Source organism: Cervus canadensis, chromosome X (genome assembly GCF_019320065.1).
Source record: "Cervus canadensis isolate Bull #8, Minnesota chromosome X, ASM1932006v1, whole genome shotgun sequence".
Lineage (NCBI taxonomy): Eukaryota > Metazoa > Chordata > Mammalia > Artiodactyla > Cervidae > Cervus > Cervus canadensis.
Window position 1 is genome coordinate 74,269,941 of NC_057419.1, and position 144,179 is coordinate 74,414,119.

Sequence of the window (144,179 nt, forward strand, 5' to 3'; positions counted from 1 at the left end):
ACCGTCGGTTTGAATTTTATAAGCACACAAAGTGGAGGCATTCATGGCTTACAGTGTCTGGATTTGTACACACAAAGGGAAAGATATTGGGAGTCTAGGTGCAGAGAAATGCAGAAGAAAGTGACACTAGTTCTAGCACTGTAAAGAAATTTAATAGCCCAAAGTTGAAAAATTTGTATGGGGTGGCATGGAGACCTCCTCTGTTTGAAGATATTCACCTCAGGTTGGGACTCGAGCCCACATGACTGGGACTGAAACCCACCTGGCCGGGACTTGAATCCAGCCAAAATCCTGTTTGGGACTTGAACCATGGTCTTTTAAATAGAATCACTCACCTAGTGCCTGGCCTTACTGAGGCTCAGCTTTTTCTGTCTCAAAACACAAGGAATTCAGAAAGGCAAAGTGTAAGTCAGGAAATAGAATTACTAATATAGAACGCTTGTAAGAGATGGAAGCAGGCAGGTGATGGAGCTCTGCCCTGAGGATTAAGTGGGCTACATTTTATAATCAAAGGAAAGTGAAAGAGGGGGAAAGACTGACGTCTTTGAATAGAGCTCAGGCCTACATCACTCACTCCCACTTCATTTGGGGCAGGAGAGTATCTGACCCTATGAGGTCAAGCTCGGATTATCATAGTACATCTTCAAATCAGTAGAAGGGTGGTGACATTCTTCTTTTACCTATGGGACTGGAGCATATCTCATGTTTTATTTATAGCTTCATATTTAAGCAAGCCTGCTTCCTTTCACAATTTTCTGATATATTTCTTGAGCGATCAATAACTTACAGTGGTCTCCCAAAGGTTCCTAGGTTTCTCTATCTCTAAGCCTCTACTAGACTTCTGTAGCTACCCATGTGTCTGTCTGTCTGTGCTCAGGCCCTCATTCATGTCTGACTCGTTGCAACCCCATTAACTGTAGCACTCTAGGCTCTCTGTCTGTGGGATTCTCCAGGCAGGAATACTGAAATGGGTAGCCATTTCCTCCTCCAGGGGATGTTCCACACCCAGGGATTGAACCTTCGTCTCCCACATTGCAGGTGAATGCTTTTTCACCGAGTCACCTGGGACAGGTACCTGTATGCTATGCTATTGTATCCCTGTCATATGGAAGCAGGCTCCCCCAGCCAAGAGCAGTCATTTCTCTTGGTGGGTGTCCTCTCCATGAGGGTCTCCAGCTTGGACCATTGTCTGGAATTTAGTGAACAAGGTTCTTCCCAACAAGAGGAGGGGACAGTCTTGCATGATCAGAAACTGATGATCAAAGGTAAACCTCCTAGCAAGGACTTGATGGGAGGGGCAGGTCACTTGGTTTGGGACCTTCCTTCCATCCCCATTATCATGGAGGATTGGAATGACAAGGTCCAAGGGAAATCAGCACAGGGGAGCTGCCCCACATATAAAATAACTGTCCTCCCTGCCACATCAAGGGTTACCTGAGGCTCCTCTGGAGAAATGACCAGGTGTCCTTTGGGAGCCAGGGAGTTTCCGGGGCTCCATGAGTATTCGGTCCCCTCGGCCAGCTTGGTCTGGCAGCCTCGAGTCTCCTATAGGACTGGAGGGACTGTGGTCATGATTCTGGTGGCCCTCTAATTTGTGTATCTATCGGGTCGGGTACTAGTGTTTTCCCAAACAGGGAGCATTCGTCCTTCCAGTCAGCCTCCTGGCTGTACATAGATCCATCCTTTGTGCATGAGACAGTGGCTCTGATCCAGGCTGCCTGGATTCTGTCCCCGCCATGGGCTTTGGTAAGGGAGAGTAACCCTGAGGTGGTGAGGGGTTTGAGCTGTCACTTTGTGTAATCATGCTTTTTCCTGTTGTCCCTGAATCTCTTTTGCCTGCTCAACCCTATCTCTATCATTGAGTATGCCAAAGGCAAAATCCATGAGTTGATTTATGGGGGTCTTTGGTCTAAAGCTGCCTACATGGTACATTAGAGGAAGATGTTCCGGCAGACTGTTCCACACCCTCAGAACTGGGAAGGCAGCAGTTCAGGTTGTGGTTCTTGGGAAAGTAGACTAAGAAGCTGATCATATAAAATATCAGTCTCCTGTTGGAGAAAGAGGCACTTTGAAAGGGGTGTGAGCGCTTTCACAGGAGGGAGTTAAAAGGAGTTCTTTAGACATGGATTTTGGAATACGGTCATGAACATTTGGATCCATGGGACTTCACTCCTCCCCGCCCATTTTTGGGTTAGGATGTCAGAAGACAGGGACCAATGGGAGTTATTTGTTCTGGTGCACTCCCAGTGTCAACAGTGGGTTCCCTGTGAGCACCTGAAATCTACCTGGTTGGTGAGCCTGAGGAGGCCCATTGGGTTAGTCTTGAAAAGGAACAGAAGCCAGTGGGAGGAAAAATGATCAGTGTCCAAGGGCCTACAGTCTTCAGAGAGGGAGGGAAGAGACCTAGGCTGTGAGCCAACTAAAGGGTTTAGTGTTATCACTGAAGTAAAACAAAAAGAGAGAGCTGAAAGGTAGGACTGGAGCAGCACAAGGCAGTGATACCAATACTAGGCAAAAGGTCCTCTCAGGCTATTGCTGTTGTGATGTTGAAGAGGGCTCCTCTTTGGACTCCTGAAGTGGCTCCTTGCTAAGAATCCGCCTGCAGTGCAGGAGATGTGAGTTCAATCAGGATTGGGGAGATACACTAAAGAAGGAAATGGTAATCCACTCAAGTATTGTTGCCTGGGAAATCCTGTGGACAGAGGATCCGGGGGGCTTCAGTCCAAGGGGCCACAAAGGGTTGGGCATGACTTAGCGACTGACCACATAACTGTATAGAGTGAAAGAGGCAACACCTAACCAGCAAGGAGGCCCAAAGATCAAGAGACAGTCTGAGAAGTCTGGAGAGCAGGATAGAAGCGAAATTCAGGATACGAGGGAAGGTGTAGAGCTATGAAGTGGGGGAGGCTGGAGTTCCTGGTTGTGGATCTTGGGGGAAGTGGAGTGTCTACTAGGCAGAGAGTCCTAAGCCTGCTGAGAAAGGTGCTCACTTACTGCCTCTGCTCTGGGGTTGACAAAGTCTGCTTGAGATCCCCAGGAGGGAGGGGCTCGCCCACAGTGTAAAGTCGGGGTGCAGTGAGGCAGGCCAAAAATCTAGAGAAGGATGCAGAGTTCCCCAGTTTTGGCCCCTGATGCAGTTCTGGAGTTCAAGAATCAGACTGGGATTAAGAACATGTAGGGAGGGAATTGGGCTCAAGGTCTTACAGAGGGCAAACTCACCCAATCAAGTCCCTGATTATTTGTATGGTCTTAATTTGAACGTCATGCAGTCTTCTCCGTTAAACTTCTCACCTCAAAATGGATAGAGCCATAGAGGAAGTGACAAAGACTAAGAGGAGAAAAGTCTTGGCCTCAGTGGACGCCTTCACCATTGGAAATTCTGTTTCTATCAGGCCCAAGGACAGCCACCCAAGTGTTCTTGGGGTATGCACAGCCTGGGGGTACTCCTTGCAACTCTCAATTGAGGGGAGCCATGACACAGCTGACACAGATCTTGCTCTGTGGGTCATGGAAGGAGAACAAAGCAGAGAGTGACAGAAAGCAAGTTTTTATGGGAGAGACAGAGGGAAAATCAGGGGTCTCCAGCCAGCAGTTTGGGCAAGCCCACTGGAGTTCACTGCAGCAGCAATCCGAGTCTTGGTACCAAATATGTCACTGGTGAAAAGAGATTTCCTCAGTTGTTGCCCTTGCAAAGAAAGGGAAGGACTCTGCACTAGTGCACATCAGGGGACTTGTCTTATGAAGGTCACTTTATCAGTCTTGTGAACTTGAGAAAATTGCACGTTATCCATCTATAAATGGAGTCTGCTATATCCTATCCTACATGAATGCTGGAATGCATGTACTACATATAAATCAGAGTCATACTGATTAAGAAACACTGGTCTTTCATTTAATGGAAGTTATGGTTATTATGAACCTCCAAAGTACCACCTTCCTATCTGAGGTTATTTTTATCCAGTAGATAGCAGAGACTATGCAGTGCATTTGGACAAAAGAAATAAATATTCTTAAATGAGCTAAATTCAGGCAAAGTATATTTTATTTTTACCAAAAAAAAAAAAGTTAGAGGAAATAAGGCAAACTACAAATTAAAGGTTTTTGCCATTATGATTGCTTAATTGTTTTTTGGTTTCTGAAAATTTTCTGTGGTCTTGTTTCACATTACCATGAAAATCTCTCTTTCAGCGACATCTTACCTACTTCCAGATCATAAAGAAAATACAGATGGTTCATGAATTTGTTTTACATCTACCAAATCTGCAACTTTAAAAACCGTAAGACAGCAATACGTAAGACAGGAGTATCATTACCAAATCAATATTCTGAAGAAAAAGAATCTGTTAGAAGTAAAAATGAAAAAAATGAAATAAATAATATGCAGTTTAAAACAGGAAGACAATAGAGATCTAAACTTGGTTTGATCGACCCCTACTAACCTGCACTGTATAGAAGCTTGACTACTCTTTGAGAAAATTCTTTTCCAATGTCATCTTACCTCGTTTAGATGCTGAACAACATATTCAATACTTTCAATGTGTTTTACAAATACCCAAACTGCGGCTTTCAAAACTTTAAACAGCAAACTGTGATTTATATGATTAATACATTTGTATTCTGAAGCACAATAAACCTTATGAAAAGTAACATTTGAAAATACTAAACTCCTCCCTCATCTCCTTACCAATCTAATTTAAATCAACTTTCACTAGCTATTTCTCCTATGGATAAAGGAAACAAGATATATATTTTTTTGAAATGAATTGTACCTAAACTCCCTTACTACATAAAAGTGTAAAGAACATACAAGTTTTGTTCCCTCCACCCCTACTACTCTTTACTAGTTAGGAGCCTGACAGCTCTGTTCCAACACAAAAGGGAAGAAAATGGCCGGGTCCCCCTCCCTAGATGTGGGAGGAGTTGTAAGACTATGCCCTGGAAGGGGCACTGGCTTCAGCCATCCTTGGAGCCCTGGCCGCGCCTCTCAGCCCTGCTCTCTCCGCCGGATCTCTCAGAGCCTCGTCATAGAAGTCTAGGAAGGAACTAGGGACCCTATGGAGGATCTTGGCCAGCACCTCCAACACCTGCATCTTATTGGTCTCAACACAAGCTCTCGGGCCCCACAGGAACTCGTAGCATGGAGAATCACTATTGGGCACTGGTCGGTACTTCAGGTACTTCCTCTGCACCAGATCTTTGGTGATGAGCCTTCTGGTCTCCCCAAAGATCCAGTGCCTCCACCCAGCATAGACCTCCAACACACAGTAATTCCCAGATCCCCTCCCCAGTTGCGTGGTTACTCTTCCTGAAGATAATGCCCAGGAGCACCATGAGGAGACCGGACTTGGGCAGCCCTCCTTCATCACTTGGACCTTCATCGCCCCTGAGGTTGAGCTTGCTGATGAGGGCGTAGATCTTCGTGCTACGGTCGACATCCATCAGCTCCAGGCCAAACACCAGCTCCACACGCTCAGAGGCTCTCCTGAGGATCTTGGGGAAGTGCTGCCTGTACTTCCTGCTGACGACCTTCAGCAGGGTGTTCTGTGTAAGGGGCTGCTGCTTGGGGTACTTGTCCAGCAGGAACCCCACCAGCATGCTGGCCTTTGGAGTCGGAGGATCTTTGCGAGTGATCTGAGTGGCCGGGGCTGCCTGGGAGGCACCTACACTTTCCTCCTCTGGGCCCTGGGCACCTTCATCAGATCCTGTGCAGAAAGGCCCTGCATCAGGAGAGCTAGGGGCCATGGCTCCCCGAAGCTCCTGGTGATCACCAGAAGCAGGGGAGCTGGAGGAAAAACCCTGAGGGACAGACAAGGGGGAGGAGGGGACACTTCTTCGGGGGCTGCAGCACTAGCCTGGGCCTCCTGGGAAGTGAGCGTCTCCCTGGACCTGTGGCATTTCACACGGGCATGGTACTTGTTCTTGTGCCTCCGAGGCATGGTGACACAGGTTATGGATCACAGGTGTGTGCAGGCAGGGTGGCAGGCAAGGAGGGCACCTAAAGGAGGGGCAAGCAGATGTTGTGAGCAACTTCAGTGAGGAGAGTCCTCCCCGGCTTTACGCAAAGCCGCCTCTGAGGGGTCCTTGAGGCCAGTCCTCTTGGACCGACAAGTCTCATGTTCTCCTGTTGAGCCTGTCCCTTGAGACTGCTGAGTAGGAAGTGAGAGTGATTGCTGGGGCGCAGCCAGACAGCCCTGCCTGGACGATAGAGGGAGGCCTGTTGGGGCTGGCACGGGGGCAGTTCCTCTCAGTTCACATTCAGAGTCATGGTAAAAACTGGGGCAGACTCCCTCATGGCCACCCCCACCTACAAACCCATTCACCCTGTTCCCTCTCTCGCTCTAAAGTTGACGCTCCCACCTTCCCTGTTACCCCAGAGGAGGACAGGAGGGAGTGCTCACGCCCCCAGTGAAGAATGCCGGCACCCGCCCTTCTGCTGTCTCAAGGGTGCCCCTTCACAAGCAAGCTCCAACCTCCCCTGACAGAACGACACCCCCGTCGCCGTGTTTGACTGGGAGGAAGCGCTGACCACAGGGGAGGGTCCTGAGTTGGCCGTGTGACGCGGAGGATGGTCATTACTCTGATTCCTCCCGAGCCCGGACATCCTTCCTCTGCTGACTGGCTGCCGGTCCTTCAGAACGAGGTCTCCGCTTCCCTGAGTGTCCCGTGATGGCGATCGCAGTCAGGGATCCTCTCAGCCTTTAGAACTGCTGAGGTGCTGACCGGTTGCTCTCCCACCAAGTCATGCTGGATAAAGGGTTAGGCGTGGCCGCCAATCATGGGTGTGGAGACCCTCAGTCCCCCCACAGGTCCCTCCTTCAATCCATAGAATCCCGGACTTCCTTCTACTGAACAGAGCCAGGGTCCACCAACCCTGCTCCCAGATCCACCACCCCTGGACCCAGGTTATGTCCTGAGAACCCACGTACGAAGCCAATGGACATTGCCCTAAGAGCCAGGCCCGAGCCTCCAGGCAGAGAGCAGGTACAGGGTTTCCGGGGAGCTGTGAAGTCCCCTCTTTTCGGATGGAAAGGGTGTTCGGAGTGCCAGGGCGTATCTTTGTACCTATGCAGTGCACTTGTAACTCATATCACCTCCGACTTGGACACCTGATGAGACCTCGGACTCCTCCCTCTGGTCACAGTTACAGCAGCTCTCTAAGATAGCAGCCCTCTCAAAGATGGCATGAGCCCCAGCCTGGTTAGCTGGCCGTCACTTCCTATCATGCGCATCTGGACTCCAGGAGGATAGCAGGGGCGGGGCCTGGGTGGGCGGGCTTCCGGGGGAATTTCCGGCAAGGTGGGGATGTGGTCCTTTCTTGTCCTCATAGGGGGTCCTGCGACGTCACTGCTGAGCTCAGTCAGCTGGCCTCACTCCTTGCCTCGCACTTCTCTCAGTAAACCAAGCAGGAAGAATTTGGGAGCCCGAGACTGACAGCCTAATTTCTAGTGTGGGAGTTGGACAAATATATCACCAGTAAAGGATGATAAAAGACTATGGTGGAGGACTTCCACTTATGGAAAAATGAAGTAGATATATTTTTTCCAATTCCTTTCACTAAGTACAGCTCAAATATAAGATATTATATAGAAAATAAGTACAGGAAGACTCAATGGTGGAGAGAAGATGGAAGACCAGATAGGGATGTCAAGACCTGAGGAATGACATGGGAGTGAGGTCCCTGGATTTTCTTTTCACCTCATATGTCTTAGACTGTCTGCTGAAGAAGCTAGCTACACAGAAATGGCAACCAGTGAGGACAGCCACCCAAGAAAAGCAGCTCTCCTTAGCCAAAAGACCAGGAAAGGTGTGGTCCAGCAAGACACAAAAGAGCCACTCTACTACAGTCAAACACCACAGACTAAACTGCACAAACCAAGGCTGAGGGGAGAGAGAACCTAGATTTTCATTCTGGCTAGGAAGGAAATGGCAACCCACTCCAGTATTCTTGCCTGGAAAATCCCATGGATGGAGAAGCCTGGTAGGCTACAGGCTGAAATACAGTATTCTAACACTCCCCATCCCACCAAGGTAGCATTACAGAAGGCAGTACTTTCATCCCTGCCAGATGGTACTAAGCCCTGGCCCCCAAGATATTAGTGGAGACCATGTAGGGAATCTGAATATCTGTTACCATCTGATATTAATGACAGCACCCCTTCCCTTCCCTGCCAAAGCAGTATCTGAGAAGGCCTAGTGGAGAGTCATGATTTTCCCTATCATAACATGGTAACAAGGTCACTCCCCCTCCCCACTCCACTAACAGTGCTCACTAGTGGGAAGCACTAATGAGGTACTCCTACCCCTCCCAGCCGGGGTACTAAGAGCAGAAATCTATGGGAGACCTAAATTCACCGTTGCTCAGGAATATCAAGAGGGCTCTCCCCTCCTTGGGTGTCAAAAGACACTGAGCAGGGAAGCTTGACTTCTACCCTCAATCGCATCTTATTTATTTTTTCCATTTATTTTTATTAGTTGGAGGCTAATTACTTTACAATATTGTAGTGGTTTTTGTCATACACTGACATGAATCAGCCATGGATTTACATGTATTCCCCATCCCGATCCCCTCTCCCACCTCCCTCTCCACCTGATTCCTCTGGGTCTTCCCAGTGCACCAGGCCCGAGCACTTGTCTCATGCATCCAACCTGGGCTGGTGATCTGTTTCACTATAGATAATATCAGATGCTGTTCTCTCAAACATCCCACCCTCGCCTTCTCCCACAGAGTCCAAAAGTCTGTTCTGTATATCTGTGTCTCTTTTTCTGTTTTGCATATAGGGTTATCGTTACCATCTTTCTAAATTCCATATATATGTGTTAGTATGCTGTAATGTTCTTTATCTTTCTGGCTTACTTCACTCTGTATAATGGGCTCCAGTTTCATCCATCTCATTAGAACTGATTCAAATGAATTCTTTTTAATGGCTGAGTAATATTCCATGGTGTTTATGTACCACAGCTTCCTTATCCATTCGTCTGCTGATGGGCATCTAGGTTGCTTCCATGTCCTGGCTATTATAAACAGTGCTGCGATGAACATTGGGGTGCACGTGTCTCTTTCAGATCTGGTTCCTCAGTGTGTATGCCCAGGAGTGGTATTGCTGGGTCATATGGCGTTCTATTTCCATTTTTTTAAGAAACTCCACACTGTTCTCCATAGCGCTGTGCTAGTTTGCATTCCCACCAACAGAGTCAGAGGGTTCCCTTTTATCCACACCCTCTCCAGCATTTATTGCATGTAGACTTTTGGATAGCAGCCATCCTGACTGGCGTGTAATGGTACCTCATTGTGGTTTTGATTTGCATTTCTCTGATAATGAGTGATGTTGTGCATCTTTTCATGTGTTTGTTAGCCATCTGTATGTCTTCTTTGGAAATGTCTGTTTAGTTCTTTGGCCCATTTTTTGATGGGGTCGTTTATTTTTCTGGAATTGAGCTGCAGGAGTTGCTTGTATACTTTTGAGATTAATCCTTTGTCTGTTGTTTTGTTTGCTATTATTTTCTCCCATTCTGAAGGCTGTCTTTTCACCTTGCTTATAGTTTCCTTTGTTGTGCAAAAGCTCTTAAGTTTCATTAGGTCCCGTTTGTTTATTTTTGCTTTTCTTTCCAATATTCTAGGAGGTGGGTCATAGAGGATCCTGCTATGATTTGTGTCAGAGAGTGTTTTGCCCATGTTCTCCTCTAGGAGTTTTATAGTTTCTGGTCTTACATTTAGATCTTTAATCCATTTTGAGTTTATTTTTGTTATGGTGTTAGAAAGTTTTCTAGTTTCATTCTTCTACAAGTGGTTGACCAGTTTTCCCAGCACCACTTGTTAAAGAGGTTGTCTTTTTTCCATTGTATATCCTTGCCTCCTTTGTCGAAGATAAGGTGTCCATAGGTACCTGGATTTATCTCTGGGCTTTCTATTTTGTTCCATTGATCTATATTTCTGTCTTTGTGCCAGTACCATACTGTCTTAATGACTGTGGCTTTGTAGTAGAGCCTGAAGTCAGGTAGGTTGATTCCTCCAGTTCCATTCTTCTTTCTCAACATTGCTTTGGCTATTCGAGGTTTTTTGTATTTCCATACAAATTGTGAATTTATTTGTTCTAGTTCTGTGAAGAATACCATTGGTAGCTTGATAGGGATTGCACTGAATCTATAGATTGCTTTGGGTAGTATAGTCCTTTTCACAATATTGATTCTTCCAATCCATGAACACGGTATATTTCTCCATCTGTTTGTATCCACCCTTTTGAAACTCTAAAGAAGAAAGACTGTTACTGCCTTGATCTTTATCACATACCCCTGTCTGACTCCTCCCTATTCACCAGGGAGGGGTGTATAGTTATTGAGGCACTACCTACTGTTTTACCCCTTTGCCTGGCAAGGTAATAAATCCACTTTTTCCTTCTCCTCCATAACTCTGTCTTCGTATTACTGTTTGGCACACATTATTGATGCACAGAGAGCCAAGATTTTGGCAACAGGATGGCTTTATAACTTTGTCAGGCAAATGGGGACACAGTGGGCTCCTGCCTTTAAAAATTATGTTTCCCAAGCCCAGAGGATTTTATGAGGGGTTTCATAATAATGGTTCAAGGGGCAAGGGAGGGTGGGGCCTGCACTTCTTTAATCTCCTCTCAGGTGGTCTCCAGAAAAATCTGTGGATAGTGACTGCAGTCATGAAGTTAAAAGTTGCTTGCTCCTTGGAAGAAAAGCTATGACAAACCTAGACAGCATATTAAGAAGTGGAAACATCACTTTGCCGACAAAGTTCCATCTAGTCAAAGCTATGGTTTTTCCAGGATTCATGTATGGATGTGAGAGTTGGACCATAAAGAAGGCTGAGCACCAAAGAATTGATACTTTTGAACTGTAGTGCTGTGGAAGACTTTTGAGAGTCCCTTGGACAGCAAAGGGATAAAAGCAGTTAATCCTAAAGGAAATCAGTCCTGAATATTCATTGGAAGGACTGATGCTGAAGCTGAAGCTCCAATATTTGGCCACCTGATGCGAAGAACTGACTCATTGGAAAAGACCCTGATGATAGGAAAGATTGAAGGCAAGAAGAGAAAGGGATGACAGAGGATGCAATGGTTGGATGGCATCACTGACTCAATGGACATGAGTTTGAGCAAGCTCAGGGAGTTGGTGAAGGACATGGAAGCCTGGTCTGCTGCAGTACATGGGGTAGCAAAGAGTTGGACACAACTTAGCAACTGAGCATGCACACGTGCATAGGTGGATTTGACAGTTGGTGAAAACTGGAAGATACTAATTTCCCATCCCTAGCTCCTTCTCTATTGAGAAGGTTCAGGAAGCCAGTTGGTGAAAATTCCAGTCCCATATTCCCTCATGTCTCTATGCTGCTAAAGAGTTGTTCTGATACTCACAGTACCTAATTGGCACACCATAAAATATCTACTGAATGCAAGTAAAGGCATTAAAGGGGGAAGAGAAGAACAAAAATCGACATGAGACATAGAAAATAAAAGCAAAATCTCAAAAATAAATCTAATTGCATCAATAATTAAATCTGAATGAGTTAATTCACCAAAAGATAAAGTTTGTCAGATTTTATTAGAAAAAAAAAACACAAAATCCAAGTATATCCTGTCCAAAGAAAATATATTTTAGATACAAAGATATGTTTAGGTTAAAAATAAAAGCATAGGGATTTCCCTGGTGGCCCAGTAGTAAGAGGAGGGGATATATGTATACCTATGTCTGATTCATGTTGAGGTTTGAGAGAAAACAACAAAATTCTGTAAAGCAATTATTCTTCAATTAAAAAATAAATAAAAATAAATAAAAATTTTTAAAAGAATTAAAAAAAGGAAAAAAAGGACTCTACCCTCCAATGCAGGGTACAAGGGTTCAACCCCTGGTCAGGGAACTAAATATGCTGTGGGGCAACTAAACCAACGAGCTGTGACTAGAGAGCCCACACACCACAACTACTGAGCCCATGCACTCTGGGGCCCGAGCCACAAATAGAAGCCCACATGCTGCAATGAAAGATCCAGTGTGCCACAACTAAGACCCAATGCAGGCAAAAAAATAAATAACTAATTTTAAAAGTAAAAGCATAGAAAATGATACACCAGGAAAACAGCCATCATGACTTGACTTTGAGGCAAAAATCGTTACTAGAGCTAAAGAGACATATTATGATGGTAAAATAGTAAATCTACCTGAAACATATATCATCACAATTATAAACATATATGCACCTAACAACAGAGCCACAAAATACTTGAAACAAAAACTGACACAAAACACAGAAAGGAAAAACAGAAGAAACAGAAAGCAAAGAACAGAAAACAGAAGGGAAAAATTAGACAATGTAATAATAACAGAAATTTCAATGTTTTATTTTAATAATGAATTCAACTAGGCAGAAAATCAGCAATTCAGAAGATCTGAACAATATAAACTAAGTAGACCTAACAGACTTCCACAGCACACTTCTATTCCACAACATTAAAATACACATTCTTATTAAGTGCATATGGAACATTCTCCAGGATAGACCATACAGTAGATATAGAACAGGTCTCAAAAGATGTCAAATTATACCAAAAAAATATAATCTCTAACTACAATGGAATTAAATTAGAAAAGAACAACATAAATATCTAAAAAATGTACAAGAATGTCAAAAATAATTAAAAACAAAAGCCAACTAAACACTCCTAAATACCAACAGGCCAAAGAAGAAAATTCACAAGTAAAATCAGATAACACTTTGAGTTGAATGAAAATGAAAACAAGAGACCAAAACTTACATATGCAGTAAAAGCAGTATTGAAAGGGAAATTTATATATAGCTGTAAATGCTAGAAAACCAATACCTCAAATCAATAATCTAATAATTTATCTTAGGAAAGTAGAAAAGAAAACTTAACCCCAAAGCAAGTAGAAGGAAGGAAGGAATGAAGATTAGAATATAAACAAATGAAATAGAGGAAAGAAAATTAACCCAGAAAAATCAACACAACCAAAAGTCACTTCTTTGAAATGAGCAACAAAATTCACAAGCCTTTGAACAAGGTCAGAAAACGCTCATATTACTAAAATTAGTAATGACAGTTGTTTTTGTTGTTTAGTTGCTCAGTCGTGTCCAACTTTTTGGCAACCCCATGGATTGCAGCCCACCAGGCTTCTCTGTCCATGGGATTTCCCAGGCAAGAATACTGGAGTGGGTTACCATTTCCTTCTCCAGGGGATCTTCCTGACCCAGGGATCAAACCTATGTCTCCTGCATTGGCAGGCAGATTCTTCCCTGCTGAGCCACTAGGGAAGCCCATTAATGAAAAACAGGACATCATATACTTACCTTACAGGAAAAATATTTTAAGTTAATATTATGAACAACTGTACAACAAATTAGATAACTTATAAGAAATGAACAAATTCCTAGAAAGACACAAATTACCAAAAAAATGAAAGAAGTGGAAAATCTGAATATGTAACTAGTACAAGGGGAAGTGTTGCCTCCTGTGCTATTTTTTGGACAAATTTTTGAAAGATTGATGTCAATTCTTTTTTAAAGATTAGACAGAATTATTAATTAAGAAAAAAAAAACCTTCCTATAAGGAAATCTCAGGAGTAGACTGCTTCACGGGTCAGCTGAATTCAGTTCAGTCACTCAGTCATGTCCAACTCTTTGTAACCCCATGGACTGCAGCACGCCAGGCTTCCCTGTCCATCACCAACTTCTGGATCTTGCTCAAACTCATGTCCATCAAGTCAGTGATGCCATCCAGCCATCTCATCCTCTATTGTCTCCTTCTCCTCCTGCCTTCAATCTTTCCCAGCATCAGGGTCTTTTCCAATGAGTCAGTTCTTCGCATTAGGTGGCCAAAGTATTGGAGCTTCAGCTTCAGCATCAGTCCTTCCAATGAATATTCAGGACTGATTTCCTTTAGGATGGACTGGTTGGATCTCCTTACAATACAAGGGACTCTCAAGAGTCTTCTCCAACACCACAGTTCAAAAGCATCAATTCTTTGGTGCTCAGCTTTCTTTATGGTTCAACTCTCACATTCATACATGAATCCTGGAAAAACCATAGCTTTGACTAGACAGATCTTTGTTGGCAAAGTAATGTCTCTGCTTTTTAATATGCTGTCTAGATTTGTCATAGCTTCACGGGTAAATTCTACCTAATATTTAAAGAAGAAAAAAGAGCAGAGGAGGCAACATTTCCCTCTCATTTGGTGTCCTGGCACTAAAACCAAAGACATCACAAGAAAACTACAAACCAACATCACTTATAAATATAGATTAAAAATCTTTAAGTAAATAATAAAATTGAATATAGACACATATAAAGAGACCTATGCATGTGACCAAGAGTGATATATATCAAGAAAGCAAGGTTATCTAGAGGGGTTGGATGGGGTGGGAGATGGGAGGGAGGGCACAGAGGGAGGGAACATAGGTATACCTGTCTATGTTGGGTTCATGTTAATGCATGGCAGAAACCAACACAACATTGTATAGCAATTACCCTCCAATTAAAAATAAATAAATTTTAAAAAAGAATGCAAGGTTAGTCTAACAAATGAAAATTAATCAATGTATCATGTTAGTAAAATAATGGACAATAAAACAAATGACCATATCAACAGACACAGAAAAAGCATTTGACAAATACTAGTACTTTTCCATGTTTTTAAAAAGCCACTCAACAAATTAGGAATAGAAAAGAACTCCCTCAACCCAGTGAAGGGTGCCTATAAATTCCCACAGCTAACAATTTCATGATGAGTAGCTGAAAGCTATGATCAGGAACAAGAACAGAATGTCACTGTCACTACTTCTATTCAACACTTCACTGGAAGTTACAGCCAGGGCAATAAGACAATAAAAAGAAATAAAAGGCGTGTAGTTTAGAAAAGAAGTAAAACTATCTCTATACACGACATGATCTTGTATGTAGAAAATCCTAAGAAATACACTCATACACACACACGTACATGCATGCACTCAACTATTCAAGATAATAAACGAATTTAGCAAGGCTGCAAGGTACACAGGATACAAATCTATATACCAAGTTACACTTTATTCCTATTTGCCTGTAATAAGTAATATGAAAATGAAATTATAAAAACAATTTCATTAACAAGAACATTAAAAGAATAAAATAGGAATAAATTTAATACAGTGCTAAATTTGCAAGTCTTGCAAGACTTGCAAAATAAGCACAAGACTCTCTAGGCTGAAAACTACAAAATCTTGTTGAAAAAAATTAAAGACCTAAATCAACTGTAAGACATCTCAAATTCATGGATTGTCAGACTCAGCACTGCCAAGATAGCAATACTTTCCAAAGTGATCTACTGATTCAATGTAATCACTATCAAAATTCCAATGTCCCTTTTTTCAAATTGATATGCTGATTATAATATTCATATGGAAATGCAAGGAACCTAGAAAAGTCAAACATCTTGAGAAAAAAGATAAAAATTGGAATTCTCATCACAAGGAAATTTTTTCTATTTCTTTAATTTTGTATCTAAACGAGATGATACGTGTTCCCTAAAGTTACTATGATAATCATTTCAGGCTGTAAGTCAAATCATTCTGTACCACTTAAACTTATGAAGTTCTGCATGTCAATTACATCTCAATAAAACTGGAAGAAAAAAAAACTTTTAAGGTCACTCATGAAAGACAGGAAGACTGAGAAAATATTTCAGATTAAAGCAGATCAAAAAGGAATGATAAGGAAATGTCATGCATGATTCTAGATTTGGATCCTAGCCTCTGGGCTTCCATGGTGGCTCAGATGGCAAAGAATCTACCTGCAATGCAGGAATCGTGGGTTCAATCCCTGGGTCAGGAAGATTCCCTGGAGAAGGAAATGGCAACCCACTCCAGTATCCTTGCCTGGAGAATTCCATGACAGAGGAGCCTGGTGGGCTACAGTCCATAGGGTCCCAAAGAGTCAGACATGATGAATGACTATCACACTAGAAAAGAAAAGAAGACATTGTGCAGTGGGAGAAATTTGAATGGCATCTATGGATTGGATGGTAGCATTCTATCGGTGTTACCATCTCACATTGGGAGGCTTGCACAAAGGTTAAAGAACAGTATATACTTCTGAGGAAATACACGGTGAAATATTCATGGGTGAAATAGCAACATGTCTGCAACTTGCTCTCAGACTGATCAGAAGAGGAAAAATTTAAAAAAAAAGAAAAGGAAAAATTATAATAGAGGTGAAAGAGAGAAAATGGCAAAAGTTAACAACTGTAGATCTGATTTAAGATGAGTTCTTCGTACTCTTCTTTCAGCTTTTCTGTAAATTTGAAATTATTTCACAATGCTGCTAAGTCACTTCAGTCGTGTCCGACTCTGTGCGACCCCATCCCTGGGATTCTCTAGGCAAGAACACTGGAGTGGGTTGCCGTTTCCTTCTCCAATGCATAAAAGTGAAAAGTGAAAGTGAAGTCGCTCAGTCATGTCTGACTCTTCGAGACCCCATGGACTGCAGCCTACCAGGCTCCTCCGTCCATGGGATTTTCCAGGCAAGAGTACTGGAGTGGAGTGCCATTGCCTTCTCCGTATTTCACAATAAATAATACTAAAAAAAGGCCAAATTTAGAAAACTCACATTTTCCCATTTCAAACTTAATAAAAAGCTATAGCAAAGAAGACAGTATAATACTGACACAAAGACAGAATACAGATCAATGGAACAGAATTGAGAGTTCAAAAATAAACCCTTATGTTTAGGGTCAATTAAGTTTTGATAAATGTGCCAAAACAATTTAATGGGAAGATGAATTGTCCCTGCCACTGCACAGCTGTGAATTTTTGTCATAGGAGCTCTATTGTGAATTTTGTCACAGGGACCAAAATTGCAATTTTGCAATAGGCAGAAATATACATATAAAAATACATTCCAAAGTTAAATGCAAATATTGGTTTTCAATTATTTATGCTGTTCCTTTCCTTCCGTTAGCACTGATGAGTGAATAGATATAATGGTAATTTATCTGCCTACAAAATTAAGTTCTGTTTAACTCTACTGGCTCTTTCATGATAAACACAAGGATTTGTGTTTCAATTAAACTAAGGTGGAGTAAATATTTCACTTTAACCATATTTTGATCAGTACAAAGATATGCCAAAGACAAATTATAAAATTATTTACCTAGTAAAGTAATACGAGTCATTCTTGTGGTAGAGGAAAAGAATAAGAAATTTAGGCAGGGGTGTATAATACTCTTACAGGAAGAGACCACAAATATTCAAAATAAAAAATACAATCTACCACCACTTGGCAACTAGAAGTTCTTAACCCATGGCAGGTGTTTAATCCATACTTGAATGAACTAAAAAGAACAATTATGAAGCAGTCTTATATTCTGTAGGCATTTAAACTATTTCCTCCTCTTTTCTCCCATAGTAACTTTTAGGTATCTTTTGTTTTGAATATAATTTGTGTTTATTTACCAGTTTCGGTTAGTAGAGTCCATTCCTTGAGGACAATATTTTGGTCTTGCTCTTCTTTACCCTCCTGCTTTTAAAATTGATTGATTAATTAATTTCCTTTAATCATCAAATTTCAATCTAATTTACACATCATAAGGTGGGTACTTTAATGTGTTTAATGATTAGATTATCTTTTTTTTGCATATTTAAAAAATGCATATTGTAGTAATGTGTACATATATTTTTAATTGTTGGCTTCCTAGGTGGTGCAGTGGTAAAGAATCTGCCTACCAGTGCAGGAGATGCAAGAGACAAAGGTTTGATCCCTGAGTCATGAAGATCCCCTGGAGTAGGAAATAGCAACCCACTCCAGTATTCCTACCTGGGATATCCCATGGACAGAGGAGCCTGGCAGGCTCCATAGGGTTGCAAAAAGTCAGACACAGTTGAGCACAGACACACATTTTTCATTATTACATATCTCATTTTTCCTTACATTTTTAAATAACATAAATGGTGTATTACAGTTATTTTGTTTCTTACCCTTTTTCATAAAACATAGCCATCTGTGTTCATACAACCCATTTCTTCCATCTGATGTATGGTGTATACCCACCATATTTCACCTATCCACTGTCAGTGATAGATAACTACATTGCCTCAAACTCCCTGTCACCATAAAAAAACACTGTGAGGCATATTATTCTATAAGTGTTCTCATGAACTTGTATATCTTTGTGATATACACTCAAGAACAGAACTGCCATGCCATAGGATATGTATATACTTAATTTCACTGAATAAATCCCTACCAACATTTGGACTTAACTAGAATTCTATTTTTCTCTAGTTTAATAAACTACTACCTCATTGTTGTAACATGCAGTTATCTGCTAATTGTTTTAAGCATCTCTTCATGGGCTTATTAGTTTTAGTTTTTCTCTTCTACATACCTTGTTTATATTTTGCTGATCTTTGTATCCCCAATGTTTATCACCATCTCCTACACATTATGGGCATTAAGACTTTTTTGTCAATGAATGTATAAAAGAACAAGAATGTATGAAAGTATAAAGTATCCAGAAGACTAGTTAACAGTATGGCTGTAGAGGATAATTTAAGATGACCCCAAGCTTAGAAGCTCATGTTCTTAAATGAAATAAGGAATACAGAAGAAAAATCAAGTTTGGCAAAGAGAAAGGAATTTTGCCCTTGTTGAATTTGATGCACCTAAAGATATCAAGTATTAATTTGGAAATATGAATGAAAGAGGTGAACTACAGAGCCAGACTAAGCAGGGGATATGGCAGTAGCAGTTAGCCTAGTGATATGAGAAGTCCCTGGTGAGTCTCAGAATGACTGAAAGAAAAGATCCAAAAACAGCCAGGCCAAATCTACATTAAGTATGCAACTCATGACTTAGCTTAGAGTACTAATATCGATCAAGTCTATATAACAGATGGTCTCATTCAGGGAGATTATAGAAATGGGTTACTTTTTCCCCCTAACATGTTCAAATTGTACTAAACAAATTTTATTATCTACTATAAATTGCTATTACACTGGTTGTCTCAATGGTCTTTTTTTTTGTCCATGGGCAACCAATTTTCCAATTTAAATTATAAGACCTTAATAAGTTAGCTTTTAAAAACAACTCTAAATATATTCCACTATATTTTCAACAACCTTATTACTTACTTCTGGAAAGTATTCAAAAGTACATTGTACCAGAAAAACCATGAACACCAAAAGTACCCATCCATTGCCTTGCCCCTTCTAAGCAGCCCTGGAACACAGGTCACCATGCTATGAATAACAGGACTGATACTCTAGCCAAAACTGACTTGACCAGGATTGGTACCTGAGCCAAAGACAGCCAACAATAAACTGCCTTGCCAAAAGGCCTGATGTGCAATTTCTGCCCAAGAATGGTACTTTGCAGTGGTTTGTGCCTAGCCAACCTGATCAGATCCTGTCTCTAGGAAAGTCTGAATATGAATCACACAGAGTTAACAGAAGCAGAATAATCATGATAATGACTACCAGCATTGATACGGTATCCTGAATAGTTCTACTTGCAATTTCTTTAGCTGGTGAGACAGTTTCCTAGGCATTCTTCCTAACCTAAATATCTTTTCATTAAACTACTATTCAAGATAATTTGATCTTGCATCTGTTCTTTAGAACCTGAAAAAGCCTAGTACTCTTTTTCTCTAACTTGTATGAAAGCCACAAATTCCCTCCTAAACCAGTGGTTCTTGAACCTAGCAACACAGCAGAATCATTGGTGGAGTTTTAAAATATTAATATGTCCTATCTGGGATGGGGTTCAGGTATCAGTATTTTTTTCCAGAATGTCACATAGCAATAAGAATGAATGAACTAGCATATGTGTGTAATGGCTGAATCTCAAAAATATAATATTGGGTGAAAGAAGCCAGATATAACAAAGTAAATACTGCATAATTATATGTACATAAAGTTAAAAAAATAGACAAGACTAATCTATGGTGGAGGAGGAGAAAAGGGGAAGTTTCTGGGCTGCTGGTAATGTTCTTTTATTCTTTTAATTTGGGTGCTGGTTGAACAAGTACGTTCATCTTTTGAAAATTTACTAAGCTGCTTGTGATTTGTGTACTTAATTGTATATATGCTATACTTCAGCTGAAAACAAGTTCCCATCAAGGAAAGAAAACTAGTTCTCCTTTGAAGTTCATACCACTCACCTATTCATGCTTAGCACCTGCCTCCTGGTCACTTCATCACATCAAAGATTTAGGATCCTGGTCAATAGCCTTCTTCTATACTCTGTCCAAAGAATGCTCAAACTACCGCACAATTACACTCATCTCACATGTTAGTAAAGTAATGCTCAAAATTCTCCAAACCAGGCTTCAGCAGTACGGGAACCGTGAACTTCCAGATGTTCAAGCTGGTTTTAGAAAAGGTAGAGGAACCAGAGATCAAATTGCCAACATCCACCGGATCATCGAAAAAGCAAGAGAGTTCTAGAAAAACATCTATTTCGGCTTTATTGACTATGCCAAAACCTTTGACTGTGTGGATCATAATAAACTGGAAAATTCTGAAAGAGATGGGAATACCAGACCACCAGACCTACCTCTTGAGAAACCATTATGCAGGTCAGGAAGCAACAGTTAGAACTGGACATGGAACAACAGACTGGTTCCAAACAGGAAAAGGAGTACGTCAAGGCTGTATATTGTCACCCTGCTTATTTAACTAATATGCAGAGTACATCATGAGAAACGCTGGGCTGGAAGAAGCACAAACTGGAATCAAGATTGCCGGGAGAAATATCAATAACCTCAGATATGCAGATGACACCACCCTTATGGCAGAAAGTGAAGAGGAACTAAAAAGCCTCTTGATGAAAGTGAAAGAGGAGAGTGAAAAAGTTGGCTTAAAGCTCAACATTCAGAAAACTAAGATCATGGCATCTGGTCCCATAACCTCATGGGAAGACAGTGGAAACAGTGTCAGACTTTACTTTTTGGGGCTCCAAAATCACTGCAGATGGTGGTTGCAGCCATGAAATTAAAAGACGCTCACTGCTTGGAAGGAAAGTTATGACCAACTTAGACAGCACATTAAAAAGCAGAGACATTACTTTGCCAACAAAGGTCCATCTAGTCAAGGCTATGGTTTTTCCAGTGGTCATGTATGGATGTGAGAGATGGACTGTGAAGAAAGCTGAGCACCAAAACATTGATGCTTTTGAACTGTGGTGTTGGAGAAGACTCTTGAGAGTCCCTTGGACTGCAAGGAGATCCAGCCAGTCCATCCCAAAGGAGATCAGTCCCGGGTGTTCATTGGAAGGACTGATGCTGAAGCTGAAACTCCAATACTTTGGCCACCTGATGTGAAGAGTTGACTCATTGGAAAAGACCCTGATGCTGGGAGGGATTGGGGGCAGGAGGAGAAGGGGACGACAGAGGATGAGATGGCTGGATGGTATCACCGACTCGATGCACATGAGTTTGAGTAAACTCCGGGAGTTGGTGATGGACAGGGAGGCCTGGTATGCTGCGATTCATGGGGTCACAAAGAGTCGGACACGACTGAGCGACTGAACTGAACTGATACTCTGTCTGCTGTGCTAAGTCGCTTCAGTTGTGTCTAAGTCTTTGCAAACCTATGAACTATAGCCCACCAGGTGCCTCTTTTCATGGGGTTCTCCAAGCAAGAATACTGGAGTGGGTTGCCATTTCTTCCTCCAGAGGATCTTCCTGACCTAGGGATCGAACACTCGTTTCTTCTTCTGCATTGGCAGGAAGGTTCTTTACCACTAGTGCCACCTGGGAAGCCCTCTTCTATACTCTAAATCCTGCTGTAACTCTGAGTGACTTTAATGTCCATGTGACTGAGCCACTCAAAAGCCTCACCTTGCTGTTCTTTGACTTCACCTTCTTAGAGCTTTCACTCCACTGCAGTTACACACTCCATGAGTACATCCTGAATTTACCATTTTCTGGAACTTGTTAACAGCTTAAATTATGAACTCAATAAGCTTTTCTCTGACTACAACCTCCTATTTCAGCTTTGATTTCCTTACTGTCCTACTCTGGTTCTTTGAGCCAATAATATTATCTACCACAGAAAACTTTTTGTGAGCATTAAGTGAAATGATGTCATCAACAGCATAATACAATGTCTGACACACAGGAAATGCTCAGTACATGGTAGCCATATGTCAATATTATGTATTCTATTATAAACAAACATTTTTCAGGACCCAAATTTTCCCCAAATTCACCCAACTTTTGGCATTAATGAAATCTGGCTTTTGACACAATATTTCTCCTGATCCTTTTAAATGAAAGCCAGTCATTCAGCTATTCTCTCTGATTCAAGAAGTCAAGAGGAAAGATCAGTACAGACCTTGTTCTCAAGGCTAATTCCACATCAGTGTTCTATCATCATATTTGCTCAAAAAGCTCTTATCTTTCAAAATGCATGTAAACTATTTTCAGAGTTATCTAACCAACATTCAGGACTCCTTTCTACATTATCCCTTATTATTAAACTCTGGGGCTTCAAAATTAACAGATCATCTGTTTTACACCTTGGCCTTACAGATGCTTCATCAAGGTTAAGCCCCATGATCTGGACTCAGATCAGAGATTTCAGATTCAGATTGACCACTTACAACTGTGTGATTGTGGCAGAGTGCACACCTTTCTAAATTTCACCTTCTTTCCAAATTTCACCTTTCTCAGTTTCAGCTTCTTTACCTGTAAAATGCTCATAACAGCAACTACTCATTGGGCCATTGTGAAGCATAAATGTGAAAATTCACATAATGCACTTAGCAAAATGCCTAGTGCAGTAAATGTTCAATAGTTTAATAGCTGTAATCACTATCATTAATTTTTAGTAGTTCTTGGCACATTTCTCCCTGTCTCTAAACCTGCTCAGGTCTCCTGACATGTTTTTCCTCCAGTTTCATTGAGATTTAATTGGCATATAGTCTCCTACTTTATTTAAATGAAAAGACATCTTTTCTGGAACTTGCTACCACCATCTTAAGATCTCTTCCCTACTTTGACCATAACATTTCTCTTAAGAGTAATGTACACCTTCCTTTCAGAGGAGGCAAGGAGTAGTGGAAAGATCAAGGACTTTGAAGCCAAATATACCTGTGTTTGTGGAGAAGGCAATGGCACCGCACTCCAGTACTCTGCCTGGAAAATCCCATGGACAGAGAAGCCTGGTAGGCTGCAGTCCATAGGGTCGCTAAGAGTTGGACACGACTGAGCGACTTCACTTTCACTTTTCACTTTAATGCTTTGGAGAAGGAAATGGCAACCCACTCCAGTGTTCTTGCCTGGAGAATCCCAGTGGGGAGCCTTGTGGGCCGCCGTCTATGGGATCGCACAGAGTCGGCCACGACTGAAGTAACTTAGCAGCAGCAGCAGCATACCTGTGTTTGAACCTGGTTCTTCCACTTAGTAGCTATATGACCTGGAGCCAGCACTTTTTCTAAGCCTCAGTTTTTTCATATGTAAAATGGGGATATTACCCCATTTCTTAGGGTCATCAAAAATATTAAACTGAAATAATACATGTAAAGCAGCCAGTCAAAGTAGGTGCTAAATGAATGCCAGTTTCCCACTCCTTATCCTTTTCCTCAGTTCAGTTCAGTCGCTTAGTCATGTCCAAGTCTTTGAAACCCCATGGACTGCAGCACGCCAGGCTTCCCTGTCCATCACCAACTCCTGGAGCTTGCTCAAACTCATATTCATTGAGTCGGTGATGCCATCCAACCATCTCATCCTCTGTTGTCCCCTTCTCCTCCTGCCTTCATTCTCTCCCAGCATCAGGGTCTTTTCCAATGAGTCAGTTCTTCACATCAGATGGCCAAAGTATTGGAGCTTCAGCATCAGTCTTTCCAATGAATATTCAGGACTGATTTCCTTTAGGAAATCTTTTCCCTAACCACTTATAATCTGGGGATTCCCCAGATTATTGGCAGTAAAGAACCCACCTGCCAATGCAGGACATGTAAGAGACACAGGTTCCATCCCTGGGCTGGGAATATCCCCTGGAGGAGGGCATGGCAACCCACTCCAGTATTCTTGCCTGGAGAATCCCATGTGCAGAGAAGCCTGGTGGTCTACATTCCATAGGGTTGCAAAGAGTCGGACATGACTGAAGCAACTGAGCACAACACAACACAACCCTTTACAATCTAGGTTCTCACTCTACCACTTTACCTCACTTTAGCTCTTATTAGCATTATGACTTTGGGGAACTTAATTGAATTTTCTTAACCTTAGTTTTTCATTTGTAAAATGGTGATCATAGTATCTTCAACATAAAGTTGTCTTGATAATTAAGTGAAATAACATACACAAAGTATTTTAGCATGGTGCCTAGCCTTGTAGGAAGCCCTTAATAAATAGCAGCTACCAATGACTTATTACTGGCCAAATCAAAAAACTGTTCAACTGTCTCCTTCTCTAGGCTTCGGTGACAACATACTTTTCAGGTTTGCTTTTCAACCATTGACCAGTCATTCTCTCTCTGTACTCCCTCCATGAAGTCTTTCTTTATTCTCTTCAACTAGGTGTGAGATCTCTTTTGAAAACTCAGATCACTTTTTACTTCTCCTGAGGCAAGGCACTTCCTCTACTCTGAATCATCATCATTTGTTAAACAGTGCTTAACTTAATTTCTTTTATCTCCCTTGCCTGACACTTATTTATTCATACAGAATTTATTGAGTACCTAATATAAGTCAAACTTGTGCTTAGTACTAATGATACAAAAATTAACATATAATTACTGCTCTCAAGTAGCTTATCGTTTAAGAGGGTAGAATAGACAGTACATAGTCTATTACTTGCAGTGTGATAAGTCCAAAAGTAAAAGTATGCCCAGGGTCCTCTGGGAGCACAAAGGTGAGTTACTTAAATCAGACTGGGGAGATCTGGGACACTGTCTTGGAAAAGGCATTTTACATTTAGCATATGGGGAGGCAGTACACAAATCACTGTTAAATTAATCAGTGAAATATGAATAGGAACTAACTACATGAGGATGGTAAAGGGCACTTCAGACCAGAGAAAGAGCAGGGAAAAAGTACAGATGTTAGGAGAGTTCCTGAAAGATAGGAAAAGAAGCTGGAAAGCCAAGGCAGGATGGGCTGTTCTAGACACATGAGAATCTGACCTGACCCCAGAGGACGGATGATGGAGTGCCAATAAAGATTTTTAAGTAGTGGAGGGGCATAATCAGATTGGCATTTTAGTACTCTGGTAGTGCAGGGGAAAATTAATTCCATTAGAGCCAGACTAGAGGCAGAGAGTCCAGTTAGACGGGTGTTGTGGTAATTCAAATAAATTACGAATGCAGAAATGAAGTGAGAACGACTTATCAAGCCTGATACAGAGCCTGAATTATTCATATTTGTATCTCCTGCAAGCAGTGCATTTTACATTTACAACCTGCTACAAATATCTACCCATAGATATTTGTCTACTCATAGATATTTGTCGACTGCTGTTACTGAAACTTACTTAGGGAACTGCAGTTGGCAGCCAGTTGGGTCACTTCCTGTACAGATCCTTAAGTAAAAGGATCCTTTCGCATTGCAGAACTCAAAAGAAACAGGTTTGTTATTCAAACCCGTAGAGTAACAGCAGTGAATACAAACCCGCGCACCGTAGAGAGACCTCTCTATTCTGGTCTATTTTACCAGAAATAATTTTCGAACGAAGCCCTTCAAAGGGTCGTGAGGCCCCGCCCTATGCACCCAGACAAACGCCCACGCTTCTTTTCTCTTTGTTTTAGCTCGAGACACAAGTCTGTTTGCTGCTCGTCGCCCAGCCGGCCATTTTCACCCAGCAGTTTCCCAGTTTTCACCCCACCGCAGTATAAAGTCAACAGCAGGGAACTGAGGAGAGTATAGTTCCAGGCTGCTGCTGCTGCTAAATCGCTTCAGTCGTGTCCGACTCTGTGCGACCCCAGAGACGGCAGCCCACCAGGCTCCCCCGCCCCTGGGATTCTCCAGGTAAGAACACTGGAGTGGGTTGCCATTTCCTTCTCCAATGCGTCAAAGTGAAAAGTTAAAGTGAAGCCGCTCAGTCGTGTCCGACTCAGCGACCCCATGGACTGCAGCCTAGGCAGGTGTATTGAGGCTTCAAATCGGTTAAAGATTCCCTGACCTTGCCAGTTCTCTCGCAACCTCATCTCCATCTCGCCCCTTGCTATGGGACTCCTTTCTGAAGTTAGGAGGACCCCTACTATGGTTATTAGAATGCTATCAGCACTCCAAAAACTAAGCAAGTTATTATTATTTTTTTTTTACTTACCCTAAGGGCTGCCATAGCTGTGACCGCCTCCGCCCAAGTCGTCGAACGGAGAGCGGAAAGGGACAAAACAGTTCAACTAGATTCCACTTACGCTAGCCTCAGACAGTCCCGCCCCTCGCCGGCTGGCTCCGCCCTTTCCCCCGCCCTTCTGGTGCTGCTCTGCGAAGCTGCAGCAGTTTGTCCTCTCTGGGGAGAAATGATTTAACTTTGTGATTGATTGTCACTGTCCCTGATAACACCTTTCAGAATATATTCTCCATAGTCCATATGAAAGTTACTTTTCTGGGTGCAGAACTTTTCATTACGTTAGTTGTTTCTGGGATATGAGATTTTTCTAGCTAAGGACTTAGAATCCAAGCTCAGCTGTCTTAATAAATACTGATAGTGAAAGTCGCTCAGTTGTATCCGCCTTTTTGCGACCTCATGGACTATACAGTCCATGGAATTCTCCAGGCCAGAATACTGGAGTAGATAGCCGTTCCTTTCTCCAGGGGATCTTCTCAACCCAGGGATTGAACCCAGGTTTCCCTCGTTGCAGGCGGATTTTTTTACCCTGAGCCACCAGGGGACGCCGCCTTAGTAAATAGTCACAAAAAGAACGGGTTACTTCTACAATTGGTGGGCAAGTTCATACAGTCCAGTCTAAGACTATGTGACGAAGCGCCTACTATGTGCCAGGCATTTGTTCAAAGTAGAGAATAATGTAATGCCTTCCCTCACGGAGCTTATGATTCCGTTTATCATAAACGGAAGAAAAGAGAAACAGACAAATGTTACAAAATGCCAAGTGCTACGAAGGAAAATAAAAACAGTATGGGGATGGGGTGTGAATTTACTGATTTCAATACATTAGGGAAAGACATTCTGATATGGTGACATTTGAAAAAAGTCCTGAAGGAATTTAGGGAAGAACCTTCCATGCAGAAGCAGCAGCAATTAAAGAAAAGCCAATGTGTCAGACGTGGCTACATCTGATGGCATTGACTTAATTTAAGGTGAGAAGAAAAGTATGTGTAACTTTTAAACAAGGCATATGGTAAACCTCAGTGACTTTTGATAGCCATACTAAAGAAAGCAAAGCCCCTTTACTTCACATGGTCAAAAAAGCTGCCAGCCCAGGTGGGATGCATGAGACAAGTGCTCGGGCCTGGTACACTGGGAAGTCCCAGAGGAATTGGGTGGAGAGGGAGGTGGGAGGGGGGATCAGGATGGGGAATGCATGTAACTCCATGGCTGATTCATGTCAATGTATGACAAAACCCACTGCAATGTTGTGAAGTAATTAGCCTCCAACTAATAAAAATAAATGAAAAAAAAAATAAAATAAAATAGAAAAAAGAAAGCTGAGATTTTTTTTTCTTTCTTTTTTTTAAATTTTTTATTTTAATTACAGGAAAAAAAATTGTGAAAGCTGAGATTTTTAAAAGCTAAACTCAAAGACTGATTCTTTGGGTTTCTGAAATTACTTCAGTTGAATTTATACCTAACCTTGATAGGTCATTTATGTAAAAATTTACAGCTTTGAGCAAGAGAGACATTCTCTCCTGATATTTTTAAGGGGGCTATCTGGGAGGATCTGGAAGGCTAAGAGCATTCAAAATCCCTGTACCTTTCTCTCTGAACTACTCTTAATTCCTGATACCAATTTCTGTATTGGTTAGCATTCTTTGTTGACAAGCAACAAAGCCCAGCTCTGGATGATATAAGCAAAAATGGAACTTATTTTAGACAAATAATTGAATCAAAAGTAAAGCTAAATAACTAGAACTTTAAAATGTCAAGAACCAAGATAGCAATGAGAATCTAAATAGGAAGAACTAATCGACAATCAATTCCAGGCTTTATTGTCTAAAAGTATGTGTTCCAACAATTTTTAATTATTACAAAGTCTGCTTATTGGGCTCCACTCCATCCCTGTCCATCTGCTTACATCTTCTATAAATCTTAGTTGTAAGCTACAGTTGTTAGCAATTTTAGCTAACATTAATAAATATAAAATAATTTTGAAAGATATTAGCCAATAAGCCAAATTAAGAGAAATTCTGGAGACATAGGATCAGAAACATGAGCAGGGATCAGTGAAGGCTTGGATGCAGGCAACACAGTTAGGGTTGTTCCACAGAATAAGTATGCAAGTCTTTCATCATAGAGGATTAGAATGCAAAAGTAGTAAGTCAAGAGATACCTGGAGTAACAGGCGAGTTTGGCCTTGGAGTACAAAATGAAGCAGGGCAAAGGGTAACTGAGTTTTGCCAAGAGAATGCACTGGTCATAGCAAATGCAGTCTACCAAAAATGTAACAGATGACTCTACACATTGACATCACCGAATGGTGAAAACCAAAATCACACTGATTATACTCTCTGCAGCAAAAGATGGAGAAGCTTTACACTGTCAATGAAAACAAGATATGGCTATGACTATGGCTAAGATGATGAGGTCATTATTGCAAAATTCAGGCTGAAATTGAAGAAAGTAGGGAAAACTAATAGATCATTCAGATATGACCTAAATTGAACCACTTATGATAATACATTAGAGGTGACAATAGATTCAAGGGATTAGATCTGGTAGACAGAGTGCTTGAAGAACTATCAATGTAGGCTTATTACATTGTACAGGAGGTGGTGACTAAAACTATGCCAAAGAAAAAGAAATGCAAGTAGGCAGAGTGGTTGTTTGAGGAGGTCTTACAAACAGCTGAAAAAAGAAGAGAAACAAAAGGCAAAGGAGAAAGGGGAAGATAAACCTAACTGGATGCAGAGTTCCAGAGAACAGCAAGGAGAGATAAGAAAGCTTTCTTAAGTGAACGATGCAAAGAAATAGAAGAAAACCGTAGGAGAAAGACTATAGATCTCTAAGAAAAGTGGAGATGCCAACGGAACATTTCTTGCAAAGAAGGGCACAATAAAGGAAAGAGATGGCAAGGACATAACACAAGCAGAAGAGATTAGGAAGAAGTGGCAGGAATACACAGAGGAACTATATGAAAAAGATCTTCATGACACAGATAACCCTAGAGCCAGAGATCCTGGAGTGTGAAGTCAAGTGGGCCTTAGGAAGCATCACTATGAACAAAGCTAGTGGAGGTAATGGAATTCCAGCAGAGCTATTTCAAATCCTAAAAGATGATGCTGTTAATGTGCTGCACTCAATATGAGAGGAAATTTGGAAAACTCAGCAGTGGCCACATAACTGTAAAAGGTCAGTTTTCATTCCAATCTCAAAGACAGGCAATGCCAAAGAATGTTGAAACTACGATGAAATTGTGCTCATTTCACATGCTAGCAAGGTAATGTTCAAAAATCTTCAAGCTAGGCTTCAGCAGTATATGAACCAAGAACTTCCAGATGTACAAGCTGGATTTAGAGAAGGCAGAGGAATCAGATCAAATTGCCAACAGCTGTTGGATCATCGAAAAAGCAAGAGAGTTCCAGAAAAGCATCTACTTCTGCTTTATTGACTACACCAAAGCCTTTGACTGTGTGGATCACAACAAACTGTGGAAAATTCTTAAAGAGATGGAAATACCAGACCATCTCATCTGTCTTCTATGAAACCTGTATGCAGGTCAAGAAGCAAAAGTTAGAACTGGATATGGAACAACAGACTGGTTCAAAATTGGGAAAGGAGAACGTCAAGGCTGTAATCCTGTCACCATGCTTGTGTAACTTATATGCAGAGTACACCATGTGAAATGCTGGGCTGGTTGAAGCACAAGCTGGAATGAAGATAGTCAGGAGAAATATCAGCAACCTCACATATGCAGATGATACCACTCTAATGGCAGAAAGTGAAGAGGAACTAAAGAGCCTCTTGATGAAAGTGAAAGAAGGGAGTGGAAAAGCTGGCTTAAAGCAATATTCAAAAAACAAAGATCATGGCATCTGGTCCCATCATTTCATGGCAAATATATGGGGAAAAAGTGGAAACAATGACAGATTTTATTTTCTCAGGCTCCAAAATCACTGCAGATGGTGACTGCAGTCATGAAATTAAAAGAGGGTTGCTCCTTGGAAGAAAACCTATGAGATACCTAGACAGCATATTTTTTAAAAAAAGCAGAGACATCACTTTGCCGACAAAGGTCCATATAGTCAAAGCTATGGTTTTTCCAGTAGTCATGTATGGATGCGAGAGTTGGACTATAAAGAAGGCTGAGTGACTTCCCTCCTTCCCTCTCTGTCTTTGTAATGACGATTGTAACAGATGTGAAAAGATTATCTCATTGTGATTTTGCATTTGTCTGATGATTTTTGATGTTGAGCACTTTTAATATACTTGTTGGCCATTAATATGTTCTCTTTGAAGAACTGTTTATTTAGGTCTTTGCCCATTTTAAATCTGCACATTTTGGGGGGGGGGGCTATTGAATTGTAGAATTCCTCATGCTTTTTGGAAATTAACCTTTCAGATATGTGGTTTGCAAATATTTTCTCCCATTCCATGGATTGTCTGACAACAAAAGCACAGACAACAAAAGTAAAAATGATCAAGTGAGATTACAATCATTTAAGCTTTTAAAGTTGAAATATGACCTGTTTGTAGAAAAGTGTATATACTGGAATTATTATAGAGTATACCCATTCAAGTAACTGCACACAGATCAAGAAATAGAACATTTTCAGCACTCCAGATTCCTTTCTTGTGCTCACTCTCAGTCAGTACCTACCATCAACTCCAAAGATAACCACTAGAGTGTCTTTTAGCACTATATATTAGTTTTATCATGTTGGGAATTTATGTAAGTGGAATCATACTGTAGGTCCTCTTTGTGCTTGACTTCTTTTCTCACATGTTAAAATTTATTGATGTTATACTTTTATGGGCAATTGAGATGTTTCCAGTTACTCAATATTGTGAATAATGTTGCTGTAAACATTTTTGCACATGTCTTTTGATGCATGTACAGGATTCATGTATGTGGTTCAGTTGGGTATCACCTTAGCCTGCATTCCTCAGAACACTGAGTCTGCGATAAAGTTTATGTGTTGTTACTTTATTAGGGAGTACATTCACAAGGCGATTAAGTCTCAGAAGAAGTGAGTCAACAAAAGGGTGTATTCCCTGGGCCTACCACAATTAGAAATGAAAACAACTGACTGCTCAATATCACAGTCTCTTCTTTGAGAGGCTGTATCGATTGTCAGAAAACAGTCTGACAGTAGGATGAAAAGGAATATTGTTTATTCAGTGGTTCTCCCCATGCTCATGCTCAGTTGCTCAATAACAGATTGTCCCAGAGTGAATTCAATGGGAGTCCATATCAGTTCATTTCAGTTCAGTCACTCAGTCGTGTCCAACTCTTTGAAACCCCATGGATGTAGCACACCGGGCTTCCCTGTACGTCACCAACTCCTGGATCTTGCTCAAACTCATATTCATCGAGTCAGTGATGTCATCCAACCATCTCATCCTCTGTCGTCCCCTTCTCCTCCTACCTTCAATCTTTCCCAGCATCAGGGTCTTTTCCAATGAGTCAGTTCTTCACATCAGGTGGCCAGAATATTGGAGTTTCAGCTTCAGCATCAGTCCTTCCAATGAGTATTCAGGACTGATTTCCTTTAGAATGGACTGGTTGGATCTCCTTGCAGTCCAAGGGACTCTCAAGAGTCTGCTCCAACACCACAGTTCAAAAGCATCAATTCTTTGACGTTCAGCTTTCTTTATGGTCCAGCTCTCACATCCATACATGACTACTGGAAAAACCATAGTTTTGGCTAGACAGATCTTTGTTGGTAAAGTAATGACTCTGCTTTTTAATATTCTGTCTAGGTTGGTCATAGCTTTTCTTCTAAGGATCAAGCGTCTTTTAATTTCATGGCTGCAGTCACCATCTGCAGTGATTTTGTGCCCCCCCTCCCAAAAGTAAAGTCTCTCACTGTTTCCATTGTTTCCCCATCTATTTGCCATGAAGTGATGGGACCAGATATCATGATCTTAGCTTTTTGAATGTTGAGTTTTAAGCCAGCTTTTTCGCTCTCCTCTTTCACTTTCATCAAGAAGCTCTGTAGTTATTCTTTGCTTTCTGCCATAAGGGTGGTGTCATCTGCATATCTGAGGTTATTGATACTTTTTCTGGCAATCTTGAGTCCAGCTTGTGTTTCATCCACCCCGGCATTTTGCATGATGTACTCTGAATATAAGTTAAATAAGCAGAGTGACAAATATACAGCTTTGATATACTCCTTTCCCAATTTGGAACCAGTCTGTTGTTCCGTGTACTATTCTAACTGTTGCTTCTTGATCTACATACAGATTTCTCAGGAAGCAGGTCAGGTGGTATGGTATTCGCATCTCTGGAAGAATTTTCCACAGTTTGCTGTGATTCACACAGTCAAAGGCTTTAGCATAATCAATAAAGAAGAAATAAATGATTTTCTGGAACTCTTTTGGTTTTTCTATGATCCAACAGATGTTGGAAATTTGATTTCTGCTTCCTCTGCCTTTTCTAAATCCAATTTGAACATCTGGAAGTTAATGGTCCACATACTGTTGAAGCCTGGCTTGGAGAATTTTGAGCATTACTTTTCCAGCATGTGAGATGAGTGCAATTGTGCAGTAGTTTGAGCATACTTTGACATTGTCCTCCTTTGGGATGGGAATGAAAACCGACCTTTCCCAGTCCTGTGACCATTGCTGAGTTTTCCAAGTTTGCTGGAACATTGAGTGCAGCACTTTAACAGCATCATATTTTAAGATATTAAATAGCTCTGTTGGAATTCCATCATGTCCATTAGCTTTGTTCATAGTGATGCTTCCTAAGGCCCACTTGACTTCACATTCCAGGATGTCTGGCTCTAGGTGAGTGATCACACCATCATGGTTATCTGGGTTATGAAGATCTTTTTTTTGTATAGTTCTTTTGTGTTCTTGCCACCTCTTCTTAATATCTTCTGCTTCTGTTATATCCATACTGTTTTTTGTCCTTTATTGTGCTCACCTTTGCATGAAATATTCCCTTGGTATCACTAATTTTCTTGAAGCAATCTGTAATCTTTGCCATTCTATTATTTTTTATTTCTTTTTAAAAGAAGAATTATTTGTCTTTTAATGGAAGAGTAGTTGCTTTACAGAATTTTGTTGTTTTCTGTCAAACCTCAACATGAATCAGCCATATGTATACATATATCTCTTCCCTTTTGAACCTCCCTCCCATCTCCCTCCCCATCCCATCCCTCTAGATTGATACAGAGCCACTGTTTGAGATTCCTGAGTCATACAGCAAATTCCCATTGGCTATCTCTTTTACAATATGATAATATAAGTTTCCATGTTACTCTTTCTATACATCTCACCCTCCCCTCCCCTCTATTTCTTTGCATTGATTGCTGAGGAAGGCGTTCTTATCTCTCCTTGCTATTCTTTGGAACTCTGCATTCAAATGGGTATATCTTTCCTTTTTTCCTTTGCCTTTAGCCTCTCTTCTTTTCTCAGCTATTTGTAAGGCCTCCTCAGATAATTATTTCTCAGATAATTATTTTGCCTTTTTGTATTTCTTTTTCTTGGGGATGGTCTTGATCCCTGCCTCCTGTACAGTGTCACAAACCTCCATCCATCATTCTTCTGGCACACTGTCTATCAGATCGAATCCCTTCAATATATTTGTCATTTCCACTGTATAAGTGTAAGGAATTTGATTCAGGTCATACCTGAATGGTTTAGTGGTTTTCCCTATTTTCTTGAATTTAAGTCTAAATTTTGCAGTAAGGAGATCATGATCTGAGCCACAGTCAGCTCCCAGTCTTTTTTTGCTGCTTCTTTGGCTGCAAAGAATATCATCAATCTGATTTCAGTATTGACCATCTGGTGACTTCCATGTGTAGTTGTGTTGTTCTACACACACACACAAGAGAACACACAAGTTCTCTTGCATTGCTGGAAGAGGGTGTTTGCTATGACCAGTGCGTTCCCTTGGCAAAATTCTGTTAGCCTTTGCCCTGATTCATTTTGTACTCCAAGGCCAAATTTGCCTGTTACACCACATATCTCTTGATTTCCTACTTTTCCATTCCAGTCCCCTATGATGAAAAGGACACCTTTTTTGGGTGTTAGTTCTAGAAGGTCTTGTAGGTATTCATAGAACCATTCAAATTCAGCTTCTTCAACATTACTGGTTGGGACATAGAGTTGGATTACTGTGATATTGAATGGTTTGCCTAAGAAACGAACAGAGCTCATTCTGTAATTTTTGAGATAGCACCCAAGGACTGTTTTTCAGACTTTTTTTTGACTATGAGGGCAACTCCATTTCTTCTAAGGGATTCTTGCTCAAAGTAGTATATATAATGGTCATCTGAATTAAATTCTCCCATTCCAGTTCATTTTAGTTCGCTGATTCCTAAAATGTTGATGTTCACTCTTGCCATCTCCTGTTTGGCCACTTCTAATTTACCTTGATTCATGGACCTAACATTCCAGGTTCCTATGCAATACTGCTCTTTACAGCATTGGACTTTACTTCTATCACCAGTCACATCCACAACTGGGCATTGTTTCCCTTTGGCTCCATCTCTTCATTCTTTCTGGATTCATTTCTCCACTCTTCTCCAATAGCATATTGGGCACCTGCTGACCAGGGGAGTTCATCTTTCAGTGTCATGCCTTTTTGCATTTTCATACTATTCATGAGGTTCTTAAGGCAAGAATACTGAAGTGGTCTGCCATTCCCTTCTCCAGTGGACCAGATTTTGTCAGAACTCTCCAGCATGACCCTTCCATCTTGGGTGGCCCTATACAGCATGGCTCATAGTTTAATTGAGTTAGACAAGGCTATGGTCCATGTGATAAGTTTGAATAGTTTTCTGTGACTGTGGTTTTCATTCCACCTGCCCTCTGATGGATAAGGCTAAGAGGCTTATGGAGGCTTCCTGATAGGAGAGACTGACTGTGAGGGAAACTAGGTCTTCTTCTGATGGGCAGGGCCATGTTCAGTAAGTCTTTAATCCAATTTTCTGTTGATGGGTGGGGATGTGCTCCCTCCCTGTTTGACTTGAGACCAAACTATGGTGGAGGTAATGAAGATAATGGCGACCTCATTCAAAAGGTCCTGTGCATGCACTGCCACACTCAGTGCCTCCGACCCTGCAGCAGGCCGCCACCAACCCACACCTCTGCCGGAGACTCCTGGACACTCATAGGCAAGTCTGGGTCAGTCTCTTGTGGGGTCACTGCTCCTTTCTCCTGGGTCCTAATGCACACAGGGTTTTGTTTGTGCCCTACAAAAGTCTGTTTCCCCCAGACTTACTTGTGTAAGTTCTGTAATCAAATCCCACTGGCATCCAAAGTCAAATTCCCTGGGAGTTCTCAGTCCTTATGCCAGATTCCCAGGTTGGGAAATCTGTTGTGGGTTCTAGAACTTTCTTAACAGCATGAGAATTTCTTTGGTATAATTGTTCTGCAGTTTGTGGGTCATCTGCTCAATGCCTGTACGGTAGGGTTCATGGTGACCTCCTCTAAGAGGGCTTATGCCACAGTCTGTGTGATCCAGGTTTCTGCATCCAGAGCCCCTGCCCCTTTGATAGACCACTGCTGACATGTACCTCTGTAGGAGACTCAGACACAGGTCTGGCTCAGTCTCTGTGGGGTCTCTGAGTCCTGATGTGCAAGACACAAGGTGGTGGAGTTGAAGGGCACGTGCTCATCTTCTCCCGAAAGAAGTCCAAAATTACAACTCACTACTGAACAACCATCAACAGGAGAATGTTGGATCTCACAAAAAAAAAAAAAAAAATTACCCCATGCCCAAGGGCAAAGGAGAAGCTCCAGCCAGATAGTAGGAGGGGTAAAACCACATGTACAGTCAAATCCCATACCCACCAGAGGAGGCTTGGGGGGCTCAAACAAAATCTTGTATGCACCAGGACCCAGAGACCTCAACTTTAGTAGATGCAGTCAAAAATTTTTCCAAAGTGATTATACAAGTTTACAGTTTCATCAGTAGTGCTTGAAGATTCCAGTTGCTCAACAACTTCATCAAAAATTGGCATTGTCTTTTTCACTTTAACCATTCTGATAGGTGTTTAGTGGTATCTCATTCAAGTTTTTAATTGCATTTCTCTGATGTCTAATGAAATTGATCACCATTTTATATTTCAATTGGCCGTTTTGATGTTATCTTTCATAAAGTACTTATTCAAGTTTAAATCCATTTTTTTCCTATTCTGCTGTCCATTTTTCTTATTTATTTGTAGGTGTTCTCCATAAGACTGCATACAAGCACTTTGCCAGTAATATGTGTTTTTAAAATTTTCTCCCACATGGTGGCTCACCTTTTTATCCCTTCAATGGTGTCCAGAAACCAACCCTACTGGACCTTGATCTGAGACTTCTAGCCTCCAGAATTGTTAGAAAATATATTTTTGTTGTTTAAGCCATCCAGACTATAGTATTTGGTTGTGGAAACCTAAGCAGACTAATACATTATCCTTCTTATATATTGCTTGCTTCCATTTACTAATAATTTCTTTAGGATTTTTACATCTATGTACATGATGATGATTGATTTTTAATTTTCTTTTAAGACTTTGGTATCAGTGTTTTATTAGCTTCATAAAACAAACTGTGAATTGTTTCCTCTATTTTATGGAAGAATTTGTTTATTGCTTCCTTAGATGTCTAACAGGTTTCACCAGTGAAGCCACCTAGGCCTGGAGATTTCTTTGTAACAAAGTTTTTAATTATAAATCCAAATTATTTAATGTGCTCTCAAATTTTCTCAAAGTGGCTGTTTTGCTGAGTTGTGCACAGTTCTACAATAACACTTGTTTTAAAAAGGTGAATTTGTTCCAATATGATGGATATGTTAGAAAATAATTTGAAAATTACATAAATTTTATGTGCATTCATATACTATTTCATTGATAAGAAACATGATGTGAATGTAGAAAATGGCCGCCAACTCAAAGTTTGAAGTAAGCAAGCATTTTGAAAGAAGTGAGAGAATATAATTCCTGAGCAGTAGGTATAAAGAAATCTTCACTTTTGGACCATCTGAGACAGTACTGTGAAAATAAACATCTACAGCTAGAAAAACTTCAGGAAATACAAAATTAGTCATGAGACCTAAAGTAATAGAAAAAATGAAAAGATTGATGATTCTGTGGACTAACTACACAGGATACACAGGAATAACCTCTCTCACAAGCACTGAGAAATCACTGCCTACGTGTGAGCTAAGCCGCTTCAGTCTTGTCTGACTCTTTGTGACCCTATGGGCTGTACCTGCCAGGTTCTTCTGTCCGTGGATTCTCTGGGCATTCCATGAGAATCCATGAGAATCTCCAGGATTCTCCTCCAGGGATATTCCCAACCCAGGGATCAAACCTGGGTCTCTTCGGCCTCCTGCATTGGCAGGTGGGTTCTTTACCACTAGCACCACCTGGGAAGTGCCGAAAGTCACTATCTATGCACTAAGGCCTTAAATGAGAATTATTAAATCCTGTGGAAGTGGCTTGGCTCCATTAATGATGGTTTGATGGGAGGCAGAAAAAGATGGCAAAGGAGTAAGATTGGGAGATCACCAGCCTTCCCACAAATACATAAAAAACTCATCAGGATATGGACAACTCCTACAAAGCAACCTCTAGGTGACAGTAGAAGACCCCAGGCCTCCAGCGGGGCAGGCTAAGCTCCTTGGACTGAGGTAGGAGAGAGGATGGAGACATAAAAAGCGAAAAGACTGAGCACTTCTGGATGGGAGCTTGAGTCCTGAGGGAGGGAGGAAGTCATGAAGCAGGAAGAGTTCCCATGCACTGGGAAGCTTCATCACAAGTGGGCCCAACGGGGAGCTGTGGTATCTCAGAAAGCCAGGCAAAGCTGGGACTTAGGCAGAAAACAGAGAAAGTTGCACTTCTCAGCCCACAAACAGCTCACGGATCGTGGCCCCAACCAGATGGCAGTCTCATGGAACCAGAAGAGCCCACAGAAGCCCCGTGTCACAGAGAGCAGACCCGGGGAGCTGAAAGAAGAACACCCAAGCCCCTTGACAAGGAAGGCCCAGAGGGCTGAGGGACAAAGAGCCCTGGGGGCTGAGGGAAGCACACACAAATGTCCACAACACAGAAGGCAGGGCCAGGGAGACAAGAAAAGATCCACACAAGCCCCTCCCTACCTAACAAGCTTCAGCCTGCAGTGCAGGGCAGGACCTGGGAACAGAAGCACCAGCAAAGATTCTATGGACAAGTAGGGGACTGGTGGCAGTGAAGATAATGCTGAGAAGGCCACTTTGACGCGGCTGTGGAAATAGATGTGACTAACACTTCCAAAGCCAGAAGGACTGCCCAAAGACATACTTAAAACAGAGCAGGACTGTATGGCCTTTGCCCTCCCCCCACCATGTCTTCTGCCTGCCTTTTACCTGTGGAAAACTTTAATCAAAGAATAAGCTTAATCAGAAAAGTGAGAGATGCTGAAACCAAGAAAAACAGTCTAAGGAGACTAAATAATAATAACATAGTCATTAAGCATAGTCAAGGGCCTTTAGTTCTTTCTCAAGAGCTATAGATAATATTCTGAGCCATATCCTGTGAGCTGTCTTATAGATACTAAAACCCCAGGTGGAAAAGTTAACTACATGATGACCAGACTGTACCCAGGACTTGAGCTGCCATGATTAGGAGAATTGACTGCAAAGAAATGGGGACAAGTGCACCCTGAAACTGAACATTAACTGTACCTAAAATAACCAAGATGATGCTAGTAATACCACTGATGACCAATTGAAGATGACTGTTAGAGATGACTATACTGTTTCTGTATGTGACCCCCCCCACACACACACTTTATCTATAAAAACTCTCACCCCTTGCTTGTTGTGGGGGGTGGAGGGTGTTGGTCTTTGGACAGATATCCGCCACCCTCTCCCCCAGTTGCCGGCATCTGAAATAAAGCAAAATTTCCTTTCCACTAAATTGGCCTGTTTACTGGCTTTTGAGCAAGAAGCAGCTGGATCCCCCGCCCCCATGCCTCTTGGTAACAGATTTTGGTGCCCAACGTGGTGCTGCTACTGCTAGCTATGGCTGGCTACTGCTAGCTCCTTTGCTTTCATGGCACCTAGCTATCCTGGGTCTTCCAGGGGAGAGCTGTGGCCATGACAGTGTATTAGCTAGCCCCGAGAAGGAGATATGGGGGACTTTCCTAGCAGCTGCTGAAACTATGTGTTTTTGGGATCCTCCCTGTTTCTCCCTTGCTCAGCACTAGCTGCCAACGTATCCTTTTCTTGGTGGAATGGAAACTTGCATTTGGGATGAGTTGATGAGCTCCAAGACCAGATAAGTCCAATGGTGTGCACATGGGCAACCTTCCCATTGGTGAATGATAGTGCTATTTGGGCATTCTTGCCAATTGGTTCAGAGAAGGCAATGGCACCCCACTCCAGTACTCTTGCCTGGAAAATCCCATGGATGGAGGAGCCTGGTGGGCTGCAGTCCATGGGGTCGCTACGAGTAGGACACGACTGAGTGACTTCACTTTCACTTTTCACTTTCATGCATTGGAGGAGGAAATGGCAACCCACTCCAGTGTTTTTGCCTGGAGAATCCCAGGGACGGGGGGAGCCTGGTGGGCTGCCATCTATGGGGTCACACAGAGTCGGACACGACTGAAGCGACTTAGCAGCAGCAGCCAATTGGTTCTGACTACTGTTGATGACTGTTTGTGAGTGCTAGTGCTATTCGGGCATTCTTGCCTGTTGGTTCTGATGTGGGTCTGATGTTGAGAACTATTTGAGACATGAGGTGCTATTTGGGCAATTTGCCAGTAGGTTCTGACATGTGTCTGAAGTTGAGGATCATTTATGAGCACTGACTGCTATTTGGTTATTTTTTGTCAATTAGTCCTGATGTCTGGCTATCCATGAGGACTGTTTGTGAGCACCGAGTGTCATTTGGGTATTTTGCCAATTGGTTCTGACATTTGACTAACACTGAGGGCCATTTGTGTTGGGGAAGTGTTTGGGACTCTGTACTAGTTACCCTTGGAGAAGGTTTATGACAGATCCGTTGTTTGGTGTGTGGGTGTGTATTCTATTTGTATGATAGGTACTCTTGTTGCCTTATGTAAAATGGGAAATTCCGGTTCAACTCATTAAGAAAAATTTAGCTGTGGATTTATGACTAAAAAAGAAAGTTTTGTGTGGGTTTTTTTTTTTGACAATGTATGTCTAAGAAATTCTTTAGACTCCAGAGAAAATTGGCTAAGATGAAACTCTTGAAAGTCATCAAACTCTTGAAACTCAAAAGACAAGTTCTTTTTGCATATGCAGTTAGGGAAAGCTAACTTGTTAAAACACTTTTTTCAGGCCCTGAGAAAACAAAAATATACCTAGGAAAAAACTTGAAATTAATGCTTATCATGTTGTTGAAATACAACCACAGTCCACAAAGCCTGAAGCTCCACCCTTTGGTTAATTGTAAAATGTCAAGCTAAGGGGGAAAAAAGGAGAGAAGACTTTTAAAATTGAGTGTGTAATTTGGCTATTCTGATCATTATCCATAAACTGATAAGTCTAATTGCAATGCCTAATTCATGAAATGTAAAAAGATGAAACAATGAGATCTCTGTCTGGATGTTTGTTTGTCTCAATATGTGTTTTTGTCTTTGGAGAATATCACTGAGGTTAATTTTTAAAGGAACTCTATTTAATTGGCCCTAGAAATATAAGTACTTACAAATCAAACAAATCTAAATTTATCTACTTTGGTCTCTTTTTAAGACCAAGAGGGAAACTAAAGATGTTTTGGGTTTATTAAACATACATGTTGTACCACTGAAGAAAAATTATGCTATAAAAAATGTTTTATTGAGGTTATGAAATATGTTCATAAGTCTGCCAATCAGGAAATGCTGGTGTAACATTTCAAGCGCTTGTTTCTTGGTTTTGTTAAAGCTTTCAAGGGTTAAAAATTGTGATATGTAAAAATGATAAGCAAAACATTTTGGTATGTAAAGCAAGTAGGATATATGTTGTCGACAAAGAGAAGGTATAAAGAATGGAGATATTTTTGTTGAGGAAAAATGGTGATAATAGTTTTGTCCTACAGTTGCTTGTTTCTTGATGAAAAAATACAGGACAAATTTGTTTGGGTCTAGAAAGTGACAAAAGGTTTGTGGAAAAGGGATTTTGAAAAAGAATTGTGTACATTGTCATGATTAACATTAGATTAAATTTAATTAAGTATATGAATTTTATTAACAGTAAACTGATACAAGACTGAAGTTGGATTTTCTCTCTGTTAAGAAAGCAAAGTTCTCCTGGAATATTGAGCTGATTTTGGTAACAGAGACTTCTAATGAAAGTAATCATTTTGTTTCTAATCATACTTCTGACCCCAATGTTCAGGATGGAAAATTTTTCCAGTAAAGGTGTCACAAGGTATAGCTGCTCATGATGTGTAGCACTGCTGGCTTGAAGTGTACTATAAAGCACATGTACAATTTTTGTGTGACAATTGGGTATAAATGAGAAGATGTATGGCCTATAAAGCATTTCCCTATTAACCTCTGAACCTGTTCATGATATCTGATTAGTTTTCTCCCAACGTGGACAACTAGGCAAATATATCAATAAAAAGGAGGCCTAGCACCAAGGGACATGGATGGATCCAGAGCAGACAAATGCACCACTCTGGAAAGGAGAAAATGATAGAAGAAATATTCACATATTGAGGTATGCAGAAGTCATTCTGGCCTATTCATGATTTAATTTAAACTTTAGGCTAACCAAAGCAGCCTGTTTGTGGCCTATTAAACATGCATTGTACATCTGCTTTAATCATTAAGACAAAAAATAGTACAAAGGTATATTTTTATTATTATCCTCATTGTAATATGTCTAGGTATTTTCAAATGTTTGTCCAGGTACTATGAAAGTTTGTTGCCTGTTTTGTTCTGTACCTGTCCCCCCTCAAGATTGAGGAGTATTAAAAAAAAAAAAGGGAGGATTGAAACAGAGCAGGACTGAATGGCCCTTGCCCCCCACCCCCAATGTCTTCTGCCTGCCTTTTGCCTGTGGAAAACTTTAATCAAAGAATAAGCTTAATCAGAAAAGTGAGAGATGCTGAAACCAAGAAAAACAGTCTAAGGAGACTAAATAATAATAACATAGTCATTAAGCATAGTCAAGGACCTTTAGTTCTTTCTCAAGAGCTATAGATAATATTCTGAGCCATATCCTGTGAGCTGTCTTATAGATACTAAAACCCCAGGTGGAAAAGTTAACTACATGATGACCAGACTGTACCCAGGACTTGAGCTGCCATGATTAGGAGAATTGACTGCAAAGAAATGGGGACAAGTGCACCCTGAAACTGAACATTAAATGTACCTAAAATAACCAAGATGATGCTAGTAATACCACTGATGACAAATTGAAGATGACTGTTAGAGATGACTATACTGTTTCTGCATGTGACCCCCCCCACACACACACTTTGTGTATAAAAGCTCTCACCCCCTGCTTGTCGGGAGGAGGGGTCAGCCTTTGGACAGATAGCTGCCACCCTCTCCCCCAGTTGCTGGCATCTGAAATAAAGCAAGCATTCCTTTCCACCAATCTGGCCCGCTTATTGGCTTTTGAATGGCAAACAGTTGTATCCCCCACACATACCTTTCAGTAACATATGAACCCATAGACACCCTAAAACCTACTACTGGACACTGCACTGTCCTTCTGAGAGATGAGATCCAGCTCCATCAACCAGAACACAGGCACAAACTCCCCCAACCAGGAAAACATCACAGGACACTAATCCAACCCCATCCACGGGGGCAGACTCCACACCACAGAACTATGTTCTTGAGAGCTTTTTTGTTGTTGTTGTTGTTGTTCTTATAAATCACACTGTTTATTCCCCCTACATATTTCTACCTTCACATTAGCCTTTTGTGGTACTGTGGAGTTTTCCTCTTATTTTTCTTGTTAAAAAAAAATTTCTTTTAAAGATTTTTTCACCTTTTTTTGTGATTTTTAATATGAAACTGCCTTTCATATAGTTCTTTACCAGCTTTAGCTATTCCTGAATATATATAAATCCTTTTCACATACATCTATTTATCTTTGCTTTTCTATTTTTTCTTTTCTCTCTTTTTTAACCCTCTTTCCCACCCCCTCGTTTTCTCTTTTCTCTCCTTATTCTCTTTTTTCTTTCCTCCCTTTTTTCTTTCACTCTTTCTTTCTTCACCATGTAAGTTAAATTGCTGTGCTCTTTTTGCTATATTCCCCAGTTGGCAATCTGCTCAGGCTCAGTTTTCAAGATTGAGCATTAGTTTAGCTCTGCTTTTAATTGGTCAATATCACCTTTGGTTTCCCTTGTTCATCAAGTCAATTTCCTGTACTCTTTTCTTTATTTTTTTTTCATTTATTTTTATTAGTTGGAGGCTAATTACTTTACAATATTGTAGTGGTTTTTGTCATACATTGACATGAATCAGCCATGGATTTACGTGTATTCCCCATCCCGATCCCCCCTCCCACCTCCCTCTCTACCCGATCCCTCTGGGTCTTCCCAGTGCACCAGGCCCGATACTTTGGTTATAACTGTATGTATGGAAGTGTGTGTATATGTCCCAGTATTTCTGTAACTACCTGCTTGATCTGCTTGATCTCCTCCCACTAGAACACAGACACAAGTCACACCTAACAAAAAGTCAACACAAACCACTCAACAAACATTTTTCTCCAAGGGCAAAAACCAAAAGGAAGGAGAAATACAATCCTAGAGCCCAGGAAAAAGAGACCTCAAGCAGAGCAAGAGAAAAAAAAATGAAAAGACAGAGAAATACATCACAAATGAAAGAACAAGATAGAAACTCACAAGACCAGATAAACAAAGAGGAAATAAGCTATCTACCTGAAAGAGAATTCAGAAGAATGATAGTAAAGATGCTCTGAAGACTTGAAAATAGAATGGAGAAATTGTAAGAACCTTTTAACACAGTTAATATAATCACCAAGGTCATAGAAGAAATAAAGAATAAGTAAACATTTCACAATTACTGAGATGATGGTTTGATGGTTTAAGACACTGTTGTAATTTCCAAAGCTTTCAGCCTTAAGTAAAGATATGATTACAGATCTAAAACTTGCAAAAGAATTTCTAGCAGTGAAACACATGTTAATTGAAGAAAAAGGATTACATTAGTTTCCATTTTCAATTTTAATGAAACAGTTATCTGCATCTCTTGAATGGCCATTTAAAGAAAGAATAATATGACCTAGGATTCAAGGCTGTGAAAGATTGCAAATTTTATTTAAAATTACTTCCCAGTGACTCATGAGCTGCAACTCTTGCTACATCCACTTCCATAAGCAAACTTCAGATGACTTTCCTATGTATTGTTTGTAGTATTTATATATTTCTTACTAGTTTAACATGCATAAAAGTGTACTACCAATTTTATTAAGCTCCTATATTTTTGTAATGTGTCACTGATGAAGTGTTTGGGTGCTACACCCCTAATCTCATTTTCCCTCTAAGATCTGCAGTTTTTATTATATGATTTCATGGTGAATTGCTTTTTAGGGATGCATATGTTGAGTTATAGTATTATCGACTTATTTAATCTTAGTTGTGAGATATATTGGCACAAAATTACTCATAATCTACTAGTGTAAATGAATGAATCATAAGACATGCAAGAACTACATAGCTTTTTTTTTGGCCTACCTTTTATTTTCCTATTTTTGAAAAAAAAAATAATACAAAGAAAACAACACTAGTGTAATGATCAACGGTACTTAGCCTCGGTGTCAGGAAGACAATAGAAAGAGAGAGAGATACTCTAGCAAACATTAGAACATTCCCTTCTTCTCAATTCCAAGTTTTCAAGACAAAATATTCTGATTTTTAAATATTTAGACCACACACATAGTCTGCAACACAAAACCTGGAGGTTATGAGTAGTATAAAGTGGCAGGAATTCCCAAGTCCTAGTCCTGTATTTTGTATTGTTATTACTTACCTGGGTTCTTGGACTCTTTAATCAATAGAAATTTATATTAAGACAAGAAAATTCAAGCAAGATTTCATAGGGCTCATGCCAGGCGAGGTCATCTCCAAGATATGGTGATGGTGTGAATTTTCCACTTAATCAGAGATCCTGGGTACTTGCACAGTGCTCTTCATAGAAACCCACTAGCTGCAGCGCCTTCTAGACTATAGTTTATGGAATTCAAGGATGTGACCAGGCATCTGAACTTCAGGATACAAAGCCTCTGCAATATGCCTTTTCCCCCACTGTTCCTACTGACTTTAGAATTTTGTTTATTCTTGTTTTTGTTCAGTCACCAAGTCATGTATGAGTCTTTGTGACCCTATGGACTGCAGCATGCCAGACTTTGCTGTCCTTCATTATTTCCTAGTGTTTGCTCAAACTCATGTCCATTGAGTCAGTGATACCATCCAACCATTTCATCCTCCGTCATCCCCTTCTCCTCCTGCCCTCAATCTTTCCCAGTATCAGGGTCTTTTCCCGTGAGTTGGCTCTTTTCATCAGATGGCCAAAGTATTGGAGGTTAAACTCCAGCATCAGCGCCAGTCCTTCCAATGAATATTCAGGGTTGATTTCCTTTAGGATTGGCTTATTTGTCTTAGCTTTTCTTTTTATTCATAAAAGTATTTTCTATTCTAAAATGTCTCCCCCACAATAGGGTCTGACAATCATGAGAAAGAGCCTGACTCAGTTCTTCACAACACACTAACTTTTAATTTTTTACATCTTTTCTGAAGTCTTTTGAAATAGAATTTTCCTTCATTGGAAGGGAGGAATAAATACTCCATACATTCATGTGTGTTAAGTCGCTTCAGTTGTGCCTGACTCTTTGGGACCCTATGAACTGTAGCCCATCAGGCTCCTCTGTCCATGGGGTTCTCCAGGCAAGAATACTGAAATGGGTTGCCATGCTCTCCTCCAGGGGATCCTTCTGATGTCTCTTAAATCTCCTGCATTGGCAAGCGAGTTCTTTACCACTGCCACTAGTGCCACCTGGGAAGCCCCAAATACTCCATACTTTTTACAATTAGTATCCTTCTATCCAGAGTAAAAGAGGAGCTCGTTGTTAAAGCAGAAAACCAAATCCCATAACTATTACGCCCTGTAACAATTGAGCTTCCTGATATTTTTTTTTTTTAAAGTTGATCAACCTTGAGTAATTTCTGTTTTTCATAATCAAATGTGCTCAGAGACAGTTATATAGTGGAGTGAAGGAGGATGTGAGTTGATGATGAGTTCCATTTTGGATGTGCCTGGTATGAGATATTTTGGGGGCATTCAGTTGCATATTGGAGCTTTGATGAGAGGTCTGAACTGTGCAAATATTTTGGAATCTTGCATATAGGTGATTAATGGATGAAACTGCTCAGGGTAAGCATGGAGTAATCTTTCTTCCAGTTATCTCAAGGCTAGTTGGAAGTTTCAGAGTAAAAATATGAGAAAATAATTTTGTTCACATAATCACAAATTTGAGATCTTAGATTAATATTTTTACAGAAATCTCATTATATTCTTAGTAAAGATTGTATACTCAAAACTTGTGTGTGCACATTCAAGACATTTTCATTTTCTCTTTCTTTATTTTCCAGCATTTGAATTTTGTCTTTAAATTTATTAAATTTGCATTTTATTGTTACTAATCAGGTTACCTCAGATCTTTAACAAAAATTAATCATTGGTGGAAAAATGTGTCAAAAATACATAATAGTTATTAAGATAGTCTAAGTACTACAATAAATAACCTAAAAACCACAAACCATAAAAATATAAATATGGATACTGAACATAGACTTTATGTTTTTCTGTATCAGTTGAACTTTTTTCTTATAGGAATAAATTCACATATCACATATTTAATAAAATGCACATAAATAATAATTGGTGAAGTATTAGAAAAAACAGTATAAACAACTCTCTTCTTATGGACAGAGGTGAAATAGGTAAGATATTTAGAAGGGAAAAGAGTACCAGTTTTTTTTAGTATGCTTTTTGAACAAGTAAAGACTATTTATCATCATGCATTTAGATACATGCATCTTGGAATGCAATAATTTTGCATAAGTAGTAAAAAAAAAAAAAGAAAATTATTTCCAGGAACTGCAATGATAAATATCTAAAAATTTGATTTTATTGAACCAGTGATATATTCACTCCAAATTCCTAGCATGTTGTCTATTATGAGAATTATGAAAATAATGGATTGATTTTATTGATGATTTTGTGCCATATCCAGAGTACATTCAATGTGAACTGAGTTTTTCTGAAACAAGTACAAAGTAATTATTTGTGAAATAAAATTGATAGCATTTTTTCTCTTAAAGTTGTTGTTCAGCCACTAAGTCATGTATGACTCTTTGCAACCCCATGGACTGGTTAAATTTGAGAAGAGACCAAAACAAAGAAGCATCATTCAAAGATGTATTTATCATAGGAAACAGAGGAAAAGACTTGCTAATAACTGTGTAAAGCTAGCTATTAAGCATTTGTACAGAGAGCTCAAGCTGCTGGTAACTTTCTTCTAAAAACTATATTTTTAAACACTGCATAATATCAAATATATATATATATAAAGCAGGAGAGAAATAATTATAAAGGATGTGCACAGGGCAAATCTTCGAGACTGTGAGTTTAGGCATCCTGTATTTCCTATATATATTTCCCAGATATAATACCAAAAGTTCAGGCATAAAAAGAGAAAATTAAGTTGGATTTATCAAAATTATAAAATTTCATGCTTCAAAGGACACCATTGAGAACGTGAAAAGAAAAAAATTATATATATGTATATATGTGTATACACACACACACACACACACACACACACATATTCTAGAGAGATTGGGAGAGAAAATTTTTGCAAATTGTATATCTGAAAAAGGGACTTTGTATCTAGAATATGTAAAGAACTCTTACAATTCAATAGACAACCTCGTCTTTCAATGAGAAGGAACCTAAATTAACATTTCTACAAAGGAAGTATACAAATGTCTAACAAGCACATGAAAAGATGTTCAACACCCTTAGTCATCAGGGAAATGCAAATCCAAATTGCAATGAGATATCACATCATATTCACGTTTTGATTAGCTATAATCAGAAAGGTTCACAGTAACAATTGTTGGTGTGGATGTGGAGAAATTAGAACTCTCCTACACTGCTGATGGGAATGTAAAATGGTACAGCCACTTTGGAAAATAGTCTGGCAGTTCCTAAAATTATTAAATATAGAAATAACTTATGACCCAACAATTCCACTATTAGGTATCTAACCAAGAAAAATGAAAAATATGTGCACACAAAAACTTGTGCACCAATGTTCACAGCAGCACTATTCATAGTAGCTAAAAAGTGGAAACAAGCCAAATGTCCACCAACTGATGAATGTGTTAAAAAATATGGTATATACATTCAATAGAGTACTGCTTGGCAATAAAAGTGAATAAAGTGCTTATATATATTAAAACATAGATGAAATTTTAAAACTTTATGCTAAGTTAAAGAAGCCAGTCACACAAACTGAAATTAAAAAATAAGTCAATTTTTTTGAAGTTCTAATATTCAGTTGTATGTTTTCTAAATGATGATTTAAATTATTTGTATAATTGGTGTTATATGTGTGTGAATTATATATATGTAATATATAAACACATGAATTTATAAAATTCATGTTTAGTTAGTATCCATCCATACTTGTCGCACAGAAAGAATTGCATACCATTCATTTAAAAATGCATTATGAATAAACACTGTTTGAAAAGTATAGGGATGGAACTTCCCTGGTGATGCAGTGTTCCACATGCCATGGAGCAGCTAAGCCCCAGCTCCACAACTACTGAGCCCACGGGCTGCAACTACTGAAGCCCACGTGCCTAGAGCCTGTTCTCTGCAACAAAGAAGCCACCGCAATGAGAAAGTCATGCACCACAATGAAGAGTAGCCCCCGCTCACCGCAACTAGAGAAAGCCTAGTCAAAGAAATGAAGACCTAACATACCTAAAATTACATAAATAAATAAATAAATATATACATTTTTTAAATATAAGGATGAAGTGTAGTCAAATTTCCCCTAACTGCTCATCTCATGATTATTCATACACTTTTTCCTTTAAACAGACACTCTAGTTCCAAAATATTTGGTACAATTATCTTTCCTCTCCCCATATGCCTGTATATAATTAGTTCTTCAAAGGGAAATAACCGTGTTTATAAAATGTTTATGGTCATTATTTTCATATTAGAGCCATTCAATAAATATTTGTTGCCTAAGTAAAATATATTCTTAAAAAAAAAAAAAGAAACGGTCGCAAAAGTTTCCATACGCTATGATTCCATTTACCATTAAATGTCCAAAATAGGGAAATCTCTAGAGATAGAAAGTAGATTCATGTTTTCCTAGGGCTGGAAAGTTGGGGGGGGGGGGAATGGAAAGTAACTGCTTATGGATACAGGATTTCTTTTGAAATTATAAAATGTTCTAAAATTAGATTGTAGCAATGGTTGCACAACTTTGACTATACTGGGCTTCCCAAGTGGCTCTAGTGGTAAAGAACCCACCTACCAAAGCAGGAGATGTTAGAGATGTGGGTTCAATCCCTGGGTCAGGAAGGTCTACTGCAGGAGATCTACTGGTAACCTCCTGGTACCATGTAGTACTGGTAACCCACTCCAGTATTCTTGTCTGGAGAATCTCGTGGACAGAGGAGCCTAGCAGGCTATGGTTCATAGGGTCACAAAGAATTGGACATGACTGAAGTGATTTGTCATGCACATGTGAGCATACTAAAGCCATTATATAAAGGTGAATGTTTATAAGTTGTATATTAATAAAACTGAGAAAAAAAGAATATGTGCTAGCATATATTTTCTTTAGAGTGGGGTGAAACCACTCATATGCAGAACACATTTCAAGAACTATTTCTTGATATATGTGTAATATGTATAAGACAGACTAGTTAATTATATTGTGAATTAATTATAAACATAAACCTGAAAAGAATCATAGAACTAGGATATTGATGGCCATGTGAATCTAAATGTTTTCATATAACCTCTAACAAAGCAGTACAATCAACTAGGAGTGTAAATAAAACCACATATGACCCATGTGTTTAGCATTACTAGGAAACCATACCACAGATCCAAATAGGAAAAGGAGTATGTCAAGGCTGTATATTGTCACCCTGCTTATTTAACTAATATGCAGAGTACATCATGAGAAACGCTGGGCTGGAAGAAGCACAAGCTGGAATCAAGATTGCTGTGAGAAATATCAATAACCTCAAAAAAAAAAAAAAGAAATATCAATAACCACACATATGCACATGACACCACCCTTATGGCAGAAAGTGAAGAAGTACTAAAGAGCCTCTTGATGAAAGTGAAAGAGGAGAGTGAAAAAGTTGGCTTAAAACTCAACATTCAGAAAACTAAGATCATGGCATCTGGTCCCATCACTTCATGGGAAATAGATGGGAAACAGTGGAGCAGTGTCAGAATTTATTTTTTGGGGCTCCAAAATCACTGCAGATGGTGATTGCAGCCGTGAAATTAAGAGATGCTTACTCCTTGGAAGGAAAGTTATGACCAACCTAGACAGCATATTAAAAAGCAAAGACATTACTTTGCCAACAAAGGTCCGTCTGGTCAAGGCTATGGTTTTTCCAGTGGTCATGTATGGGTGTGAGAGTTGGACTCTGAAGAAAGCTGAGCGCCGAAAAGTTGATGCTTTTGAACTGTGGTGTTGGAGAAGACTCTTGAGAGTCCCTTGGACGGCAAGGAGATCCAACCAGTCCATCCTAAAGGAGATCAGTCCTGGGTGTTCATTGGAAGGACTGATGCTGAAGCTGATACTCCAATACTTTGGCCACCTGATGTGAAGCGTTGACTCATTGGAAAAGACCCTGATGCTGGGAGGGATTGGGGGCAGGAGGAGAAGGGGACAACAGAGGATAAGATGGCTGGATGGCATCACGGACTCGATGGACATGAGTTTGAGTAAACTCCGGGAGTTGGTGATGGACAGGGAGGCCTGGCATGCTGCGATTCATGGGGTCGCAAACAGTCGGACACGACTGAGCGACTGAACTGAACTGAAAGTCCAGAGAGATTAAATGATTTGCTAAAGCTGATATGATAGTGACAGAGAGTTAGGATACTGATTTTTAATCCAGTGCTCTGAGAATGTTTGTTTCTTAGAGAAGATTAACAGCTCTTTTGTTTTATATTAAACACCACAGTCAACATGAAAAGGGTGAAGTATGATGATATAACAAAAACTGACTTATTAATCAGATTCTACATTTCTGAAGAACTATCAGGCTTCCCCTCTTTCAAATGCCAATATTTTTTGCTCGTTGTGTAAACATAATTAAATTATGGCTCTCTTTGTTCTATTGGCTTATGCTTTATCAAAAGCGAATGAAGTAGTTTAGTCTATGAATTTGAGCTTCAGTTACCCAATATCCTAATTACAAGATTTGAAATTATGTATACAGTTTGTCTACATTATATATTTTTAACAAATTATTTTTCCTGCTTTGTGAATTATCAAATTATTTTGCTCATTTTTCTAAGAGTCTTAGTGTTTGAAATTAACACTTCAGATAATAAGGTTACTAATCTCTTTTGCTTCTCTGGAGATTTTTCTTAATTTGTTTTCCCTATTGTGTCATTTTTTTGACATATAAAAGCTGTAAATCTCCTGTAGTCAAGCCATTTTTTTAAACTTCCTTTTCATGATTTTTCTGACAAGCTTAGATAAATCTATACAGGTTTGAGGAGCCACCTCTATTTTCTTCTAGAGTTTGGCTAGCAGGGTGTCTAATTCATATGCTTTGGTAGATAAAATAATCACAGCATTGCTTATCACCTTCTTTTGGTGAATATGTAAAATCATGGCCTGTTTGAAACTCTTAAAATATGCATTGTCTTCAGGTCACTGAGTGATCATGCTCATGGAAAATCATAAAGTTCCTTTATATCTGAGAGTTATTAAATACCAGGGTTGTTTATTCAAGATATATCTTATCCTAATTATTTTCAACTTACAGCTCTATAAGGAATGCAAGATGTTAAACCCCATCTTGAAAATAAGATAGCTCTTCTACTTTCTGTTTGTATATTAGGTCCTAACTTTCTTCATATTATTGAATAAATTTATGATTTGGAAATCATTGATAATATTATAGTAAAATTTAAAAAAAATTTTAAACAAATGTAAGTTCTAGTAGTAGGCTAGAAAAATCATAATGTAGCTTTTAGCTTCTGTATAAAAACTTTCAGATTTTAAATATAAAATATAGTGACTAGTCCATTAATTATTGGCTGATAATTCTTCCCACTTGTTTGCTCCATTCACTCTTCTATAAGCATTACTGGGATTTTCAAAATAACATTCATTATTCCCCCATACCGCCCCCTTGCCCACCAAAGGTGCAGAATGGAGGGGAAAAGGAGGCAAACACTTTTTATAGACTTTTATTACTTAATTCTGCTGGATGCATTCAGACATTTTTCTAGCACTCTATCATTTCTGGTACAGTGGCATTTTGCCTGTATCTCTCACCTGATAAATCCTAGTTATATTTTTATATGAGTGGATGATCTATTCAGTGTCCCTTAAAGACTGAGAGCTACCCATTCACTTTAACTTTCTTAGTGTTAAGCACAGTGGTATACACATAGAAGGCAATTCAGAAATGTTTTTGGATAATGAAATAATAATGTTTTCTATAGTTCTGGGTAAAATTTGAGATATTCTAGATGTTATTTCTATAAATGTGAATGTTGCATCAGACTACATTATGTTTTTTAGAAAGGCAATGAATTGATGCTTAATTACCAGGCCGTGACTGTTATCTATGCTTTTGGATAATTAATTATAAAATATTTTTCCTTTCCTCCAAATTAAATATCTAAAACTTTTAACTATATTTCTGCATCAGAGGCATCTTGTATCTGTTAAAAATAATATTTTAGCATATATGAATCCTGATATGTATCAGATTTGATCTACACAGACCTAAAGTATTTTAAAAAGTTAAAAATTGTCAAAAATCTATTTGTAAATAAGTAGACAAAAAGATTCCAGTTGTTTAAATATTGATTTCAACCTAAAAAATAAAATAAATTCTGTTCAATTGGTGTTCATAAGATATAAATATCCAAGTTTCTATTCATTTCATTACATGTTTAACTCCAAAAGTTGAAAATTCAAATTAGTTTTCCACTTGTGAATGGAATGTATCTTATGAAATGTATCTCTCTTTCTCTCTTGATCATTTGAATGATGGTGATATATTTTAGAGGCGACCTAAAATGTCACTTAATATAAAAATTTATTATTTATCATTGTTTGAGGATCTTATGACATTTAAATCACTCAAATAATTTTCCTTCATGACCAACTGTAGTTATGCATGAATGTAATGTCCAGTTCTGTCTGACACTTGTACACAAAGGATTCATGCACTTAAATGTCATTAGAATTAACACATTTTCTTTTTAAATGTTCCATTCATCAATGAATGCATGTCATGGTTTCAAACTTCTTAAAAACAACATCTGGTTTTCTCCCCCACAAATTCATCGAAAAAACATTTGAACACAGAGCAAACTACACAAAACAACTTCTGATTGCTAATAGAGGACATCAGTTCAGTTCAGTTCAGTTCAGTTCAGTCGCTTAGTCATGTCCAACTCTTTGTGACCCCATGAATCGCAGCATGCCAGGCCTCCCTGTCCATCACAATCACCCAGAGTTTGCTCAAACTCATGCCCATCGAGTCCGTGATGCCATCCAGCCATCTCATCCTCTGTTTTCCCCTTCTCCTCCTGCCCCCAGCACCTCCCAGCATCAGGGTCTTTTCCAACGAGTCAACACTTCGTATGAGGTGGCCAAAGTATAGGAGTTTCAGCTTCAGCATCAGTCCTTCCAATGAACACCCAGGACTGATCTCCTTTAGGATGAACTGGTTAGATCTCCTTGCAGTCCAAGGGACTCTCAAGAGTCTTCTCCAACACCACAGTTCAAAAGCATCAATTTTTCGGCGCTCAGCTTTCTTCAGAGTCCAACTCTCACACCCATACATGACCACTGGAAAAACCATAGCCTTGACCAGACGGACCTTTGTTGGCAAAGTAATGTCTTTGCTTTTTAATATGCTATCTAGGTTGGTCATAACTTTCCTTCCAAGGAGTAAGCATCTCTTAATTTCATGGCTGCAATCACCATCTGCAGTGATTTTGGCGCTCAAATTAATAAATTCTGACACTGTTTCCACTGTCTTCCCATCTATTTCCCATGAGGTAATGGGACCAGATGCCATGATCTTAGTTTTCTGAATGTTAAGCTTTAAGCCAACTTTTTCACTCTCCTCTTTCACTTTCATCAAGAGGCTTTTTAGTTCCTCTTCACTTTCTGCCATAAGGGTGGTGTCATCTGCATATCTGAGGTTATTGATATTTCTCCCGGCAATCTTGATTCCAGCTTGTGCTTCTTCCAGCCCAGTGTTTCCCATGATGTACTCTGCATATAAGTTAAATAAGCAGGGTGACAATATGCAGACTTGACATAATCCTTTTCCTATTTGGAACCAATCTGTTGTTCCATGTCCAGTTCTAACTGTTGCTTCCTGACCTGCATACAGGTTTCTCAAGAGGCAGGTCAGGTGGTCTGGTATTCCCATCTCCTTCAGAATTTTCCACAGTTTATTGTGATCCACACAGTCAGAGGCTTTGGTGTAGTCAATAAAGCAGAAATAGAGACATCAGGCACCCAGAAAAGCAGCCCATTGTCTTCAAAAGGACGTAGACAAAATATAAAAGATAAAAAGAGAGACAAAAGAGTTAGGGACAGAGATCCGTGCCAGGAAGGGAGACTTAATAGAGGAAGTTTACAAACAACAGGGAACCCTCTCACTGGCAGGTCTGGGGGACGTTTTTGAATCTTGGAGGGCTTCCTAACCAGGAGGAAAAATAAATAAAACCTACAGATTACATGCCTAAAAGCAACTCCCAGCAGAAAAGTACCCCAGACAGTCGCATCCACCACCAGTAAGTGAGGGCTGAAGAGGGGGGAGCAGGTGGTATTGCTTAGGGTAAGGACTGGACCTGAATGCCCTGAGGACAATCTGAGGGAGCTAACGTGAGATAGCAACTTAAACTGTGGGATAGCAAGAGAGAGAGAATTAACCTGCAAAAAGCCCTAACCTAAGGCACAGCCGGCCTGTTCACAGAACAAAAGAACTGAGCAATACCAGAGAAGAGCTAGCCAGCTGTGGACAAGCCCATCCCCCGCTGGAGGCAGGGGATAAGTGGGCGCCAGCCAGATCCAGAAAAAGGCAAACTCGACCCCAGAGATGGCATCCCCTACCAAACTGCAAACAGGCTTCCAGTTTCTAACCAAAGGCTTCCTGAGATTCTGGATGGTTGAGATCCGCTGGGAGGGTCACAGCCAGAGATCAGCTCCCCAGAAGAGATACAAGGCACACCAGACCAGCGGGCCAAGAAAATGAGGCAGGGATGGGGAGGGGAGTAGTCACGCTGCACCTGGAGAGAGTGCGCACGTCAAGCTCCTGGTTGCCTGATCTGCTCGGGGACAGGGAAGGCACAAAACGCAGGCCCAACCGAGTCTGCACCTTTGTGGAGTACCCGAGAACCTGAACCTGAGTGGCTTAGGCCTGGAAAGTTCACACAACTCAGGGCCCGCTCCCGATAGGGCAACCTGGAGCCTGAGCAGTGTAGAAGGGGAAAGCACACATGCTGTAATCGGGGGCAAACCCAGTGTGGCCAAAACACTGTGAGTACTCCCCACACATGCCAGTGATATTTGTTTGCAGTGCTCCTCCTTCCTCACAGCACGACTGAACAAGGGAACCTAAACAAGAGACCACCTCTGCCCACTTGTGTCAGGGAAGAAATTAGACACTGTAGAGACCTGCAAACAGAAGGCAAATAAACAAAGGGAACTGCTTTAGAAGTGACAGGTGCAACAGATTAAAATCCCTGTAGTTAACACCGACTACACAGGAAGGGGCCTATAGATATTGAGAAGTATAAGCTGGAAGAAGGAACTATCTGAAACTGAATTGAACCCACACTGCTTGCAACAGCTCCAGAGGAATTCCTAGATATATTTTTACTATTATTATTATTTTTTAATTATAAAAAATTAAAAAAAAATTTTCTTTTATTTTTTTAAAGTCCTCTATTACTCCTTAATTTTTATTTTTATAACCCACTATCACCTTGCAGAAAAAGAAAGGGACCCTATTTTTAAAGTGAACTTCATATATATTTCTTAATTTTTTTCTGTTTTTTTTTTTTTTTTTAATATTGTATTTTTAAGAGTCTAACCTCTAGATTTTTAATCTTTGTTTTTCAGTATTTGGTATCAATTTTGGACATTTAAGAATCCAATTTTCAGTATCCATTTTTACTCAGGAGTGTGATAACTGGTTTGCTTACTCTTTCCCCCATTTAACTCTCCTTTTCTCCCCCAGATCACCTCTATTTCCTCCCTCCCCATTCTCTTCTCAATCCAATTCTGTGAATCTCTGTGGGTGTTCTGGGCTGCGGAGAACACTTAGGGAACAGAGTACTGCCTAGATCTGTCTCTCTCCTCTTGAGTCCCCCTTTATCTCCTCCTGCTCACTTCTATCTCCTTCCTCCCTCTCCTCTTCTTCATGTAACTCTGTGAACCTCTCTGGGTGTCTCTCACTGTGGAGAATCTTTTCACCATTAACCTACAAGTTTTATTATCAGTGTTGTATGGACGGAGAAGTCTTGAGGCTAATGGAAGAATAAGACCGAAATCCAGAGTCAGGAGGCTTAAGCCCAAAACCTGAGAACACCAGAGAACTCCTGACTACAGGGAACATTAATTAATAAGAGATCATCCAAAAGCCTCCATACCTACACTGAAACCAACCACCTTCCAAGAGCCAAAAAGTTCCAGAGCAAGACACGCCACACAAATTCTCCAGCAATGCAGGAACATAGCCCTGAGCGTCAATATACAGGCTGCCCAAAGCCACACCAAACCCATAGACCCATCTCAAAACTCACTACTGGACACTCCATTGCACTCCAGAGAGAAGAAATCCAGCTCCACCCACCAGAACACCGAAGCAAGCTTCCCTAACAAGGAAACCTTGATAAGCCAAACATCCAAACCCACCCACTGGGAGAAACCTCCACAATAAAAAGGAACCACAGACCAACAGAATACCAAAAGGCCACCACAAACACAGCAATCTAAATAAGATGAAAAGGCAGAGAAATACCCAGTAGGCAAAGGAACATGAAAAATGCCCACCAAGCCAAACAAAAGCAGAGGAGATAGGGAATCTACCTGAAAAAGAATTTAGAATAATGATAATAAAAATGATCCAAAATCTTGAAAACAAAATGGAGTTACATATAAATAGCCTGGAGACAAGGATTGAGAAGATGCAAGAAATGTTTAACAAGGACCTAGAAGAAATAAAAGAGAGTCAATTAAAAATGAATAATGCAATAAATGAGATCAAAAACACTCTGGAGGGAACCAACAGTAGAATAATGGAGGCAGAAGATAGGATGAGTGATGTAGAAGATAAAATGGTGGAAATAAATGAAGCAGAGAGGAAAAAAGAAAAAAAGAATCAAAAGAAATGAGGATAACCTCAGGGACCTCTGGGACAATGTGAAACGCCCCAATATTCGAATCATAGGAGTCCCAGAAGAAGAAGATAAAAAGAAAGTCCATGACAAAATATTCAAGGAGATGATAGCTGAAACCTTCCCCAAAATGGGGAAGGAAATAGTCACACAAGTCCAAGAAACCCAGAGAGCCTGAAACAGGATAAACCCAAGATGAAACACCCCAAGACACATATTAATCAAATTAACAAAGATCAAACACAAAGAACAAATATTAAAAGCAGCATGGGAAAAACAACAAATAACACACAAGGGGATTCCCATAAGGATAACAGCTCATCTTTCAATAGAAACTCTTCAGGACAGAAGGCAATGGCAGGGCATACTTAAAGTAATGAAAGAGAATAACCTACAACCCAGATTACTGTACCCAGCAAGGATCTCATTCAGATATGAAAGAGAATTCAAAAGCTTCACAGATAAGCAAAAGCTGAGACAATTCAGCATCACCAAACCAGCTCTCCAAAAAATGCAAAAGGATCTTCTCTAGACAGGAAACACAGAAAGGTTGTATAAACGTGAACCCAAAACAACAAAGTAAATGGCAATGGGACAATACTTATCAATAATTACCTTAAATGTAAATGGGTTGGATGCCCCAATCAAAAGACAAAGACTGGCTGAATGGAGACAAAAGCAAGACCCCTATATATGCTTTCTACAAGAGACCCACCTCCAAACAAGGGACACATACAGAATGAAAGTGAAGGGCTGGAAAAAAATATTTCACGCAAATGGAGACCAAAGGAAAGCAGGAGTCGCAATACTCATATCAGATAAAATAGACTTTAAAATAAAGATTGTGCAAAGAGACAAAGAAGGACACTACATCATGATCAAAGAATCAATCCAAGAAGAAGATGTAAAAATTATAAATATATATGCACCCAACATAGGAGCACAACAATATGTAAGGCACATGCTAACAAGTATGAAAGGGGAAATTAACAACAACACAATAATAGTGGGAGACTTTAATACCCCACTCACACCTATGGACAGATCAACTAAACAGAAAATTAACAAGGAGACACAAACTTTAAATGACACAATGGACCAGCTAGACCTAATTGATATCTATAGGACATTTCACCCCAAAACAATCAATTTCACCTTTTTCTCAAGTGTACACGGAACCTTCTCCAGAATAGATCACAACCTGGGCCATAAATCTAGCCTTGGTAAATTCAAAAAATTGAAATCATTCTAGACATCTTTTCTGACCACAATGCAGCAAGATTAGATCTCAATTACAGGAAGAAAACTGTTAAAAATTCCAACATATGGAAGCTAAATAACACGCTTCTTAATAACCAACAAATCATAGAATAAATCAAAATATGCATAGAAACAAGTGAAAATGGAAACACACCAACCCAAAACCAATCGGACACTGTAAAAGCAGTGCTAATGGGAAGGTTCATAGCAATACAGGCTTACCTCAAGAAACAAGTCAAATAAATAACCTAACTCTATACCTAAAGCAACTAGAGAAGGAAGAAATGAAGAACCCCATGGTTAGTAATAGGAAAGAAATCTTAAAAATTAGGGCAGAAATAAATGCAAAAGAAACGAAGAGACCATAGCAAAAATTAACAAAGCTAAAAGCTGGTTTTTTGAAAAGATAAATAAATTGACAAACCGTTAGCAAAACTCATCAAGAAACAAAGGGAGAAGAACCAAATCAACAAATTTAGAAATGAAAATGGAGAGATCACAACAGACAACACTGAAATACAAAGGATCATAAGAGACTACTACCAGCAGCTCTATGCCAATAAAATGGACAACTTGGAAGAAATGGACAAATTCTTAGAAAAGTATAACTTTCTAAAACTGAACCAGGAAGAAATAGAAGATCTTAAAAGACACATCACAAGCACGGAAATCAAAACTGTAATCAGAAATCTTCCAGCAAACAAAGGTTCAGGACCAGATGACTTCAAAGCTGAATTCTACCAAAAATATAGAGAAGAGCTAACACCTATCTTACTCAAACTCTACCAGAAAATTGCAGAAGAAGGCAAACTTCCAAACTCATTCTATGAGGCCACCATCACCCTAATACCAAAACCAGACAAAGATGCCACAGTAAAAGAAACTACAGGCCAATATGATTGATGAGCATAGATGCAAAAATCCCTAACAAAATTCTAGCAAACAGAATCCAACAACACATTAAAAAGATCATATATCATGACCAAGTGGGCTTTATCCCAGGAATGCAAGGATTCTTTAATATCCACAATGTAATACACTGCATTAACAAATTGAAAGACAAAAACCATATGGTTATCTCAATAGACGCAGAAAAAGCCTTTGACAAAATTCAACATCCATTTATGATAAAAACTCTCCAGAAAGCAGGAATAGAAGGAACATACCCCAACATAATAAAAGCTATATATGACAAACCCACAGCAAACATTATCCTCAATGATGAAAAATTTGCAGATATTAAAGAATCCTTGCATTCCTGGAATAAAGCCCACTTGGTCATGGTGTATGATTTTAAGCAATTTAAATGAATATAAGTGTACAGTAAAATTCACAATTTTTATCTAATCAATGCAGGTTTGTCACTCGTTAATCTAGTCAGTTTTGAGTATGTGTATACACTTAAGTTTATAATTCTTTGAAATTCTCATTTGAAGTATAATTGACATGCATCAATATTGGTACATATGCTTTCCAGTAAAGAAAGAAAAGGCATTGAGAAAATATTGATCACTTTTTTCCTCTGTCATTTACCTAACTCTGTAGGATTTCAAACTCCTTATGGTTCATAAATTTCATTTCCTTTTACTTCTGGCTTTTTAATTTCTGAAGCCCAGTGATAGGGGTTTTATACACATACCCACTTTCTTCCTAGAAATATTCTTGGTTGAGGCATTTATCTAAATGAGTGATTATTTCTTATTTTAGATTTAGTTATAGCTTGTGGTTCATATGGTATATCTGTGGGAATATCTGAGTTCCCTTCTTTTACTAAAAAAAATGGGTAGACGTACAAGAAGCTTCTCTCTGGGCTTGTTTAAAGGGGTCACCGCAAAGCTTCTGCTAATACATTAATATTTCTGTTTGTAGCTTTTTAAGAAATCAAAAATTGTCACTTAATATTCAGGAACACAGTTTATGTTGGAAATCTCTTCAAATTGCTTCTTTTACTAAAGTTTTTCACAATTAAAGTTGGCATATGGAAATAGAAAATGATTTTATCATGTTCTTAGTTTGCACAGGTCAAATCAGAGGGAACGTGGTTAACTATTTCCAATGAGATGGCTTATTGTGATTAGGCAAATAGTATAGGTACTAGAAACTGGGTCTTGTTCTGATGGGCTGGGCCACATTCAGTAAATCTTTAATTCAATTTTCTGTTGATGACTATAGCTGTGTTCCTTCCCTGTTGTTTGGCCTGAGGCCAAACTCAACCCAGGCCTTCAGTGAAGACTCCTGGACACTCACAAGCAGTCTGACTCAGTCTCTTGTGGGGACACTCCTCCTTCCTCCTGGCTCCTGGTGTGCACAAAGTTTTGTTTTGTTTTTTTTTAACAACAACAATGCTTTATTTACAGCATAAGAATTTTGTGAGATCCAGAAATATTGTTCATAAAATCAGGGTGAAAATAAAAACTGACTCATGTCTTATACCTTACAAAGCTAGACTTTGTTGAAAACTAAGTAGGAAATTAATTTTTAAGTTTCCCCCCTTTGTATTTTTTTTTCTAGTAATAACTTTTTTTAATTTGATCATTTTTTCTTTTGGTAGGTAGACATTCTAGCTAAGTGATTGTGAAAACAATTTGAAATCAATACCTTGCTTTCTTGTCAGGAATTTCTTTTTTTATTCAGTTTTTCCATTTTTTTAAAGTTTTATTTCTTAATTGGTGGAAAATTGCTTTACAATTTAGTGTTGGTTTCTGCTGTACAACAACACCAATCAGTCATATATATATATATACCCCTTTCCTCCTGAGCCTCCCTACCTTCCTCCAGTCTCACCTATCTAGGTCATCACAGAGCACCAGACTAGGTTCCCTGTGTTATTTAGCAACTTGCCACTATTTTACAGATGGTAATATATATATAACAATGCTGCTTTCTCAATTCATCCCACCCTCATCGTCCCCCTCAATGGACATGAGTTTAAGTAAACTCTGGGAGTTGATGATGGACAGGGAGGCCTGGTGCGCTGCAGTCCATGGGGTCACGAGGAGTCAGACACGACTGAGCGACTGAACTGAACTGAACTCATTTTCCCCTGTGTCCACAAGTCTGTTGTCTACTAGGTTCATTATTACCATTTTTTTTAGGTTCCATATATATGCATTAATATACAATACTTGTTTTTCTTTTTCTGACTTAGTTCACTCTGTATAAGAGGCTCTAGGTTCATCCACTTCACTACAACTGACTCAAATTTGTTCCTTTTTTGCACAAAGTTTTTGTTGTGCCCTCCACGAGTCTGTTTCCCTAATCCTGTGGAAGTTCTGTAATCAAATCCCACTGACCTCCAAAGTCAAATTCCCTGGGGTTTCTCAGTCTCTTTGCTAGGTCACCAGGTTCGAAAACCTGCTGTGGGTCCTAGAACCTAGAATGTTCTTAACAGTGTGAGAATTTCTTTGGTATAATTGTTCTGCAGTTTGTGAGTTGGCTGTTCAGTGGCTCTGTGTTGGGGCTAATGGTGGCCTCCTCCAAGAGGGCTTATGCCACACGCAGTTTGACCCATGTCTGCTGCAGCCAGAGCCCTGTCCCCATGGCAGGCCACTGCTGAACTGTACCTCCACAAAAGACACTCAAACACTCAGAGAAAATTAACCAAACTGATCACATGGACCATAGACTTATCTAACTTAATGAATTATGAGCCATGCCATGTAGGGCCACCCAAGATGTAAGGATCATGGTGGAGAACTCTGACAAAACATGGTTCACTGGAAAAGGAAATGGCAAACCACCTCAGTATTCTTGCATTGAGAAAGCCATGAACAGTATGAAAAGGCAAAAAGATAGAACACTGAAAGATGAACTCCCCAGGTCGATAGGTCCCCAATATTGGACCCAATACTGGAGAAGAGTAGAGAAATAACTCCATAGAGAATGAAGACACAGAGCCAAAGTGGAAGCGACACCCAGTTCTGGATGTGACTAGTAACAGAAGTAAAGTCTGATGCTGTAAAGAGCAATATTGCATAGGAACCTAGAATGTTAGGTCCATGAATCAAGGTAAATTGAAAGTGGTCAAACAGGAGATGGTAAGAGTGAACATCAACATTTTAGGTATTGGTGAACTAAAATGGACTGGAATGGGTGAATTTAACTCAGATGACCATTATATCTACTACTGTGGGCAAGAATTCCTTAGAAGAAATAGGGTAGCCTTCATAGTCAACAAAAAAAGTCTGAAATGCAGTACTTGGGTGCAATCTAAAAAATCACAGAATGGTCTCTGTTCCATTCCAAGGCAAGCCATTCAATATCACAGTAATCCAAGTCTATGCCCCGACCACTAATGCTGAAGAAGCTGAAGTTGAAAAGTTCTATGACGACCTACAAGAACTTCTAGAACTAACACCAAAAAAAGATGTCCTTTAAATCATAGAAGGTTGGAATGCAAAAGTTGTAAATCAAGAGACACCTGGAGTAACAAGCAAGTTTGGCCTTGGAGTATAAAATGAAGCAGGTCAAAGGCTAACAGAATTTTGCCAAGAGAATGCACTGGCCATAGCAAACACCCTCTTCCAACAACACGAAAGACAACTCTACACATGGACATCACCAGATGGTCAGTACCGAAATCAGATTGATTATATTCTTTGAAGCTGAAGATGGAGAAGCTGTATACAGTCAGCAAAAACAAGACTGGGAGCTGACTGTGACTCAGATCATAAACTCCTTATTGCCAAATTCAGACTTGAATAAAGTAGGGAAAACATTAGACCATTCAGGTATGATCTAAATCAAATCCCTTATGATTACACAGAGGAAGTGACAAATAGATTCAAGGGACTGGATATGATAGACAAAATGCCTGAAAAAATATGGATAGAGGTTCATGACATTGTACAGGAGGCAGTAATCAAAAATATCCCCAAGAAAAAGAAAGTCAACAAGGTAAAATGGTTTTCTAAAGAGGACATACAAGTAGCTGAGAAAAGAAGAGAAGCTTAAGGCAAAGGTGAAAACGAACGATACACCCATTTGAATGCAGAGTTCCAAAGAATAGCAAAGAGAGATAAGAAAGCCCCCCTCAGTGATCAATGCAAAGAAATAGAAAGACTAGAGATGTCTTCAAGAAAATTAGAGATATCAAGGGAACATTTCATGCAAAGATGGGCACAAAAAAGGACAGAAACAGTATGGACCTAACAGAAGCAGAAGATGATTTTAAAAGGTGGCAAGAATACACAGAACTGTAAAAAACAAACAAACAACAACAACAACAAAACATGATCTTAATGGCCAAATAACCATGATGGTGTGATCACTCACCTAGAGCCAGACATCCTGGAGTCCAAAGTTAAGTGGTCCTTAGGAAGCATCACTATGAACAAAGCCAGTGGAGGTGATGGAATTCCAGTTGAGCTATTTCAAGTCCTAAAAAATGATGCTATTAAAGTGCTGCACTCAATATACCAGCAAATTTGAAACACTCAGCAATGGCCACAGGACTTGAAAAGGTCAGTTTTCATTCTAATCCCAAAGAAAGGCAATGCCAAAGAATGTTCAAACTACCGCACGATTGTACTCATCTTACACGCTGGCAAAGTACTGCTCAAAATTCTCCAAACTAACCTTCAACAATATGTGAACTGAGAAGTTCCAGATGGTCAAGCTGGATTTAGAAAAGGCAGAGACACCAGAGATCAAATTGCCAACATCGGTTGGTTCATAGAAAAAGCAAGAGAGTTCCAGAGCAACATCTATTTTTGTTTCGCCAAAGCTTTTGATTATGTGGATCAAAACAAACTGGAAAATTTTTCAAGAAATGGGCATATCATAACACCTTACCTTCTGTCTGAGAAATCTGTATGGAGGTCAAGAAGCAACAGTTAGTACTGGACATGGAACAGTGGGCTGGTCCAAACTGGGAAAGAGTACATCGAGACTGTATACTGTCACCCTGGTTTATTAACTTATTAACTTATATGCAGTGTACATCATGTGAAATGCCAGGCTGGATGAAGCACATGCTGGAAGCAAGATTGCTGGGGAAAATTATCAATAACCTCAGATATGCAGATGATATTGCCCTTATGGCAGAAAACAAAGAGGAACTGAAGAGCCTCTTGATGAAAGTGAAAGAAGAGAGTGAAAACATTGGCTTAAAACTCAATATTCAAAAAACAAAGATCACGGCATTGGGTCCCATCACTTCATGGCAAATAGATGGGGAAACAATGGAAACAGTGAGAAACTTTTTTATTTTGAAGGGTTCCAAAATCACTGCAGATTGTGACTGCAGCCATGAAATTAAAAGTCACTTGCTCCTTGGAAGAAAAGTTATGGCCAACCTAGACAGCATATTAAAAATCAGAGACATTACTTTGACAACAAAAATCTGTCTAGTCAGAGCCTTGGTTTTTTCAGTAGTCATGTATGGATGTGAGAGTTGGATCATAAAGAAAGCTGAGCACCGAAGAACTGATGCTTTTGAGCTGTGGTGTTGGAGAAGACTCTTGAGAGTCCCTTGGACTGCAAGGAGATTCAACCAGTCAATCCTAAAGGTATTCAGTCCTAAATATTCATCGGAAGGACTGATGCTGAAGCTGAAGCTTCAATACTTTGGCCACCTGATGCGAAGAACTGACTCATTGGAAAAAACCCTGTTGCTGGGAAAGATTGAAGGCGGGAGGATAAAATGAAGACAGAGGACAAGATGTTTGGATGACATCACCAACTCAATGGACATGAGTTTGAGCAAGCTCAAGGAGTTTGAGCATGCCCCGACAGTTAGTGATGGACAGGGAAGCCCGGCGTGCTGCAGTCCATGGGGTTGCCAAGAGTTGGACATGACTGAGTTGCTGAACTGAACTGATAGGTACCAGGCCTGATTTTAGTTTTTATATTCATCACTCACTAATCTAACCTTTTCAAATATCTTTCAAGACTTGATTTTTGCACAATAGTCCCTAAATACCTTAAAAAATGGTGTCTGGTGGTGAAAGTAATGTCTGATGCTGTAAATCTGAACATATGATAGGAACCTAGATGTTATATCCATGAATTAACATAAACTGGATGTGGTCAAGCAAGAGATGGCAAAAGTGAACACTGACATTTTAGGAATTAGTGAACTAGAATGGACAGAGATGGGCAAATTTTAATCCAGATAACCATTATATTTACTACTATGGGCAAGAATCACTTAGAAGAAATGGAGTAACCCTCATAATCAACAAAAGAGTCTGAAATGCAGTATTTTGGTGCAGTCTCAAAGACAACAGAATGATCTTATTTCGTTTCCAAGGCAAATCATTCAACATTATAGTAATTCAACTGTATGCTTCAACCACAGATGCTGAAGAGGCTGCAGCTGACAAGTTCTATGAAGATCTACAAGAGTTCCTGGAATTAACAGGAATCATACGGGATTGGAATGCAAAAGCAGGAAGTCAAAAGATACCTGGAGTAACAGGCAAGTTTGGCCTTGGAGTACAAAATGAAGCAGGCAAAGGCTAACAGAGTTTTGTCAAGAGAACTCACTGGCTATAGCAAACACCCACTTTCAACAGTTCTACCCATGGACTTCACCAGATGGTCAACACCAAAATCAGACTGACTGTATTCTTTGCAGCTGAATGAGGAGAAGCTGTATACCATCAGCAAAAACAAGACCTAGATCATGAGCTCCTTACTGCAAAATTCAGGCTTAAATTGAAGAAAGTAGGGAAAACCATTAGGCCATTCAGGTATGCCCTAAATAAAATTCCTTGCAATTATACAGTGGAGGTGACAAATAGATCCAAGGGATTAGAACTGGTAGACAGAATGCCTGAAAAGCTATGTACAGAGGTTCCTAACATTGTACAGGAGATGGTGACCAAAACCTTCCAAAATAAAAGAAATACAAGAAAGCAAAATTGTTGCTGAGGAGGCTTTAAAAACAGCTGAGGAAAGAAGAGAAGTGAAAGGCAAGGGAGAAAGCAAAAGACATATCCAACTGAACGCAGATTTTCAGGGAATAGCAAGGAGAGTTAAGAAAGCCTTCTTAAGTGAACAATGCAAAGAAATAGAGGAAAACAATAGAATGTGAAAAACTTGAGATCTCTTCAAGAAAATTGCAGATACCAAGGGAATGTTTCATGCAATGATGGGCACAATAAAGGACAGAAATGGCAAGAATCTAACAGAAGCAGAAGAGATGAAGAGGTGGCAAGAATACACAGGAAAACTACAAAAGAATGGTGTTAATGAACTGGATAGCCACGATGGTGTGGTCACCCACCTAGAGTCACATCTTGGAGTGTGAAATCAAGTGAGCCTTAGAAGCATTACTATGAACAAAGCTAGTGGAGATGATGGAATTCCAACTGAGTTATTTCAAATCCTAAAAGATGAAGCTGTTAAATTGTTGCACTCAATATGTCAGCAAATTTGGAAAACTTAACAATAGCCACAGGACTGGAAAATGTCAGTTTTCATTCCAATTTCAAAGAAAGACAGTGCCAAAGAATGTTCTAACTGCCATATAATTGTGCTCATTTCACATGCTAGCAAGGTAATACTCAAAATTCTTTAAGATAGGCTTCAGTAGTAATGAACCGAGAACTTCCAAATGTTGAAGCTGGATTTAGAAAAGGCAAAGTAACCAGAGATCAAATTTTCAACATCCATTGGATTATAGAAAAAGCAAAAGAATTCCAGAAAAAACAAAAACAAAAAAAAACTACTTCTGTTTCACTGACTATATGAAAGCCTTTGACTGCGTGGATCACAATAAAACTGTGGAAAATTCTTCAAGAGATGTGAAAACCAGATCAACTTACCTGCCTCGTGAGAAACGTGTATGCAGGTCAACAAGCAACAGCTATAACTGAACATGGAATGACAGACTGATTCAAAATTGGGAAATAAGTATGTCAAGGCCATATATTTTTACCTTGCTTATTTAGCTTCTATGCAGACTACATATATGAAATACTGGGCTGGATGAATCACAAGCTGGAATCAAGATTGCTGGGAAAAATATCAACAACATCAGATGTGCAAATGATACCACTCTAATGGCAGAAAGAGAAGAGGTAATAAAGATCCTCTTGATGAAGGTGAAAGAGGAGAGTGAACAGCAGACTTAAAATTCAACATTCAAAAAACTAAGATCAGAGCAGATGGTTCTATCACTTTATGTTTATGGCAAAGTTTATGGGGAAAACAATGAAAGAGATAGGGAAACAGTAACAGACTTTTATTTTCTTGGACTCCAAAATCACTGCAGATGGTGACTGCAGCCATGTAATTAAATTGCGCTTGCTCCTTGGAAGAAAAGCTATGACAAACCGAGACAGTCTATTAAAAAGCAGAGCTATCACTTTGCTGACAAAGGTTCATATAGTCAAAGGTATTGTTTTTCCAGTAGTCATGTACCGATGAGAGAGTTGGATCATAAAGAAGTCTGAGTGCCTAATAATAGATACTTTTGAATTGTGGTGCTGGAGAAAATTCCTTGAGAGTCCCTGGACAGCAAGTAGATCAAACCAGTCAATCTTAAAGGATATCAACACTGACTATCCATTGGAAGGACTGATGCTGAAGCTCCAATAGTTTGGCCACCTAATGCAAATAGCTGACTCATTGGATAAAAACCCTGATGCTGGGAAAGATTGAAGTCAGAAAAAATAAGGGGACAACATAGGTTGGATGTCTTCACCGACTCAATGGACATGAGTTTGAGGAAGCTCTGGGATATAGTGAAGGACAGGGAGGCCTGGTGTGCTGTATTTCATAGGGTCACAAAGAGCCATATATGATTTAGTGACTGAACAACAACAACATATCTAAAAGGTTATGTGCAAATGTACAATATATATTGTGCCCCCAAATCTTGTTCCTAGTTCATTGACTCACCACATAAGAACATTCACTCGTATATTACCTAGTTCTGGAAATTTAAATAGAAATACCTTTGCTGCATCAATAACACATAGTATTCTTTACTTAACAAGCTTTTCCTTATGCATTCTATGCCATTAGGTCAAACATTTGATGAACAATATATTCACTATTCTGGGTTTGATCTAGTTTGACTTTCTGTTACTAAAACTAAAATATCCAGTGATTCATGTAAGGATACATCCTTTCAGACTTCAAGATTTTTGTTTTTATTCTATTTAAACTTCAGTGAATGTTCTTTCTCTGTATATCAGTATTTCAACATCTATCATAATCAAACCCTTCAAAGTTTCAAAATTCCTTAAATTTAGGTATATTTGAGTGCAATATTCCTAAACTTTTGTTTTTGATAGTAAATGTAACTGTGCTGCAATTGACAAAGGGCTTACCTGAACACTGAATGCCTACTAAAACTGAGAAATTCAGCGATTAGAAAATTCAGCAATTAGGTAATAATCCTGCAATGGAAATTAAAAGTAAATGTTATAAGGTTCTCAGGCTTTTTCTGAAAGGCAAAGAGAATTATGATATTAAAACTTAGACTAGACTCTTCAATATATCATAGGTTGTAGGTGTGATTTATTAAAAAAATGAATTATGATAAAACAAAACACCAATGACAATAAAAATGGGGGATATTTCTTACTGTTTATTAAAAATATACCAATGTTCCTTACAATGAATGTGTTCTTAAAAGATGCATGACATTCTTATGTGTTTCTAAGTTATATATTTTCACTGATAAATTATTACTTTAGAGACATTTTGTCTAAAATAGGTCAATTCTTTAGGAAAAGCTTAAGTATTATTTTTATGAAATAAATATTATTTTTAATATGATATTTTTATAATGTGAATGATTAATTCTTAATAAGTCAATTATCAAAGCCAAAAATTTCAATGTATTAAGTATTCATATACTGGGAGACATTGTAAACTTGAGTCAAAATATTTTCTTCTCTGTAGTTGCATAATTTTTGTATCACAGAATCAGCATTAATATCTTTACAGCAGAATAGCCCACTTTGAGGGAATTAATTACATAACAAATAAAGAGAAATTCAGAACCTTAACCAGAGCTAGTGGCAGATAAAATATACTGAAAAACTTGACATAGTCATTTTGGAATCTGAGATTTAGTGATTTTCTTGCAATGGAAACTCAGTGCTATGCATCTTATTGTTAGTGAAGTGAAATGAGTATATGATGATTTTTACATTTGCATTTCACTCTCCTCAACTGTGAGTATATGGAAACTGAGGATATACCCTGCTTTACATTTTAGCTTACAAAGATTTTTTTTTCCTTTTTGTACTTTTTGAATGATTAAGAGGGTAGAGACATTAATATTATTACATAATACCAAAGCATTTACCTTATAGGCAAGCATAACTTGTTAGAGAAAATGAGTAATGATTATACTATTTAGGTTATGAATAAAGCTTAGCACAGTGGGTTCTATTATATTTCTTCTCCCTTAGCTGGTTATTTACCCATTTATAAATCTTTGATTAGATGGGCCCTCACTCTGGTTGAACCTGACTTAGAGTTTTGAGTTTCCTTTAATAACCACCCCAAGAGAGATCTTTTCAACTGCAAATGACTTCTAAACTCTAGTATTAGAACATACATATGTCTAGCATAGGAAGAATAAGTTTATATGTTTTTAGCTACATATTGTCACTTAACCATATTGATGGCATAAAACGGAAGGGAAGCAATTCGAAGTTGGAGGATAAAATGGAGCAAGTGGTCATCACTATCTGTGTCTCTTTGTGTGTTACATGAGCAATACACTTAGGGAATATTTGCAAAGACCTTGTCTAATAGTGTTGCCCATTAAATATGTAGTCCTATTTTTTTTACATATTTAAATACAGCCAAATAAGGCAAGATATACTTTGAGAAGAGGACAAAGAGTCTGACTCCATTTATATTTATCTGCTGACAGCTTGCAAACCTTGCTCTCCCTCTTTCCTTTCTTCACCCCAACCTCAGCTACTAACCACCAGAAAAGCCAAACCAGTCTCCTTTCCCTTCTCTGTCAAGCTATTTTTTTGGATCAATTTAGGGTGCTTGTCCTTATCACCCCAGAAAATCTCATTATGCAGATAAAAAACCTTTACATATTCTTCTGGGATGTATTTGTTTAGTGCTCTCAGTCTTTGCATGCTAAGTCAGTTCAGTCATGTCTGACTCTTTGTGACCCTATGGACTGCAGCCTGGCAGGCCCCTCTGTTCATGGGATTCTCCAGGCAAAAGTATTGAAGTGGTTGCCATGCCCTCCTCCAGGGGATCTGCCAGACCCTGGATTTAAATCCACTTCTCTTATGTCTCCTGCATTGGCAGGTGGGTTCTTTACTACTGGTACCACATACATCAGGACTGAATTCAAAGGTGGAGGGTGGGAAACTTGTTCTGCCTCTGTGGAGTAACCAAAATAAGCAGAAACTCTGATTTAAAAGAAAAAAACATAATTCTTATCATTATAAACAAATACAGTACTGCAAGTAACTTACCGAGTTCTAATAATGATTTGATTTCTGTTTTCCAAAACCAAGAATACATAAGAAATACTTTTGAAAAATCTGATGGTGTTTACTAGATGGCAGAAGCCACCTTTTATTCCTAGGAATGGAACCAAAAGTTTCCAGTCCAGAGAGATTTTGATTAATGTACATGAAATTTGAGAAATGTGATTCATATGACTATTCTTCATATCATTGTTAATCATTCCTAATGGCAAATGATCTGGGCCTTTGAGAAGCTTAACTCTTTTCCACTTTGAAAGTATCTAACTTTCTCTCCATATCCCTGTCACTGTTACATAAATCACTCCTTAACATCACTGTCTAGATGTGGAAAAGTTATGCTTTCTTCTAAAGCAATGTGTAATGTGCAGATAAGTACTGTTTAGACACAGGTTTTAAAGTCCACAATAAAAAAAGTATGCAATCATATAGTTGGAAAGCTACTTAAGAGAAAATTTTGTTTTTACTTTTTACTTCAGGCTTGAATATTTATTCTACAAGAGAGGGTTTAAGATATCAAAAGAAAAAAAAAACTGTATCACGTTCCTCAATAGCTAGTTCTGATCATATATTCCAAGTTATGGATAAATCAAGTGCTCCAGTTTTTATTTAAATACAGTTCTTTACAATTTTCTTGTCAATTTTACAACAGTCTTTCTGTATAATTATTGAAGTTCTACATTACAATAATTAATTACACCTCCACCACTAAACTACACCAATGTCGGGGGACATTCAGCTTTAAGGGATCCAATATGTTACTCTTTTCTTTTGTGTGCCATTTCTCAAAGATTCTCTATTCCTTATCAGTTCCTGGAAAACAAGAGCGAGCAGAGCTGCATGCAGTTCTCAGGACTGAGATCATGAGAGAGGGCACCTGCTTGGGTTCCTTTCAGTGACTCCCTTCAGTGACCTTACTTAAATGTAATCTATTCAGTTATGCCCCTCTTACTCAAGATATTAAATGTTTTCTGGCCATTTGAAGATTGTTATTTGCTTGGCTTTGTTTTTGCTCAATTTTTTTTACTGCCTAAAGCTGCCTGGTATAAAGATATATAAACATTAATTTCTGCAAATAAAACACCCTTGTTTCACTCGAGACTTGGGTGCCCTGCGTCCCTCTTCTCATCAACTCCAGTCCCCAGGTACTGGTCTACAAAGACCGTGACACATCAACTTCTTTAACTTTTCTTCATAAAATCTATTTTTATAGCCCTTTGATTTGATTTGATTTATTTAATCTTCCCTGGACTTTCTCAGGTTTCACAGTATCTGTTGTGAAATGTGATTTTAAAAAAGATATGCAATTAAAAGAGTATGACTAAAACAATAAAAAATATAACATTCAGCAAGTTATATATACCTCTCCTTTCAACTAGACGTTGAAACTACATGTTTCAACTAAATGTTGTCTATACTGCTATTCCCCTAACCTCTTAATTTTACAGCACTGATATAATAGTATAAATGGAAAATTTCAGCCTACAGAGGTATTCTTCTATTTTAATGGCAGTGGTTTTTGTCCATAAGTTCTAAAATATACAAAATTTCTTCAAAATTGGTAGAATCTTTAACCTAATTTATCAAATATCTTCCAGGATATTAACCAGATATTAAATCTGGGATACTGGGATACTAGGATACTAGGATTTTAACTAGGATATTAACCAGATATTAGATCAGATATTGACCAGAGTAAGGAGTCATTATATTTATTTTTGATCCTTTGCATGATTTACTGTAAACCCTTGGTTGATGTACCTAAACTCATGTATGTGAATTTATTAAGCTGCAAAAAATTCAACAGAGGAAAAATAACAACTTAAATGCCTATTGACTCACCTCTTCCAAAACTGGCTAATGATTTTATGTACATATGTTTAATTACAGAAATAAGGCTATCAGAAAGACAATGTATCACTTAAAGAACATTATAAAATAGTAAGTATTATAATGTAGTAAGTAAAGGAGAGAAAGACAATAAAAACTATATGAGTATTATGATTCTTCTTCCTAAGGAAAGTAAGTGGTATAGTCAATATTTTGTAAATAAAATGAAAGAAGGTAAGGCAAAATGATCTGGAGTAGTGCCCTAATTTAAAAGTAATAGAGAGGAGGCGGTCTTAAGATGGCAGAGGAATAGGACAGGGAGACCACTTTCTACCCCACAAATTCATCCAAAGAACATTGGAACACTGAGCAAATTACACAAAACAACTTCTGAATGCTGGCAGAGGACATCAGGCACCCAGAAAGGCAGCTCATTGTCTTCAAAAGGAGGTAGAACAAAATATAAAAGATAAAAAGAGAGACAAAAGAGGTAGTGATGGAGATCTGTCCCAGGAAGGGAGTCTTAAAAGAGGAGGTTTCCAAACACCAGGAAACACTCTTACTGGTGGGTCTCTGAGGAGTTTTGGAATCTCAGAGGGCAACATAACTGAGAGGAAAAATAAATAAATAAAACACACAGATTATGTGCCTAATGACAACTTCCAGTGCTCACAGCTGCCAGCAGCAGGCTGGGGCTGAACAGGGAGGTGCCAGCTGCATTGCTTAGGGTAAGGACCAGGCCTGAATGCCCTGAGGGCAATCTGAGGGAACTAACTTGAGATAGCAACCCAAACTGTGGGATAGCCAGAGAGAGAGGGGGAAAAAAAGAGAGAGAGAGAGAAAGAACCATCCTGGGAAAAGCCCTAACCTAAGGCACTGCCTGCCGGCTCACAGAACAAAGGACTGAGTGAATACCAGAGGAGAGCTAGCCGGCTGCAGACCGGCCCATCCCCCACCAGAGACAGGCAGGTGGGGGGCAGCCAGAGCCGGACAGGGGCAAACTCGGCCCCAGAGAGGCATCCTCTACCAAACTGCAAGCAGGCTCTGTTGCTAACCAAGACTTCCTGGGATTCTGGATGGTTGACATCTGCTGGGAGGGTCACAGCCAGAGATCAGCTCCCCAGAAGAGACACACGGCACACCTGAGAGGGGAGCGTTCACAGCTACCCAGAAAACCGAGCAGATGGGACCGGGACCAGGGGGCAATAAGACGCACCCCCACACACACCTGGGGGAGACTGTATTTGCCAAGCACTTGGTCGCCTGAGCTGCTCGGACCTGGTAAGGGCACAATACGCAGGCCCAACCAAGTCTGTGCCTTTGCGGAGTACCCAAGAACCTAAACATGAGCAGCTTAGACCTGGAAAGTACACGCAACCCAGGGCCCATTCCCTGCAGAGCAACCTGAAGCCTGAACAGTGTAGACTGGGAAAGCACACACACCATGAGCAGGGGCAAACCCGGTGTGACCCAGACACTGTGAGCACTCCCCACACACGCCAGTGATATTTGTTTGCAGTGTTCCTCCCTCCCCACAGCACAACTGAACAAGTGAGCCTAAAAAAGTGACCACTTTCTCCCCCTTGTGTCAGGGAAGAAATTAGACACAGAAGAGACCAGCAAAAAGAAGAAGCTAAAATAAACAGAGGGAACTGCTTTGGGAGTGACAGGTGCAACAGATTAAAACCCTGTAGCTAGCACTGACTACATTGGAAAGGGCCTATAGATCTTGAGAAATATAAGTCGGATCAAAGAAGTATCTGAAACTGAACTGATCCCACACTGCCCACAAGAGCTCCAGAGAAATTCCTAGATATATTTTTACTATTATCATTTTTTAATTTTTTTAAAAATAAAATCTTTTATTTTTAAGTCCTCTATTATTACTTTAATTTTCATTTTTGTAACCTACTATTTCCTTGCCAAAAAAAACACCCTATTTTAAAGCAAAATTCATATATATATTTTATGATTTTGTGATTTTTTTTTAATATTGTATTTTTGAGAATCTAACCTCTAGTCTAGATTTTTAATCTTTGCTTTTTGGTATTTGTTATCAAATTTTGTAGCTTTCAGAACCCAATCTTCACTACCCATTTTTACTCAGGAGTGTGATTACTGGCTTGATTACTCTCTCCCCGTTTGACTCTCCTTTTTCTCCACCAGGTTGCCTCTATCTCCTCCCTCCCCCTTTTCTTCTCTACCCAACTCTGTGAATCTCTTTGTGTGTTCCGGGCTGTGGAGAACACTTAGGGGACTGATTACTGGCTGGATCTCTCTCTCTCCTTTTGATTCCCCCTTTTCTCCTCCTGGCCACTTCTCTCTCCTTCCTCCCCCTTCTCTTCTCTGTGTAACTCTGTGAACATCTCTGAGGGGTCCAGACTGTAGACAGCACATAGGGAAGTGATTACTCACTAGTTTTCTCTCTCCCCTTTTGAATTCCCCTCTCCTCCTCCTGGTCACTTCTATATCCCTCCTCCTTCCTCTCTTCTCCATGGAACTCTGTGACCCTCTCCAAGTGTCCCCCACTGTGGAGAAACTTTTCATCATTAACCTAGATGTTTTATCACCAGTGCTATATAGATGGAGAAGTCTTGAGGCTACTGTAAGAATAAGATGGAATATAAGAGGCAAGAGGCTAAAGTCCAAAACCTGAGAACACCAGAGAACTCCTGACTCCAGGCAACATTTATCAATAAGAGCTCACCAAAAGCCTCCATACCTACACTGAAACCAAACACCACCCAAGAGCCAGCAAGTTCCAGAGCAAGACATACCAGGCAAATTCTCCAGCAACAAAGGAACACAGCCCTGAGCTTCAACATGCAGGCTGCCCAAAGTCACACTGTACCCACAGACATCTCAAAACTCACTACTGGACACTTCATTGCAATCCAGAGAGAAGAAACCCAGGCCCACCCACCAGAACACCGACACAAGCTTCCCTAACCAGGAAACTGTGACAAGCTACGCGTTCAACCCCATTCACAGCAAGGAACCTCCACAATTAAGAGGAACCATAAACCACGAGAATAAGGAAAAGCCACCCCAAACACAGCAATCTAAACAAGATGAAAAGGCAGAGAAATACTCAGCAGGTAAAGGAACACCAAACCAAAGAAAAGAGGAGAAGATAGTGAGTCTACCTGAAAATGGATCCAGAATAATGATAGTAAAAAACCTTGAAAACAAAATGGAGTTATAGATAAATAGCCTGGAGACAAGGATTGAGAAGATGTAAGAAATTTTAACAAGAACCTAGAAGAAATAAAAAAAAAGATACAATCAATAATGAATAATGCAATAAAATGAGATAAAAAACACTCTGGAGGGAAACAACAGTAGAATAACAGAGGCAGAAGATAGGATAAGTGAGGTGGAAGAAAGAATGGTGGAAATAAATGAAGCAGAGAGGAAAAAGGAAAAAAAGAATGAAAAGAAATGAGGACAAACTCAGAGACATCTGGAACAATGTTAAACACTGCAAAGTTCGAATCATAGGAGTCTCAGAAGAAGAAGACAAAAAGAAAGACCATAAGAAAATACTTGAGGAGAAAATAGTTAAAAACTTCCCTAAAATGGGGAATGAAACAGTCACCCAAGTCCAAGAAACACAGAGAGTCCCAAACAGGATAAACCCAAGGCAAGACACCCCAAGACACATATTAATCAAATTAACAAAGATCAAACACAAAGAACAAATATTAAAAGCAGCAAGGGAAAAACAAAAAATAACACACAAGGGAATACCCATAAGGATAACAGCTGATCTTTCAATAGAAACTCTTCAGACCAGAAGGTAATGGAAGGATATCCTTAAAGGGATGAAAGAGAAAAGCATACACCCAGATTACTGTACCCAGAAAGGATCTCATTCAAATATGAAGGGGAAATCAAATCTTTATAGACAAGCAAGAGCTGAGAGAATTCAGCACCACCAAATCAACTCTCCAACAAATGCTGAAGGATCTTCTCTAGACAGGAAACACAGAAAGGGGGCATAAATTTGAACCCAAACCAACAAAGTAAATGGCAAGGGAACCATACTTTTCAATAATTACCTTAAATGTAAATGGGTTAAATGCCCCAACCAAAGACAAAGACTGGTTGAATGGATACAAAAACAAGACCCCTATATGTGTTGTCTACAAGAGACCCACCTCAAAACAAAGGACATATACAGACTGAAAGTGAAGGGCTGGAAAAAGATATTCCAGGCAAATAGAGACCAAAAGAAAGCAGGAGTAGCAATATTCATATCAGATGAAATAGACCTTAAAATAAAGGCTGTGAAAAGAGACAAAGGAGGACACTACCTCATGATCAAAGGATCAATCCAAGAAGAAAATATAATAATTATAAATATACATGCACCTAACATAGGAGCAGCACAATATGTAAGGCAAATGCTAACAAGCATGAAAGGGGAAATTAACAGTAACACAATAAGAGTGGGAGACTTTAATACCCCCACTCACACCTATGGATAGATCAACTAAACAGAAAATTAGCAAGGAAACACAAACTTTAAATGCACAATGGATCAGTTAGACAACTGATATCTATAGGACATGTCACCCCCAAACAATGAATTTTACCTTTTCCTCAAGTGCACATGGAACCTTCTCCAGGATAGATCACATCCTGGACCATAAATCTAGCCTTGGTAAATTAAAAAAAAAATTAAATCATTCCAAGCATCTCTTCTGATCATAATGCATTAAGATTAAATGTAAATTACAGGAGAAAAACTATTAAAAATTTGAATATATGGAGGCTGAACAACACACAGCTGAATAACCAACAAATTACAGAAGAAATAAAAATATGCACAGAAATGAAAGAAAATGAAAAGACAACAACCCAAAACCTATGGGACACTGTAAAAGCACTTCTAAGGGCAAGGTTCATAGAAATACAGGCTTACCTCAAACACAAGAAAAACGTCAAATATATAACCTAACTCTACACCTAAAACAATTAGAAAATGAAGAAATGAAGAACCCCAGGGTGAGTAGAAGGAAAGAGATCTTAAAAATTAGGGCAGAAATAAATGTAAAAGAAAAAAAAAAAAAAGAGGCCAAAACAAAAATCAACAAAATTCAAAGCTGGTTCATTGAGAAGACAAATAAAATTGACAAACCATTAGCCAGACTCATCAAGAAACAAAGGGAGAAGAATCAAACCAACAAAATCAGAAATGAACATGGAGAAATCACAACAGAAAACAGAAATAATAAGGATCATAAGAGACTACTATCAGCAACTATATGCCAATAAAATTGACAACTTGGAAGAAATGGACAAATTCTTAGAGAGTACAACTTTCCAAAACTGAACCAGGAAGAAACAGAAAATCTTAACAGATCCATCACAAGCATGGAAATTGAAACTGTAATCAGAAATCTTCCAGCAAATAAAATCCCAGGGCCAGATGGCTTCACAGCTGACTTCTACAAAAAATTTAGAGAAGAGCTAGCACCTATCCTACTCAAAATCTTCCAGAAAATTGCAGAGGAAGGTAAACTTCCAAACTCATTCTATGAGGCCAAGATCACTCTAATACCAAAACCAGACAAAGATGCCACAAAAAAAGAAAACTACAGGCTAATATCACTGATGAACATACATGCAAAAATCCTTAACAAAATTTTAGCTAACAGAATCCAACACCATATTAAAAAGATCATACATCATGACCACGTGGGCTTTATCCCAGGAATGCAAGGATTCAATATTTGCAAAACAATAAATGTGATACACCACATTAACAAATTGAAAGATAAAAATGATATGATTATCTCAATAGATGCAAATAAAGCCTTTGATAAAATTCGACATCTATTTATGATAAAAAAAAAAAAAAACTTCCAGAAAGCAGGAATATAAAGAACATACTTCAACATTATAAAAGTTATATATAACAAGTCCACAGCAAACATTATCCGCAGTGGCGAAAAACTGAAAGCATTTCCCTTAAGTCAGGAACAAGCCAAGGGTACCCACTCTCAGCAATACTATTCAACATAGTTTTGGAAGTTTTGGCCACAGAAATCAGAGCAGAAAGAGAAATAAAAGAGTCCAGATTGGAAAAGAAGAAGAAACACTCGCTGTTTGCAGATGACATGATCCTCTACTTAGAAAATCCTAAAGACCATCAGAAAATTACTAGAGCTAAACAAGAAATACAGTAAAGTTTCAGGATATAAAATTAACACACAGAAATCCCTTGCATTCCCATACACTAACAGTGAAAAAACAGAAAGAGAAATTAAAGATGAATTGCATTCATCTATGCAATGAAAAGAATAAAATACTTAGGAATATATCTACCTAAAGAAACAAAAGTTTTATAGAAAACTATAAAACACTGATGTAGGAAATCAAAGAGGACACAAATAGATGGCAAAATATACCATGTACATGCATTAGAATAATTAATAGAGTGAAAATGAGTATACTACCCAAAGCAATCTATAGATTCAACATAATCCCTATGAAGCTACCAATGGTATTTTTCAGAGAACTAGAACAAATAACTACATAATTTGTATGGAAATACCAAATAACCTCAAATAGCCAAAGCAATTTTGAGAAAGAAGAATGAAACTGGAGGAATCAACCTGCCTGACCTCAGGCTATATTACAAAGCTACAGTCCTCAAGAGAGTATGGTAATGGCACAAAGACAGATATATAGATCAAAAGAACAAAATAGAAAGCCCAGAGATAAATCCACGCACCTATGGACAACATATCTTTGACAAAGGAGGCAAGACTATACAGTGGAGAAAACACAATCTCTTTAACAAGTTGTACTGGGAAAACTGGTCAACCACTTGTAAAAGAATGAAACTAGAACACCTTCTAACACCATGCACAAAGTTAAACTCAAAATGGATTAAAGATCTAAATGTGAGACCAGAAACTGTAAAACTCCTAGAGGAAAACATAGGCAAAGTACTCACTGGCATAAATCACAGCAGGATCCTCTATGACCCACCTTACAGAGTAATGAAAATAAAAGCAAAAATAAATAAATGGGACCTAATGAAACTTAAAAGTTTTTGCATAATGAAGGAAACTATAAGCAAGATGAAAAGACAGCCTTCAGAATGGGAGAAAATAATAGCAAATGAAGAAACGGACAAAGGATTAATGTCAAAAATATACAAGCAACAATTGCAGAACAATTCCAGAAAAATAAACAACCCAATCAAAAAATGGGCCAAAGAACTAAACAGACATTTCTCCACAGAAGACATACGATGGCTAACAAACACATGAAAAGATGCTCAACATCACTCATTATCAGAGAAATGTCAATCAAAACCACAATGTGGTACCATCTCATGCCAGTTAGAATGGCTGCTATCCAAAATTCTACAAGCAATAAATGCTGGAGTGGGTGTGGAGAAAAGGGAACCCTCTTACACTGTTGGTGGGAATGCAAACTAGTACAGCCACTATGGAGAACAGTGTGGCGATTCCTTAAAAAACTAGAAAGAGAACTGCCATATGACCCAGCAACCCCACTTATGGGCATACACACTGAGGAAACCAGATCTGAAAGAGACACATGCACCCCAATGTTCATCACAGCACTGTTTATAATGGCCAGGACATGGAAACAACCTAGATGCCCATAAGCAGACGAATGGATAAGGAAGCTATGGTACATATACACAATGGAATATTACTCAGCCATTAAAAAGAATTCATTTGAATAAGTTCTAATGAGATGGATGAAACTGGAGCCCATTATACAGAGTGAAGTAAGCCAGAAAGATAAAGACCAATACAGCATACTAACACATTTATACGGAATTTAAAAAGATGGTAACGATAACCCTATATGCAAGACAGAAAAAGAGACACAGATGTATAGAACAGACTTTTGGACTCTGTGGGAGAAGGCGAGGGTGGGATGTTCTGAGAGAATAGCATTGAAACAAGTACACTGTCAAGGGTGAAACAGATCACCAGCCCAGGTTGGATGCATGAGAAAAGTGCTCAGGGCTTGTGCACTGGGAAGACCCAGAGGGATGGGATGGGGAGGGGGGTGGGAGGGGGGTTCACGATGGGGAACACATGTAAATCCATGGCTGATTCATGTCAATGTATGGCAAAAACCACTACAATATTGTAAAGTAATTAGCCTCCAACTAATAAAAATAAATGAAAAAAGAATAAAATAAAATAAACCAGTATATTTTCCAACTAAAATGTAGACTCCTCTAGACTGTCTTTTTTTCCAAAGCCATTCCTTTCACTTCCCATGACCCAATTTAGTACAGGCCATTGCACAAAATCAAGTTCTAGACCAAAAATGTTGGTCTTCCTCAGTGAAAAAGAAGGTCAAGACCCTTCTAAACCAAGACACTGCAAAAAAAACAGGAATAAAAAGTTAATTTAGATACCAAAACAATGTAGATTTAAAATTATCATAACATTTTCACAAGTTTAATGAAATTCAACAGCCCATCAATATTAGACAAAATTTTTCTTTTCACTACAAATGGTAATGTTCATCTTTTATTTACTTACAATCATTTACATTTCTTATTTAGCCTTTTGTTTCTTACTGGTCTATAAATATCTTACTAATGATATATTAAGGGTATTAACCTTTTACCTGTCATATATATATAATATATATAAATACATTATATATAATATATATATATATAAAATATTCCCTCTCCCATCTTGTCTTTTATTTTTATTTATGGCATTTTGTATGTACACAGTTTTAACTATTTAGTCACATATATTGACACTGTTTTCTGCTTTTAGCATCAAGTTTAGAAGTGTTTAATTTTTGTATTCAAATCTTTAGTATGTCCAGTTATTTTTGTATATTATATATGGTACTTTAGGTATATTTCTCTTTTCCAAATGTTTTGAAAGTTACCCCAAACTATCTATTGAATAAATACATATTTTCCCTATAATTTGAAATATTACCTTTATATTATATTAATTGCATTTTATATATTAGTCTGCTTCTTTATTTCTAACTTCTTTCATTTAATGTTCATTTATATATATATATATGTATGTATGTATTTTCCACTACAAGAGTATATTAATCATTATACACTTAGAATATATTTGGGGGTTTATTAACATAGATTCTCTCTTAATTAAACTTAGAATTCTTTTTCATGAATTTTTCTGATGCATTTTTGCTCCAGATAAACTATTAGAGTTAGGGCCAACTTCCAAACAAATCCAGTTAAACTTCTGATTGAAATAGCATTACACTTAAAATTAATTCAAGAGCTTTTTCATATTTATAATATTGAGTATCCTAACACAGGAACATGGCCATATAAAATTTATCCAAGAATTTTTTTTTTATTCCTCTCTGGAACGTTTTGCATTTCTCTCCAATAGTGTCATAGCTTTTATATTACGTTTCTTATGTATTTTATAGCTGCTGATATTTTGTGGAAAAAATAATTGTAACTGGCTACCATTTTATTAGTGTTATATAATGGATAGCATAAATGGTTTTAATTCCAGTGTTTTGGGGTTTCTTATTCTATGTGTAAGTAAATAGCCTAAAACCATAAAGTGCCACTGAAAATTTAAATAAGTATGACTTTAGTGAAAATAATGAGCTTACCTGGTGGTTCAGATGGTAAAGAATCTGCCTGGCAATGTGGGAGAGCCGGGTTTGATCCCTGGGTGGGGAAGATCTCCTGAAGAAGGGAATGGCTACCCACTCCAGTATTTTTGCCTGGATAATTCCATGCACAGAGGAGCCTGGCAGGCTCCAGTCTATGAGGTTGCAAAGAGTCAAACACGGCTGAGCAACTAACGTGTGTGTGTGTGTGTGTGCATACGCGCACTAAGTTGCTTCAGTCATGACTGACTCTTTGCAACCCTATGGGAATGTAGCCAACCAGGATCTTCTGTCTGGGGGATTCTCCAGGCGAGAATAATGGAGTGAGTTGCTGTGACCCCCTCCAGGGTATATTTCTGACCCATAGATTGAACCCACATCTCTTTATGTCTCCTGCACTGGCAAGCAGGTTCTTTACCACCAGTGCAACCTGGGAAGCTGAGCAACTAACGCACAACTGGAAATAACAGTTATTGGACATAAATCAATGTGTGTTGATTTATGTGTGTGCCAAGTAAGCAAAATTAAGAATGTGATTAAGAGTAGAATTAGGCTTTTTTTCATACCTTCAAAACATCTCAATATAATAAAAAAGAAAAATTTGTCTCAGAGTCCTTATATGCATTGAGTTCCTCCCTGATGTGTATATTGTTTTTTCTTAAAAGCCCAAAGTTAATTTATTTATATTAGATATTTTCCTTAAAAATTCACTTTATATTATTATACTTATTATAATTATCTTACTTCAGTATAATGTTGTTGAGTTGAATTTTTAGAAACTCATTTCTCCAGAGTCCAGCTTGTAACAGTTACACTAATTATCAGGTTACTATTGCTTTACCCTGGTCAATTTCATAATATCCTACAATTGAAGAGGGTTCTGCTAATATGAACAAGTTCTCTGGCAGGTTTCACTTGAATAGTCACTCTAAGTTATTTTTATTTACATAATTTGTGCTCAAAGTACAGGCTTCTTCATGCAACCAAATCAAGCTCTACATTTTTCCTATGGTCAGCTCCCTCTTAAGGGCATATTACTAGAGAGAACACTTTGTCTTAGAATTCTAAAGCAATGGTATCCCTTGTGTAGTAGGTCACTCTTTCCTTCTGTAAATTCATACTGACATAAATATGTGGGGAAGGTGGAGCTTCTAAGAATGCAATAATTTTGTAAAATTATGCCTTGAATTGTGGTCATTACCATTTCCCTATATTCTGGAAGGAACTTTTTTTGAGATAAACCCTCTCTAGCATATTAGCACTACACAATTTTTAAGCTAGAAAGGACTTTTACAGATCATTTAGCTCAATTCTTTGCTTTACTTATAAAGAAATAAAGCTGGAAGTAGTCAACTATCACCATTGCTAATTGGTGATAGAACTTGACTGAAAATTCAGATTTCCTATTATACCAGCTGCCTATCTTTGCCCACAAATCCCTGGTCGGGTGGCTTAGGACTCTCCTACCTTAAGAGTCTATACTGGTTTCAAACTAACGATGAATGTTCTAATTGTTTACTAAAATGTCACTTTTGAAATGCAGATCTTGTTCACTGAGGTCAGATTGCTTAAAATGATCATAACAGTGAAAATCTGTTCAATTGTTAAGACTCATCAGAAGGTGGGTTTCTTAAAAAAATGATCTCATCCCAATGTTAAAAATAAGACATCATCCCCTACTTGATGGGGATAACTTAATTAGCACTCACATTATTTAACCCATCTTTCTTTTCAAACCTAATTTACTGGCCTGCATGCTGCTGCTGCTGCTAAGTCACTTCAGTCGTGTCTGACTCAGTGCAACCCCATAGATGGCAGCCCACCAGGCTCCGCCGTCCCTGGGATTCTCCAGGAAAGAACACTGTAGTGGGTTGCCATTTCCTTCTCCAATGGTACTGGAGTGGGTTGCCATTGCCTCCTCCAACTGGCCTGCATAATTTGCCTAAATTCATAATCTAATTAGCCAGCACACGTAAACCAGTAAGATCAAGCCATTTATCTGAAGCTATTACTGTAGATGATTAAGCCCAGGCAAAAGACACAGTAGCCTGCATAGTTGTAGTTGATAGTAACTGCTCACACAATTTTAAAGTCCTCTACTTTAATTCCAGTAAAATTACATTATGAAACTGATCTTTCAAAAAATGACTGACAAAAAGGCAAATATATGCACTTGACTAGTTTGAGTCATGTCAAGCTCTTAGACCCTAGGTGTGTGTACTCCACTGAATTACCATTGCAAACAGGCAATTTTGATGTGGCATTCACATATATCAATAAATAGTTGCTCATTTGGGCATTTAAAAACTTTTATCATATCTCTGAGATAGAGTCAAATGTCAATGTTATGCTTTAGCTCCCCAAAATATAAGCAACAGTTGAGAAAAACATATTTGTAGGAAGCAGAAGGGAACAAAGCCAACAAACAGAAATTTACAATTGAGCCAATTTGGGGATTTTGCCTTCATGAAAAAAATTTATAATAGCCTACAAAGAAAAGGACAAGCAAATTAACTAAACAATCCACCAAGTTGAATGTGCTCATAATGATTATGTTGCTATCTCTGTTAGACTAGGCAATGATAAAGTTTCAACTTCATTTAAAATTATAGAATTAACAAATGATAAAGGACCTTCTCTAGACAGGAAACACACAAAGAAAGGATTATAAACAATAAAGTAAATTATAATAGGATCATACTTATCAATAATTATCTTAAACACAAATGGGTTAAATGTTGCAACCAAAAGACAAAGACTGGCTGAATGGATACAAAAACAAGATCCCTATATATGCTGTCTACAAGAGACCCACCTCAAACCTAGGGACACATGTAGACTGAAAGTGAGAGGTTGGAAAAAGATATTTCATGCAAATGGGGACCAAAAGAAAGCAGGAGTAGCAATACTCATATCAGATACAATAGGCTTTAAACTAAAGACCATTATAAGAGACAAAGAAATACACTACATAATGATCAAGGGATCAGTCCAAGAAGAAGACATAACAATTGTAAATATAAATGCATCCAACATAGGAGCAACTCAATACATAAGGAAAATGCTAACAACTATTAAATGGGAAATCAATAATAACACAATAATAGTGGGAGATTTTAATACCACACTCACACCAATGGACAGATCATCCAGACAAAAAATTTACAAGGAAACACAAGCTTTAAACAATACACTGTAACAGTTGGACTTAATTGACATCTACAGTTCATTTCACCAAAAAACAATGGATTTCACCTTCTTCTCAAGTGCATATTGATCATTCTTCAAGATAGATCACATCCTGGGTTACAAATCAAGCCTTGGTAAATTAAAAAAAAAATTGAAATCATTTCAAGCATCTTTTTTTTTTTTTTTTTAAATAACAATTCTGTTAGATCAACTACAGGAAAACTTTAAAAAACACAAACACATAGAGGCTGAACAACACACTTCTGAATAACCAGCACATCACTGAAAAATCAAAAAGAAAATTAAAATATGCATAGAAACAAATGATAATGAAAACATGACAACTTAAAACTTATGGGATTCAGTAAAAGCATTACTAAGAGGGATGTTCATAGCAATACAAGCCTACCTCAAGAAACAAGAGAAACATCAAATAAAATCTAACCTTTACATTACCTAAAGCAACTAGAAAAAGAACCAAAACCCACCAAAGTTAGAAGGAGAGAAATCATAAAAAAAAGAGCAGACATAAGTAAAAAATAAAGAAGAATACTATAGCAAAGATTAATAAAACTAAAAGCTGCTTCTTTGAGAAGATAAACAAAATAGACACACCATTAGCCAGATTCATCAAGAAAAAAAGGGAGAAGAATTAAATCAATAAATTAGAATAAAAATGGATAAATTACAACATACAACACAGAAATATAAAAGATCATAAGAGACTACTATAAGCAACTGTATACCAATAAAATGGACAACTTGGAAGAAATGGACACATTCTTAGAAATATATAACCTTCCAAAACTGAACCAGGAAGAAATAGAAAATATGAATGACCAGTCACAAGCATGGAGACAGAAAACTTGTAAAAAAACTCAGAATGGCCATCATCAAAAATCTACAAAACAATAAATGCTGGAGAGGGTGAAAGGGAACTCTCTTACACAGTGGTGGGAATAAAAACTGGCACAGCCACTGTGGAGAACAGTGTGGAGATTCCTTTAAAAACTGAAAAAAAAAAAAAAAAGGAACTAGAAATAGAACCGCCATATGACCCAGCAATTGCACCTATCAGCATGTACACCGAAGAAAGCAGAATTGAAAAAAAAACACATGTACCCCAATGTTCATTGCAGCACCATTTACAATAGCTAGAACATGGAAGCAACCTAGATGTCCATTGGCAGACGAATGGATAAGGAAGTTGTGGTACATATACACAATGTACACAATATATACACATACATATACACAATACATACATACATATACACAATATCCACAATATAATGGAATATTACATATACACATACATACATATACACAATATACACAATACAATGGAATATTACTCAGCTATTACAAAGAATGCATTTGAGTCAGTTCTAATGAGGTGGATGAAACTGGAGCCTATTTTGCAGAGTGAAGTAAGTCAGAAAGAGAAACACCAATACTGTATATTAACACATACCTGTGGAATCTAGAGGGCTTCCCTGGTGGCTCAGACAGTAAAGAATCTGCAGTATGAGACATTGGGGTTCGATCTCTGGGTCAGGAAGATTCCCTGGAGAAGGAAATGGCAACCCACTCCAGTATTCTTGCTTGGAAAATCCCATGGATGGACAAACCTTGCAGGCTACAGTCCATGGGGTAGCAAAGAGTCGGACACAACTGAGGACTTCGCTTCACTATGGAATCTAGAAGGCTGGCACCAATGATCCTATGTACAGGGAGGAGACACAGACGTAAAGAACAAACTTCTGGACTCAGCAGGAGAAGGAGAGGGTGGGATGATTTGAGAGAACAGCACTGAAACATGTACATTACCATATGTAGAATGGATGACCAGTGCGAGTTTGATGCATGCAGCAGGGCACCCAGGACTGGTGCTCTGTGACAACCTGGAGGGACGGGAAGGGGAGGTAGGTGGGAGGGCAGTTCAGGATGGGGGGACACATCCTATGGCCAATTCATGTTGATGTGTGGTAAAAACCATCACAGTATTGTAAAACAATTATCCTCCAATTAAAATAAATAAATTTTAAAAATAAAATTATAGAAGTAATATACAGCATAGTAAGACAACTTAAAAGAGTACAGAAAAGTTTTTTACTTAACTCAAGAATTACCATTAAATATATCAATTTTTTTATAGCTATAGAGTTGCTAATATATGGATTTTCTTTAACCTTAATGTGATGAATTGGATTAATAGGTTTGACTCTATTAAATTTCTGAATTTCTGGAGTAACTCTATTTTGGCATGTTGTGTTGTTCTTTTAGAACCAAGAACTTTTAGGTGCCAAATCTATTGGCACCATATACTTCTGAAATTTATTAGCTACTGTATATTTCAAATTTTTGTATTTATATCTGTAATTGACCATACTATTAATTTATTTTTTGCTTTGTTTTTGGTAGCACGTTTACATTGATTCAAAAAAGTTAATACTGTATTAGAATGATCTATTACATTAAAATGTGAGGAAAATATGGTTCACAAACACTTTTGTGCCAGCTTCATTTTTAGGAGGTATTTCTGATAACTTTGTCCATTTCTTCAATGGTCATTGGTGTGTTAATATTTCCTGATTTTTCTTGTGTGAACTTTGATCTTTTATATTTTTCACAAAAGATTTTCATTTCATTGTATTTGCGATTTTTATTAATAATAAGAATACTAAATATATCAGCAATTATACCTGAAAATCTCCTGCCACATAACCATCACCAAGAGCTTCATTGCACATAAATAAACACAATAAATGATTTCTATCATTAGTTCTTTTTGAAGTTGTCTTCAGACTCTAATATGTTGTGCCTCTAATCCAAATACTTCAGCTTCACACACAATCTATGATGTTTAATTTTGCTATAAAAGATAAGAAACATAGAACACTTTCATTATTTTGCTGTCTTCATTCCTTCCCCTAATTTTTGTTAGCAGTTGCTTTTCTTCCTAAACATATTACTTTTAGATGGTCATCTATTATTTTCTACTTGATAGTTTTGTAAAATTTTGATGTGCTTGGAATATACATTGAACCAATTTTTTTAAGTAAATAATAAAAAATGATTCATCACTAATTTTAAAATAAAAATGAAACTATAGTTTAAAATTCATAATAAAAATAATAATTTTATTGATTTATCCAAATTAGTAAGAAGGTAGATTTAACTCGCAACACTTCACCAAAAAATTATATATGGCTTAATAACTCAAAGACCAAGCCACATGCTAAGTTACACATATAGTTTACCGAACAAATTGAAAACTTTGTTTCTGTAGATGAAGTTATATTTGCCTGTATTTGAAAAGCTGAATGGGATACTTAGCTATACAGCTCTTAATATTGCTTAAATTTTGGGTGGATAAATCTAAAAATTTATAATTGAGATTAAAGTTTTACTATTATTAAAGAACTAAAAGAAAATACAAGGTTTTAAGGAAATGGAGGTGATTTTCTGTTTTATTATATCTGCTTCCATTTTTTCCAGATATTTCTGCATGCCCATGTTAATGCCAATTTCTTTTTTTCATTTTGGGAAGGAGATAAAATTTAATTATATAAATAAATGATCAACAATTAAAACTATTCATAAAGTTTCCATTAATTCTGAACACTCTCATATTCATTGTCTCATTTGATCATCCAAAAATCCTATAAATTAGGTACAAACATACCTCATTTTATTGTGTATCACAGATAATTCCTGTTTTTACAAACTGAAGGTTTGTGGCAACCCTGTATCAAGCAAGTCTATTGACCATTTTTCCAACAGCATTAGCTCACTTCTTATCTTTGTGTCACTTTTTGATAATTCTTGCAATATTTCAAACTTTAAAATTATTGTCATATTTGTTATGGTGATCTATATGATCTTTGATGTTACTACTGCAAAAAGATACTATTGCAAACTCACTGATGGTTAGCATTTTTAGCAATATTTTAAATTAAGGTATGTATATTGTCTTTTTTTTTTTTTTACATAATACTATTGTATTCTTAGGGGCAGCAGCCTGGTAGGCTGCAGTCCACGGGGTCGCTAAGAGTCGGACACGACTGAGCGACTTCACTTTCACTTTTCACTTTCATGCATTGGAGAAGGAAATGGCAAACCACTCTAGTGTTCTTGCCTGGAGAATCCCAGGGACGGGGTAGCCTGGTGGGCTGCCATCTATGAGGTCTCACAGAGTCGGACACGAGACGACTGGAGTGGCTTAGCAGCAGCAGCAGCATTGCATACTTAATGGACCACAGTATAGCATAAACGTAACTTTTATATACACTGGGAAACCAAAAAATCATGTGATTTGCTTTATCGCAATATTCACTCTATTGCCGTGGTCTCACAATATCTCCAAAGTATGCCTATATAATAGATGTAAAGATTCCTATCTTATAGATGAGAACATAATTTCAGAATTATATAGTGACTTGTCCAAGATCACAGCTAGTGGCATAACAGAGAGAGCTGTCTCCTGGATCAATATTTCTTGATCTCTAGCCTAGTCATCTTTCCATCTTAACAGAGTATAGGAGACAGTATTCATAACCCACCTAGTATTACGCTTGGCATAGTGTTGGTACTCAATCAACAATGGCAATTATTGCTATTATTCAAAACTATAGTTAACAAATTGTGAATAATATGATAAATTGAAGTCAAAACAGAAATATATCAAGATGGAAAGCTCAAAGATAGAATCAATATTTTAAATGATTACTATGTCTTTAAGCAACGTACATGCCTAGATTTCACTATACCATTACTCTGATATTTACAGAGCCCTCAGACTAATATATCTCACTTGGTAAAGAATCCACCTGCAATGCAGGAGACCCTGGTTCGATTCCTGGGTCGGGAAGATCCCCTGGAGAAGGGATAGGCTACCCACTCTAGTATTCCTGAGCTTCTCTTGTGGCTCAACTGGTAAAGAATCCGCCTGCAATGCAGGAGACCTGGATCCAATCCCTGAGTTTGGAAGATACCCTGGAGAAGCGAAAGGCTACCCATTCCATTATTCTGGCCTGGAGAATCCATGGACTGTATAGTTCATGGGGTCACAAAGAGTTGGACGTGACTGAGTGACAAAGTCGCCTCCGATTAAGTTGCAGCTTCTTATTCCTCCCCAAATGCTTAAATCTTATTCTTCCCATTTTTTGCCATGGAACTCTTTAATATCTGCTGAAGTTTGTGAATTCATTCTCAGAATAATAGTTTAAATGCATAAAATAAAATATATATGATTCCCAAGGGAAACAATTATGTTGAAAAACAGTTCACAAAGTATTGAAAAATACAATGAAGTAACAAGAGGGAAGCGTGTCTAATAATTACTATAACTTTGAAATAGTTTTGAGTATAATAAGTTATTTGCAATAATTATAATATGATATGAACATATTTGTACCTTTAATTGTTTATAAATTATATGTATTGCTAATAATATTATGGTTTATTGCTTCATTCATTCACAATTAAAAGGAATGTTAAATTTCAGGTAGATTTTAGTGAATATAAAATGTATTTTTTAAACTGTCCAAGATCATAGAGTCCCTTGAATTCTATCCATGATAGGCTCTTTAAGGCTTTCTGGACACCAGTTTGAGAACCCTTGTTATAAAACAAAGCTTGCCAGTCATCCACTGACACAGCACTCCAAGTAAACATTCCTATTTATTCAGTCATAAATAGACAATGACAATTCTTAAATTTTTAAAAATATTTTTGAAAGAACACATACTTATCAAAGCAAATAGAATGGAAGAGAAAAACCAAGAAAACCTGACCCCAGAGAAAAGGGAGGTAATTTAGGGAGCATAAAAGAACATGGCCCACTGGAGACGGGAATGGCAAATCACTTCAGTATTCTTGCCTTGAAAACTCCATGAACACTATGAAAAGGCAAAAAGATAGGGCACTGAAAGATGAACTCTACAGGTCAGTAGGTGCCCAATATGCTACTGCAGAAGAGTGGAAAAATAACTTCAGAAAGAATGAATAGATGGAGTCAAAGAAAAAACAACACCCAGTTGTGGATATCACTGGTGACGGAAGTACAGTCTGATGCTGTTAAGAACAATATTGCATAGGAACCTGGAATGTGAGGTCCATGAATCAAGGCAAATTGGAAGTGGTCAAACAGGAGATGGCAAGAGGGAACATCAACATTTTAGGAATCAGTGAACTAAAATGGACTGGGATGGGTGAATTTAACCCAGATGACCATTATATCTACTACTGTGGGCAAGAATCCCTTAGAAGAAATGGAGTAGTCCTCACAGTCAACAAAATAGTCTGAAATGCACTACTTGGATGCAATCTCAAAAATGACAGAAGGATCTCTGTTTGTTTCCAAGGCAAGCCATTCAATATCACAGTAATCCAAGTCTATGCCCTGACCAATAATGATGAAGAAACTGAAGTTGAATGGTTCTCTGAAGACCTACAAGACCTTTTAGAATTAACACCCCCAAAAGATATCCTTTTCATTATAGGGGACTCGAATGCAAAAGTAGGAAGTCAAGAAATACATGGAGTAACAGGCAAATTTGACCTTGGAGTACAGAACAAAGCAGAGCCAAAGCTAATAGAGTTTTGCCAAGAAAATGCACTGGTCATAGCAAACACCCACTTCCAACAACACAAGAGAAGACTCTACACATGGACATCACCAGATGGTCAATACTGAAATCAGACTGATTATATTCTTTGAAGTCAACAATGGAGAAGCTCTATACAGTCAGTAAAAACAAGGCAAGGAGCTAACTGTGGCTCAGATCATAAACTCCTTATTGCCAAATTCAGACTTAAATTGAAGAAAGTAGGGAAAACCACTAGACCACTCAGGTAAGACCTAAATCAAATCCCTTATGACTATACAGTGGAAGTGACAAATAGATTTGGGAGATTAGATCTGATAGACAGAGTGTTTATCTATTGTGTTCTATCTATTGGAGAAGGAAATGGCAACCCACTTCAGTATTCTTGCCTGGAGCATTCCCATGGACAAAGGAGCCTGGCGGGCTACAATCCATGGGGTCTCAAGAGTCAGACATGACTTAGCGACTAAACAACTACCACAACCAGACAGAGTGTCTGAAGAACTATGGACAGAGATTCATGGTATTATACAGGAGGCAGTGATCAAGAAAATCCCCCAGAAAAAGAAATTAAATAAGGCAAAATGTTTATCTGAGGAGGCCTTACGGACAGCTATGAAAGGAAGAGAAGTGAAAGGCAAAGGAGAAAAGGAAAGATATACCCATTTGAATGCAGAGTTTCAAAGAATAGCAAGGAGAGATAAGAAAGATTTCCTCAGTGATCAAGCAATGAAATAGAGGAAACCAAAAGGATGGGAAAGACTAGAGATCACATCAAGAAAATTAGAGATATCAAGGAATTTTTCATGCAAACATGGACACAATAAAGGATAGAAATGATACGGACCTAACAGAAGCAGAAGATATTAAGAAGAGGTGACCAGAATACACAGAAAAACTATTCATAAAAGATCTTCATGACCCAAATAATCACAGTGGTGTGATCACTCACCTAGAACCAGACATCCTGAAATGCCAAGTCAAATGGGCCTTAGGAAGCATCACTATGGACAAAGCTAGTGGCAGTGATGGAATTCCAGTTGAGCTATTTCAAATCCTGAAAGATGATGCTGTGAAAGTGCTGCACTCAATATGCCAGCAAATCTGGAAAACTCAGCAGTGGCCACAAGACTGGAAAAGGTCAGTTTTCATTTCAATCCCAAAGAAAGGCAATGTCAAAGAATGCTAAAACTACTCCACAATTGCACTCATCTCACACACTAGCAAAGCAATGCTCAAAATTCTCCAAGCCAGGCTTCAATAGTACATGAATGGTGAACTTCCAGATGTTCAAGCTGGATTTAGAAAATGAAGAGGAACCAGAGATCAAATTGCCAATGTCTCTTGGATCATCAAAAAAGCGAGAGAGTTCCAGAAAAACATCTACTTCTGCTTTATTGACTACGCCAAACCTTTGACTGTGTGAATCACAACAAACTGTGAAAAATTCTTAAAGAGATGGGAATACCTGACCTGCCTCCTGAGAAATCTGTATCCATGTCAAAAAGCAACAGTTATAACTGGACCTGGAACAACAGACTGATTCCAAATCAGGAAAGGAGTATGTAAAGGCTGTATATTGTCACCCTGCTTATTTAACTTATATGCAGAGTACATCATTCAAAATGCTGGGCTGGATGAAGCATAAGCTGGAATGAAGATTGTCGGGAGAAACATCAATAACCTCAGATATGCAGAGGACACCACCCTTATGGCAGAAAGTGAAGAAGAACTAAACAGCCACTTGATGAAAGTGAAAGAGGAGAGTGGAAAACTTGGTTTAAAGCTCAACATCCAGAAAACTAAGATCATGGCATCTGGTCCCATTGAAAGTGAAAGTGAAGTCACTCAGTCGTATCCGATTCTTTGCGACCCCCTGAATTGTAGCCAACCATGCTCCTCCGTACATGGGATAAAGAGTAATGGAGTGGGCTGCCATTTCCTTCTCCAGGGGATCTTCCTGACCCAGGGATTGAACCCATGTCTCCTGCATTGTAAGCAGATGCTTTACCGTCTGAGCCACCAGGGAAGTCCAATCTGGTCCCATTACTTCTTGGCAAATAGATGGGGAAACAGTGACAGACTTTATTTTGGGGGGCTCCAAAATCACTTCAGATGGTGACTGCATCCGTGAAATTAAAAAATGCTTGCTTCTTGGAAGAAAATTTATTATCAACCTAGACAGCTTATTAAAAAGTAGAGACTTTACTTCGCTGACAACAGTCCTTCTAGTCAAAGCTATGGCTTTTCCAGTAGTCATGTATTGATATGAGAGTTGGACTATAAAGAAAGCTGAGCACAGACAAATTGATGCTTTTGAACTGGAATGCTGGAGAAGACTGTTGAGAGTCCCTTGGACAGGAAGGAGATCCAACCAGTCCATCCTAAAGGAAATCAGTCCTGAATTGGAAGGACTGATGCTGAAGCTAAAACTCCAAAACTTTGGCCACCAGATACAAATAACTGACTTATTGGAAAAGACCCTGATGCTGGGAAAGATTGAAGGCAGGAGGAGAAGGGGACGACAGAAGATGAGATGGTTGAATGACATCACTGACTCAATGGACAAGAGTTGGAGGAAACTTGGCGTTGGTGATGGACAGGGAGGCGAGGCATGCTGCAGTCCATGGCGTCGCAAAGAGTCAGACACGACTGAGCAACTTAAGTGAACTGAAAAAAAATATACAAAAAAGACTTTTAAGCTATTCTCAGAGAAATCTAAGAAGATTGCACTTATAAAACAAGCACAGTCTACTATGAAAAAGAAACAAGGGTCTCTGAACTACCTCATGGAAGTAGAAAAAGTAGGATTAGTGAACAATTGAAAGAAACATCTCAGAGTTCAGGAAAACTATTGATCTATATTTTATTTATGATCTTGACTTAAAGTGATGCAACTATACTTCCTTTCTTCTAGTTCCTCTGTTCCATCAGATTAATCATGAAAGATGTTCTAGATTTTGGGAGGCAGGTTTACAGCTGTCTTCTGTACTCCTGTTCCAGCACAGTAAACATTCCAGAGAGGGGTTAGAAAGCCTCTTTTAGACCTCCAGTATTAAATACTCCAGCACAGTTTAGTAGTGGGAATAAAGAAATGAAGTTGAAGATATATCAGGGACATGGCCATTATTAATGAAGTAGTGTTTTTACCCTTACTTAGGTTTTCTTTCCTGTACATATAGCTCCTTTACTCCAGTGGATCTCAGCGGAGGGCAATTTTTCACCTCAGGGGACATTTGGCAACATTTGTACACAATTTTGGCCATCAGAGCTTAGGGATGTCATTTAGGTAGAGGCTAAGGATGCTGCTAAAATATTTTACAATGCACAATACAGCCCCCACAACAAATAATTATATGGCCTAAAATGTCAACAGTGCTGAGGTTGAGAAACTTCTCTTTAGTTAAGGACTGTAAGGGGGAGAACAGAGTGGTATCAATAGAATTGCCCAAACACACTAAAACACCTAATAACAACCATTTTCCATTTTATAATGAGCTTAAAATGAACACATCTATCTGTTCACTATTCTATGAGAGTCCAGTTAACTCTTTTTAATATTGTAGACGGTATTCATGATAACTTCTATGAAAGAAAAATATCATGGATGTTTCTCTACCAAATTTGCACACAGTATCTAAGCAATTGGCGGATTTAATTTTTCATTATTTGAGTTGATTGTTTTGTATTGACATTTTACAGAGACAGGGATAAACTGAGAATATGGCAAAAGACCTCAGAGATAAAACTGAAATACTAACCTTAATTTTTACTGTTGGCATACAGGGACTTCTTTTGAAATATTAAAGGAAATATATGCAAAACAGAAAAAGAGACACAGAAATACAGAACAGACTTTTGAACTTTGTGGGAGAATGTGAGGGTGGGATATTTCAAAAGAACAGCATGTATACTATCTATGGTGAAACAGATCACCAGCCCAGGTGGGATGCATGAGACAAGTGCTCCAGCCTGGTGCACTGGGAAGACCCAGAGGAATCGGGTGGAGAGGGAGGTGGGAGGGGGGATCGGGATTGGGAATACATGTAAATCCATGGCTGATTCATATCAATGTATGACAAAACCCACTGGAAAAAAAAAATAAATAAAATAAAAAAAAATATTAAGTAAAACACATTTACTGAAACAAAAAAAAAATTAAAAAGTCACATTTAGAGATTTAAGCCATTTATTTTATCAAAACATTTATTAGTATTTTAAAGAAATTTTCCTGGAAGGCAGAGAGATTTAATCTGCAATTTAAATGTAAGTAATATCTATTAAAAGCTTTAGTCAAAACATGATTTACTTAAATTATTTTAGGAGTTAAATTTAACATTTCTCTTTAGTTTTCAAAATTAAAACATCACCACATATCAGGAAAATAGAAATCAAGACCACAACGAGGTATTGCTTCACACCTGTCAGAATGACTATCATCTTGAAGGGAGAGGGTGGGACGAATTGAGAGAGTAGCATGGAAACATATACATTACCATATGTAAAATAGATAGCCAGTAGGAATTTGCTGTGTGACACAGGGGGCTCAATCCAGTGCTCTGTGACAACCTAGAGGAATGGGATGGGGCGGGAGATGGAAGGGAGGTTCAAAGGGGAGGGGACATATGTATACCTGTTGCTGATTCATGTTGATGTATGGCAGAAGCCAGTACAATATTGTAAAGTGAATATCTTTCAATAAAACTTTTTTTAAAAAGAAAGCCACAGAAAACAAATGTTGGCGAGAATGTGGAGAAAAGGATATCTTTGTACACTGTAGAAGTGTAAATTGGTGTAGCCACTATGGATAACAGTATGGAGGCTTCTCAAGAAACTAAAAATAGGACTACCATATGACTCAACAATTCCACTCCTTGGCATATACCCCCCCAAAACCAAAAACACATATTCAAAAAGATACTTGCACTCCAATCTTCATAGTGGCTTTACTTGCAAGTGCTAAGATATGGAAGCCATCTACTCAGCCATAAAAAAAAAAAAAAAAAAAAAGGAAATTTTGCTATTCGTAGCAACATGGATGGGCTTGGAAGGTATCATACTAAACGAAATGTCAGAGAAAGATAAATACTGTATGATATCACTTGTATGTGAAATCTAAAAAGTACAACAAATTGGTGAATATAACAAGTTTTCTTTTAAAAGAGTCAGACTCACAGATATAAAGGACAAACTAGTGATGACTAGTGGGGAGAGGGAAGGAGGGGTCAATATAGGAGTAGAGGATTAAGAGATAAAAACTATTAGGTGTAAAATAAGCTATAAGTATATATTATACAACAAGAGGCATATAGTTAGTATTTTATAATAACTACAAATGGAATATAAACTTTAAAATTGTGAATCACTATATTGTATACCTGTAACATATAAATTATACAGCAACTATACTTCAACAATAAAATTTTAATAAACAAGTGCTTTGAAAAATTAAATGCTATACTAACCCAGAGTTTGTATCATATGTATATTTCTCAATCTGTCATTTTTAAGCTTCTGTGATCTAGCCTTTCTCCAGTCAAAAAATGACATTCTTGTCAAGTCAGGCTCCTTATTGTCAGCCCAACCATTGAGCCTATTATATTAATAGCATGCTCATTTCTACCACTTTGCCTTCTGAAATTCCTGGTACAGTGCCTTCTAGTCATTGTCCCTCACTGCAAACCCTATCAGTTAAACATGGGATTATTTTTTTGTTTCTTTTCAGCCTCAGGCTTACATCCAATTGCTTTCTTTGGCTTCAGTAACATCCACTTTCACTGAAGCTTTGAATTAGTAAAATTAGAACTCTCGAAGACTGTTTCTTCTTTTTTGTGTTTAATGCCAATAAATGCATGGTAGTAGTAAGCTATGGCACTGTTACTCAAATAAAGACTTTTAATACACATGGCTTATGTATAAACAAAGAATAGTATACCTTTCAAGTGGTTTCTTTACAATCTCCATTCTTGTCTTCCATTAATGGCTCCACCAAGGGTGTAGTATTTTCCCTCAATGCTTAACACATAGTGGTGCTCAGTGTTTGTTTTGCATTAAATTTGTTCCTTGAGAGGAGCATCATAGGCTCATAAAAATGATACCTACAAAATTCTACTCTCTGATGTTTGAAAAAGTAAATAGTATTACTTTCTCAGTCTGAGAGAAAGCCTCACTTCAATTGATTTCAACCAGTATTGAATGTCTATGGAAAAACAGTGAATGATTATAAAGACCAATAAAGCAGAACCCCTGCCTTCATAATACTTATGAAATATCTCACCAATATCTATACTTAAATTCATCAAATATATTTGGAAATCTGAAACAATTTGCTTCAATCATCTTATTTCATATATGTAAACACTAACATTCAGAGAGGATGCTTGCTTGCTTTGTCCAAGATAATAAACTTTATTATTAATAGCAACAAAACCATCTATAGAACCCTTGTCCCCTATATCCAAGCTAGTGTTTTTCTCCAGTGCTATTACCTATTACTAGGTGCAGACATAAGAAAGGCAAATATATATCTTTGAATAATTTTCCTGGATATTTTTAGGCTTAGGTAAAGACCTATCTTCAGGTTAAGTCTCAAGATATCATTTGTTAACTTAATTTGGATATTGTCAGCGCACTGGTGAATGAATCTAGATCTTGGGGCTAGTGCCGACCTGCTGGTGGGCAGAGCAGGGTCCTGGAGTCTAGTTGCAGGGCCCAGGTGTCTTGCTAATGGATGGGGCCCAGATCCAGTTCACTCCACGGCAGGATCTGGTCTGCTAGTGGGTGGGCTGGATCCACAGACTGTGGGACTGCAGCTTCCTTGTGGCTTGTGTCTGTCCATTGGTGGGTGGAGCTGGGGCCAAAGCTAGAGCAAACACACTGATGGCTAGGGCTGAGGAATCAAGAATTCTGGGGCTAGTGCTTGCCCACTGGAGGTAGAGTTAGGTCCCAGAGACTCATGCTAGAGGGCCCTGAAGGGTTTATAGAGGTTAAAAGTTGAGGGTTGTCTGTGTAAAGTTAAAAGTTGTCTGTGTAAACTGCGTGAATGTGTGTGAACTCACCTGCAATATTCTCTTTCCAAACTATGAAAAACGTATCTCAACAAGAGGAATATGCCTTCTCTGTTTAATAACTTTAAAAAAAAAGTCATTTAAAAAAAAATGCTTAAATATTAAAATGAAGAGAAAGAAGACGGTGGAGGAATAAGATGGGGAGATCACCTACCTCCCCACAAACACATCAAAGATATACAAGATATGGAACAACTCCTACAAAGCAACCTCTAGGTGACAGCAGAAGACCCCAGGTCTCCAGGGAGAAAGGTGAAGCTCCCTGAAATAAAGTAGGAGAGAGGATGAAGACATAAAAAGGGAAAAGACTGAGAACTTTCGGATGGGAGCTTGTGCCCCTAGGGAGGGATGCAGTCCTGAAACAAAAGGAGTTCCAGTGCGGTGCGCAGGGAAGCTCTCTCGCAGTCAGGCCCAAGGGGGAGCTGTGGCGTCTTGGAAAACTGGGCAAAGCAGGGACTGAGAGGGCAGAAAACAGAGAAAGCTGCACTCCTCAGCTGAGAACAGCTCGTGGACTCTGGCCCCCACCAGGCGGTGGGCTCAGGGAAACGAGAAGCCCATAGAAAGCCTGTGGCGCAGAGGGAGAGCCTGGGCAGCCAAGAGTGGGGAGGCACACGAACCTCTGCAGAGCACAGAATGCTCACGGTGTGTGGGGAGCAGAAAGCAGAACACAGAAGCCCCGTGGCAGGCTCGTGAGATGAATCACGTGTACACAAGGCCCATGATGCAGAGGGAGGGCCCAGGGAGCCGAGACAAATGCACACAAGCCCTGCAACACAGAGGGCAAGCTCAGGGGGCTGAGAGAAGCCCACACAAGTCTCCGCAACAGAAAGGGCATAGTCAGAGAGCCGAGAAAAGATCCACAAAAGCCCCTATCTAGCAACTTTCAGCCAGAAGTGCAGGATGGACCAGGGAACAGAAGCAAGGGCAATGATGTCAGGGACAAGTAGTGGGCTGGTGGCAGTGAAGATATGCTGAGAGCGCCACTTTGAAGTGGCTGTGGAAATAGATTTGTCTAACACTGCCAAAGCCAGAATGACTGCCCAAAGACACACTGACCCCATAGACACCCCAAAACCTACTACTGGACACTGCACTTCTCTTCAGAGAGATGCGATCCAGCTCCATCAACCACAACACAGTCACAAGCTCTCCCAACTAGGAAAACATCAAAGGACATTAACCCAACCACATCAATGGGGGCAGATGCCACAATAAAAAAGAACTATGACCTTGAGAATTTCTTTTTCTTTTTTCTTATAAATCACACTGTTTATTCCCCTTACATATTTCTAACTTAATATTAGCCATTTGCAGTGCTGTGGTGTTTTTCTCTTTTTCTTGTTCAAAAATTAATTGTAAGGTATTCTTTATTTTTTTTTGTTTCTTTTTCACACTTTTTTTTGGGGGGTGATTTTTCTGATTTTGCCTTTGATATATTCAACTGATTTTCTTATACTTCCTTATTGACTGTAGCTATTTCTGAATATATATAAATCTTTTTCACATATGTCTATTTGTCTTTGCTTTTCTATTTTTTCCTTTCTCTCTCTTTTTTTTTGCCCTCTATTCCACTCTCTCCTTTTCTCTTTCCCCTCCCTTCTCTTCTTTTTTTCTCTCTCTTTTCCCTTCACTCTTTCTTTTTTCACCAAGTAAGTTAAACTGCTGAGCTTTCCTTGCTATATTCCCCAGTCAGCAATCTGCTCAGGTTCAGTTTTCTAGTTTGAGTATTAGCTAGCTCTGTTTTTAATTGTTCAGTATCACTTTTCTTTTCCCTTGTACACCAAGTCAATCTCCTGTACTCTTTTCTTTAGAATACTTTGGTTATAACTGTGTTTGTGGAAGTGTGTATATGTCCCATTATTTCTGTAATTACTGGCTTTATCTGCTTGATCCCCTCCCACTAGATCATAGGCACAAGTCAGACGCCTAACAAGAAGTCAACACAAACCACTCAACCAAAATTTCCCTTAAAAGGGCAAAAACCAAAAGGAAGAAGGAATACTACCCTAAAACCTGGAAAAAGGAGACCTCAAGTAGACAAAGAAAAAACAAAGAAAAGAAAAGACAGAGAAATAGAGCACAAGTGAAAGAACAAGGTAGAAACTCATAGGGCCAAATAAATTAAGAGGCAATAAGCAATCTACCTGATAGAGAATTCAGAATAATGTTAGTAAAATGATATGAAGACTTGAAAATAGAATGGAAAAAGACAATTAATACAATTAATTAATTATCTTAATTAATTAAGACAATAAATACAATCACCAAAGGCATAGAACAAATAAAGGATGAGCAGAGATGAATAGCAAAATTACTAAAAGTAAAAATACTCTAGCAGGAACCAATAGCAGAATAACAGAAGTAGAGGGATGGATAAGTTAGCTAGAAGATAGAATGGTGGGCATACTGCTGAAGAGCAGAATAAAGGGAAAAGAATGAAAATAATTGAGGATAAATAACCTCAAAGACTTTTTGTGACGATATTAAACACACCAGCATTCAAGTTATAGGGGTTCTAGAGGAAAAAGAGAAAAAGAAAGGCACTGAGAAAATTTTTGAAGAAATTATAGTTGAAAACTTCCCCAACATGGAAAAGGAAATAGTTAAGTCCAAGAAGTGCAGAGAGTCCCTTACAGGATAAACCCAAGGAGAAAAAAATCGAGGCACATATTCATCAAGCTAAAAGAGATAAAGCACAAAGAAAGAATATTAAAAGCAGCAAGGGAAAAGCAGCAAGTAACATACAATGGGAAATCCATACAATTAACAGTGGATCTTTCGGCAGAAACTCTGCAGGCCAGAAGGGAATGGCAGGATATATTTATTTTTTAAATTATTTTAATTTTTCTCTATTTATTTTTATTACTTGGAGGCTAATTACTTTACAATATTGTAGTGGTTTTTGCCATACATTGACATGAATCAGCCATGGATTTACATGTATTCCCCATCCCGATCCCCCCTCCCACCTCCCTCCGCACCCCATCCCTCTGGGTCTTCCCAGTGTACCAGCCCCGAGCACTTGTCTCATGCATCCAACCTGGGCTGGTGATCTGTTTCACCTTTGATAATATACATGTTTTGATGCTGTTCTCTCTAAATATCCCACCCTTGCCTTCTCTCACAGAGTCCAAAAGTCTGTTCTGTATATCTGTGTCTCTTTTTCCATTTTGCATATAGGGTTATCGTTACCATCTTTCTAAATTCCATATATATGCATTAGTATACTGTATTGGTCTTTAACTTTCTGGCTTACTTCACTCTGTATAAATGGGCTCCAGTTTCATCCATCTCATTAGAACTGATTCAAATGAATTCTTTTTAATGACTGACTAATATTCCATGGTGTATATGTACCACAGTGTCCTTATCCATTCGTCTGCTGATGGACATCTAGGTTGCTTCCATGTCCTGGCTATTATAAACAGTGCTGCGATGAACATTGGGGTGTACATGTCTCTTTCTTTTTTTTTTTTTTTTTTTTGTTACTCTTGTCTTTTTTTTTTTTTTTAATTTTTTTATTAGTTGGAGGCTAATTACTTCACAACATTTCAGTGGGTTTTGTCATACATTGATATGAATCAGCCATAGATTTACACTTATTCCCCATCCTGATCCATGTCTCTTTCAGATCTGGTTTCCTCAGTGTGTATGCCCAGGAGTGGGATTGCTGGGTCATATGGCAGTTCTACTTCCAGTTTTTAAAGAAATCTCCACACTGTTCTCCATAGCGGCTGTGCTAGTTTGCATTCCCACCAACAGTGTAAGAGGGTTCCCTTTTCTCTACACCCTCTCCAGCATTTATTGCTTGTAGGCTTTTGGATAGCAGCCATCCTGACTAGCATGTAATGGTACCTCATTGTGGTTTTGATTTGCATTTCTCTGATAATGAGTGATGTTAGCATCTTTTCATGTGTTTGTTAGCCATCTGTATGTCTTCTTTGGAGAAATGTCTGTTTAATTCTTTAGCTCATTTTTTGATTGGGTCATTTATTTTTTTGGACTTGAGCTTCAAGTGTTGCTTGTATATTTTTGAGATGAATCCTTTGTCTGTTGCTTCGTTTGCTATTATTTTCTCCCAATCTGAGGGCTGTCTTTTCACCTTGCTTATAGTTTCCTTTGTTGTGCAAAAGCTTTTAAGTTTAATTAGGTCCCATTTGTTTATTTTTGCTTTTATTTCCAATATTCTGGGAGCTGGGTCATAGAGTATCCTGCTGTGACTTATGTCAGAGAGTGTTTTGCCTATGTTCTCCTCTAGGAGTTTTATAGTTTATGGTCTTACATTTAGATCTTTAATCCATTTTGAGGAGTTTATTTTTGTGTGCGGTGTTAGAAAGTGTTCTAGTTTCATTCTTTTACAAGTGGTTGACCAGTTTGGCAGGATATATTTAAAGTACTGAAAGAAAAAAAATTCTACAGCCATGATTACTATACTCAGCAAATATCTCATTCAAAATTGATGGAGAACCAAAAGCTTCTGAGAGAAGCAAAAGTTGAGAGAATTTAGCACCACCAAACCAGCCTTACAACAAATAATGAATGGACTTACATAGCCAGTAAACACCAGAGAAAGGAAAGACCTACAATAACAAACCCAAAACAATCAAGAAAAGGCCAACAGAAACATATATATCAATAATTACCTTAAATGTAAACAGATTAAATGCATCAACCAAAAGACACAGACTGACTGAATGGATACAAAAATAAAACCCGTATATATGTTGCCTTCAAGAGACCCACTTCAGACCTAGAGACACATACAGACTGAAAGTAAAAGAATGAAAAAAAAAATTCCCTGAGAATGACAACCTAAAGAGAGCTGGAGTGGTAATCCTTATTTCAGACAAAACAGACTTTAAAATAAAGACTATTATAAGAGACAAAAAAGGACACTACATAATTATCAAGGGATCAATCCAAGAAAAGATATAACAGTTGTAAATATTTGTGCACCCAACATAGGAGAACCTCAATTCATAAGGCAAACTAACAAGACTAAGAGGGGGGAATTGTCAGTAGCACAATAGTAGTATTATTGGACTTCCTTTGTGGCTCAGCTGGTAAAGAATCTGCCTGCAGTGCAGGAGACCTGGGCTTAATCCCTGGGTTGGAAAGATCCCCTGGAGAAGGGAAAGGCTACCCACTCCAGTATTCTGGCCTAGAAAATTCCATGGACTGTATGGTCCATGGGGTCACAAAGAGTAGGACACAACTGAGCCATTTTCATTTTCACTTTCTTTGGGCTTCCCTGGTGACTCAGAGGATAAAGCATCTGTCTGCAATGTGGAGACCTGGGTTTGATCCCTGGGTCAGGAAGATCCCCTGGAGAAGGAAATGACAGCCCACTCCAGTACTCTTGCCTAGAAAATTCCATGTACAGAGGAGCCTGGTAAACTACTGTTAATGGGACTGAAAAGAGTCATACACGAATGAGAAAGTTCACTTCTTCTTCTCAATAATAGTAGGGAACTTTAACACCCCACTTACAGCAATGGACAGGTGATCAAAACAGAGAATCAATAAGGAAACACAAACCTTAAATGAAACATTAGATCAAATGGACCTTGTTGATATCTTCAGGACTTTCCACTGAAATGCAGAAGAAGACACTTTCTTCTCAAGTACATATGGGACATTTTCCAACATAGACCACATCTTGGGCCACAAATCTTACACCTTAGTAAATTTAAGAAAATTGAAATCATGTCAAGTATCTTCTCTGACCAAAATGCTATGAGACTAGATATCAACCACAGGGTAAAAACTGCAAAAACACAAAGTCATGGAGATTAAACAATATATTACTAAATAACGAAGAGGTTACAAATAAGGAGGGAAATCAAAAGATTCCTAGAAACAAATGACAACAAAAACATGATGACCCAAAACCTATGGGATTCAGCCAATGCAGTTCTAAGAGGGAAATTTATAACAATACAATCTTACTTCAAGAAACAAGAAAAACAGCAATAGACAACCTAACTCTGCATCTAAAGCAGCTAGGAAAAGAAGAAAAAAAAATATTCCCAAGTCAGCAAAAGGAAATAAATCATAATGTTTAGAGTAGAAATAAGTGAAAAAGAGATGAAGGAAACTATAGCAAAGACTAATAAAACTGAAAGCTGGTTCTTGAAGAAGATAAACAAAACTGACAAACCACTATCCAGACTCATAAAATAAGGGGGGGGGAGAATCATATCAATGAAATTAGAAATGAAAACGGAGAGGTTACAACAGACAACACAGAAATACAAAGGATCATAAGAGAATATTATGAGCAACTATATGCTAGTAAAATGGACAACATAGAAGAAATGGACACATATTAATCAAGCTAACAGAGATTAAACACAAAGAATATTAAAAGTGGCAAGGGAAAAACAACAAGTAACATATAAGGAAAAATCCACATAATTAACAGTGGATCATTCAGGAGACACTCTGCAGGCAAGAGGGGAGTGGCAGGATATATTCAAAGTACTGAAAGAAAAAAATCTACAACCAAGATTAATTACTTAGCAAAGATCTCGTACAAGATTGATGGAGAAATCAAAAGCTTTCCAGACAAGCAAACTTAAGAGAATTTAGCACCACCAAACCAGCCTTACAACAAATACTAAGAGGACTTACATAGCCAGTAAACACAAGAGAAAGGAAAGACCTACAAAAACAAACCCCAAATAATTAAGAAAATGCCAATAGGAACATATATATCAATAATTACTTTAAATGTACATGGATTAAATGCACCAACCAAAAGATACAGACTGGCTGAATGTATACAGTAAAAAAACCCATATATATATACTGCCTGCAAGAGATCCACTTCAGACCTAGATACACATACCGACTGAAAGTAAAAGGATGGGAGAAGATTTTCCATGTGAATGGAAACCAAAAGAAAGCTGGAGTGGCATTCCTTATTTCAGAGAAAGAAAACTTCAAAATAAAGACTATTATAAGAGGCAAAGAAGGGCACTACATAATGATCAAGGGATCAATCCAAGAAAAGATATATCAATTGTGAATATGCATCCAACATATGAGCACCTCAGTATATAAGGCAAACACTAACAGGCATAAGAGGGAAAATCAACAGTAAGACAATGATAGTAGGGGATTTTAACACCCCACTTACACCAATGGACAGATCATCAAAACGGAGAATCAATAAGGAAACAGAAACTTTAAATGAAACATTAGACCAAATGGACCTAATTGATATTTTCGGGACTTTCCATCCAAATGCACAAAAACACACTTTCTTCTCAAGTGCACATGGAACATTCTCCAGGATAGGCCACATCTTGGGCCACAAATCAAGCCTCAGTAAATTTAATAAAGTTGAAACCATATCAAGTATTTTCTCTGATCACACCTGTATGAGACTAGATATCAACTACAGGGTAAAAACTGCAAAAAACATGAAGTCATGGAGATTAGACAGCACATTACTAAATAATGAAGAGGTTACTGAATAAATAAGAATGGAAATCAAAAGATTTCTAGAAACAAATGACAATGAAAACATAACAACTGAAAACCTATGGGATTCAGCAAAAGCAGTTTTAAGAGGGAAATTTACAGCAAAAGGAAATCAACCCTGTACATTTATTGGAAGGACTGATGCTGAAGCTGAAGCTCCAATACTTTGGCTACCTGATGCGAAGAGCCAACTTATTGGAAAAGACCCTGATGCTGGCAAAGATTGAGGGCAACAGAGGATGAGATGGTTGGATGGCATCACTCACTCAATGGACATAAGTTTGAGCAGGCTCTGGGAGTTGGTGAAGAACAGGGAAGCCTGGCATGCTGCAGTCCATGGGGTCGTAAAGAATCAGACACCACTTAGCAAGTGAACACCAACAACTATGTAAAGTCAGTCCTCTTTAGTTTGCCATCTGTTGAGATTGACTATGCTAATGGACAACAGCAAGATCTCTGTAGCAACAGATCAGGAAGCCAAACTACAACCACTGTAGCGTTTGGCTCAGAATGGTCAAGACTTGGTCAATATCTTTCAGCTTCCCCAATTTTTTCTCTTCTTTCCCACTTAAGACAAAACAGAGAAATCAAATATGATCCTTGAACCAATCACATATGTCTCACTTCTAGCTAGCTTGCCTTCAGCTTCCCTATGCCCACAGCCTACAATTAGGACATTCCTGAAGCCTTTTCATTTTTTTACTATAAAACTTTCTCACTCTTCTGTCTGTCTTTAATTCTTTTCCAACTTTAAGTGTTGTTGTTTGACTCCCTTGCTATAGTAAACTCAAAATGAATGGTCCTTGCTTGTCTTTTGGGTGATCCTTGCTTTTTTTCATAGTTGTATTATATAGATGTTTTAGAGGCGGAATTTTTAACTGGTTATGTACCTGAAAATCAACTAATAAGTTTTAAAAAGTGCAGATGGCCAACCAGTACTTAAGTCCAACAGAATTAGCATTTATATGGGAGGGCCTGACAATGAATATTTTTATCAAGCATTCCAGAAGAGCAGCCAAAATGGCAGGATAGGAAAACCTGGTGTTTATTTCTCCCCACGAGTACATCAACAGTTCATCTACAAGTAAAACTATTTGCACAGAGCACCTGCTGAACAATGGCAGAGGATCTTGGACACCTAGAATGACAAGAAACGATCCCTGCATAATGGGGTAGGATGAAGGAGAGAAAGGGGGAAAAAAAAAAAGAAGAAACAGGGTGGGACCCATGCCCTTGGGTGTGAGATGAAGGAGAGTAGAAGTTACTGCACCCAGGGAGGCCCCCTCACTGGCAGTGAAATATGCTGAAATATAAGGGATGCTTTGGGGGCCATCAGAAGATTAGCACCAGTTCTGTGGCAGGTAAGACAGAGTGAGATGTGCATGCACTGTCTGTAACACAGCCCTGAAAACCCCAGCTTGAGATGGGTATCAGTCAATGTGTTCAGAGGCTGGGGCTGGGTACTAAAGAGTAAGGTTAGGAGAGCAGACTCTTGGAGAGAACTGCTTCTGTCTGTGTGGAGATGACCTGAGGGGACAGGAGTGAGGAGCTCCACAGCCAGGAATGCTCCTGGAGGAAGCACAATCTTCCTTGGAAGCAAGATGCCATTGTTGAGTGGTGAGCAAGGTGTGGGGATGCCATTGCGACCTCTCTTCTCACATGCCAGCCCTTGCCACTGCAGGCACTAGGAAGGACTTCCAAAGGGCTAGTGTGCATGGCTGCATTATTCCTCTCCTACATGAGCGAGTGTGCATGCTCCAATCAATCACTATTTCTGACCCCTTCCATCTAAGCAAGCAAGCATGTCGCACTGAGTTGCTGCCTTTGCCACTTCTTGCCTGGGAAGGCCTGAGGGTGACCCACATGCAGAGGTGGAGCTGAAACTAAAACTGAGCCTCTGGGATAGTGAAACTAAAGGAGAGGAACTGAAATTTTTGTGCAGATGCACAAGTCATGGACTAACCCTACATTATTAGCCTGGTAAGTCCAACACTTGCAGAATGACTCAATGGACAATGAGGGCTCCCAACATGAAACCATTATAGCTTTAGCAGCTGTAGAATTTGTGGGCATATATACATGAGAGTCCCCTTCATGGATGACAACCTTGTCATGGGAAAGGCACTTGCATAACTCATTGAAGCTGTGAGCCATGCTATGCAGGGCCATCTAAGATGGATGCATCAGTGAAGAGTTCTGACAAAACATGGTCTACTGGAGAAGGCAATGGCAAAACACTCAAGTATTCTTGCCACAAGAACTCCATGAACATTATGAAAAGGCAAAAAAATATGACACCAGAAGATGAGCTCCCCCAGGTTGGAAAGTATTCAATACACTACTTGGAAAAGCAGAGGGCAATAAGCTCCACAAAGAATGAAGCAGCTGGGTGAAAGCAGAAATAATGCTCGGTTTTGGGTGTGTCTGGTGGTGAAATAAAGTCCAATGCTGTAAAGAAAAATATTGCATAGGAACGTGGAATGTTAGGTCCATGAGCGAAGGTAATTCAAACATGGTCAAGCAGGATTGAACATCAGCATCTTAGGAATCAGTGAACTAAAATAGATGGGAATGGAATAATTTAATTAGAACCATTATATCTACTACTGTGGTCAAGAATCCCTTAGAAGAAATAGAGTATCCCTCATTGTCAGCAAAAGAGTCTGAAATAAAGTACTTGGGTGCTGTCAGGAAGCATTTAACAAGAGGCTTCCTGTGTGCTGTTTTGGATGTCAGAAACCCTCTGGCACTTATTGATTTCTGAATATTCAGGAATTAAGAGGAGAGGCACGCCTTTCCCGGGGCTGAGGAATCCAGGCATTTCTCATTACAGTGATAAGTACCCTCTTCCTTTTTATGAGCCAAATGGTAAAAGGTGATTGTTTGCAACTCTCTCTCTTTGATAGGGATCATCTTATGTTTTGTAAGTCTTGAATTTTAATCTTTATCTTTGCTGAGAATAACCACCTTGTAAGACAGTATATATGCCCACACCATGTTGATTAAAACAACTTTGCTCCATCAGAGCTTTGGTCCCCGTGTCTTTCTGTCTGTCTGTCTGTCTTTCCTTCTTTCTTTCTTCCTTCCTTCCTTCCTTTCTTTCTTTCTTTCCTTCCTTCCTTCCTTCCTTCCTTCTTTCTTTCTTTCTTTCTTTCTTTCTTTCTTTCTTTCTTTCTTTCTTTCTTTCTTCCTTCTCTCTCTCTCTCTCTCTCTCTCTCTCTCTCTCTCTCTCTCTCTCTCACTTTCTGGCTAATTCCTTGGAGCACGGAGGCCCGCTGAGCTCACTTTCTTGCCCGGGCTTCTAAGACCCTCTTGAGAAGGCACACTGCACCTTCAACCACTCAAGAGGGTGCCTGGTGCCTACATGTAGCAGCGTGAACCCTAAGAACAGGACTCTATTGGCTTTCTGCGTAAACCAGGGGATAGCAGCCTGTTTCTCTCTCTTACTCTCTGGGCCACCAGGTTCCGGTCCATTAAAGGACCAACAAGCGCTATCAGCCTCTTTCTCTCTCTTACTTTCTTATCGTCAACTCCGGACCACCAGGTTCCGATCCATTAAAGGACAAACAGGTGCAATCTCAAAAATGACCTTGGTTTGCTTCCAAAGCAAACCAGCCAACATCTAAGTCTAAGTCTATGCCCCAACCACCATTGCTGAAGAAGCTGAAGTTGACTGGTTCTGTGAAGACTTCTGTGAAGGTTTTCTTCTAGAACTAATACCAAAAGGGTATTGGTCTTCTGTGAAGACTTCTGTGAAACCTTCTGTGAAGGTTTTCTTCTAGAACTAATACCAAAAGGGAAATGCCTTTTCATCATCAGGGGTTGGAATGAAAAAGTAGGAAGTCAAGTGATTCCCATAATAATAGGAAAATTTAGCCTTAGAGTACAAAATGAAGCAGTGAAAAGGCTAACAAGAGTTTTGCCAAGAGAACATGCTGATCATAGCAAACACTCTTTTCCAATGACGCAAGAGATGACACTACACATGGACATCACCAAATTGTAAGTACTAAAATAAGATTGATTATGCTCTTTGCAGCCAAAGTTGGAGAAGCTCTATACAGTCAAGAAAACCTGTGGACAGAGGTTCATAACACTGTACAGGAGGCAGTGACCAAAACCATCCCAAAGAAAAAGAAATGCAAGAGGGCAAAATGGTTGTCTGAGGAGACTTTACAAATAGCTGAGGAAAGAATAAAAGTGAAAAGCAAGGAGGAAATGGAGACATGCCTAACTGAATGTGGAGTTCCAGAGAATAGCAAGGAGAGGAAAAAAGGATTTCTTAAATGAACAGTACAAAGAAGGAGAGGAAAAGAATAGAATGAGAAAGAGTAGAGCTCTATTCAATAAAACTGGAGAGATCAAGGAAATATTTCACTCAAGGATGGACATGATAAAGGAGAGAAATGGCGAGAACCTAAGAGAAGCAGAAGAGATTAAGAAGAGGTGGCAAGAATACACAGAAGAGCTATACAAAAAGGTCTTAATGATCTGGATAATCACAATGGTGTGGTTACTGACCTAGAGCCAGACATCCAGGAGTATGAAGTCAAATGGACCTTAAGAAGCATTACTACAAACAAAGCTAGTGGTGGTGATGGAATTCCAGCTGAGCTATTTCAAATCCGAAAAGATGATGCCTTTTCAATGATGCAGTTAAAGTGCTGTATTCAATATGTCAGCCAATTAGGAAAACTCAACACTGGCCATAAGACTGGAAAAGATTAGTTTTCGTTCCAATCCCAAAGAAGGACAATGCCAAAGAATGTTCAGACTACTGTACAATTGTGTTCATTTTGCATGCTAGTATGGTTATGCTCAAAATCCTTCAAGCTAGGCTTCAGCAATATATTAACCATGGATTTCCAGATGTACAAGCTGGGTTTAGGAAAGGCAGAGCAACCAGAGATCAAATTGCCAGCAATCGATGGATTATAGAGAAAGCAAGGGAATTCCAAAAATCTACTTCTTCCTCATTGACTATATAGAAGCCTCTGTGCGGATGAAAACAAATTGTGGAAAATTCTTAAAGAGATGGAAAAAATCTTCACTCTAATGGTAAAAAGTGAAGAGGAGCTAAACTGCTTCTTGATAAAGGTGAAAGAAGAGAGTGAAAAAGTTGGCTTAAAACTCAACATTCAAAAAACTAAGATTGTGGAATCCAGTTCAATCACTTCATTGCACATGGAAGAAGAAAATGCAAGCAGTGATAGGTTTTATTTTCTTGGGCTCAAAATCACTGCTGACAGTGGCTGTAGTCATGAAATTAAAAAACGCCTGCTCCTTGGAAAGAAAGCTATGACAACCCTAGACAGCATATTAAAAAGAAAAGACATTTTGTCAACAAAGGTTCATATAGTCAAAGCTATGGTTTTTCTAGTAGTCATGTACAGATGTGAGAGTTGGACCATAAAGAAGGCTGAGCACCAAAGACTGATGCTTTTGAATTGTGGTGCTGGAGAAGACTCTTGAGAGTCCCTTGGACTGCCAGGAGATCAAGCTAGTCAATCCTAAAGGAAATCAACCTTGAATATTCATTGCAAGGACTGATGCTGAAGCTGAATCTCCAATACTTTGGCCACTTGAAGAGATAAGCTGACTCACTGGAAAAGACCCTGATGCTGGGAAAGATTCAGGGCAAAAGGAGAAGAAGGTGGCAGAGGATGAGATGGTTAGATAGCATTAATTACTTTAATGGACATTAATTTAAGCAAACTTTGGGAGATAGTGAAGGACAGGGAAGCCTGACATGCTGCTGTCCATAGGGTTGCAAAGGGTCAGAAATAACTTAGAGACTGAGCATCAACAACACATGTGAGCTGGACCAGGTCAGAGTCTGAGTTAATCCCACAGTGCCCACAGTGGGCCCAGAAACCTGTCTAGAGGTCTTGGAGGACCTCCTGGAATGGTGGGGGTTGACTATGGTTAACTGTGGGGGGCAGACAATGATAGTAAAGTCCTCAGGGAATTATTTTATATTTATTTTATTCTTTTAATTTCTTAAATTTTTAAAATTATATTTTTACTTGTCTATTTTCATTTACTTTTTTATTTACTGTTTTTGCTGTCTTTCATTTTACTTTTTTTATTTTTTGTTATGCGGTCATTTTTGCAAGCTAATTTTTTTGTTGTTGTTTTGATTTTTGTTAGTTTTGTTTTTATTGTTTGTTTTGGTTTGTGGCTATTTCTCTTTGGTTGTTTTCAACTTTTTTATTTTCTTTGTGTTTTTCTTTGGTTTTTGTTTTTATTGTTTACCTTGGTTTGTTTTTGTTTTCCTTTCCTTTTTTCTGACCATGCTGTGTAGATTGTGGTGTTTTGGTTAACCAGCTGGCAGTCAGCCCAGAGCTTTCATGGTGGGAGTGCCAATCCTGTCCACTGGACCACCAGAGAATTCTAGTCCCCAGGAAATATTAATTGGCAAGAACTCTGCCAGAGGTCCCCATTTGGGGACCAGGAACCAGGTCCACCTAACAGCCTGCAAGTTCCAGGGCTGGATGCCCTAGGCTAAACAACCAGAAGGACAGGAACACAGTCCCACGCATTAGCAAACAGGCTGCCTGAAGTTCAAAGCTCTGAAACTCCAAAAACACCCCTTGACATTGCTCTGTCCATCAGAGGGACAAAACTTGCTTCACCAACCAGAGCACAGGCACCGTTCTCTCCATCCAGAAAGTCTACGTAAGCCCCTGCACCAATTTCATCCACAAGGGGGCAGATATGAGAAGCAAAGGGAACAATGACCCTACAGCCTGCACATAGTGAAAGTGAAAGTGAAGCCACTCAGTCGTGTCCGACTCTTTGTGACCCCATGGACTGTAGCTTACCAGGCTTCTTCGTCCATGGGATTTTCCAGGCAAGAATACTGGAGTGGGTTGTCATTTCCTTCTGCACATAGGACACCACAAACACAGTAAGACAAAAAGGGATGATAGGAGTAAGTTGCAGATCAAGGACAAAGGAAAAACCTACAAGACCAACAAAATGAAGAAGAGAGAGGCAATCTACCTGAAAAAGAATTCAAAGTAATGGTAGTTAAGATGATCCTAGATATCAGAAGTAGAATGAAGGAACTGAGGGAGAAGATAAAATATATGTTACCAAGGACCTAGAAAAACTAAAACAGAAAACACTGATAAACAACACAATAACTGATGAAAAACACACTAGAAAGAATCAACATCAGAATAAATGAAGCAGAAACCTGAATAAGTGAGCTGGAAGAGAGAATTGTGGAAATAACTGCTGCAGAACAGATTAAAGAAAAAAAGAAAAGAAAGGAAATGAGGACAGTGTCAGAGACCTCCAAGACAACATTAAACATACCAACATTCACATTATTGGAGTCCTAGAAGAAGAAGAGAAAGAGAAAAGGTCTAAGAAAATATTTGAAGAGATTGTGGTTGAAAACTCCCCTAAAATGGGAAAGAAAATAGTCAACCAAGTCCAGGATGTGCAGAGTCCTATACAGGATAAATCCAAGGAGAAACACGCTAAGACACATACTAATCAAACTAACAAAATTAAATACAAAAATATTAAAAGCAGCAAGGGAAAAGCAACAAATAGCATACAAGGGAATTCCCATATGGTCACCAGCTGATTTTTCAGGAAGAACTCTGTAGACAAGAGAGGAATGGTATGATATATATTCAAAAACCTTCAACCAAAAATACTCTATCCAGCAAGAATAGAGCATGATTCAGCAGAGAAATCAAAAGCTTTACAGACAAGCAAAAGCTAAGAGAACTCAGCACCACCAAACCAGCTTTACAACAATTACTAAAGGAACTTCTCTAGACAAGAAACACAAAAGGAGAGAACGAAAGTAGAAGGGAAGAAGAAAGACCTATGAAAACAAACTCAAAGTAGTTAAGAAAATGGCAATAGGAACATGTGTGTGCATGCATGCTAAGTTGCTTCAGTTGTGTCCAACTCTTTGCAATGTTATGGACTATACCTACCAGGCTCCTCTGTCCATGGGACTCTCTGAGCAAGAATAATGGAGTGGGTTGTCATGCCCTCCTCCAGAGGATCTTCCTGACCCAGCGATTCAATCCACCTCTCTTACATCTCATGCATTGGATGTAATAAAAATATGTATTATTTATGTGAAAAGTTCTTTGCCAGTAGCACCACCTGGGAAGCCCTAATAGGAATATACATATCAACAATTACATTAAATGGAAATGGATTAAGTGCTCTGACCAAAAGACATAGACTGGCGGAATGAATATAGAAATAAGATCCATATATATGCTGCCAACAAGATACTCACTTCTGATCCACAGTCATGTACAGACTGAAAGTGAGGGAATGGAAAAATATATATTCCACACTAATGGAAATCAAAAGAAAGTTGGAGTAACAACACTCATATCAGACCAAATTTGACTTTTAAATAAAAACTTATAAGAGACAAGGAAGGACATTACACAAAGATCAGGGAATCAATCCAAGAAAAATATATAACAATTGTAATTACATATGCACTCAACCTTAGGAGCACCTCAATATATAAGGCAAATGCTAACAGCTATAAAGAGGGAAATCAACAGTAACACAATAATAGTGGGGAGGTCAATACCCCACTTACACTGAAAGACAGATCATCCAGACAGAAAATTAATAAGGAAACACAAGCCTTAAAGGACACATTAGAACAGATAGATCTAATTGATTTTTATAGAACACTCTGTCTGAAAGCAGCAGAATAAACTTTTCTCTAAAATGCACAGGGCACACAGAACATTCTCCAGGATAGATCACATCATAGATCATAAATCAATTATCAGTAAATTTAAGCAAATTGAAATAGTATGAAACATTTTTTCTAACCACAAAGCTATGAGTTTAGAAATCAGTCACAAGAAAAAAACAAGCTGAGGCAAGTGCTTGGGCCTGGTGCACTGGGAAGACTCACAGGGATTGGGTAGAGAGGGAGGTGGGAGGGGGGATCGGGATGGTGAATACATGTAAATCCATGGCTGATTCATGTCAATGTATGACAAAACCCACTACAATATTGTAAAGTAATTAGCCTCCAACTAATAAAAATAAATGAAAAAAAAAAGAAAAAAAACAAGCTGTAAAGTTAACAAACACATGGAGACTAAACAATATGTTACTGAATAAATCAAAGAGGAAATAAAAAAAATACCTAGAGACAAATGAAAATTGACAATTCAATACCGATGGAATGCAGCAAAAGTAGTTCTAAAAGGGAAGTTCATAGCAATACAATCTTACCTCAAGAAACAGGAAAAATCTCAAATAAACCACCTAAGCTTAAACCTGAGGCAACTAGATGCATAAGAAAAATAAGAGCCAAAGTTAGCAGAGGAAATGAAACCATAATGATCAGAGCAGAAATAAATGAAATAGAGACAAAGAAAACAATAGCAAAGATCAAAAAACTTAGAAGATTTTCTTTAGGAAGATAAACAAAATTGATAAATCTTTAGGCAGATTAATCAAGAAAACAAGGGAAGGGATTCGAATCAATAAATTAGAAATGAAAATGTTACAGTAGAAACCACGTAAATACAAAGGGACATAATAGATTCTACAAGCAACTATATGCCAATAAAATGGACAATATAGAAGAAATAAACTAATTCTTAAAAAGAGACAAACTTTCAAGATGGAACCACGAAGAAATAGAAATATGAAAAGACCAATCACAAGTAATGAAATTGAAACTGTAATTTCAAAACTTTCTACATGCAAAAGACCAGGACTGGATGGCTTTCCAGGTGAATTCTATCAAACATTTAAAGTAGAGTTAACACCTAGCCCTCTGAAACTGTTCCAGAAATTTTCAGAGGAAGGAATACTCCCAAGCTCATTTTACAAGGCCATTATCACCCTGACCCCCAAACCAGATAGTGATACCACACATAAAAAATATAGAAAAATATCACTGATGAACATAGATGCAAAAATGCTCAACAAAATACTCGCAAGCCAAATCCAATAACAGATTACTGTAAGTCCCCCACATAAGAAAACTCAAGTTATAAACTTTCAAATATGTGAACATGTATTCATATGTATGATCATGTAGTCTAATTTACATTCTGGTATATACTGTCATGTGTCTGTATCCTCTACAAGTGGTTTTGCTATGATGTACTTTACTGTACAGTACAGTATAGAGTATAACATCTTTATTTCAAGTTTCAGGATGTCCAAAGCAAGCATAAAAACAGTGGTGATATAGCTGGTACTACTGTACATTTCAAGATACTGTACTGTGAGTTTAAAAATGCTCTTTGTGTGTTTGTTTTTTGTGTATTATTTGTATGAAAAGTATTATAAAACTATTATAGTACATACTATATAGCTGATTGTTTTAGTTGGGCACCTAGGTTAACTTTGTAAGACTTATAAACAAATTGGACTTATGAATGCACTCTCAGAACAGAACTCATTCATATGTAGGAGATTTACTATAAAAGGAACATACATGCTGATCAAATGGGATTTATCCCATGGATTCAAGGATTCTTCAGTAAAGTCGAATGAATCAGTGTGATACACCACATTAACAAACTAAAGAATAAAAGCCATATGATTATATCAATATTGCAGAAAAAGCTTTTGGAAAAGATCAGCACCCATTTATGATAAAGGCTCTCCAGATAGTCAGTTTAGAGGAAATCTACCTTAATATAATAAAAACCACATATGGCAATCCTACAGCTATCATCATATTCAATGGTGAAAAGATGAAAGCATTTCCTCTAAGATCAGGAAGAAGACAAGTATATCGACTCTCATCACCTTTATTCAACATAGCTTTGGAGGTCCTAGGCACGGCAGTCAGAGAAGAAAAAGAAATAAGGGGAATCCAAATTGGAAAAGAAGAAATAAAATGTTCAATGTTTGCAGATGAAATAACACTATACACAGAAAATCCTGAAGATGCTACCAGAAAATAACTAGAGTTCATCAATAAATTTAGTAAATTTGCTGGATACAAATTTAATACACAGAAATATCTTGTATTCCTATACACTAATGATGATAGATCAGAAGGAGAAATTAAGAAAACAATCCCATTCACTATTGCATCAAAATAATGAAAAAGCTAGAAATAAACCCACCTAAGGAGTCAAAAAAGAAAAAACTGTACTCAGAAAATTATTAGAAATTGATGAAATAAATTTTTGAAAAATAATATAAACTAATGGCTAGATATACCATGTTATTGGATTGGAAGAATCAATATTGTGATAATAGCTGTATTGCCCAAGATAACCTACAGATTCAATGCAGTCTGTATCAAAATACCAGTATTTTTTTTTTCACTGAATTGAAACAAAGTATTTTACAATTTGTATGGAAACACAAAAGTCTCCAAATAGCCAAAGCAATTGTGAGAAAGAAAAGCAGAACTAGAATAAACAGGCTCCCTGTCTTCAGACTATACTACAAAGCAACAGTAATAAAAATGTATGGTAATGGTAATAGCACAAAAATAGAAGTATAAACCAATGGTACAGGATATAAAGTCCAGAGATAAGCCCAAACAACTATAGTCACTTAACCTATGACAAAGGAGGCAAGAATGTGCAATGGATAAAAGACAGTCAGTTCAATAAGTGATGCTGGAAACTGAACAGCTACACATTACAGAATGAAATTTGATCACACACTTATACCATACCCTAAAATAAGCTCAAAATGGATTAAAGACCTAAACATTAGCTTGGATACTATAAAATTCTTAGAGGAAAATGTAGGGAGAACACTCTCTGAAATAAATTGCAGCATGATCTTTTACAATCCATTTCCTAGAATAATGAAAATAAAAACAAAATATAAAAATGGGACCTAATTAAACAACTTTTTCACAGGAAAGGAAACTATAAACAAATAAAATGCAAATCCCAGAATAGGAGAAAATATTAACAAATGAAATAACCAACAAGGGATTAATCTCCAAAATACACAATCAGCTCATGCAGCTCAATATCAGAAAACAAAAAATCCAATCAAAAAAGTAGGTGGACGATCTAAATAGACATTCCTACAGAGAAAACATAGAGATGCTTAAAAATCGTATGAAAAGATGCTCAACATCACTAAGGATTAGAAAGATGCAAATCAAAACTACAATGAGGTATCATCTCACACCCATCAGAATGGCAATCATCAAAAAGTCTACAAACAATAGTTTCTGGAGAAGGCATGGAGAAAAGGGAATCCTCCTACACTGTTCTAGGGAATGAAAACTCATACACCCACTGTGGGGAACAGTATTGTGTCCTTAAAAAACTGAAAATAGAGTTAACATATGATCCAGTAATCCCACTCTTGGGCATATATCTAGAGAAAACCATCATTCAAAAAGATGCATCCAACCCAATGTTCATTGAAGCACTACTTACAATAGTCAAGCCATAGAAACAGCCTAAATGTCCATAAACAGAGGAATGGATAAAGAAGTTGTGATACATATTTACAATAGATTATTATTCAGCCATATAAACAAACAAAAATAATACCATTTTCTGCAACATGGATGGACCTAGAGATTGTAATACCAAGTGATGTAAGTCAGACAGATAAAGACAAGTATCATTTGACATTACTTATATGTTAAATCTAAAAGTAGAGTTGCAAATAAGCTTAACTACAAAACAAAATAGTTACAGATGTACAAAATAAACTTATATATACTGGGTAAACACAAATGAGCAGAAGACCTAAACAGACATTTCTCCAAAGAAGACATAACAGGTGCCCAAGTGACACATTATAGGATGCTCAACAACACTAATTACTAGAGGAATTCAAATCAAAACTACAATGAGATATCACCTCATACCAGTCAGAATGGCCATCATCAAAAAATCTATAAGCAATAGATGTTGGAGTGGGTATGGAGAAAAAGGAACACTCCACACTGTTGGTATGAATGTAAATTGATACAGCCACTATGGAAAACAGTATGGATGTTTCTTAAAAAGTAAAATTAGAGCTATCATATGATCTGGCAATCCCACTCCTGGGTGTATATCTAGTGCAAAACATGGCATGAAAAAATACATGCACCCAATGATCACTGCAGTGCTGTTTACAGTAACCAAGAAATGGAAGCAACCTAAATGTCTACCAAAAGAGGAATGGATAAAACATATGTGGTAGACATATACAATGTAATATTACTCTGTCATGAAAAACAATGAAATAATGTCATTTACAGTAAGGAGATTATCATACCAAGTGAAGTAAATCAGACAGAGAAAGATAAACATATGCTATAGTTCATATTTGGAGTCTAAATAAAAGATACAAATGAACTTATTTACAAAACAGAAACACAGTCACAGATGTAGAGAAGGAACTTATGGTTACCAAGGGGGAAATGATGAGGGAGAGATAGACTGGAAGTTTGGGAATGACGTGTACACACTGCTTTAATTAAAATAGATAACCAATTGAGGACCTACTGTAAAAAACATTTTTTAATTAACTAAAATTTTAAATTAATCACTGGAAGAATATACTCTTTTATATATTTGAAACCACTAAAGAAATAAATAAGTTTGGCCAATCCAAGAAAAAGGAAGTAAAGAATGAAAGCATTGTAACTAAGCATTACAAATAATAACAAACAAGTAATAAAACAAATTAAAATAACATAAATGAGCCCAAATATATCAGTAGTCATAATAAATTTAAATGAGCTTTATTCTTTTATTGAAAAGTGCAGTTCAGGGGGTGGTCATAAGATGGTGGAGGAATAGGACAGGGAGACCAATTTCCCCCCCACAAATTCATTGAAAGATCATTTGAACGCTGAGCAAATTCCACAAAACAACTTCTGAAGGCTGGCAGAGGACACCAGGCATTCAGAAAGGCAGCCCATTATCTTCAAAAGGAGGTAGGACAAAATGTAAAAGATAAAAAAGAGAGACAAAAGAGTTAGGGACAGAGACCCATCCTGTGGAGGGATTCATAAAAGAGGAGAAGTTTCCAAACACCAGGAAACCCTCTCACTGGCAGGTCTGTGGGGAGTTTTGGAATCTCAAAGGGCAACATAACTGGGAGGAAAAATAAATACATAAATAAATAATAAATAAATAAATAAATAAAACCCACAGATTATGTGCCTAATAGCAACTCCCAGTGGAGAAGTAGCCCACAGTCTCGCATCTGCCACCAGCAAGAGGGGGCTGAACAGGGAGGCACGGGCTGCATTGCTTAGGGTAGAGACTAGGTCTGAATGTCTTGAAGACAATCTGAGGGAGCTAACCTGAGATAGCAACACAAACTTTGGGATAGCCAGAGAGAGAGAAAGGAAAAAAAGAGAGAGAACTTTCCCACAAGAAAGCTCTAACCTAAGGCACTGCCGGGCCCTCACACAGAACAGAGGACTGAGCGAATACCAGAGGAAAGCTAGCCAGCTGCAGACCAGCCCATCCCCTGCTGGAGGCAGAGGCAGGCAGGCAACAGCCAGAGATGAAAAGGGGCAATCTCAGCCCCAGAGATGGCATCCTATACCAAACTGCGAGCAGGCTGCCAGTTGCTAACCAAGTCTTCCTGGGATCCTGGATGGTTGACATCTGCCGGGAGGGTGGCAGCCAGAGATCAGCTCCCCAAAGGAGACACATGACACACCTGAGACAACACGCCCGTTGCGCACCCAGGAAACCGAGCAGCTGGGACCAGGAACCGGGGAGGTGATAAGATGCACCGCCCCACCTGAGGAGAGTGTGCTCGCCAGGTACCTGGTCACCTGAGCTGCTTGGACCTGGGAAGGGCACAAAACACAGGCCTAACCGAATTTGTGCCTTTGTGGAGTACCGAGAACTGGAACCTGAGCAGCTTAGACCTGGGAAGTACACGCAACCCAGGGCCTACTCCCTGCAGAGCAACCTGAAAACTGATCAGTGTGGACTGGGAAAGCACATATGCCATGAGCAGGGGCAAAGCCAGTGGAGCCGAGACACTGCGAGCACTCCCCACACACGCCAGTGGTATTTGTTTGCAGTGTTCCTCCCTCCCCACAGCACGACTGAACAAGTGAGCCTAAATAAGTGACCACCACCGCCCCCTTGTGTCAGGGTGGAAAACAGACACTGAAGAGACTTGCAAACAGAAGAAGCCAAAATAAACAGAGCGAACTGCTTTCAAAGTGACAGGTACAACAGATTAAAACCCTGTAGCTATCACCGACTACATTGGAAGGGGCCTATAGACCTTGAGAAGTATAAGCTGGAACAAGGAAGTATCTGAAACTGAACTGACCCTACACTGCCCACAAGAGCTCCAGAGAAATTCATAGATATATTTTTACTATGATCATCCTTTAAAATTTTTAAATTTTTAAGTTCTTTATTACTTCTTTAATTTTCATTATTATAACCTACTATTACCTTGCAAAAAAAGACCCTATTTTTAAGGCAAATTTCATATATATATATATTATAATTTTTGTAATTTTTGTTTTGTTATTTTAATATTGTACTTGTCAGTGTCTAACCTCTACTCTAGATTTTTACTCTTTGCTTTTTGTTATTTGTTATCAATTTTGATCCTTTAAGAATCAACTCTTCAGTACCCATTTTTACCTAAGAGTGTGATTACCAGTTTGATTGCCCTCTCCCCCTTTTGATTCTCCTTTTTCTCCCCTAGGTCACCTCTATCTCCTCCCTCCCCCTTTTCTTCTCTACCTAACTCTGTGAAACTCTTTGGGTATTCTGGGCTGTGGAGGACACTTAGGGAACTGATTACTGGTTAGATATGTCTCTCATATTTTGACTCCCCTCTTCTCCTCCTGGTCACCTCTATCTCCTTTCTCCCTCTTCTCTTCTCTATGTAACTCCGTGAACTTCTCTGGGTGTTCCAGGCTGTGGAGAGCACATAGGGAATTGAATACTGGCTAGACTACTCCCTCCCCTTTTGATTCCCCCTCTTCTTCACCTGGTTACCTCTATCTCCCTCTTCCCTCTTCTCTTCTCCATGTAACTCAGTGAACCTTTCTGGGTGTCCCTCATTGTGGAGAATCATTTCTCCATTAACCTAGATGTTTTATCATTGGTGTTGTATGGCTGGAGAAGTCTTGAGGCTACTGTAAGAATAAGACTGAAAACCAGAAGCAGGATGCTTAAATTCAAAACCTGAGAATACCAGAGAACTCCTGACTCCAGGGAACATTAATTGATAAAAGCTCATCCAAAAGCCTGGTTAGGGAATCTTGCACCAGTATTCTGGTAGGTGGACCTGGATTTCTTCTCTCTGGAGTGCAATAAAGTGTCTAGTAGTAAGTTTTGAGATGTCTGTGCGTTTGATGTGACTTTGGGCAGCCTGTATATCAAAGCTCAGGGCTATGTTCCTTTATTGCTGGAGAATTTGCGTGGTATGACTTGCTCTGGAACTTGTAAGCCCTACAACTGAATGCAAGAAGAAAAAAATAATAATAATAAACTTCATTGTATATAAAATTAGAGAACATTAACACACAAATATCATTAAAGTAACTTATTTATTTATTTTTAATTGATTGATGATTGCTTTACACTGTTGATTTGATTTCTGTCATACATCAACTTGAATTAACCATTGGTATACATATGTCCTCTCCTTGAATCTCCCTCCCACCTGCCACCCTTTTCCACCCGTATAGGTTATTGCAGAGCCCCAGTTTGATTTTCCTAAGTCATACAGCAAATTTCCTTTGGCTATCTATATACATATGTTAGTGTATATGCGTCCATGCTACTCTCATTGCACTCTAGTTCTGTACCCTTAAGATAAAATAACTACAACAAATATTGAAATTTTTCTTATTGCTTAATTCTTAGTAATGATATTGATATAATACTGATCCCCAAACTATTTTGTGCAAGCTACACAATTTTGTGTGTATTGCATGAGTAACTATGCTGATAATTTTAGAAATCAGGTGTCACATAGTTGATAAATGCAGAATGGGGGAAATGAGGAAGGATTCTGTGATATTAAATTTGAAATAGAGTTACTAGTATGAACCTATGATTTAAACACACACACAAACACACACACATACATACACATTTTCCAGATTTTTCTACTGAAAGGAGCTTACAAGCAATAACACTGCAGTAGCAATGAGCACACTTACTGTCTATATTTTTATTTCTAAGTATCATTAACTAAAAGGGGCCAAGGCTCTTTGTAGCAATAACTGACCTTAAGTTGGGACAGACAAAGAGCAAAGTGATTCTGGAACACCTAACTATATTAAAAAGCAAGGAAGTGCTTACAGACTATGGACTATCGGGACATACGAAAGGATATAGGAACTCGCTTTTGGGATACTCACTAGCCAAATTTGTAACAATTGAGACATTTAAAATGATGGTAATGGACTTTAAAACACATTTAATTAATTAAGAGTCCATGAGTATTAAAAAAACAGGAAGGAAAAGAGAGAACTATCTTCTTTACAGAAGAATGCTAGTTAGGTAATAAACATTTAAAAGAAATTAGAAAAATCAGTGTTATATATTTCCTAATGCAATATTGATTCATTGACTATTCTAATATTGAATCAGTACTGAATTTTCCCACAAAGATCATCACTGTATGCTTAAAGAATTGGATGAAAGCTTTTTGTGAAATAGGATATTTACATGGACATGTAGTATCACACCACAGATAACTTACTAATGGAAGTTAGTAGGTTAGGAGCTCTCTAATGAAGAGCTCTGGTGGACACCTCTTAACTAAGGTGATCAAACCAATAATAGAAGGAATTCAGCTGTTATGCTTCCTGATGTGATGCAGTGGGAAATACACAGTACCACCAACATAGATTTCTTGTTTAAAATGTTTAGTCTGAATCACATTATGAGGAAACAGATAATTCCAGACTGTGGGATATACAAGCAAATGCTCTGGATTATTTAAAAAGGTCAATGTCATGAAAGACAAAGTCAGAGAGATTGCTCCATATTAAAGGAGACTAAAGATACATGACAACCAAAGTTTCAGTGATCGGATCCAATCCAGGATTTAAATAAAAACAGGTATAAAGGACATATTTGAGAAAAAGAAGTTAAAAATAGACTATACATCTGAAAATTTCATCAGTATTAAATTCATTTGGGAGTGATAATAATATTGTGTTTATGTAGAAAAATGTCCTAGGCTTTAGAAGATACATGCTAAATGCCTGCTTACACAGGGCGGATGTCTACAACATACTTTCAAAGGACTCAGAAAGAAAAAGGATATGTAGAGGAAGGGAGGGAAAAGAGGAGAGAGGGAGAAAACAGGAAGAGAGGGAGGATAAAGAGAAGAAAAGGGAAGGGAAGAGAAAGGAAATAGAATGGAGTGAGACAGAACAAAGGCAATAAACTTAATGTACAGTTATAGTTTCCCTTCATGTCATATTTAATCAGAGAGGAATTCTTACAAAACAAAATTATCTGTGTTAGATAAAAATAGCCAAGCTCTATCATTTAAAGCATTAACTAGACCTAAATTAACTGGCATCTTGCTGATTTCTATAATCTAATCCATTTTATATTTGATTTCAGCAAATCTAGTGATTTTTTTTTTATAAGTTCTGGCAGTACTCGTTGCCTACAGGAAAAAAAAAAAATGTGTTGAACACCAGACTTAGAATATGTGTGTGTGTGTGCTCAATCCTTTCCCACTGTTTGCAACCCCACAAACTGTAGCCTAATAGACTCCTCTGTCCCTGGGATTTCCCAGGTGAGAATACTGGAGTGGGTTACATTTCCTACTCCTGGGGATCTTTGCGACCCAGGGATTGAACCCTCATCTCTTGCAAGTCCTGCATTAGCAGGAATATTTTTTATCACTGAGTCACCTGAGAAGCTCTAAGGAGAGGGAATTTTCCAGACTTTTTGTCCTTTTGTTTATCTTTCTTTTACTTGCAACAGTTGGGAAAAAGTTAGTGATGCCATTCAGTCATCAAGTTCTGTCTGACTTTTTACAACCTCATGGACTGTACAACAGCAGTCCCCTCTGTCTTTCACTATCTCCTGGAGTTTAATCAAACTCATGGTCATTGAGTTGGTGATGCTATCTAACCATCTCACCCTCTGTCATCCCCCTCTCTATTTGCCTTCAATCTTTTCCAGTGTCAGGGTCTTTTCCAATAAGTCAGCTCTGTACATCAGGCGGCCAGAGTATTGAAGCTTCAGCTTTAGCATCAGTCCTTCAAATGAATGGGTTTTCCTGGTGGCTCAGGACAAGCATCTGCCTGCAATGCGGGAGACCTGGGTCCAATCCCTGGGTCGGAAAGATCCCCTGGAGAAGCAAATGGCAACCCACTCCAGTACTCTTGCCTGGAAAGAGTAGCCTGGTAGGCTACAGTCCATGGAATCGCAAAGAGTTGCACACAACTGAGCAACTTCGTTTCAAATGAATATTCAGGGTTGGTTTCCTTTAAGACTGACTCATTTGATCTTGCTGTATAAGGGACTCTCAAGAGTCTTCTCCAGCACCACCATTTGAAAGCATCAATTCTTCGGTGCTCAGCCTTTTTTATGGTCCAATTCTCACATCTATACATGAATACTGTAAAAGCCATAGCTTTGACTATATAGACCTTTGTTGGCAAAGTGATGTCTCTGTTTTTTAATATGCTGTCTAGGTTGGTCATAAATTTTCTTCCAAGAAAAAAGATTCTTTTAATTTTGTGGCTACTGTTACAGTCCACAGCGATTTTCAAGGCCAAGAAAATAAAGTCTGTCACTGTTTCCATTGTTTCCCCATCTATTTGCCATGAAGTGATGGGAAGGGATTCCATGATCTTAGTTTTCTGAATATGGAGTTTTAAGCCAGCTTTTTCACTCTCTCCTCTTTCACCTTCATCAAGAGTCTCTATAGCTTGTCTTCACTTTCTGCCATGAGAGTGGTATCATCCGCATATCTGAGGTTGTTGATATTTCTCCTCGCAATCTTTTTTGTTGTTATTTATGTGTAATTTTCTTTTATTTATATTTTTTCAAACTTTAAACTTTTTATTTTGTATTGGGGTATAGCTGAAAAATCCCTGATGCTGGGAAAGATTGAGGGCAGAAATAGAAGAGGGTGCCAGAGGATGAGATGGCTGGATGGCATCACCAATGCAATTAACATGAACTTGGGCAAACTTTGGGAGATGGTGGGTGTGGAGAGAGAGCAAATTAGCCAATATGATGTGCTCAGGCTCTCTTGCCCCATGTTTTCTAAATAAAAACTATGTAACAGCTGAGATCATTTATAGCACTGTGCATGCACATCACAAAGTTTATGTAACAACTCAGATCACTTATAGCACTGCACATGCACCTCAGGTACTTGCTTGGTTATGGGCTACTTTGTGCTGTGCTTCTATATCAGCTCCACATAGAAATCAGCAGCATTTACTACTGTGTCACAGCTGTGTCCGTTGGGTCAGTCATGAGCGGAGAAAATACAGGGTGTCAGTTGTTATGGCAGTATGTCAGCAGAATAGAGACTGTATTATGGCTGCTGTGCCATCCAGAGAAGAATAAATGTGTCTGCAGTTCCTACAGCTCCTCGTATTTTGTTCCAGCCTTTAGCTCACGCCTTGGCTACCCTGTGTTCAGTGAACAGTGTGAACAGTGAGATACAGCAAGACAATTGGCATTACAAACAGGATGAACAGCAATACAATTGTCGTAGTTGGCAGGATACCCAGTGGGTAGGAGAGTCTGAGGCTCCACTGGATGGAGGAAGCCAGTGGCCACCACATAGTATGTGATACTATGTGGCTGCAATCCTCTTGGCATGGGCTCTGGTGAAAGACTTGGAAGTGGTTGATGGATCACCAAATAGCATTGAAAAGGCACTACAGGAAGTGAGTTCCCACCACTGGCACCATGGGGTGGATTTTCCTGACTGCCCTGAATGCAAATATAGATAGTGCTCTCCGTGATGCCACACCAGTGCACAATGTGCAGAGATGCCTGGAGGAACTACAGCAATATATATTGGCATTAGAGCAAGAACCCTGTGGCCCTTAAAGATCCCAGCATCTTTAACAGTGAGATGGTAAATGATGGTGATGATGAACATTATAACTATGGGTCCCTGCTTGTCAGCAAGGTCTGTTGTGCAGCAAAGTGAAGCATGAGTAGCCTATGGCCTGGGGATGCATCCTCAAGGGGCTTCCATGTGACTGAGTTCATGATATCGACCATATACTCTGGCAGACTTGGTCAACTTGGGTAAGTAGTTTTGGCAAATGCAAGGGGAAACCTTCACAGCTTGGCCTTTGCAACTCTGGGACACAGGGGTAGGCCTGGCAATCTGTGGGGAGTTTTGTGGGTCCTTACTGAGAGAAGTAGAGATATGGCATGTGAGATGACATTTTGAAAGTGTGAAGACCCTAAAGGGCAAAGTGTAAAGACACCTAAAAGGGCAGGGGTCCCATCGAGGTCATGCAAATGCAAATGTGGGCTGATTTGTGTGAAGGTATACTGTAAAGGCTGTGTCCTATGTAGAATGTTGTGTTGTAAGCCTTGTGTTCTATGGTGAGTGTACTGCAAAGGCCGTGTCCTATGATATAGATTGGAATGTAAAGGCTGTGTCTTATGATGTAGGTTTAGAACAGTGTACTATAAAGGTGTGTCCTCAGATTTAAAAAAGTGTAATCATGTGTGTGGACTATATAAACACCACAAAAGATCCCCACCTTGAAGGGGTGGGCCTGGTGCCTGTGGGGGGGGGGTGCAGTTTGCAGGTCCTTAATAAAAAAAATTTTCAGGAGTGAAGTTGCACTTGTGGAGGCTTCCCTGCAATTTCACAAGGACAGATGGTGGCATGGACTTGGCTGTGAAAGATAAAGGCACTCCACATTCAGTGGGTAGCTCTTCTAGCCCTATGAAGACAGATAGGTTTCTCAAGAGACAGGTAAGGTGGTCTGGTATTCCCATCTCTTTAAGTATTTTAAACAATTTGTTGTGATCCACATGGTCAAAGTATTTAGCATAGTCAATGAAGCAGAAGCAGTTGTTTTATATGGAATTTCCTTGCTTTCTCCACGATGCAACAAATGTTGGCAATTTGATCTCTGGTTCCTCTGCCTCTTCAAAGCCCAGCTTGTAAATCTTGAACTTCTCGGTTGACATACTGCTGAAGTCTAGCTTGAAGGACTTTGAGCATGACCTTGCTGATATGTGAAATGAGCACAACTTTACAATAGTTTGAACATTCTTTTTGCATTGCCTATCTTTGGGATTGGAATGAAAATGGACCTTTTCCAGCCCTGTGGACTGAGTTTTCCAAATTTGTTGACATATTGCGTGCAACACTTTAACAGCATCTTTTAGGGTTTGAGATAGCTCAGCTGGAATTCCATCACCTCCACTAGCTTTGTTCATAGTAATGCTTCCTAAAGCCCACTTGACTTTGCTCTCCAGGATGTCTGACTCTAGGAGGGGGACCATACTATCATGGTTATCTGGGTTATTAAGACCTTTCTTTTTTTAGTTCTTCCATGTTTTCTTGCCATTAAGATTTCTTCTTAATCTCTTCTGCTTCTGTTAGGTTCATACTCTTTCTGTCCTTTATTATGCCCATCCTTGCATGAAATGTTTCCATGGTGTCTCCAATTTTCTTGAAGAGATCTTTTAGTCTTTCCGAGTCTATTATTTTTCTCTATTTCTTTGCATCATTCATTTAAGAAGGCTTTTTTATCTCTCCTTGCTATTCTCTGGAAATCTGAATTCAGTTGGGAAAATCTTTTCCTTTCTCCCTGGCCTTTCACTTCTTTTCTTTCCACAGCTATTTGAAAAGCCTCCCCAGACAACCATGGGTCTTCTTCCGTTTCTTTTTCTTTGGGATGGTTTTGGTCACCACCTTCTGTACAATATTACAAGCCTCCAAACATAGTTCTTCAGGCACTTTGTCTATCAGATCTAATTCCTTGCATCTATTCCTCACCTCCACTGTATAATCATAAGGTGTTTGATTTAGGTCTAACCATAGTGGCCTAGTGATTTTCCATACTTTCTTCAATTTGAACCTGAATTTTGTAAAAGAGAGCTCATGATCTGAGCCACAATTAGCTCTAGGTCTTGTTTTTTTTTTTTTTTTTTTTGTTTGTTTTGTTTTGTTTTTTTTAACTGACCATATAGAGCTTCTCCATTTTCAGGTGCAAATAATATAATCAATCTGATTTAGATATTGACCATTTTGTGATCTCCATGTATAGAGTCATCTTATGTTGTTGGAAGAGGGTGTTTGCTATGACCATGTGTTCTCTTGACAAAAATCTGTTAGCCAGCAGTGCCTATTCCAGATATCTCTTGGCTTCTGACTTTTGCATTTCAACCCGCTATGATGAAAATGACATCTTTTTTTGGTGTTAGTTTTAGAAGATGTTGTAGGTCTTCATAGAACCAGTAGGCTTCAGCTTCTTTGGTATCAGTGGTTGGATAATAAACTTGGATTGCTGTGATGTTGAATGGTTTGCCTTGGAAACCAACAAAGATCATTTTGTCTTTTTTGGGATTGCACCCAAAGCTCAACATTCAGAAAACTAAGATCATGGCATCTGGTCTCATCACTTCATGGGAAATAGATGGGGATACAGTGGAAACAGTGGCTGACTTTATTTTTGGGGGCTCCAAAATCACTGCAGATGGTGATTGCAGCCATGAAATTAAAAGACACTTACTCCTTGGAAGGAAAGTTATGACCAACCTAGATAGCGTATTAAAAAGCAGAAACATTACTTTGCCAACAAAGGTCCGTCTAGTCAAGGCTATGGTTTTTTCCAGTGGTCATGTATGGATGTGAGTTGGCCTGTGAGAAAGTGAGCGTCCATAGATATCTGCCTTTTGAACTGTGGTGTTGGAGAAGACTCTTGAGAGTCCCTTGGACTGCAAGGAGATCCACCAGTCCATCCTAAAGGAGATCAGTCCTGGGTGTTCATTGGAAGGACTGATGCTGAAGCTGAAACTCCAATACTTTGGCCACCTCATGGGAAGAGCTGACTCACTGGAAAAGACCCTGATGCTGGAGGGATTGGGCGCAGGAGAGAAAGGGGGATGAACAGAGGATGAATGCTGGAGGCAATCACCGTACTCGATGACATGAGTTAGTAATCTCTGGAGTTGGTGATGACTGGGAGGACTGGCGTGCTGCGATTCATGGGGTCGCAAAGAGTTGGACAAGACTCAGCAACTGAACTGAACTGAATTGAACTGATTGCATTTCAGACTGCTTTGTTGACTGAGGCCTACTCCGTTTCTTCTAAGGGATTCTTTCCCATAGTAGTAAATATAAATGGTCATATAGCTTTGCCTTTTTCATACTGTCCATGGAGTTCTCTAAGTAAAAATACTGGAGTGGGTTGCTGTTTCCTTCTCCAGTGGATCACTTTTTTTTTTTTCAGAACTCTTCACTGGGCTTCCCTGGTGGCTCAGATGGTAAAGAATCTGCCTGCAATGCAGGGTTCAAACCCTGGGTTGCGAAGATCCCCTGGAGGAGGGCATGGAAACCCACTCCGGTATTCTTGCGTGGTGAATCCCCATGGACAGAGGAACCTGGAAGACATGGTGCCACAGAGTTGGATGCAACTAAGCACAGCAAAGCACATTTCTTATGTTACAGTCTGTTTTGGGCTTCCCTGGTAGCTCACGTGGTAATGAATCCACATGTAATACAGGAGACTCCAGTTCGATTCCTCGGTCAGGAAGATCCTGTGGAGAAGGGATAGGCTACCCACTCCAGTATTCTTGGGCTTCCCTAGTAGCTCAGATTGTAAAGAAACTGCCTATAAGGTGGGATACTCAGGTTTCAATCCCTGGGTTGGGAAGATTCCCTGGAGGAGGGCATGGCAACCTACTCCAGTATTTTTGCCTGGAGAATCCCCATGGACAGTCCATGGGTTCGCAAAGTTGGACATGACTAAGCAACTGAGCACATTTCACTATGACCCATGTGTCTTGGGTGGCCCAGCATGGCATGGCTCGTAGCTTCATTGAGCACGCAATCCCTGTCACCATGTCAATGCTGTGATCCATGAAGGGGTGGGAAAAAGTATCTATGGCTAAAAAGAGCAAGTAAGAATGCTGGCAAAGAAAAAACCCTGCTACCTTTTGATGGTATTTTAAAGATATCCTTTTATTAAATATAAATTTAAATCTCCACTGAAGGGATATCACACTGTGCAAACAACAGTGAAATATACTGCTTAAACAGCAGGCATTTACGTGGTGCTTTTATCTGTAGTGATCACTACATTAGTCACTTTACTGATGGACCATTTTAAAAAGTAGTTTTTTGTAACTGCCTGATTTGAAAAGTTGACATGAGTTAGTCACACAGTAAATCACAGAATGCCACTTAACATGGATAATAGATTGCTTTATATGCCTTCATAGACTTGAGATCACTACAATCTGGACTTATGATTTTTATTGTACCATCACCAGAGGGTTATTATGAAAACAACACAGGAGGATGTTTGTTTTTTTTTATGTTTCATCTTGACTAAGATGTGTCCAGATGTTGTTTTCTTTATGTTTATCTTGCTTGTGGCTGCTTTAGCATCCTGGATTTTATAAGATGGTGTTTTTTCATCAAATTTGTGCAGTTTTCATGTTTTTTCAAATGTTTTTTCCTAGCTCAGAATCACTCTCTTTTCACATATTTTCGTTTAGTCTATTTAAAACACCTGATATTTTTGCTGAGTCTGGGAATCTGCAGATGGTCTCATTCTGTACATGTACAGTCCAGCCTATGACTACAAGCTATGGAAGGTTCCCCAAACTGTATCTAGGGTTCTTTTTCTGCACATTCCCTTCTGATTCAACATTCCTCCCCACAGATTTCGAATACTTTAGATGCCCCAACCTCTGATCTCTGACCTCAGCTCATTGTTACCATTGTGTACTATATGACCTCCAACTACCTGTGCTCCTGCTAGAAAATTGTCCCCAGGCAGAGAACTGGGCCAATAAAAATTCATCCTGTGAGCTTCCCTTCTCTCAGGATGACGGTTGTCGCTTCAAATGTGTTGTCTAATTTTATAACTCTTTATGGTGGGAGGGCTAGTCTGGTACCAAGTAGAAGCAAACTATTTGCTTCATAGTTAGAAGCAAAAAGTCCTCAAAGATGGTTGTTTAATTCATGATTTTGTCCAACATGACCTTGTTTAATATCCTAAGTATAGGAAGGATAGATACATTTTCCTCTCAGTTTTCCTGGGGTAAAGAGAGAAAAAATGGAAAATGAAAACTAAGTAATATATAATATGTATTAAGCAGTTGCTGTGACCTGTTACTATTCTAAGTCCTTTACACATGTAACTCATTTAATCTTTATGATACTCCTACGAAGTAGGTACTATTATTATTGTCATGTTACATAAGGAATCTAAGGACAGAAAAGTGAAGTAATTTGCCTAAGGCCACAGCCTCATAAGTGATTGAGTCAGGATTCAAGTCTTACCAGTCTTACTTCCGAGTTCATATTCTTAATCATTGTTCCATATTGGCTTGATAAAACAGGAAGTGAAAGCAGTCATTGCAAATTCAGGTGCATATCCCATTTTGTATAAAAAGAAACACATTTTGAATAAGTTTAAGACTGGTTTCTTTGGATGTGATTTTTTATCTACATACTTCTTTGCATACAACATTGCTGTGAATTTCTAGGACCTCTCTTTATTCCTATATATTACTGCCAAATAAATGTTACAGAATACTTCCACATCTATATGCACGTTGAACTATTTCACCTGCTCCTGTCAAGAATAACTAAGCATTTAACACCCTTTTCTACAGTCACCAAACTAGAAAATATTGAGATTAAAATGCTTCTGGAATCTAATCACACAGTCAGAATATCAAAGTCACAATCAGAACACACTAGTGTGTCACTTGTAAATAAAAAGCACTTGTAACATGCTGTATCAATGGATAAATGACCTCAATTAATAATGGATCTCAATGAATAATATTACTCTTGTGATTTGTTGCTATAATTTTAATCACATGATGCAATATATCACACCTTAAAATGGAGTGATGCACAATATATGGTACAAAATCTCTAAGCCAAAAGCACAAAATTGCCCATTTTCAAAGTATAAGGTCAAACTTACAACAAACTCACCAAAACATGGATAAGGTAAATGGTGAAGTTTGCATAGCTCTTCATAATGGCTAATACCTGCTCTTAGTGGAAAATTCCAGTCCTGAAGTCACATTTCATAATGGAATCTATTAATCCTTGCTGAGTTTGAATTAGGCTATTCAAACTAGGAAGTGAGAGTTGTTAAAATATACATAATAGAGGGCAAAATGACTATAATACTCATTTTTTCATAAACTGACTGCTTCCCATTATCTTTTATACTAGAGTTAGGTTATAGTAATCTTATTCCTGTCATGTTATTATTAGTCACTTACTAACAACCACAGTGTTTCACATTTTAATGTGTTCTATTTTGTCAATTCAGTCATAATTTGAGCTACTAATCTTCTTAAGCAAAGGCAATAGAGTGGGAACTTTTCTTGCAGAATCCTTAGAAGTTATTTATTGTTCTTTGAAGTGATCACATTACTAACAAGTTGAAAAGCATTAGTTGTAATGTTAAGGAATAATGCAGCCCTGAAAACATGGAACATGACCAGGAGACATCAGCAACAGCTGACATTGTGGATGAGAAAAGGGGTCCATGCTCATATTTGTGATGAAGAGTTAAACGCCATTATGCTAAACTCCAAAACCTTGTTGATATTATTATTCTTATACTCTATTTACTTCAGAATAATTACATGACATTATTATGAATTAGTGAAAAGTCCAAATTTTTTTTAAATTTGGTCAATAAATGTATCTTTACTAGATTTCTTTGATCATAGAAAGCCAGTGCTGGAAGAGGCCTTGAAATACCACATTTTACAAACTCCTCATTTTACAGATGAAGAAAAATAAGGAACCCTGAGCTAAATTCACTCATCCAAGATCTCACAGCAACTCGCTGACAAAACTAAAATCTGTCAACTCTCCATGCAGTGCTATTCCACTACACCTCTCTATATCTTCCATGTGCCTAAAACAATGTCATATAGAGGGCATTTGGGACCTACTTTTGTTGTTATTGTTCAGCCACTCAGTAGTGTCTGACTCTGAAACCTATGGACTGCAGCATGCCAGACTTCCCTGTCCTTCACTATCTTCTGGAGTTTGCTCAAACTCATGTCCATTGAGTCAATTATGCCATCCAACCATCTCATCCTCTGTTATCTCCTTCTCCTCCTGCCTTCAATCTTTCCTAGCGTCAGGGTCTTCACCAGTGAGTCGACTCTTCGCATCAGGTGACCAAAGTATTGGAGCTTCAGCTTCAGCACCAGTCCTTCCAATGAATATTCCTTTAGGATTGACTGGTTTGATCTCCTTGATGTCAAGTTCAAAAGCATCAGTTCTTCAGCGCTCAGCCTTCTTTATGGTCCAACTCTCACATTCATATGTGCCTACTGGAAAAACCATAGCTTTGACTATATGGACAGATGTCTCTGCTTTTTAAGACAATGTTTAGGTTTGTCATAGCTTTTCTTCTGAAGACCAACCGTCTTTTAATTTCATGGCTGCAGTCACCATCCGCAGTGATCTTGGAGCCCAAGAAAATAAATTCTGTCATTTTTTCCATTAAAAAAAATGCAAGGGAATTTAAATAATTCCCTATTTAAAAGGGAACTACTTTACTCACTTTTATAAGGAAGAATTTTAATTAGATTTTTAAATCAGATTGGCAATTTCAAGCGTGGAAGATTTCCTTTTAAATAGGTTATTGCCCTTGAAATTTTTTTTACTGTGAATTTACTTAAAATAATCACACTTCCTGAATAAAACCAAAATAACATTCAGCTCAATTCATGTCAGAATGACCCTAAAATACTAATTATTTGACTGTGAACTAGTGAGGAATAGTTATACTGGAATTTCACTATATCAAACAGTGATGAAAATAAACAGGCATCAGTTAGGGCTTGCATATTTATTTGGTATTATAAACAGGTGCTCATTGTAGTTAAATTTGTTGCAAAAGTAGATAATACTATGTCATTTTTTCTTTTAATTATGTTATTTTATCTTTTAAAATCTTGTATTATTTTACATTGCCATAAATCTTTGACATCTTAGGTCATGATAAGCGATGAAAAATGTTTTCATTGTAGTCCTGTACTTTTGATCAATTTATCTTAAATTGAAATTCACACAATTTTTGGAGTGGCACATGATGTACAAAATCATAAAGCTAAACCAACACACTATGTACATAAAGAAAACTTTCTGATTGGAAATGTATCTATACTTGCCATAGTTGAAGAACAACAGTTTCAGTCATTCTTTTACACATGAGTATATGTAAATATATATTTCTTAGAGTCTGGCATCATCCTAATCAGTTAATCTCCATGTTGACAGTGTATCTTTGTATGGTATGAAAATTTTCCATATTAAATTTTTATATAAAAATGATCTGTTTTTCCTTTGTGTGCACAAAGATTCACCATATTTCTGATATCAAGTCAATAATAGTTTTCAATGATAAGAGAAACAACTAGCTCTTCAGCCTCTAAAAAAGAAAACGTGAACACAATGTCTTTGAGAGATATTTTCTGCTATTGTAGCAACATTGCCAAGAAGCACAATAACTACCATGGCTGCCTTAAATATGATTAAGTTGACACTTTCTGCTGCCATTCCTGTTTTAAAAGAAAGTCTCAGGACTTTTATTAATAAAATTTATTCCTTTAGCTTGAGAAAAGATGTGGCTGTTGAAGAGAATTGTTCATATTTTTGAAAAGTAGTTGTGAAAAGTTTTTGTGAAAAATTTTTGAAAAGTTGTGTGAAAAGCACTGATTTTATGTGAATGATAATTTACCTTGGATTTGTAAGGATTAGAGATAAAATATTTTCATCCTCTGTTAAAGGGATGTTTTCAGAAATTACTAGTTAATAGAGTCATCCATTCAGTTCAGTCACTCAGTCGTGTCCAATTCTTTGCAACCCCATGGACTGCAGCTTTCCAGGCTTCCCTGTCTGTCATCAACTCTTAGAGCTTACTCAAACTCATGTCCATTGAGTTGGTGATGCCATCCAACCATCTCATATAGCCGTACAAAAAAAAAAAAAAAAAAAAAAAAAAAAAAAAAAAAAAAAAAACCTTTTTTGAACTCTACATTTTTAATTTTAAGTTTAATGTTTTTAATTGGAGGATAATTGCTTTACAATGCTGTGTTAGTTTTTGCTATACAATATGTGATTCAGTGGTAAGTATACATATATCCCCTTCCTTTTGAGACTCTCTTTAGCCATACACTTTTTTTCTTTCTTTTTTTTTTAAACTTTTTATTTTGTCTTGGGGTATAGCTGATTAACAAAGTTGTGATAGTTTACTGTGAACAGCGAAGGGATTCAGCCATATACTTTCATATATCCATTCTCCCCTAAATCCCCCTCCATCCAGGCTGACACATAACATTGAGCAGAGTTCCATGTGCTATAAGATAGGTCCTTGTTGGTTATCCATTTTAAATATAGCAGTGTGTACATGTCCATCCTAAACTCCCTAACTATCCCTTCCCCCAGGCAACCATAAGTTCTTTCTCTAATACTGTGTCTATGTTTTGTAGGTAAGTTCATTTGTATCATTTCTTTCTAGACTCCACATATAAGGAATGTCATATGACATTTCTCCTTCTCTGTCTGACTTACTTCACTCACTGTGACACTCTCTAGGTCCATCCATATTGCTGCAAATGGCCTTATTTCATTCTTTTAGTGGCTGAGTAATATTCCATTGTATATATGTATCACAACTTCTTTATCCATTCCTCTGTCAATGGAGCTTTGAATTGCTTCCTTGACTTGGCTGTTGTAAACAGTGCTGCAAAGAACATTGGAATGCATATATCCTTTCAGATCATTTTTTCTCTGGATATGTCCGGGAGTGGGATTGCAGGGTCATATAGTAGCTCTATTTTTAGTTTTTTAAGGAACCTCCATACTGTTCTCCATAGTGGCTGTACTGATTTACATTCCCACCAACAGTGTGGGAGGGTTCCCTTCTCGCCATACCTTCCCCACCATTTATTGTTTGTGGATTTTTTAATGCTAGCCATTCTAGCTGGTGTGAGGTGATATCTCATTGTAATCTTGATTTGCATTTCTCTAATAACTAGTGATTTTGAACATCTTTTCATATGCCTGTTGGCCATCTGTATGTCTTCTTTGGAGAAATAGCTATTTAGGTCTTCTGCCCACTGTTTTTGAGTGGGTTGTTTGCTTTGATGCTGCTAAGCATCATGAGCTGTTTGCAAATTTTGGAAACTAATCTTTTATTGATCACATCATTTGCAAATATTTTCTCCCCATCTGTGGGTTGTTTTTTCGTTTTGCTTATTGTTTCCTTTGCTATGTAAAAGCATTTGAGTTTGGGTAGGTCCCATTTGTATATTATTTCCATTATTCAGGGAGATGAATAAAAAAGATGTTGCTGTGATTTATGTCATAGAGTGTTCTGCTTATGTTTTTCTCTAGGTGTTATAGTGTCTAATCTCACATTTATGTATTTAATCCATTTGTGCTTATTTTTTGCAGCCATACACTTTTTTTTTTAATTGGAGGATAATTGCTTTACAATGTTGTGTTGGTTTCTGCTGTAAAACAATGTGAATCAATTATAAGTATACTTATGTCCCTTCCCTCGTGAGTAGCCATACACTTTGAACCAGCACCTCATGTCTTAAAGTTACCATATAATGACATTTGCTTTCATTTATGGAGTTTTGTGGAGAAGGCAATGGCACCCCACTCCAGTACTCTTGCCTGGAAAATCCAATGGATGGAGAAGCCTGGTAGGCTGCAGTCCATGGGGTCGCTAAGAGTTGGACACGACTGAGCGACTTCACTTTCATTTTTCACTTTCATGCATTGGAGAAGGAAATGGCAACCCTCTCCAGTGTTCTTGCCTGGAGAATACCAGGGATGGGGGAGCCTGGTGGGCTGCGTCTATGGGGTTGCACAGAGTCGGACACGACTGAAGCAATTTAGCAGCAGCAGCATAGAGTCTTGTAAAGGTGACATTTCAAAGTAAAAAGTAGAAGTTATCTTGCACTGGGGTTAAATAAAATTTTATAAGGAGGTATAGAATATGAAGTCAGAGGTTATAATATTAACATATATTTATTATTAATTGGAAAGGTTAAAATTTTATTTCATCATAAATCACACAATTTTAGTCCTGTCGGGAATATGCTTATCCCAGATATGCCATAGTTTGCTCCATACTTTCTTTCAGGCACCAAAGTCATCACATCAAGGAGGTCTTTCCTGACAAACCAATCTAAAGTGGCAGACTCTCCTCCATTTTTTATATTTGAAATCATTTTTGTGGAACTTAGAAAACTTTTGAAATTACTCTGCTTTCCCTGCGTTGGAGGAAACTGATGCCCAGAAAGTTGAAGTGTAATCTTAGTCTAAAGTCATGCTGCTTGTCAGGTACCGAAAGGATTAAAATACAGATTTCTCACCTCTTAATCGACTACTCTTTACACTACAACTTGCTGATCCCTATTCTTGGAGATCAAGTTTGTGATAGTACACTATCATCAAATCTTATATATGAGAACTGCCTTTAAAGTTTTATTTGTTTTTGTGAACATAAGGGACAACTTGAAAATAAGAGGCTATTATACATAAGCTTTAAGGCAATGTATTTTAAAAGGTAAATGGTATATTTTCAAATTCTGTCAGCAACTAACATATTCAAATAATTAAACCCTACATGTGGTCAGCTAGAAAGACAGCAACATTTAAAGAACACAGAAACTGCCTTGCAGAATTCACTCAAAGATCAGAAACTAATTCTGTGAATGAATACTTTTAAGAAAATAGACCTGATCAAAAGGTTGAGAGGGCAATTGTGATGTAAAACAGTTTCACAAATCTAACTAATGAGTGGGGAAGGAGAGTGTGTCAACTAATAAAACATTAGTGATGACATGACAGCTGCTGAAATGTTGGTGTACCAAAAAGATTTGAAAGCTATTGCACTGAAATGACTTTCATAATATTATAAAAGTCCTTTATTTCTAATATGGAGTAAGGAATAACTATGAAGAAAAGAAAAGTAAAAACAGATCCAGTCTAAATGGGTCCACGCAAAAATGGCATTGATGTCCTTTGACAAACTTAGATGCTTACTTAAAGGATGAATAACTCATAGGTCAAGATTTTATATGTGTGGCAAATATGAGAGACAGTCCTGGTATGTCACTGACTCAGATATTTTAGAATGCATAACTAGCTGAGAAGTTTTTATTTTGTGTGCCAATTTCTCAGCAAATTTGTACTTCTTTTTTTAAAATTTTTAAAAATTTATTTATTTTAATTGGAGCCTAATTATTTTACAATATTGTAGTGTTTTTTGCCATACATTGTCATGAATCAGCCATGGGTGTACATGTGTTCCCCATCCTGAACCCTACTTCCACCTCCCTCCCCATTCCATCCCTCAGGGCCATCACAGTGCACCAGCCCTGAGCACCCTGTCTCATGAAAACTGGAGATTTATATTCCTAATGATGGATTTGGATAATATATCCAGTGCTATGTCTCTTTATGGAATGCTCTTGGTTCCATTTTGGGTGTGCCAAAAAAGGAAAATCTCACAAATAAGATTACTTTCTCCTTTGCAGGTATAGTGGAGACTTTGATGTTTTCAAATCATTCTACCAAGCCTTGATAGTAAGCTGTAATAAAATGAAATGGTCTTTGGAAAACAAAGGAAAACAAAACAAACTGAGCGTATGATTTGCTGCAGTTGTCCCAAAGTCATGGTGTGTTTTCTTTAACAAGGGAGTAGAATAGATCTGTGAGAGAAATACTGAAACTAGACCAAGGGGTTCATTAATAATACTCTCCATGCTAGTGTTTTGCAAACTGTGGACTGTGGGCCACCTGCATCAGAATCACCTGGTGCTTGTTAACATCAATATTCTTTGCCTCAAACGCTGAGTCAGAATTTTTGAGAAGCAGGAGTGGAGATTGAGAATATGCAATTTTAGAAAGCTCCATAGGGATTCTTATGCATGTTAGGATACAAGGACCACTAGTTTGAAAAATTATTAGAAACAGATTCTTCACCTGTGAGTTTAATATAAGATGTGGAAGCTCAGTAAGATGCACAGATAGCATGATATAGTGTAGAACTGGAAGATCTGCTATTTACCAGCTCTGTAAACTTGGGAGAGTCATTAGATTCCTTGGAGCTTCAATTCCCTTAGTTATTAGTTATATAATAGTAATCAATCTTCTAAATACTTGTGAAGATTAAATGAAATATTTGAAATGAAATGAAAGTACTTGATAAACTGCAAATTATTTTAAAAATCACCTTATTATATTATTAACAATAAGACTAAGCCAGTAAACTCCTAAATGACAAATACAATTCTGGGTTTATTGAGAACTTACTATAAAGTCTTATGTTTTTTGTAGAAAAGAAAAACAATCACCTTTAACAAGAACTTTTTAGCATGCTAGAAAACAGAGTCTCTTGAACATGAGTCAAAATATTTAGTATAGGAGTTCAGAAATCCTGAATGTGAATTGTTAAAGGTAACAATTAAATTTTACTATTTAACTTCCCTTTGTTTTATAATTTATTCACAATAAAATGCTAGATGAACCTTATCTTTATCTGTTGGATTTATTTTGAATTTATTAAGGTCAACCATGAAAAGCTGAAAATTGCATTGTCAAGTTACCTGTTTTACTCTCCGCATGATATTGGCTGCAGCATTCTTGTTTCAAGACCTGGTCCTGTGATAATTAGTTATGATCATAAAGCAAAAAGGGAATTAAAGTTTATACTTGACCAGGCTCGTGGGAAAAAAAGACCAAGAGACAAGGCAGGTCACTTCCACTAGGTGATCTCTGCTACTTTTTGTGAAGAGTGAGTCAGCTGGTATGTTGGAGGACATTTACAAAACAGGCAGAACATCCCTTTGACTCCAAACTTCCAGAAAAAAAGCTGCTGTGAGTGCATAATTAAGACCTGTGTATTCACTGATTGATGTAGCAGCAAAGTGTAAGAGACAGAATATATCATGGCAGAGAAGACTTGAATTTGGAAACTGATTCCATGCCTTAATAACTAGCAAGGCACGTAACTTCTCTTAGCATAAGTCATGGAATCTATAAAATGTGAATATTAATGAAAGTGAAAGTGAAGTCGCTCAGTCATGTCCGACTCTTGCGACCCCATGAACTGTAGCCTACCAGGCTTCTCCATCCATGGGATTTTCCAGGCAAGAATACTGGAGTGGGTTGCCATTTCCTTCTCCAGGAGATCTTCCCGACCCAGGGATCAAACCTGGGTCTCCTGCATTGTAGGCAGACGCTTTACCGTCTGAGTCACCAGGGAATATTAATGAAAAGATTTTTTTCTTATAAGGGTTAAAATGTAATTATAGAATTAATTTATAAATTTTAAAGTGGCCTAAAATGTAGTTACATTAACATATGGCCAGTTTGTAACGTAATTTTAACTCCCTTAAGACATTAGTTTGAAACTAGCATTTTCATCAGGTAGAGTTATGTGTATATATGCAAATTTAATATACATTTGTTGTCTTGATAATACCATCTTTCCTTTTTATATCCTCATTACTTTTTCTTTACATGATATTTGCTCACCAACATATGGACCTAGGATCAGGGAAGGGAACAACATCTAGAAAAAGATGTGTTTTAAAGACTTGCATTATATATTAATCTGAGGGTCAACTTTGTGATTAGCATTTAGCCTGTGACAGGTACTAGGAAGAAAAAATGTAAAGCATAAAAGAAAAGAATTTAACATTCTTGAGAGGTTTTCCAAGATTCTATCAAAAATTAGAATGTAATATTTTCATTTTCTTGGAGTATTTTGCTGGTTGTATTTTTTAAAATAAATCTTAAAGCAACATTTATTTATGAATACAGCAATTTCTATTTATAATGTAAAATTGAAGATGTATATTGAGTGCTAAATATAGTGATTGTGTGTGTGTGTGTGTGTGTATGTGTGTGCTCAGTTGTCTATCACTCTTTGCAACCCCATGGACTGTAGCCCACCAGGCTCTTCTGTCCATGGAATATTTCAGGCAAGAATATTGGAGTGGGCCATTTCCCACTCTAGGGATCTTACTGACCCAGGGATCTAACACGCGTCTCTGGCATCTCCTGCATTGGCAGGTGGATTCTTTACCACTGTGGCACCTGACACAGAGTAGAAAGTTAATCTATTGGTCTTAATTAATTGGTTACTATTATCAGCACCTATAAGGGATACATTTAGCTGTGAATATTTATTCCTAATAGCTCTGAATACATGAACCAACATAATATAATTAAAATAATTTACCTCACCACATGCACTTTATCAGACACACTCCTTTATCTTCCTTAAGAAAAAAAAAATTACCACTGGGAGTTGTGGTATTAATATTTAATTTACACCTAGTATTGATAGTCCTGTAAATTAATAGTAATCTCTATATTGTTAACTTGCCTAATTTTTCCTCAATGTGAAAAATGCCCCACATCCATAATGTTATGGGTAACATGCTCTATGAATGCAGACTTGCTTTTGAATACGGGAAGAATAGATGCCTCTGAGTTCAAGTCAGTAAACAGTAATCCAAAAAGAGGGAGGAGGAGGAGAAAGAGGAGGATTCCTGACTTGGAAGATAATGTCAGTTGTAATTGTT

General features: G+C 38.5%; 1 protein-coding gene across 1 annotated transcript in view; it reads right to left on the reverse strand.

Moving 5' to 3' along the window:
* Positions 1 to 6,601, reverse strand: part of LOC122435608 (melanoma-associated antigen B4-like) — an 11,999-nt gene extending 5,398 nt beyond the window's left edge. Inside the window, 4 exon segments of the mRNA XM_043459771.1 lie at positions 5,108 to 5,252; positions 5,254 to 5,796; positions 5,914 to 5,995; positions 6,399 to 6,601. Of these exon segments, the coding sequence (XP_043315706.1) occupies positions 5,108 to 5,252; positions 5,254 to 5,796; positions 5,914 to 5,995; positions 6,399 to 6,601 (973 nt within the window).
* Between the last annotated feature and the right edge of the window lie 137,578 nt (positions 6,602 to 144,179).